The 141,910-nt window shown below is 49.3% G+C and overlaps 1 protein-coding gene and 2 long non-coding RNA genes across 9 annotated transcripts; 1 reads left to right on the top strand and 2 right to left on the bottom strand.

The window, feature by feature from the left end:
- Positions 1-35,106: 35,106 nt before the first annotated feature.
- On the bottom strand, positions 35,107-40,351 carry LOC147649921 (uncharacterized). Its single transcript, XR_015277656.1, has 2 exons — positions 40,192-40,351; positions 35,107-39,817 (listed from the first exon to the last, which is right to left on the bottom strand). It is a non-coding gene; the product is annotated as an uncharacterized LOC147649921 (long non-coding RNA).
- Positions 40,335-51,420, top strand: LOC147649920 (uncharacterized). 3 transcript variants are annotated; one of them, XR_015277658.1, is made up of 3 exons: positions 40,346-40,584; positions 43,853-43,918; positions 46,243-51,420. It is a non-coding gene; the product is annotated as an uncharacterized LOC147649920 (long non-coding RNA). The 3 variants fall into 3 exon arrangements; XR_015277657.1 differs by lacking the exon at positions 46,243-51,420 and adding an exon at positions 44,014-44,087 and having other exon boundaries at positions 40,429-40,584; XR_015277659.1 differs by lacking the exons at positions 43,853-43,918; positions 46,243-51,420 and adding an exon at positions 41,700-42,848 and having other exon boundaries at positions 40,335-40,584.
- TBX5 (T-box transcription factor 5) lies at positions 44,087-141,481 on the bottom strand. 5 transcript variants are annotated; one of them, XM_086855462.1, is made up of 11 exons: positions 138,018-141,481; positions 137,487-137,621; positions 137,181-137,269; positions 80,362-80,537; positions 78,482-78,576; positions 75,784-75,903; positions 74,538-74,685; positions 72,430-72,582; positions 64,414-64,505; positions 53,920-54,146; positions 44,087-45,470 (listed from the first exon to the last, which is right to left on the bottom strand). In XM_086855462.1, exons 4-11 carry the CDS (start codon positions 80,506-80,508, stop codon positions 44,893-44,895), a joined length of 1,560 nt encoding a protein of 519 aa, XP_086711588.1. In that variant the 5' UTR covers positions 80,509-80,537; positions 137,181-137,269; positions 137,487-137,621; positions 138,018-141,481; the 3' UTR covers positions 44,087-44,892. The 5 variants fall into 5 exon arrangements, with proteins under 5 accessions (XP_086711588.1, XP_086711589.1, XP_086711591.1 ...); XM_086855463.1 differs by lacking the exon at positions 137,181-137,269 and having other exon boundaries at positions 44,366-45,470; XM_086855465.1 differs by lacking the exons at positions 137,181-137,269; positions 137,487-137,621; positions 138,018-141,481 and adding exons at positions 97,568-97,629; positions 111,322-111,394 and having other exon boundaries at positions 44,366-45,470.
- Positions 141,482-141,910: the final 429 nt, after the last annotated feature.

The raw sequence follows: 141,910 nt of genomic DNA, 5'->3' as shown, positions 1-141,910 counted from the left end.
CCAGGAAGGAGGGACAGATAGGGAAATAGCTCTATGAGATGTCAGGAATCTGCATGAGCCTGGCCTAGAAATATCTTTTCATTGACTCCAGCAGACTCTGTCTGTGCCCCAGCCCAAGAGAATGCTCGAGGAAGACTTGTTTGGCACTCCCCAGCCAAAAAGAGCAGGCAGCAGAAAGAGTGTGGGTTTATTGGTATGGTTTTGTGGGGTTGGGTGGAATTCTTTGTTTTTTAAGCTTTTGAAATATTTCAGGATTTTGTCAAAACATCCCTGACCCTGCTTTTTGGTGGACTGGTGTTCCCAGAGAGAAAAGTCATGTGGCAAAGAGGTTCAGTGGTCTGGGAAAGAGACTCCAAGGACCTTTTGGCCTCAGACAGAGAGGGCTGTGGGGCAAGAGGGAGGAGGAGAATCAAGGACTGGAGAAACGGGCCCTGGAGTGTGCACTGGACACTGTTTGCACAGGGGGAATTATATGAACCCTGATATTAACTCTCAGCAGCAGTTTTTCTACCCAGCAGCATCCAAACCACGAGGGATGCTCAGTTTTTCCTGCCTTTACCTCAGGATCTCTCCAAACCCAGGCACTGATCTGTCCCTCCCCTCTCTGCACATCCCTGGGGCATTGCTGCTGCAGCAAAGGAGGCCTGAGGGGCTGGGACCTCCCCAGAAAGTGCTGGAAAAGGGCAGAGCTGGTAGCAGGAGAGAGAGCTGCTGTCACTGCTCCAGAGGTGATGGAATACCCTGAGGGAGAGTCACGGACCAAAATGGGAAAATGGGTGTTTCCCTACAGGTGCACCAACAAATCCTCCACAGGATTAATCAGATTAATCAGGATTAATCATCCCTTAATCAGAGCTGGCTGTGCTCCCTCCCAGCGCTGCAGACTGGGCCTTTGGGGTGTCACCTTCAGTGTCCCCAGCAGGGCTGGGTGGTCACGGCCTGGCCCAAACACAGCTCTGGAGCTGGGAATCCTCCAAGGACTGGAGTTCCCAGAGCTGTCAGGGCAGCCCTAACCCCACCAGGAACACCTTCAGGCAAACACAGCAGATAAAGGCTCTGAGAGTTCACCCTCACCTGAGGGCAGCACCATCGCTCCCCGCTGGAATTTCATCCTTTACACGTCTGAAAGTGAATCTTTAATAAAACCCATCCTTCTCCTGCTTTTTCCCTCCTCCTTTTATCTAATTCTGCCTCAAGTCCCCATGGTGTCTCAGGGCAAAGTTCCCAGTGCTCCCCTCTCCCTCGATAACCCAGCCCTGCTCTGCTCCGTGGCTAAGCAGTAACTTGCTCCTAGAAGAGTGTTTACATTTGAAAATAAGTCCAATTACACCAGCCCATCTAATAGTCCTCTCTGTATATGTTACTGAGTACTTAGGGCCATTTTTCTCAAAGCCATTATGCTCATGTGATTTTCCTCAAAGCCTTTCGAGGGGATTTTGTTTTGACAGCAGGGCATTAAGGGGGTGAAACTGATAGCATAAGTACCACTTACAGACTTTGATCAGCTTGCCTCATAATTCTCTTGGAGAAAGTCTTGTATATATTAGAGAAGGAAATTAATTTTATTGCCTCTGTGGCTCTTTTTTTTTCCCCTGCCAGTAACATCCAAGCACTTGTGCTCAGATATTTTTTTTTATATTTTTTTTCTTTTTTTTGGCAAGCCCCTCGTGTTCAGAGCTGGAGTACAAATTGGGCTGTTCTCCTCCCAGGAGAGAGCCAGCATGGCTTGGGTCCTCATCCTCATTGGGATGTTCCTTCTGATATGATCCCAACAAGGAAATGAGAGACTTTCAAACCTCTTCCATCCCATGCACTGCATTTCAATATTCTACACATAAATTGCACTGAAAATGTAGATATTTTGGTCTCTAAGTACAAAAAATAGGCATATGGCTAGACTCCTGCCTTCATTGCATATCATAAAGTCAGATAATGATTTGGGTTGGAAAGGACCTTAAAGATGATCTCATTCCAACCCTGCCATGGGGCACCTTCCACTGTCCCAGGCTGCTCCAAACCCTGGCCAACCTGGCCCTGGGCACTTCCAGGGCTCCAGGGCCTCCCCTCCCTCCCAGGGAACAATTCCTTCCCAATATCCCATCTAAGCCAACCCTGGCACTTTAAAGCCATTCCCCCTTGTGCTGTCACTCCTTTGTAAACACATCTGTCCAAACTGTGACCCAGAACTGCATCATAAATAAGAAAAAAACCCTCAAAAATCAGTAAGAAGGATCTGTAACTCAGCAGAACAGCCCATGTGAGGCCTAAGCAGGCCCTGACTGTGGACCAGCAGCTCCCCAGCCCAAATTCAGCTCCCAGCTGAGCATTTCCTAGCAAGGGAATGTTTCAATCCCTGCCCAGGTCAGCCAGGCAGGCAGAGAGAGGGAACTTTGGGCTGAGATCTCCCTGGAATCAGGATGCTTTCAGCAATCTTGGGGCCTTTGACAGGGTGATACATCACTGACAGGGCCTGAAAGGAATAGCCCCTCTCCATCCTTACCCTGCTCCCTGCCAAATCCGGATTGGAATCGAGAGCGGAAATGTTTGTGTGTAGCAAGTAAAGCTGGTTGGAAAATTTTTTGTCAAAACAGATTTCCATCACAAAGTGACACCCTGTTGGCTTTGGCAAATTTTTGTTCAGGAACAAAGTGGAGAGAGAAAAAAATGTAAATGTCAGCGTGCCCTTTTGACATTTTCCCCAGCGCAAAGGATGGGCTTTCTTGCTTGGAAATGACTTTTCCTTGACATTCATTTTCTACATTCAGCTCAAAACAAATCAGCCTTGCTACCAAAATGGAATTTGTTGACTACTCTAAGAGGCTTTTTCCTTTTGGAACTGAATATGCAGAATTTCACTGAATGGTTTTGGCTGCAAGGGACCTTACAGATCATCTCATTCCCACTCGCTGCCATGGGCAGGGACACCTTCCACTAGACCTGGTTGCTCCAGCCCCCATCCACTCTGGGATATTGGCTTTTCCCAATTCAGGAAATGAATAAAACAACCTTTATTTTTTTTTTTTTCCTCTTGAGTTAAAGATTCATTCTTCCTCCCAGCCAGGCCCCTGCCATCCTCACACCCGAATTTCCTTCCTCACTCACCCTGGAGAGACCATCCCCTGTGTTTTCAGCTCTAGCACTATCTTTATTCCAGGTTTTCTTCTCCCAGCCCTGAGTTAACATCAGACTCCTCAGAAAAAAACCCAAAACAAACCCAAAGCAACTTGGGTACCATGCATGCAGCTGGAATCCAGCGGATGGGAAGTGCTGAGCTTGGAGATCACTGCTTATCTCTGTATTCCCAGATTTCTCCCAGGACCCAGCCAGGGTAGCAGGAATTCTCAGTGCCAGTCATAAGTGACCATCCTGCCTCCACCCACACCCCCTTTCTCCAGAAAGGATTCACTACCAGGATTTCTCTCTCCCTCTCCTCCAAAAAAAATTATAAAATAAATAAAATGTTGGGAGAAAAATCAGCTGTGCCTTCTATAAAACCAGCTCCAGTTGTTCAGCTCCGGCATTGTCTGGTGAAACATGATCTACTTTTTCCTCCCTAAAATAGGTTCCCAAAGCAGTTGGGAATTTAATTCAGGAGACTGTAATATAGCTGCATTTTGCTTAAGCTTAACCATCTGCAGGGAAGTGTCTCCTCCACGCCGACTGTGTGGCCGTGTCCCGCTGCCAACAGGAGGTGGATCTGTGGGGATTGATCCCCACCACATTGCTCCAGGGGCTGGAAAGGGCACTTGGATATCTGTCTTGGAGAGCTGCAGCTTGCTGAGACACATGGCACATCATTTCTTTCCTTGGAGTGCAGTTTTGGACTCGCACCAGCCCTGGAAAACAGGGAGCTGGGACTCCGGCGCTGCAATATTTCCCAGCCTCTTTGCTGTAATGAGAAGGTCTCAAATCCGCTCCTGTGTGACCTCAGCAAATACAATCCCAGTTACTGAGTGTTGGTGTTGCAAATAAATTCTGGAATGAGCCTGGAATGAGCAGTTCCCCAGGCTCAGCTTTTTTAGACCCCTGCCAGCAGTCCCAGAGCATCGTGGCACAGGCAGAGCTGTGGCCTTTCCTGTGCCACCCTGCCCAGCCAAACTCTCAGTCCACTCAAACACTCCCAGAACCATGAGAGATAACCAGGGAAACCAGATCCATAATCAGAAGCTTCAAAATCTCTGAGCAAGTCTCCCAAGAAATTCCAGGGGGAATCAGCAACTCAGACAAACTTTGAGAACAGCCAAGGCTAAACCTTGATTTTTTTTTTACCCAGCCAAAGCTGATGAAACGTCTGCCTCCTCATCCCCACATCCCTCCCACGTGCACTAAATTTATCTTGCTAGAAACTACCCAAATATTCCCACAGGGACCTTGCAGGGCAGGTCTGCTCTCCAGCACACAAAGCTGAGCCGTGCTCAGGTCCTGCCTTGCCCAGAAGCTCAGGAGGTTTTGAAGCTGGTGCCAAGGATTTCCCTTGGCTTTGCAGCTGATTCCAGACTAGGGCCAAACTCCAACTGTACTCACCACAGGCAAGACCCAGGATCGTTCCCTCCCATCTTGGTAGCCCTGGGGGAATCACACCTCAAAATAACATCTCAACACCAGGGTTTGGGGGAGAGAATTCAGAGCTTAGAGCCAAAAAGTGACATTTTGTGGCCACCTGGGAGCGGTGGGATTTACCAGGCTGCTGGACCTCCCTGGTGTGATGAAACTCAGCTGCTGAGGGCAGGAGAAAGCACTTTAGATAAGAGGTCAGCAGAGGGGAAAAAAGGAGCAAGGCTGGGGGATATTTGATGCTGTCAATCACAGGTCTCACCAGTCCCTGTGGAAAAGGCTGGAACTGAGAGAGCAGGAGCATCACAGCACTGCCCCTGCAGGCAGGACAGCCATGCTCTCGCCTCAGCTGGCCCTGCTGCACATCAGGGCCCTCCCAGGGGAAGGTGCCCCACAGCCAGTGACCCTCACAGAGAGAAATCCAGGCTGACAATTTATTGATAACGTCAGCCATCGCCTGAGCGCTGCCCGCTCCGCGTGACGCAGGTGGGGGAGCAAGGGATGCTTCCCAAAGTCCCACCTGGCCTCACACTTCCTTTCCTGCCCCTTCCAGGTGCTTTCAGCAAGGACAATCGATGTGTCCCAGCTCTCCCTTGCTGTGCTGACAAATGAGAACTTCAGAGCTTTGCTCAGGGTCAAGAGCAGGGGCTGCGCTGACAGGGCAGGGAGGGGGAGAAAGCCCAGGCTTCCTGCTCAGAGGAGCCTTTCAGTACTGCCTTTCTTGAATAAAAAAAGCAAAAAGAAGCTAGATGGAGCTGAATAGGTAATTAAACAAACAAACACACTCAGTAGATCAAATTATTGCTCTAGTTCCCTCTAAACTGTAGCCCAGCAGGGCAGTGCTGGAGCTAATGGAGAAGCCAGCAATAACACATGTCAGAATATTTAAATGTGTCATTTGTTCCCCAAAAAGCCATCACTGTTGGGATGTTAGAACTGCATAATGCCAGTTCTTGTGAAGGGAAAGCTGATGGCAGGACGTTGTGCTGCCCATGCTGAACACCTCTGAGGAAAGGCTGTGGTGCAGGACATCCTCTGCACAGGTTTGGGGACAGGACAAGGAGGGAAATGAGCAATTCTGTCCCTCCAGGACATGGGACAAGTGGCTCACAGGGCTGAAATTCATGCAGGAGGGAGGCTGGCCACAAACTGCCCACAGCAGACAATCCAGGGGATGAATTACCTGCAGCACACCCACCCAGGAGAGCAGGATGTGCCAAGCCACCACCAACCCCTTTACCTCCTTAAATAGAGCTCCAGGGCCCTTCTTGGAGCCCACTGAGGTTCATCAGGTTAATTAACACCAATTAACACCTTGCACCTGCTCCTGCTGCGGTGAATGCTGTGACAGGGGAGAGCCTCCTGGGGGAAAATCCACCTGGGGAATCATCTTCAGGGGCAGCAGGGAGCTGGGCTCCCCTCAGTGCCCACAGGGACCTGCTGTGGTGGCTTGCTGAGCACTGAGATGGGGCAGGCGTGCAGCACCACGGTGAAAAGGCATTGCTGACCATCCCACAAGTCTTCCCTCGGAGCTCTCCTTCCCAACCCACCCTCTCTCAAAGCTGGGTAACTCTCCTGTCACCAAACCACCTCTGTTTCCAAGCTCACAGCTCTCAGCTCTGGGCACCTACACAACAGAAAGGAGAAAAATTTAGGATAAGCCAAAATTTAGGGTAACTCTCAAACACAACTTTTGGAGCACGACCAGACTTTGAGGGGGCACGGATCTGTATAGCCTTGGATTGAATCAATGCTCTGTGTCATGTTCAGGAAATTGCAAATCAAAGAATGCTTTGGGACCTTAAAGGTCATTTCATATCCACCAGGAGAGCAGAGGGAAGCAGGCAGGGGAGGAGGGAACTCCAAGCATTATCTGCTGATTCCTGGAGTTTCCAAGAGCACATTGACATATTGTACAGCAGAGGGAGGCCTTTGGAGCAGGCTTTGACTTGATGCCAGGCCTAGGCCGTGTGCTGCTTTGTATTAATTTGTGTAACTTCAGGAATAAACTGTGCTTGGCTTGTCTATGAATTTTAAACGAATTGTTAACACGTTTTTATGAATGGAGGAGGAGGTGCTGGCTGAGGAGGGTGCCTGCTTGTTGTTTCAAGCAGAGGAAATCAATCACGGTTTTTCGCAAAATAAAACTTTATAGAGCTGTAATAAACAGATACTTCTAAAAAACACTTAAAACCACAGAACCAAGGGGAAGGTGCTTGACTGCTTCAGCACGAATCACAGGTCAGCACAGGAATCTCTGGATTCAAAGGACTTTCTTCATTCCTAACATCAGGAGAGAAGATGCAGAAGTGTGCTGTGGGTGTGGCTGGATGCTGGGTGGAAGATGTGCCCACAGACGATGTCTGGGATTAGCAAGGGACGCCCCAGAGCAGCTGCCAGATGCGTTTGGAGATGCTTTGATGCAAAAAGGACTCTTGTAGGATGATCTTTGTAGGCTTTTCCAGCCTTAACGACCCAGAGATGCTCTGCAGGGCCAAAGGCTGCCCTGTACTCCCAACCCAGGAATAACCCACTCCCTGTGCTCTCTGCTCCACCCACCCTCTCCTGTCCTTTCCAGGGATTTGGACTCATAAGCTGCTTGGGAAACACAGCCTCCCACATCTATTTCTTCATCCCCTTTTAGCAAGGGGATTCTGTTTAGGATTGGTGCTGGGGAATAGGGAAAACTGGAGGTTTTTCCTGTGGAAATCTGAATTAAGTCAGCTTTAATTAAGAACAGAGGAGCAGTTCTCACTATGGTGAGTCCTCCTCCCTTCTGCTATCCACTGCCAGCTGCTTTTGGGAAAGTGAGGTCACAGAGCTCCAGAAAAGACCCCTGTGATGAGAGGAGATCATCTGGTGACCTTTCAGGCCTGTCAGTAATTTCAAATTATTCCTCTCCCTCTGTCCCACAGCCTCAAGAATGAAAAACTTCAGATGTCTGAGAGAGAGAAACACAAGGTGAGAGACAGAGACCTGCAGGTCCCCAGGATCCCCAAGGCTTTGGCTTCTCCACAGCACTCAGTGGAGAGAGCAGAGCATGTTCTGGTGTGGAATGGAGGCAACTTCCTGACCATGTAACAGGAGTGGAAATAAAAGGGAATAAAAAGGTGATCCAGGCCAAGAGAAACCCTGAGGTGAGGAAGTTCACAGCGCTGCCTGTTCCTGCAAGCTGAGCTCTTCAAAGCCAAACTCTCCCAGCCAGGAGACAAACCAGTCCTGCTCCTTTCCCTCCCAAAAATCCAGGCCATTCATCTTGGAATGGGAAACTGGGACTGGAAAACCAATGGGCTGGCTCTTGGTGCTTCCATTAGGTTTGTGTTACAGAGTTATTCATAAAAGGTCCTGCAGACTCAATGACCAGTCCCTGGATTGCTTCCAAGGATTATTTCAACTTTTCCATATTTTCTAGGCCTCGATTTGAACGTGTGACTTGGGCCAATGCGCTGATTGATGCTGCTAAAAATGCACACTTCCCCCTCCTACTCCTCTGGAAAAAATGTGTTTTGGAATGTCTCTGGATTACTTTTCGTGGGGAGCTTCTGGAGATCACCGGGGTTTGTTGTTAAAATCAACCTCCAAGGCAATTCCCTGTCTGTGCACATTGGCTGCCTTTTTGTGCTGCTTGAGGACACAAGATAAACTTTCAGGGCTCATGAGCAGAACAAAGAAAACACAGCTCATTCCTTTGCCTGGTTTTTGCCTCTCTCCAGGCTCTGATGCCCCACTGGAGAGCAGCCTGGCTTGGGATCATTTTGTGGCATCTCCATCCTGCACACTCTCCTGATGATCACCCCCAGCTAACACCATTCCTCCAGAGGTTATCCCAGCAGAAAATGAGCTTTTCCATCTCACCTGGTGCTGAACATCAGAGCTGAAGGATACACACCAAACCTGTCCAAGCATCCTCAAAATAAAGGGGGAAAACACCAGCTCTTGTCCCATGTTGTTCATCCATCCCACCTGAGGCAGGGATGGAATGAATCCCCCAAGGAATGCATTTCTCTTTCTCCTCTAAGCTTGAAACAGCAATTTAAATACACCACACTCTGGGATCACAAAATCCAGAGCCAGATTTGTGCTGTCCAGATCTGCACAGAGCCCAGGACGTGTTGAAGAGAATCATTCATGAATTTTACATTCAAAGCCAAATGCTTGAAGCCAATGGACCTGAGATGTCAACACCACCAAGACACAAAGTCCAGATCATTTGCAATGTTGCAAGATTCAAGGCAGAGAAAGACAACTGCCAATAACCCAAATCTGCAAGAAAATTTGTAAAAAATGCGTCAGGAAAGAAAAAAAATCCAAAAAACTGAAGAATTAAAGGTGGGGTTTTCACTCTGTGGCTCCTGAGCTTGTAGGAGGTCACATTTTCCGGCGATTCTCTGCGAGAGACAGAAATTGGCTTTATTTAAAGAAAATGAAAGTTCAAGTAATTATAGGGCTTCAGGAGCCAAGACTCTAAGAAAAACACCGAGTATTTCGAGAGCTGGCAGTGCTGCCAGTGGAAAAGGAGTGAGTCACGGCGTCCTTTTGGACTCGTGTGTGGGGGAAGGAGACCAGCACGGCTCGTGTGGCTGGAGGCCCACTGGCCACCTCCCCAGCACGGCTCTGACAGAATCCATGGATGCTGGAGTGGCTGGGACCAGGGGTGGAGAGCCCAGCCTGCCTTCAGCCACCTGCCTGGGCTGCAGGAGGGACACAAAAGTGGCAGTCGGGGGGAGAAGGGAGGTGAGGAGGGGGAGTCCCTGGATTTGGAGGCACAGTGGAGGGGTTCATTGTGAACCAGCAGCTGTGAGCACTGCAGAGAGGTAAAATCCCTCTTTTCCTGGGCAAAGTCTTGGAAATGACTGGTTCTTCTTGTTCCTTTTCCTGCCTAGTGCCAGCAGAAAAGGGTCGAGGGAAGATCAAGCCCTCAAACTCAGCCCAGTGGGAGCAGGGACATGTTCAGCACTGCTGGAAGAATCCAATCAATATTTCAGCAGTCCCAAAGTTGGTTTGTTGTTTTTCTTGTACCTGATGTCCTTCCAGGCTGCCACCTCCCTGGCAGCTTTGTCCTGCCTGTATCCCTGGGCTCAGAGCAATTTAGTTCAATTAATTTTTCAAAGCGAGTCCCTGAGAGTCAGAGAAACACCTCGGTCCTTCCCATGCTGTAGGAAGCATCCAGAGGAATGTCATCCCTGGAGCTGGGCTATGTCTGGAGGAAAAACCAGCTCCTGTCTCATTGCAACATCTGTCCAGGCATCCCAGGGGATGCACAGCTGGCAGCAGGAAGCCTCTGGAGCTCTCGTTTGGGTGGCAGCACTGGGGGGGGAGGCAGGGAAAAGCCCCTGGAGCTGGAGGGTGGGATGTCCTGGGAGAGCAGCAGAGCATCCCTGAGCATCCAGCTCCCCAAATTCATGCTGCAGTCCATCTCAGGGAAATGGGGACAGCCCATCCCAGAGATTATTCCAGCTGCACAGGCCAGTCAGCTCCCCACTGCTTCCCCTCTGCCCTTCTTCCCAGCAGAGGGAGTTTGGGATTGATCCTGCATTGATCCAACCACAATGGGGCTGTTGCCAGATGAAATTCACATTTAATACATATTAAAAAAAAAAGAAGTTGCTTTCAGAGGTGTTTCAGGTCCTGAGGAGCAGGTTCTGGCACTATGGCAGGGGAAGGATTCCCTTTTCCCTTTGCCCAGGGAGCAGGGGCACAGCTCTGCTTCTCCTCTGCTGCTCACGGTGCTGATCGGTGCTGCCTTGAGGGTACAGCTAATTAATTGCTGATAATGGTGCAGCCCATGGCCAGCATCCCATGGCTACACCAGGGCTGGATGAGCCTGGAGACTCCCAACCCTCTCTTTGTGCTGTTTTCATGCTCGGCCTGGCTGTAGAGGAGGGTGTTGGGCTCAGGACGGGGTGTGAGCAGCAGCCACAGGGCTCTGGCTCCCTTGGGACCCCAGAGAGGAGCCCAGAGAGTCTTGGGGATTCCAGGAGCTCCCCGTGGCTGGGGAAGATTGGAGATTGTCCAAGATTGTCCAAGCAGAGCTTGGGTGATTTCACTCGAATCCTATGAGGGCCACCCTCAAAGTCACATAAGTCAGTCACTTTTTTACCCAGACTAAACTCATTTTCTCCCTCACTGCCAATTAATTGGCTCCACAGAATGAAGAACTCCTGTTCTGTCTCACAGCACTGAAGACACCAAGAATTCCATCTAATTACAGCCATCCCAGCTATGGGAATGACAGATCCTCTGGCATTATTTATGTCACCTGCTTTGCTCCACACGGGGCTCCAGCCAGCTCCACTTGCTTTTTTTAGCAAAGCACATTTCATTTTTCACTCCCCACTGTCATCCCCTTCCCTCTCTCATTCAGAAACTTCACCCACTCATTCTATCTCAGCCTGTCTCTCTCTGCTCCTCTGCACCATAAATCAGCATTAATTATGCTGGGAAAATCCTCTCAATCACTCATTGTCCTCATTATTATTATTTATCCCAGCCTGGAGGTGACACATGCAAACTCAAGCTCCTCCTCAATCCTAGGAAGGATTTTATTTGGTTTGTGGGCTTGACAACCCAACTGCAACATGTGAGGCAGTGTTTCCTAATGGGGCTGCAACTGCATGATCAGTCATGGAAAGGTTTGTGTTGGAAGGGACCTTAAAGCTCATCTTGTTCCACCCCCCTGCCATGGGCAGGGACATCTTTCACTACACCAGGTTGCTCCAAGTCCTGTCCAGCCTGGCCTTGAGCACTTCCAGGGATGGGACATCCCTCAGGTTGGGTTTGCTGGTCCCCTCAGGATGATTCCCAGCCTGCTCCAAATGTCCCTTCATGGATGAGGTCAGGGTGAAGGGCTCAGACTCACATTTCCCTTACTTTGGGATCACTTTTCCTAAGGCTGTGGGTCGGAATCACCTAATTAAAACCTGCATCCTCACCCATGTCTGCAAAAAAACCTCACAGACAAATCTGGTCTGGGATTTTCAGACTGGTTAAGCTGCCAAGTATTAATAATTCTTCCCCTCTTAGTTATCCCATAAACTGAAAGGGTTAAAACTCAGTAATTCTGGACTGTGCAGCAAAACCAGTGCATATAAATAAGCAAACAATCCAGCCTTTTCCTCCTCTGCCTCCCCTGAGCTGGAGAAACAAATATAAGAGCTGAACAGAAGTTAAAAATGTTGGAAGGTCACTCTTCTTCCTGGAACAAACCCGGCTCGAGCAAGGTGGAATCTTCTGCTTTGGAGAGGGTTCCCAAATTTCCCCTGTGCTGAGATGCCAGCTGCCTGTCCCCTGATGCCAGATCTCTCCTGTCACACCTTCTGCATTTTCCAGCCACCTGCCCTGTGCAGCAGGGACAGAACAAGCTGAGTCCTGGCCCCACAGGAGCAATAATCCCGGGAATATCGATCCCCACACTCGTCACTCACTGCTGAATCCCTCACCTCTATCTGTGCCTTGAGTGAGCTCCCCCCATGCTCCTGCCAGGCAGAGAATCCTGTGTCCAACAGCTCAGAGCAGGACAAGAGCCCGGCCCTGGCAGAACTCACGGGGTGCCACCGGTCCCATGGGAATGCTGCGGCTGCTGACAGTGCTCGGCTTCCCTGCCTGCTTCTCTGCCTGCTTCCCTCTCTGCTTCCCTGCCTGCTTCCTTCTCTGCTTCCCTGCTTCCCTGCCTGCTTCTCTGCCTGCTTCCCTCTCTGCTTCCCTCCCTGCTTCCCTGCCTGCTTCCCTGCTTCCCTGCCTGCTTCTCTGCCTGCTTCCCTCTCTGCTTCCCTCTCTGCTTCCCTCCCTGCTTCCTTCTCTGCTTCCCTGCCTGCTTCCCTCTCTGCTTCCCTGCCTGCTTCCCTCTCTGCTTCCCTGCCTGCTTCCCTCTCTGCTTCCCTGCCTGCTTCCCTGCCTGCTTCCCTGCTTCCCTGCCTGCTTCCCTGCTTCCCTGCCTGCTTCCCTGCCTGCTTCCCTGCCTGCTTCCCTGCCTGCTTTCCTGCTTCCCTCCCTGCTTCCCTGCCTGCTTCCCTCCCTGCTTCCCTGCTTCCCTGCCTGCTTCCCTGCTTCCCTCTCTGCTTCCCTCTCTGCTTCCCTGCCTGCTCCATCCCCAAAGCTGCCAGCAGCTCCAGCTGAACAGCAAAAGGATCCTGTGCCCAGTAAAAAGAGGAGGAAAAGTATCCATCATCCACTTGATGGATTCAAGGCCCACCTTCCCTAAGAACCAGGGAGGGTGGAGCTGTTCAGGGTGGGATGCATGGAAAGGGAAGGATTTTCAGCTCATTTCATAGCATGCACATAGCAAGAGCCTCATTGTCTCCTCTTCTGCATTGGAGAATTATTTGTAAGCATTAATAATTTTATATGAGACCGGGAATGAATTCATGGTTTCTTGGTTTGAGGGAAAATCAAGATGAAAGGACACAACAAACTCCAAGGGATTTAGCAGGTACCCAAGAACCTCCTGACAACTTTATATAATCCTAGAATGGTCTGGAAGAGAATTCAGGATCATTTTATTCCACCCCCTGCCATGGCCAGGGACACCTTCCACTATCCCAGGGATGGCTCCAGCCTGGCCTTGGGCACTGCCAGGGATTCAGGGGCAGCCCCAGCTTCTCTGGGCACCTGTTCCAGGGCCTCATCACACTTCCAGGGAACAATTCCTTCCCAATCTCCCATCTAACCCTGCCCTCTGGTAGTTTGATCCCATCCACTCTGTGATAGTGCCCCGTCACTCCACGTCTTGCAGAAAGTTCCTCTACATCTCAAACCCATCCTGAATCATTTCAGCAAAGACCTGACCCCACTGCAGCTGGGCCCTGCCTGGAGCTCATTTCTTCGGTCCTTCCTAAGGAATTGCACCATCCATGGGTCACCTGGCTCCCTCCAGGAATAACTTTGGAATTCCATGGGTCCATCTCAGTCAAGTCAAAAGGAAACAGCCCCAACAGCATTAGGAGCAGGCTGAGTTTGCTGGCTGAAGGCAGCTGAGAGAGGGGGAACCCTGAATTCCTGGGAGCAGGAGCTCAGCAGGGCTGGTAGGTGCTGGGAAAAGCACATGGGACAGAGCTCTTCCAGAGGCCCCAAGGTCAGGAAAATGCTTCAGTCAGAGCTCACACTTTATTTGGCACCTGCTATTCCAGACCTGAGATATGGAGCCACAGGAAACAAAGCTCCATAAACCTAGAGCCTCACGGATCAACTTCAACTTAAAAACAAAATTAAAATACCAGGAAAAGCTTTTCATAAAGCAGAGAATTTGGATTGTGAGAAAAATACCAACACTGTTGCTAAAGAGACACTAAAAAACAAAGAGGATTTCTATCCAGCTCTAGGGAAGGGTGTAGGTACAAAATACACTTCAACAACACTGAAGAGTGAAAAGCTTTGAATAAATCTACCTACTTAGAGACAGTTTGGTTTCAATATCTGTTCTTGCCCAGATTTGGTTTTATTCTGGTTCTATCCTATTCCTTTAAACATTGTTAAAGATCAGTAAAAAGATCTCATTACAAGACCTTGAATTCACATCAAAGCCCCTTTCTCTGGAGAAGATCCCCTTTGCTCGTGTGGTAGCTACAAACCAAAGGTTGTGTAGTAGCAAATGAGGTTTGATTAACTGGATCTTGATTAGAGCTAAAGGACTTTTTATTGGATTTTGTGGCCAAATAAGTTAAAATCCAATCAAACCACTCTGTAATACATTTTTTAAACACAAATAATTTGGCAAAGCTCAAGCAGGGAGGAAACTGCAACGCTTTGTTTGATTATTTTAAAGCAAAGTATTTAATTACAGACCACTTCAAACTAAAAATATCTGTTTACTTCAAAAGTAATCCTCAAGTTTTTTTGAATAGAAAATTATGTTCTTTTCAAATTGACTAGAAGTGGGGTTTTTGGCACAAGAATATTGCTGCTTGTTATGTAATTTATCAAAATGAAATGTAGCTGTGCTGCTGTTCATTCTCCTGCAAACTGAACTGACACCATTTCTTTCAGAGCTTAACAAACTCAAAGCCACAGGCTAAAATAAAGTATTTTTGAGAGGGGGTTTTGAAATCCAGCCTTGAATGCTGTTTTTCCTCTAGATCTCAGGCATGTGTGTGGATATTTTTCAGTGAGGCTTAGGGAATCCAGCCCAGCATTTCCATTGAACACATCACTAATTTGAGGAGGCTTCAGAATGCTGAGCTGTCCCCTCCTCTTTCAGTGCTGCAAGTCCCAGCCTGGCAACCTCAGCCAGGAATTCCCTCTGATTTCCTCCTCAAACCACTTGATTCCTCCTGCTTCCTTTATTATTCCCTTTAACCATCCCTGACATGCTTTTGGCAGCCTCCTGCCAGATAATCAGGTTGTAGCGCTTGAGACCAGCCCTGCTGCGATAAAGCAAAAATGAGTGATAAAAACCAGTGATGTATTTGCAGATCAGAGGCAGAGCAGGCTGGGCTTGGGACTTTTGATCAGCACAGAACACACGTTCCTCGTTGGTGCTGTAATCCAGCAGCCACTGGATTTGTCTGTCTCAATTGTCAGGCTGGGGTTGAGGCTGGAGCCTGGAGTTCTGTCTGCAAAACTCAGCTCCTTCCCCAGGGGATTGGACATGGCTCCTATTTTCTGCTCTCCCAGATATTTCTCAGCACAAATCCTGCCAAGTGCTCTGTGTGTCCTAATAGACCTCAATTCTCTGGCAGCCACCCTTCAGATCTTGGTCTGGCTGAGGGTTAAACCTGAAAAACTCACAAAGGGACTGAAAACTTGGATGGAAGTAAGGGGAAAAAAACCCAGCAGCGACAATGACCCACAAAAAATGAACCCAAAACAAACCTAAAGCACGCAGCTGTCCTGCAAAGATTTCTACTCCAACATCATTGATTTTGTGACACCTCTGCTGCCTGACCCATTAAACACGGCTCACTGGCAAGGTGTCACATATTCCAGTGGCACTTTGTTACATCCTCAGGCATCTCCAGTGCCTGGAGGTGTTGGACACCTCCTCAGCTTTTAAATTTCCTTGGTTTAGCAGCAAATTCCCATAAACCTCCAAGTGAGAGGAATTTGTTGAAAGCCCAGTTTGTAGGAGGAACTCCTCCCAATCTATGGTGTGACCCCCCTGGGGTGATGCTGGTTGGGACTCATTTACCCAAATTAGCCTCCAAAAGTCATTTCTGGAATACTGGAAGGAGCTGACACCTCAAAGCTCTTTCCTTCCCCCTAAAAAACAGCAGCTGGTTTGAAAAATGCTCTCTTGAGATGCTCATCACCTTCCACGGACTGTGGATGGAGTCTGCACGACTGGAAATGTGGTTTGGAGAAGTGGAGAGTTCTGTGAGGAGAATAGCTCTCCTCCACCTCATGTCCCTCAATGGTGGGCTCCAGACACGCTCCCAGGATTTCTTGGGACACACAACAGGCTCATGGCACAGCCTTTCCTCACAGGAAGGTCCTTTCCAGGGAAAAACAGGGACTGATTTGCCCAGACAAACAGCTTTTTCAGAGCTGTTTTCTCCTGTCTTACCCAGGTGCTCTGGGCCCCAGGATACTGGGCAAGAAGGTTGTTGGCAAAACACAGGAGAAACAAAAGGAAGGATTATTTTGACAAGCCCACTGACATTCCCAGGTGCCCAGCTTCCTACACTCCCTGGAGCAGGAGCAGCAAGGAATGTTCCTGGATTGGGGCAAAAATATAAAAATTCTGCAGATCAGCAAGGAGAGACTGAGGCAGCAGAAAGGCCTGGCTGCCACAGGTCTGGCCTAAGTTAAGGCCTGTGTTTATATCCAGGGTTGACACAAAACCAAACACAATTCCAGTGTCCTGGATGCTCCAAGGACACTAAATCACAGCCCACTTGGTGCTGTGGGGAAAATTTCACCAGGAAAAACTCATCCACACTCAAAAGCACTTTGGAAAGAGCCACAGCAAGGCCGCAGCAGGACCCGGCCCTTCCAGTGGGAGAAACACTCTGACTTTCCCAGTTCTCTCCCCAAAACTCTCTGTATTTCCAGCCTGCCATGCCTTTTCCTGGAAGAAGACTTGGGCAGTGGTTTTCCCTATAGGAGATAACTCAGCCTCGTGGGTCAATGCAGATTTTTACCTCGGCTCTGAGCTCCTGTCAGCCCTGACTGCCTGTAATGGATGTGCCTGTGCTGGGGTTTCAGCTTGATCCCATGTTTTACCCAGAGTAAATTGTACCCACAAATGAAAAACCAGGGTGGATTTATCCTGTGGGAATGACTCTGTCCTCCCTGGTGCTGGAAGACCACAGGATTTGGCTGGTTGCTTCTGGCTGAAAAAATAACCACCAATAAAACTTAAATTTCTATTTATTTCAAAGAAAAATTTCAGTTGCGGACACCTTGAGAACTGAAATACCCCAGTAATCCATGGACATTTCCCAGGCAAATATTCCCTGCAGAGGAATATCAAAGGTGTTTGATTGGAATCCTCAGGCAGCAGAGAATAAAAATCACATTATGGGCACTGCTTATCAGACCCTTGGCAGGAGCAGCTTTTTTCCAGGCAGATCTTGGATATTTCCTTGTTGTCCCTTCTCCTTGGAAAGTCTTTTCGGAGCTTCCATTGCAAGTCTCCCCCAAAACCAAGGAGCAGCAAAACTTTTGGTTGCAAAGCTCTGCTGAGATTTTGGGTGCTCATCACTTAACCCACACTGAGTGGGCGATTCCATGACACCTGCTGGAATCCACCCTGGAACGCTCCCGAAGAGACGCAGGAGGAATTCTTAGGATGCATTTCCCTCAGACCACAATATATTCCATATGCTCCCACTGTGGAGGAGAAGGGAGCTGGCTACATGGAGTTACCTCTGGAAAATCCATCATTCCCAGCTGGGGGGACAGCATGGGCTTATCGGTGTTTTCCCGGACTTTCCAGCTGGAAGGAATTTACAGCCCAAGGCACTGTGGTGGTGCAAAGGAGGGATAAGCCCTCCCTAGCCGTGCTTACAAGCCACACTTGTTATCAGAGGGTCAGGGAGCTTTGGAGCCCCTTTGTTGCTGCCCACCAAGGGCTCCCCGTGAGAGGAGCTTTCCCAGTAAGGCACTGGGATGCTGCTTTTCCAGTGGCCATCCCTTGGAAAGCACCTTGACAAAACTTAGATCAGCTGGGAATCCGCATCTTTGAGAAGGTGCTGACAGAACAGGTTTTGTCCCCTCCCTTCAACTCCATCCTGAGGAATCCCACAACCAAACCTCTCTTGCTGCACTCCAGATCCATTTTCTGCTGCAGAATTTTCCGGAGGCCCCTCCTGTTGCAAGAGCTTGGGTGGGTTCTTCTTCACAAGTCCTAAAAACTAAAGATGGCTGGAACCCAAATGTCAGATTGATTTGGGGCTTCTCTGAGGTTTCACCTGAGCAAGGAACATTTTATATCCCAAATCCACCTTCTGCTTTTGCTAAACTGGCAGGACCCAAATACTCAGCTACGATGTTAGGATTTGAAATGTTGATAAGCATTTATTTTTATATTTTTTTAACATGCAATTTTATAGGCTTTTTAATTACTTACCTTTCAGCAGCTATCCTTGATCTCCGGGTTTAAAAACCATTGCTGAGCTCTCCCAGTTCCACATCCTCCCTTGGAAAGGATGAACTTGGCAGAGGGAGCCCTGTTCAGGTCATCGAGGCTGAATGTGTTGAGAAACAGGGCCTTGGGGAGATAATGAATTGTTATCTAAACAATCGACTTGTTTACAATCACCTTTCATAATTAACTTAATTGTTCTAATTAACATTGATTGTTTCTATTTAAGTGGTCATTATCTAAATTGTCATCTAAACTACAGGCAGGTTAGGCTGTGCTTAAAATGTCCCTGTCTTTACAACAGATTTCTGCTTTTAAATATGGGACTATTTATTAAAACTTCAATAAACTGGAGGGAAAAAAGTCCAGTATTTCAAACATGTTCCTTTGCATTCAGAACTAATTTTTCTGCCTTTGATTTTTTTTTCCAGATACATAAAAATACCTTGTTGCTGGCTTGCTTCTGGAACTACAATATGGATATGTGCACGTGGCCCGAGATTCCCAAAAAAACCTTATTTAGCATTAACCCAGCGTTTGCAGAGTGAAAGCCAAACACAAAACCAAAGTGTGTTCATCACAGAAGGTAAGAAAATCCATGAGGAAGCAGATGGAAAAGTCAGGTTTTTAATACACTCCAGCAAATAATCAATGAAAGAGTAATAACCTAAAAAACGCCAGGGCCAAGCTCCACTCTGGCACAACTCCACCAAAACCAGTGGAGATGGGCCAGCAGCAGATGTTTCCTGGATCTGAAGAGTTTCTTTTCCTCCTCTCACTCCAATTCCCTGTCACTGATGGATGGGTGTCCCAAAGATGCCAAGTGGAGGAAGCCAGTGCTTGCAGAGCCGGGGATTCGCTGGGTGAAAGCAGAAGGGCTGGAAATGGCAAAGGGATTTCTTCAAGAGCTTCCAAAAAAATAGAGATAAAAGAAAAAAAAAATAAGCTAGTGGTTGTGCTTTCTGAAGCCACTGCCAATTTTTAAAAAGGATAATCCCAGCAGATACAGCATTAGATGACAAAAGTCCCATTGAGGAAATGCTGCCAAGCTTTTAAACATCAGCATTTAATCTCTTGGCAATAACACCGGTCCAGCTATGGTTTATCTTTATTTTTTTATAGTCACCAACAACATATTTGCATAAATTATAGCAGCAGCATATGGCCTGAAGAAGGTTCATTTGCTCTGCAATTAACAGCAGCATGAAAACTTTCACACAGCAGATACAGGCTTAACCAACAGAGAAATCCATCGATGTTAGAGCGGAAATATGGAGAGGAAAGGGATATTTGCCAAGCACCTGACTCTGTTTCAACCTGATTTTCATCCCAGAGCAGCAGGTGAAGGCAGAAACATGTTAAATAATCCAGCTCTGTTCAGGCAAAACTCCTCCTGTCTCTTTTACAGATGAAATTTTATATGATTTGCAAAGAGGGTTTAAGGAGCTGAGACCCAAGAAGGACTCAGGGCAGGGCTTTCTCAGGGAGCAGAGCACCAAGCCAAGATCCTCGTGGCACCCAGGAGTGGCAACAAGGATGAGCTGTAAGGACAGGCTGAGTGGGAAGCAGCCAAGGTGGAATGGCTGGGGACACACTGAGCTCTGAGCAAGGCAAGACACCCCTCAGAATTATTATTTTTATGCAAAACCTTCAAATTTTGGCAGTATACAGAGAGATACAACATTATTAGTGCCATGACGATGCAGAGTGACTTTGCATAGATGTAGATGTTTTTATCTGCATGATATATATACAAAAGCTATAAAACCAAGCCTAGCTTTAGCTCAGCTCAGCTGGCACTGCTGTCCCACCCTTCCCAAGACAGAAACCTGGCTGTTCATCCCCGAATCCCAGTGCCCAGGCAGGAGCTGTTGCGTGACATTGCTCTCCTGTCACTTCATTTTGCTGCAAGTCTTTTTCGGAGCAGGCAGGGATGGATTCAGAGCGCTGGGCCCCCCGTGGAGGGGAGGAGGGATGGAATCCTTCCCCTCCGTGCATCAAAAAGCAGCAGAAGCAAGGGAGCAGAAGGTCACTGAGTTTTGGAGAGGAAGAAGGAGGAACTTCTCTGCCCTGCCCAGCTGGAGCATTTCCTGGGTCTTTTAGAATTATTCATCTTTAAGGATGCAATCCATGTCTGGGTCATTGATCACCTTGGAAAGGTGTGGAGCTGCTCCTGGGTCACTCCCCTTGCTCTGGAGATAGGTGTTTTCCACCTTGGCTAAAGAGGAATGATGGCTTCCATGGTTTATCCTCCCAGCCAGTCCCCAGGTGAGGGAAGTGGCCCTCAAGGATGGCAAAACTCAACAGCATTTTGAAGAATAGGAAGGAAGGCTCCTTCAGAGCCAGGCACAGCCTAGAAAAAAACCCTGTGCCTTTCCTGGTGATAACACTTTATTTTGCTTTTCCCCAAGCCCCAGCTCCTGGAGTTGTGTAATTACAGCACAACCCATCTTCAAATAAAAAAGAAATACCAAGAATGGGGAATGGTTCCCATAGCACTGTTTGGGGAGGCTGGAACAATGTGAACCTACAAAACATCAGCAAGAAGAACCAAACCCCCCACACTTTCAGATGCTTTCCTGATGCACCCCAAGCTGTAAACTTTGAGTGCTCAAATTCATTCTCTGAAATAAGAAATTCTGAGGAGCTGGTGGCACCAAGTTGACCAGCACTGAGGAAAAACAGAAGGTCAGGGTTTTCCCAAACAGAAAACATTGCAAATTATGTGGATTTTCCCATTCTCACCCTCCCAAAAAATCAGTCTTGGGGAAAAGAAGGTAAAAATGTCAGGGAGATCAGATCTAGCTCTCAGAGCTGTTTTAAGGACATGCTCCGCTTCCAAATGAAAGTCAAGCTTTGGTCTGATAGATGGGAAAACCTTCTGGGAGCCATCTAAAGGGTGAGAAAGCAGAGGAACATCTCAATCTGCTATGCCTCAGCTGAATAAATCTGGGATCATCCCAGCTCCCCCAGGCTTTCCCCTTCTGTCAGCCCTTGTTAGTGCAGGTCTGCACGGACACGAATGGATGGGGGGTGAGGTTGGTCCTCCAAGCAGGTGCAGCTCTCCCTTCCCTTACACTAAGGACTTATCCAGGAATTAATTTCCCAGCAGAGCCAGGCTTTCCTGCACAGCCACAATTAATCAGCCTGAAGTTTTCCCAAGGAAACCCTTCCAGGCTGAGCAGACCCTGGCAAGGCACAGGCCATGAGGCAGCTGGGAGCTGGAGGCTCCTGAATTACCAGGATTTCCAAGGTCTTGCCATAAACCCATGTTATGTATTCCCCCTGCTTCGGGGTGAGGCTCCCATTGCCATGGATAAAATACATGGATGTGATTAAGGAACTTTATCCATGCTGGCAATCTCATCCAAATTCAAAGCTTTTATTATAATTGAGAGCTACTCTGATTTATGGTGCTGTTTTTGAGACGGACTTAATTCAGTGGTAGAACTTGTTGTCAGAGGAGGTCGTGGAAGCCAAGAGCATAAATAGATTCAAATAACAATTAAAAACATTGAAAGATCCAACCTGGGCAAGTAATTCCACACAAGGATGTGGATATGACCCCTGGCTCAGGAAGTCCTTCAGCTGCAAATTGCCAGGAGTTGGAAGGACCTCAGGAAGAATCCCAAGGGACTTGCCATGGTTTTACCCTGAACAATTGCTTCTGGCACCATTAGAGACAGGATTTGGGGAGGGATGTGTCTTTGATCTGAGCCATTCCAAAGTCTCCAAAACATGACCTTTAACAGATTTACTCTTTCCAAAAGATTGTGGTTTAGGGCTGTGAGATACAGACTTGTCTCAAAAGCTGTATCTTCTCCATCTGGGAGATGGAGCCAGAACCTCAGGTCAGGAGTTTCAGATATCTTCCACTCTTCAGCCTCAAGAAGTCCTTCAAAAGCATGTTTTCATTAAAGGAGTTTTCTATGGAAGAAAACCTTGATAAACAAATGTTGCAATGTTTGGTACAGATTTATAATTGCCCAAGTTGGCAATGCTTTTAAAAAAAATATATATCCAGGGAAAACACGAACATCTTCCCCTGCAGATGAGTTTTCTTGCTGGTTCCTTGGCATGGCACAAACCCAAAAAGTGGTGAACATTCAAGTGGAGAATATACTTGGAATTTCCCAGACCTCAGCTCAGGGTCTTCTTCAGATGCTCAAGATTCTCTCTTACGTAATAAAAATGGGCTGAAGGGAAGCAAACTGGGTTTATTATTTATGTTTATGAAATCTTTGACAGAATCTGTTCATCCATGCAGAGGCTCTGTGGGAAAACAGGGTGTAAAGCTGAGCATATTTACAGGATTTTTTCCCAGCTGTAAATAATGGCAAAAAAATAAAAAACAAAGGAAAATCTGTCCCTATAATTCATGCACAGACCTTTTAGTGGGAGGGTGTTTTGCAAGGACAGAGATGTCATAACCAAAGCTCGCTCTTTAACTTGTTTTTAAATGGAAATCAAAGGGGCCCATCATCTGAGAATTCTCAGCATTTCATCTCTGAAGTTTCCCCACCCACTGAATTTTTGGCCAGCCCAGGTCTAGAGAGGATTTCCCTCCAATGTCCTGGGCTGGCTCAGGAAAGCCTCAGCAAATAATAAATGCCAGGCTGGAGGGCACAGAGGGGTGGCATTGCACAGTACCTCCCTGCCATGAGCCTGGAACAGTGAACACCACGCCGGGCAGCACAAGGGGAGGTGGCAGTCCTGGAAAAGCCACAGTAGGGGGACAGGAGAGACTGGCCTGGAGGGTGGGCAACAGCCAAGGTGAAGCATCTTGCCCATGCACAGGTCCCTCCTTCTATCTGAAGCAAATAAATCCCCCTCATTTATAAATCCAGGTGTAACCTGGATGTCCCCAGGTACCCCCATAACAACCCACTGCCCTAGAACCACACACAAAACACAGGAAATTCTTATTTCCCTTTTGCCAGGGAAATTCTGAGCATCCAGTTTTGTCAGCAGCTGCAAGACAGAAGCACAGAGCAGAGAACAAATATTTTGGCAAGTGACTAACGTGGCACACAGCTGGAAAATAAGGTATTCTAGTAAAAAAAGTATTTTAGGCTCCCGAGAAGGCGGGATTCCTTTCAACTTTCCAGACAGATTATAGTGGCCATTTCACGTAGCATTTATCACCTTGCCCAGCAATTTACAACCTGCAGGGTTTGCTCTTTTTGTTGCTCTTTTTAGCCCAACAAAACACTCTTGGCTTGGGAGAAGTCAGAGCTGGCACAGGTGACACTGAAGTCTTGATGTAACAGAAAAACCTCATTACAACAAATTTGCTTAGGCAAACGAGCCAGCTAAGATTTCCTATGGCAGGGGACCCCAGAGCTTCTACACACTCAGCTTCAAAGAAGCTCCTGGATTAAAAAAAAATCCCTACTTGGAGAAGAAATGGGAGAGGGTTTAGTTTGTATGCTTGATTTCCTCCTCTATTTCTGATTTACCATGGGAGTGTGCTTGGCTGGAGGAGGCCAAAAGACTTTTCCAAAGGCACGGCCTTCCCTCCAGGCAGCCAAGCTGTGGATCTGCCCACTCCTCTCCAGAAATCCATGGCACAGCCAGATCCCTTCAGCCAGGAATGCAGCCCTGTCAAATCTCAGCCCCCGAGCAGGAGAGGCCGATCTGCCCTGACCCTCTGCTCCCTCCCAGCTCGGCTCTCGCTGATCCCTGACCCCTGTGCCAGATGCTGCCACTGCTGTTCTCCTGAGCACCCATTCCTGCTGCTGGGGGTGCTCACGGTCCTGGGGAGCCTCTGGGAATCTGTCTCCCGCTGCTGGAGGTGCCCAGGTGCTTCTGTGGCCAGAGCTGTCCCTCCAGTTTTCCCTCCTTGCTGCATGACCAAGCACAGCGCTGCCATCCATGTGGATGCTGGAGAAACCCGAGAACGCTCCGGCTTTGAGCGCTTCCATCCCAGCTTGCGCAGCGTATCCCAGAAGAATGCAGCTGTCTCAGGCCAGGATCATTTTCGTAAAGCAGGAGATAGACTCTTTTCCTGATTTATTTATTCATTGCCTATAAGAGCTTGTCCACAAACATCCCAGCTTGGTTAAATCTTTGACATGTAAAACATTTCCAGAAATTCTTGCTGCCAGCCGACAAGATGAATGGGGAAGACTTGGCTTTATTTTTTTTTTTAAAAGGCTCCTCACTTTTCTTCTGTTTTCTCCTTTCTAGTGTGACTTTGTCTCTGGCTTTCCCAAAGCAAGGCACTCATTTATCAGGCTTGCAAGTTCTTAGGGATTGGCAGACTCCACGGCTTTTCCGCTTGGCTCGGGCCTTGCAGCCACCATATGGAACGAGTTGCACATTTTCACTCCTTATCGGAGTTTAAGATGGAAATATTTCCTTGGTTCTTCTTGGGGCATTTCTGCAATTGCACACATGCTGGGAGTGTTTAACCCTGATGTTGCTGATGAGGAGCAGTTCCTGTTAAAATACCAGCTGAGGCTGAACTGGGAATCTTTCACGGGGAGCTCCGGCAGTGGTTTGATCCTGTTCCTGGTTACAAAGAGCTCCTTTAATAGTTCTGGAGTTCTGTGCATAGAACAGAGGAGAAGCTGGCTCGCTGTCTGTCTGTCTGTCAGCTCTGAAGAGACAACTTTCTCTCCCTCTCTGTACACTAAGCCAGTTTTTCTGTAGTGCTGTTGCAGCAGCGATGGTCTGTGAAGGTAAGGAAAGCTATTCCCTCTCCATCCTGCCTTTATTAAAGTGGCTGACAGCTGAAGACAGACAATTTTTCAGGCACAGAACTTCCATGCATGAATCTCCCACTGCTCTGCAGCTACTGAGGCGTTTTCTCTCTGTTCCCTGTGAAGCCACATCACACTCAGGGTTTGTTCCAGCCTTTTTCCTTAGCACAGGCCATCAGTCAGCCCAGCTGGGGTAAGTGGGGGTGAGTCCATCCAAGCCAAGCTCTCTGGATCCACGGGGATAGAAGTGCAGTGCTCAGTTCACTGCTGGCCTGGAAAGTCCAGGAGAAGGTGAGACAGGGTTGAGTTCAGCTCCAGTCCAGTCACATCCACAAACCAGTAACAGTATCAGAACACAATGTCCTTCCACTGCCAGGATGATGTTCCAAGACACTTCAGGAGATGCTGCAGGCAAACCCAGCCCCAGGACAGAGACCAGGAATGGGTGCTCCAAGTCCTGATTTACAAATCCACAGCTCTGCCTGTGCCCTCTCTCCATGGCAGCAGCTCCTTTTTCTGTTCAACTGTTGCTTCCAGCCCCACAGTCAAGCACAGACCTTTCCTCATCAGACATCCAAGCCTAGAAACCCTTGGGCAATATCAGTGCTGAGAAGATGTGTGTACTTCTTTACAGGTGAGCTGCAAGTGAAGGATAAAGTCCCTAAATCCACAGAGAAGAATCACAGCAAAAATGAGAGCCTAAATATGATGCAAAATCTTGAACCTCAGTGTCTCTTCCTCAGGGTCTCCTTCATGGAAGTGAGGAACTTCCACATTGTCCACAACAAAGGCCTGGGGCTGGATCAATTCAGTCCTTGTTGCGTTTGACAACTTGCTCAAATACATCACTGGAATCTGCAAATCCAGATTTTTGCCCTTGTCAGTTCTGCTTTTCTCATCCTGTGTGGTTCCTGGCCATGTCCAGCCCAGTTCTCTGCTAACCCAAACCAGCCCACAGTGGTGCAATACACAGGCCTTCAGCAGGAAGGGAATTGAACACCACTTTTAGGCTCAGGAACGCTGCCAGGAGCTTGTAAAGCAATATGTATAATATTATAAACAGAAAACAGGCTCTGGTGTCCATAGATCTGAGACTGCTTATTCTTGGTCAAGTTTCTTCACTTATTATTATTATTATTATTATTATTATTATTATTATTATTATTATTATTATTATTATTTTACCTGATTTGCTTGTTTGCTTGTCTGGCCTGTGAGTATTTCACTGTGAGCCCCACATTTTTCCATCAGGCTCAGCATTAGTCCCACGTTGATTTCCATGTTCAATCCAGTGGTTTCAGCATCAGCTCCAGCTGCCAGAATGTCACCTTTAGTGAACATACATCACCCTCAGTCTCCAGAGTTGTTAAAACCTCCAGGTTTCCATAGAAATCATTGCTGATACTTGTCTGCATGCCTGGTTTTCCTTTTTCTGTGCCCACAGTCAATGGGGTAGAAAGAAAACCTATGTGAATCCTTGGTTTTTTTAAATTTCTCTCTTTTCTGTGGATGTCTACAAAACTGAGAAGAGGGATGGAGTTTGATTTTCACATCCAGAGCCCACAGCAGGCGCTTTTCAGGAGCTGAAGCCACAGTGGTGCTGAGAGGTGCTGCTTTCCTTGCCTTGTGTAAGATGGGACAGGAAGTGCAGGGTTTTCCTTTATCCTATATCCTATCTAATATAGGAAATCCTATATCCTACCAAATATCCCATATTTACCGAAGAATTTTCCTTCCTTTTGCCTCTCACACCTGAATCTGGGAGAGCAGTGCACCTGGGACATTTGGGCAAAGTCATAGGAAATAATCCCACCAAAGCATTGCCAACTTTAACCTCCATCAGAGGAAGGCCAAATATTTTCAGAGCCTCATTCCACTTCCCATGTGTTTGTCTCCTCCTCCTCCTCACACAGAGGCAGCTGACCCAAGGCAGGGTTGAGCTCCTTGCAGGCCAATGACATTTCCCCACCGCTGGAAGCCTGGAAGGGCACTGGTAGCACTGTCCAAGACAATTTCTTCCTCATGTTCAAAGGATTCATTTTCTAAATCACTTTCCAGCCCTTTCAGCAAACAGGAGGCTCTGAAAACACTCTGAAACCTTCTCTTCATCTTGGTGCATCTGTTCTATTTCTCCTCCATCTGGACACAGCACAGGTACACAGCCCAGGCCCTGGCCTTTGGCCAACATGGTCTTTCCAAGGAATTTTTGGATGCTCAGCGAAAAATCCATCCAAAGCTCATTCCGCAAAGGGCTTTTATTTCCATTTGAGTCCACTTCAAGGGGCTGCAGCGGGCTTAGTGATGTTATTTTTCTTCCCCTTTCCAAAAGGATAGCAGAGCGATCCAAAGTTTGGATTTAGGGAATTATTGGGCTGTTGCTGAAAGGGAAAATAGCAGGAGCTGCCTCTCTTCCCTTGTGTCTCAGGAGCGGAGTCTTGACCACTAATTGTACTCCAGATTAAATCCTCGCTGTCATTGCCTAATTCCAGATCAGACTCCTGGCCTGACTTCACACAGCTGGATGAGGCAGGAATAAGAGCTGGCAGAACCAAGTGATGCCGTTCTTCATCCAGCAGGAAGAGCAGAGCTCTGGGAGTGACATTGGCACCTCCTGGAAGCAAGATGGGGATGCTGGCTGGGGGATGGCAGGTTCAGGGAGCCAGGACAGAGGGCACAAGCTGGCACAGCCGAGATAATTCCTGAAGCAGAGCACCGGGTGCCTCAGGAGAGACAGAAGGAATCCTACCTACCTGCAATTGAAAAACAAAATCATCATTCCAGTCCAGGAAGGACATCTCTGCCAACTTTCCTCCAGGATCTGAGTTCGCAGAGCAGGTGTTTTGGCTTCCCACAAAGCACTTTGGAAACTCAGGGAAGGAGTGGACGAGCTGAAGTGTGGGAAACTGGAGAGGCCAAGGTTTTCCAGCAGGGGAGCTCCACAATGAGGTTGGGAAGAGGAAAGCAGCCTCCAGCTTCCCCCTTCTGTGCCAGGAGCTTTGTGGCCAAGAGGGACACAGTGACACCGTGCCCCAGGGTTGGGGACAGGGCCACCAGGAGGGCTGGGAGCACCCTGGCAGGAAAAGCACAAAAGAGGAGAAGGCTGGAGGAGGAGCAGGAGGCAAAGCACATCCATGTGCTGCAGATGAGAAACTTGAAACTTGCTTTTCCAAAATAAATTCTTGGCCTTCTGAGGCTGACATCCTGCCTCCCAAACAGCCAGGACAGGATTCCTCCCATGGAACCAGCCACCCTTTCCATGCACAAAAATGCTCCTCTTTTTTCTCCCTCTCTGGGGCCAGAGGGGAGGAAGCCTTTAGTTCCAGATTCAAAACTGCCAATGGCTTTTCCAGGCCTGGGAGACAAGAGAGTCTCCCCAAGCAGAACACACAGCCTCTGCCATGACCTGGCATTAGACAAGAATTTCCTCTTTCAAGACCATTTCAACCACTTCCTTTTATTTTATTCGCCTTTGATCCCGGGCAGGGTGCAAGAGGAAGAACAAGGCTTGGATTGTAGCAGAGATTTAGGAAGCTCAGCTCCAGACTGCAGTGATTCTGATCAAACAGCAGCTGCCTCTTTGCTGCCCCATCCAACAGGGAATTTTACCTACAGAACCCCTTCCATGTCCCACAATTTTCTGTTTTGCAGACCAGACCAGCTGATCATGCCTGACTCTTGGTGACATCCAGGTTGTGAACCAGCATCTCATCCAAGCACAGCAGGACTGGAGCCAGGTCCTAGAAAGCTTTTTTGTGGTTTCTACAGCAGCCATTCCCTTTTCCCTCATGAATTGCCTTTCCTGTTCATCTTTGAACACAAGAAAAACCAAAACCATTTCAGTTTTGACTCCAGATCAATGTTTTTCTTTCTCTCGACTCACTCAGGCCAGCAAGAAAGTTTCCACACATTTTCCCAGGTCTCTTCTTCAAAAACAGAGCAGAACAATTAATGGAAAGCAGTGCTCGTGTTGCCTGCTGCTGTTTGCTTTGGAGGGCAGGAGCACATGTGGGAGCAGGGTGGAAAAAGGGAATTAGATATCCTCATGTAGCTACTGAACTCCTGGATTCACCTCTGGAAAACAGCTGAGCAGGTGCAGAACTCAATTCAGTGCTGGAAAATGAAAAACCACAGGGAAAATGAGCTACACTCAGCACAGGAGCAGTTCTGGGGAAGGCATCTCTCAGAACATCGAGCTATATTTGATGCTCAGCACATGCCCAGCAGCAGAGATGGTTTGAAATTTGTGGCAGACAAACACCATGATTTCATCCTGTCTCATGGCCAAGGTGTGGATATTCCCTTGAGGTCAAAATAAATGTTTGATGTTCAGTATTATGGATTTTTGCTCGTCTGTGGGCAAAGGTTTTGGCTTCACAGAGGCCTTTCCCTTCTCCTGAGTACCTCACCAAGTGCAGGGAGAGCAAAGAGTCTGGAAAGCCACGTCTGCTGAAAGTTCCCTGCTCCATCACACAGCTGGCTAGTCAATCTTTCTAGGGGCTGCTTTGGAAGGGCTTTGTCATCTGAAATGAACAGTAAGAAAAAGAAACAGAGCCTGAGAAGGGCCACACGTGGTGACCCAAAAGCCACCCGAAGCTCCTGCTTTCCAAACACAACGAGGAGTTTGTCTTTATCAGCACCCGGGTGACCCATGGAACTTTCTGCTAAAGAATCCATACAATGATTTGGGTTGGCAGGGACCTTAAACTCATTCCACCCCCTACCATGGCAGGACCCCTTCCACTGTCCCAGGTTGCTCCAAGCCCTGGCCAGCCCGGCCTTGGACACTTCCAGGGATCCAGGGGCAGCCCCAGCTTCTCTGGGCACCCTGTGCCAGGGCCTGCCCACCCTCACAGGGAACAATTCCTTCTCTATATCCTGTATAATATCCATCCTTTTTTCTAACACTGCTAAATCCAGAGCTTCCTTACACCCAAAATGAAAGGCAGGTCTGGCCCTTGGGGCTCCAGAGCCAGGCCATGCCAGTGGTCCCTGTGCTGTTCACCTCCCTGAGGCCTCAGTCCCAGAGAGTTTGGTGAAAACAGAGCCGGTCCAGTTTGGAGGAGCACCTTGACCCTCTGTCCACCAAAGACAACAGAGAATTTGCTCTCAGTTTGCTCCAAGGGGCTCCTGGGTGTTGAAGCCCCCAGGCAGGCCCAGGGGAAGCCTGAGGCCGCTCGGGTTCCTCTTGTGGAGCTCTATCTCTCTTTCTATTTCCAGTGCACTTTCAAGTGCAGGAGGTTGTGTCTCCTTATCGCTTCCCAGCAGGGCTGCAGCACCAGGAGCAGGCAGCACACAGCCCCTGCCAGAGCAGGATTTAGGAAACAGGCCGAGTGGACACGTTTTTTATTGTTGCTGTGATTATTGTTGTCTTGTTGTTGACTTGCTCTCTGCTTTGATGGAATGCAACCACCCCCAAGAGCAAATATCAGAGGAGAAGCTGCATTTGTGTCGCTCCAGCCACTGTTTCCCATTTCTGTTTATCTTTGTGTCTCGGCCTACGAGAGGCTCCGAGCAGAAATCTGAGTCTGTGCCAGCTCCCTGTCCTCACCCAGAGCCAGAGCATTGTTTTGCACTGCTGGGGCATCCCTACAAGCACCACATGCTCCCTCTGTATTTTCTGCTGACCTGTGGAGCCTCCAGGAGCTGAAGGACAAATGTTTATTAAAAAAAAAAAAAAAAAAAAAGCCTGGATGAGTAGTTTAAATTTGAGGCCTAAATTTTAAATTGCCAAAATTAGATGCCAAGGATTCCCACAGCCCTGAGTGCAAGAACCCCAGATCTCTCTCAGAGGCAGAGTTCCCTCCCTGGGCTGTTTTTGGCTTAGATAAAGCTAATTTTCAAGGAAAGCATCTGTGGGGACAAGGTCACACTGCAGCCATCCTGTTCTGCCCTGGGAGAGCACTGCAAATTCTGGGACACGCAAGGTAAAGGCTCTCAGGTGAATTTTGAGGTCTCAGAATATTTTCCTGCAGGTGATGATTATGATGCTTATGGTGGTGCTTGTAGGAAAATGCAGAATCTGGATGCAAGCAGAGGATGCAGCTCCCAGGGACATTCCCCCAGGAAAGCCTCTGCTCCATTTGGGCCTGCTCTTCCCAGGAACTGATTCAAGGCAGCTTCCTATGAACCAAGCCAGAGTGGGAATTTGCTGGAAAAGCCCCTTTTGGGTTGGAATGAAGAAGGTCAGGACACAGATCACAGGTGACAGCTGTCAAAAAGCTCTGTGAGCCCCCAAACACATCCCTGTTCCCACTTGCTGCATCACGTCCCCTCCTTTCCCTGTGAGATTCCCACAGGGACTGCAGTTCTTCTCCGATAACAATGTCTAACTGCATCCTAAAAGCACATGAGACCTTCGTGGCCTTCTTGGCAACTGCCTCCACCATCTGACTGTGCTGCCAGGGAACAGTTTTGTCTGGAATTCCTTTTCTTTTCTCATGGACCCACTCTGTGCATCCCCAATATGAGTATGGGCCATTGACCATCTGGAGTCTCTTCCTAAATGGACAAAAGGGGTTTAGGTACCCCCATCAAAGAGAACACTTTGGAAGTGGACTTGCCCCAGTTCAACCACAAACCAAGGCAGGCTGGGGCTTTTTTTGGGGTGCCAAGGTGATGCCATTACTGTATCTGGCCTAAGTTCCCAGCTGATTCCTTGCTCCAGGGAAGCAATGTCCCATATTCTCCTGCTAGCTGTGGTTTTTATCCTATTGTAGCTTTAGAGCAGAAGGCATCAAAACATTTTGGGGATTTATGAGGCAGCTTTAAGCCTTCCTCCTTTCTCTTTTGTCCTAATAGCCTGGCTTTTCAATATGACTCAAAAACCATTCTGATGTCTTGCTGGATGGCTTCAGAAGTGCCCTTTTTTGTGCCAAAAAGAGTGATTATTGATCAGGAGTCAGGGAGCTGTCGTTGTTCAGGCTCTGGGGAGCAGAGCAGAAAGAAGAGCAGGTACCTGGTGTGGAATAAGAGCAGAAGCAGAGTCCCTAAATCTGCTGGTCTCTGCCTCACTCCCTTCTGGACACATCTTTCAAACCTTCACCTCCAAAAATGAAATTCCAAAAGATACAACCTTATCAAAGGACAGGGAAGGCAGCCCAGCCATCTTGATTCCCCAGAGAATTCCAAATGGCACGAAAACAAATAAAGCCAGAGATTACATTACAGCAAACTCCACTGATCCATTTGAAAGGCAGTGGATATAGGGCTGCACATTCCACACTCTCAGGCATTGCAAGCTCCAGGGATGCTCAAAATCCTTCATTTTGCCAACATTTATAAGGCATATCTTGAGGCCATTGATCACTCCCAAAAGCCAAAGCTATCAACTTCTCTTATCTGCTCCCTGTCTTTATCCAGCTGGAAAACACTGTGTGCTCATTTAACCATCCTTCAGGCATGGTCAGGTTATTCATCACATCTTAAAATGGGGAATTCAGTGCCTTAGCCACAGTGGAAGCACTTAAAAGAGCAGGGATGGATCTCTGCATCTCCAAACAGCACCCCTGATCCCAGCTCCACCATCCAATACACAGGGGCATGAAAAAAAACCCCAAAACTCAAGTTCAAAGGGGCCTCCTGGGAGTGAACCCCAAAATAATCTTCTCCTGGCTGAAGCAGGCAGGATTCAAGCACAGGGAATTGCTCCCTGCTGCCAGGAAGGAGGAGCAGGAGTGACTGTTTTAGGTAAATAATTAGATGGACAGACAGATGGAGACAGATATATATATTTATATTTTTACACACATGTTTATATTGAGTTGGATGCACAGAGAGAATTCCGAGCAGGTTTCTGCCCCGTAGCTTCTTTGACCTCTTACTCTGTTTCCCCCTCTCTGAGTGAATAATCTCCCTGATGGAACCTTATCAAGTGATGTTTGACAGTCTGGGAACTCGATTGCATCCAGGAGCTTTCTGTCCTGCACCATAGCAGCAATATCTCCCAAAAACTCCTACTAAAGCCAGCCCCACTCCTCATAAATCACAGGCACACATTGGCTGTCTCTTAATCAATCTTCCCCAGGTGTTCCCTCACTCAACCTCACCACGAGCATCTTGAGGCTTTTCCTGGAAATTCTGTTTTTTCCCCCTAAAGCAACTGCCTGACCATGCTCAGAGTTTTTGGATTTTTCTCTTTTCTCCCTGGTAATGTCCTGCTATCAGTTTAGTTTTTGCAGAAGTCTCAAGGGTCCATAGATACCTTCTACAAATGTCTGATGAGTTAGAAACTCCCCTCAAAAATATCATGTTGGTATCTCTACCTCTGTGTTTGGTTGCCCACCGATCAAGCAGATTAAAAAAAATATTTTATAGGTCTCTTAAAATACTTTATATAAATATATAAAGTCATCTCACTTCATTTCTTTCTCCTGTCTCCACAACATCTCCAGGAGCACTTCCCTGGTACCCAGAGAAAGCTTTTCTTCTTGAAACAGGTTTTTTTTCCTCAGGAAAAGAAAGTGATTTTTCAACAGAATGATAATTTTTTAACTTAAATTACCTGGTCTATTTGAAGACAGTTGATAAATCACTAAAGAAGTAAAACACTTCTCTGCATTGAATCATCTTGTAATGAAAAAGATTAATTTTGTCATAGCTTCATTTCTGGACAATTTTTTTTGGGGGGGGGTGCTTTTAAATGTCTCATGAAAAACACACTGTTTGTAAAATGCCTGCTCCATTTCAGCTTGTAAAAAAATCATTTAAAAAAAAATCAATGAAAGCATTTTTAATTTCTATTTTTGGGAAGAGCTCAGGCTTAGCAGCAGGCTGACAAAGCCATGCAGGGCTGGCTGAGGTCCAGCCAGCTGAGGGGCACTGAAGGTCGTGGACACTTGGGAAACTTCCCAGAGACATCCCCCAAAATTCCCTGAGCTTCTCTGCCCAAATGCACAAGGTGATAGCAAAAAAAACCCCCATTCCTGAGAGAGCTTTGATAGTCTTTCACAAAAACAAGTCAAGATATAATCCAAGGATGCTCCTTGTCAGTCCTCCTTGGCTTTTCCCAGTCTCCAGAGGCTCCTGAAGAGCTCTCAGTGCTGGGATGTGCTGGGACATCCCTGTGGCAGCACCTGAGCTGTCCCAGCCAGGGTCACAGAGCCCTCTGGGCACAGAAGCCACTTCCCAGTGACATTTGAACACAGCCAGGGACCTTCTCCAGGGCTGCACGAGGTCCCCAGGCAGAGCCAGGCACTTCCCAAATTCCTGCACTGAGCTGGGACCAGCCACGTCCCTGCCCAGCCGTGTAAAGCACAGTAAGTAGCACAGGTCAAGGGGGGAAAGACCTTCTCTGTGTTGGACCTATTGAAAACCAAATGTTTGGGTCAAAAGTTGGAAAATTGGTGTTTTTCAACTAGACTATTTTGTTTTCTGGATGATAAGAAAACCCTGCTGTGCACAAAGTCCCATCCCACTCCCCTTCTGTCATGAGACCCCTGCTCTGAACCATCACTGGAGCTGCCTGAAACCCCAACCATTTGTTTAGGATGTTTGAACAAAGAGGATTTCCTAGAGGGGAAAAAAAAACCCCAATAAATCCTATTTCTAAGCAGCTTTAATAGAGAGCCCAGCCCCTGTGCAACTGAGCCTGTTGTGTCTGAAGTATCAGGCACTTGAGATAGCCCAGGGAAGTCGTGGTCCCTGCCCTTTTTATATCTATTGCCTAGTTCTGGAAAGCATCCTGTGAGGAGCCACTTGGACTTTAATAGGATGAATCATTGTTAAAACCAGCATGTGCTTCCAAATGTTTACATGAAGGGGCCTGAAATGGAGATACCACAAGGAGAAAAAAAATAAATTCAGCTGAAAGCTGTGGGCAGAGCTGAAAGACACTTGTGTGGAAGGTTTCAGATCTGCTGGTTCCTTGTTTGAAATCAAAGTGTCACCTGAGGTAGAGAATTACAAAAACCCAGCATCTGGGGGATGTCCAGAAGTTCTCTCCCCTGCTGATAAATGACCCCAGGACCAGCAGTGCCTGATGCAGAGGGAGGTAATTCAAAAGAATCTCCTGACACTGAGAGCCATGGGATTATTCACCTGGTGGGAATGGCTCATGGAAGAGGCAAACTGCAATGTGAAGCCCCCAGAAATCACTGAAAAGCAGCAAAGAGCAGAAAAAGAGCAGCCTGGCAGTGCCTCCCCCCTGAAGAGCACCCAAAGCATGGCTATAACACAAATCTCACTCCAGGGAGCGATACTTTGCTCTGCCACCTGCCTTTAGGAGAAATTCCTATCATCCCCAGCCATCAATCCACGTTTTTCTTGCTTTATCTTTCACTCAAGGCATCACACTGGGTATCTGAGATCAATCCTAGCCTCGGGCCAAAGTTCAGGAAACATTTTGAGGCTGTTCCTTGCAGCCACACGTGTTATTTTTAAACACCACGCGCACCCAGGGTACTGCCAGATAGGCTGGGTATGTTTGAGGGCACGGAAAAAAAAAGTTCCTGGGGGTTGGGGGTGAGATTCCCACCAACTCCAGAAGCTTTCAGACCAAACCCTTCAGGAGATAAACCTTAGGCCCCTTGCAGACTGCTCTGGGATCTGGGAGCTTTGCCCTTGGCTTTGAGACTTTGAACCAGGGCCAAGCGATTGCAGCTCCTGGTTTAGGGGAAAAGGAAACAGAAAGGAACTACAGGCTTAAAGGATTAGAAGGAAGAGCTAAAAATAAAGTACCAGCAATGCCAGACCCCCAAATTTACTGCTTTCCTGCAAAGAGGATGGGTTTTCCTGTTGTTTTAGCAAGGGGAATCAGCTTTCTGCATGACTTGGAAGAGCAGGACAGCGATGGAAAGCTGAGTGCTGTTACTCTCCAGTGTTCTTCCTTCTTCCTGGAACTCATCCTCTGGCTAAACATGAAGAGCAAATGTGTCTTGGGAAGCATTTCTCAGCTACTTCAGCTGATTCCAGTGAAGGGTTGCAGCCCATCGGAGCCAAAAGATGACACAATTAAAGATATTGGGCATTTCTGCTTGTGCAGCCTGGGATGGGGGCTCAACACCAGAGGAATATCCCTGCCTTGACTTTTCCTGCCCTGCTGTCCATCTCCTGCCTTTTCCTTCAGCTCTACATTGTCCTTCCAATCGGGTTGATCCTGTCTTGGGGCCTGGATGACATTTTTGGGGTCCTCCAGATCCTATTTCCCACCCAGTCCTTTTCCAGGGACCACAGCTCAAGGAGAACAGGAGCAGGTGCCACTGGGGCAGGCAATTGAGGCTCAACAAGGAATTTTCTGGGAATGAAAAGTTTGAGTGTGGCTCTGAGCTGTTCTGAGCAGACAGTTGGCTCTGGAGAGGAAGCCCAACACTCAGCCCTAAAAACTATACACACACAGATATGTTACATATTTATCTGAGGCAGAAATTGGCCAGGAAATGGCTATAAAACACACATTTTGAATAAAAGGAGGGAGATTTATGGTTCTTTTGTGAATCTGAGTCATATCTTTCTGCATCCCCCAGGCAGGAATACTCTAATCACTAACATACCCCAAACATGGACGCACAGTGGGCCGGGAATTGCTTCCTTCTGGCCACAGCTCCAGCTAAAGACGTGATAGGGATTGAGCTACTTTATCTGACAGTTGGTAAATGAATTGCCAATTCATTCTGAGCTCGGAGGGGGAGTTTTTCCCCTTGAAAAAAAAGGGTCCTTTTATATATGTCTTTGATCAGGCAGGGCCTTGACAAATTATTTTCCAAGGAATTTCTTGAGCCCTAATGCCATGAGAAGGAGAAGGGGGGGGTGAAAAATAAAAAAAAAAAAAAGTATTTGCTCTCTGAGAGAAGCTTTTATGTCTCCAAAAATCACAGCCATGTAAGGGATTTTCTGCCATTTCCCCTCATCCCCTCGGCTCCGAGGAAGGGAGGCAGGTAGCTTGAGGGTTTTTCCATCCCATGGAAAGCCAGGAGGCGGATGGGGAGGAAGCAGTGCCAGGTCTCCCAGGCTGATTCCTCCCCAGAGAGGGGGAGCTCGGTGAACTCCGGCACAGACTGAACATAAAGGTCACGGCCATCAGTGACACTGAGAAAGAGCCCCTTCAGCACCAGCAGAGCCATGGCAGCAGGGGACAGCTCAGGGTCGTGGCACCACTGAGCTGCTCCTTGCCACGAGTGCTTTGGAAAGGTTGGGATTCAAGGGAGCATCTCCCTGCCAGGGTCACTCCGAAGTGTGAGGAGAGAGCAGCCTTTGCTTGTCTCTTACTGGAGTCTGGGGGGGCTTTTCCTGGCTTTGCCATTTTATTCCTTCCATCCTACTGTTTAATCCCTCTCCTCCAGGCAAGGATCATGTCCTTGACGGGAATCCCAAGTGAGTTGCACAAGCCAGGTCTGGACAATGGCTGAGCTTTCTATTATCCCTTATGTACAAATCACTTATTCCCCTGCTGTCCCACGCTTCTGTCCTGAAGGACAACAGATCCCTACAGCATTCAATTAACACATTTCTGCTACACTGAACTTACTCAGGATGGATTAAGCAAAAAAAATAAATTAAAAAAACCTCACATGACTTTTTTTTCTCCAATCTAACTCTGCATGGGCCCATCTATAACCTGTGCAAAAGAATATTCCTGTTGGAATTCCCAGTAGCAGCCCTGCTGTGGACAAGAATGATGGCTAAAACCTTCTGGTTAAGGAATAGTTGGCGCAGAGAGTTAGGAGTAGCTTCATTTCCTAAAGAAATGGGCCACTGAAGTTGTCTTTTGGGACTTTCATGAGCAAAATTCAACCACCTTCAACAAAAATCCCAGAAGAATTTCAGGTTGAATGTTGAGGGTCCTCAGTGAAATGCCATTGGGCTTGGAGAGCTTCTCCAGCCAATTCATTCTTTAAATAGTGCCTGGTCAACTTTTCCTGGCTCCCAAACTCTCCAGCTTTGGCTCTAGATGAAAACCTAATTTAGGTTATATTTAGCTACTGTCCCATCTTAGCCTGCTGCACCTCTCAGGCAAAGTTACCTGTCCTGAAATTCTCCTGGAATTTTGTCCTCCTGGGAAGAGCAGGATTCAGCTAATGATCCAAGGGGTTTCTGCCCCCATCCATCAATAACTGAACAAGTTGTTTATAAACCCTAAAAGCTGCCACAAACAGGTGAGACAGGACATCTCAGTTTCCTGTACTTTATCAACAGCTTTGTTAACTGAACAAAAATCCAAGCAAACCAACCTAAAAAATAATCCCAGATCAGGCTCAGGGATGCCCTGGGATGGTGATAACCCTGCTCAGACCCAGAGCTCCCTTCCTTATGGGTAAAAATCTTCAAGTAATGGCATAGCCTGGACCCCAGTGTCTGAAAGAAAGTGGGGAAATACACGAGATTTCTTTTATATTATTATTATTTTCATATTATAACACAGCTGAAAATGACTTGAGTCTTTTTGGTTCCTGACTTCCCCATGTTTTATTCCTTCTTTGAATACTTTTTACAGCTGAGCAAAAGTTGGGATGCTGGGGTTGCCAGCAGCAATATTTTATGCCAAAAACTAAGCAGCTCTGATGCTTCCTCTTCTAGGAGATGCTTCACATAAAAAACAATTTATTGTTTCAGGTGATTGGCTTAAAAACGGAGGGAAAATTATAACTGGTCCCTTGTAAGTGAAGAAATTATGTCATGCAATCCTAAAAGCAGTGTTTTAGTGCTGGTTAAACACACCCAAAAAAGCTCAGATACCCACATGGGTCCAACAGTGGTATTTACTCTCCTTTGCAAGAGTTTTTGGAGGTTTTGAAGGTCACACAGCAGTGCAAGGTTGCCTCAACCTGGAAGTACAAGGTGGTGCTGCCTCCCTGCTTTGCTCCACAACCCCAGCACAGGACACTTGGAAATGCCCCAGACCAGTTTTATTATTTGCTCCCCACGTAGGCAAGGGCTGCAGTCAGTGCCAGCCTGGGTTTATCATTACCACCCCAATATCAATACTGGTGTCTGTCTCAGGCTGTGAAGTGTCTGTGCAGAGCCCTCCTCTCTCTCCCTGAGCAGCTCCAGAGTGTCCCAGCAGCACAGATCCACATCCCCAGGATCCCCTGCCTTCAATGAAAAGCTCTCCAAGTCCGGATTTACCTCTCCTTCCCTGCCCAGGCAGCACCTCCAACACTACTGGAACAGCCCCAAATTCATCATTCTACTCATCTTTGCAACCAGGCTTCAGCTGGGCTTGCTTTCTCCAGGCTGTGCCCCACAGAAGCCATCCTGGGTGGTTTTGGGACACTTTTTCCCTAATTAGAAGCTCTGATGAAGAAGTTGCACCCAGACATCTCAGGTTTGCAGTGATCCAGAGATGGGAAATGTTGGGGCACTCCCCAGTCTGAATTTCTGATGAACATCAGGACCTGAAACTGCCTTTAATGGTGATCTCCAAGTCCAAACTGACGAGGTAGGGACTGGGTAAAGAGACAACAGAAAGTTGGCTGGGCCAGCAGGTGCCAAGGGGGATCTGTAGCAGCCAAAATTCCAGGTGGTGGTTGGCTCCAAGCAGCATCCCCCAACCATCAGTACTAGCACCAGTGGTTTGGAATAACTTCATTTATTGAACACTGGGATGATGGGACAGGATCTCCAGTTCAGGAAGAAAAAGACTGGAAGGCAGAGCTGCTGCTCAGATGGATCCCAAAAAACTGGAGAACTCCCCAAAGTTCAGAGGCAAAGCCCTACCTCTGGCATGGCCAATCCCATAAATCAGCTCAGGCTGGGGCTGGAGAGAAGCTCCTGGGGGATCTGGGGGTCCTGGAGAACAAGTGGAGCAGAGGCCAACCATGGAGCAGAGATCCTGAGCTGGAGGAACACAGTCCCAGCCAGGAATGGGATTTTAAAAGAGGCATTCGAATTCCTCACACCAAGAGCAGGAAAAGAAGAACTGGGATTCCATCTCATTGCTTTTTCAGGAGAATGGGAAGAGCCAGGAGCAGCAAACAAATTCCTGATTCATAGTGGTGCGGGTCTGAGGAGCAGCTGAAGTGAAATGCTGATGCATTTAGGAGTTGGTGACAGGGATATCACTGCAGCACACAGCTCCACAGGACACAAGGCATTCTCCACATGGCACCTCCCACAAAGCAGAGGAGCAGCAGCAGATTATTACAACAACAACAGTAATAATAATAATAATAATAATAATCTGGTTTGATCTTACATGGCAAAACCACATTTATGGATACAGGTACCCCCCGAGCCCTCAGTCCCTTGCTGTTAAAGGGTTCACTGTGCACTGCTGCAGGTGTTTGCCTCTTCCCCCCTCCCAGTTTAGGGCTGTACTTTCTGTCCATAACTCAAGCAAGATTTTTTTACCCTGAGGCAGATCACAACTCATTTCTTCAGTCTCTAGCAGAAGCAAACAGCCCTGAGAGCAGTGCACAGGTGACATCCACAGTGACCAATTCCCATTTTCTCACCACATCCCTTTTTTTCCCTTTTACTCACTTGTGCTCCAATGTGCTCCCAGCAGAATCACTACAAGAAGTTAACACAAAACCTCCTCAAACCCCCACCCTCCTCTGCCCTTAATCCCTGTGGTGAGAGGGCTCATCCAGGTGCAAGTGGTGCTGGTGGGAAACCTTGGGACTGTCTCCAAGGCAGTGAGGGGCTTTTCCCAGGTGTTCCCAGGAGAAGTTTGAGCCAGGATGTTCAACCCAACCCTTCTGATTGACTGTGGGAGCTGTTGAACCTTTATTTCTTGCCTTTATTTGTCTCAGGAACACTTTTAAATCCACTCCTCTGTAGCTGAGTCCTTACAGGTACAGGGCAAAATCTCCAAACCCTACAGCCAGAACCAGGCACTGAGTCTGAAGGACTTTCTTCAACCAAAAAAAGGAGGTAGGAGATATTGGAGCCCCTGGGTGTGATGGGTTCAAGTGAAACACATCCCTCTGAAAAGACCTCAGGCTGAAAAATTTCCTTGGAAATTTTGAAGGTGTAAAATCTACCTGTGAATGAAGTATCACTCTTTGGGGGCAGGAATTTATTCAAACCACTCTCTCAACATTTGCCGTTCACTTCAAACTTTGTCATTTTTATTACTCAAAAATTGTGCAGCAAAGGCATTGACTTTAACAGGGAAAAATAATTTTAAAAAGAAAACCAACAAATTTTTAAAAAACCCAAAACTAAATATTTTTTGACCCATGATGAGTTCTAGCCCCACCTCCCCAAGGCATGTTTTCTTTGCCTCACTTTTCTCTCCAGTAAAATTTCCAGCTTTACAGCATGTTCTAAAATCAAACAAAAAAATCAAAAACAGGGCAGTGGGGGAAAGGCTCAGAATCCTTTGAGAGCCTCATATATTCACTGGTCTCCAGGAGCTGGAAATTTTAAGAGAAAAAAACTAAACCACACTTTTGCAAATCACATGAGACCCATCATAAAATTGTCAGAGTTGGCAGCACTGTGAAATCTATGATATTGTGGGCTGGATTTATGGGCAAGAATCCTGAGGCTTTGGGATATTTTTTTCCCTCAGCCCTCGAGTGCAGTTTTTGGGAGGTTGGCTCTGCCGTGGGAGCAGCCTGAGCAGCAGAGGGGGTGACTTTGCCCCTTCCAAGCATCCCTGCCTGTAGGAAAAGCTTCACCAGAGCAGGTTTGGGGGCTGCTGGAAGGGAAAAGTAATCTCCCAAACCCACCCAGCATCGTGGCTGGTGAAACTTGAAATGTGGAGCGATTGATAGGGGCAGACAAAGAGCTCTCTGTGCCTCTCAGGGCATCAAAACCCTCCCCAGGTAGCAGGCACGGAGTGCAGGGAGTGTTTCAGCCCAGGGAGGCAGCTGGAAAAACAGCATTGTGACCACAGCCTGGGAACTGCTGCTCGCTCTTTCAAAGGTGTTCTCAGCACAGGTTGGGTTTCCTTGGGCTCTGAGGAATTCTCAGCCTGCTCTTGTTTATTCTGCTTCATCCCTAAAGGCCTGGTGATGTTCTGTGGCTCCTTTCCTCACCAGATTCCCTGTTTGTGGGGAGGATGGGCCTCCACTGCCTTCTCTGGACTCTCCTGGACTCTCATTCCATCATTGTTGTCCCCAGGCCTGGGGCAGGAGCAGCCCAGGTCCAGCCCACCCCCAGTGGGGTTTATGGAACAGCACCAGAGGATGTTTTGGAATGGACTTCCTCAGGTTTCAAGGCTTCTTATTAAAGAATCATGGAATGGTTTGGACTGGAAGGGAACTTCAAGAACATTTTATTCCAGTCCCTGCCATGGCCAGGGACACTTTACACAATCCCAGGCTGCTCCAAGCCCCATCCAACCTTGGACACTTCCAGGGATCCAGGGACAGCTGCAGCTTCTCTGGGCACCCTGTTCCAGGCCCTCACCACCCTCACAGGGAACAGTTGCCGGTTGAGCTGTGAATAAGGTGAATTTTGCACCTCTTTTGTCCAATTCCTCCACTGACAAATGTAATTTTCCCCCTAATTCTGCTGTTTGTTGTTATTGTCAGCATTATTATTCTTGGCTAAGAAATAAATTCATAAGAAAAGAAAACAAAGAAATCACATCAGGCTCTTTGAAACATAAAATCTCAATCAGAGGGAGAGGATGGCTTCTTCTTGACAGCTCCTGGTGTTGTTTTAGACCACTTGGGGAAAAGTAGAAGCTCAGAACAGGCACACCCACATCCAGGCTGGGATCACCTTTTCCTTTCACATCCTGATTCCTCCCAGTCCTACCCATGGAAATGGAATTGCCATATGGAAATGCCACATTGACAAGCTCCTTCAAAAGAGGAGGAAAAGGCTGGATTGGATCCTCCCACCACCTTTTCTTTGCATTCATCCCAGATTTTACTGCTGTGGCAAGTGATGATTCTGCCACTGATGGCCTCCCTGCTCCTCATACCAGTGTGGCTCCACAAGGCTGTGTCCTCAGGGATCTGCTGGCTTTTCCAGCCCCAAAACCCATCACAGAATCTCAGCATAACCCCAAAGAGCCGAAAACCAAACCTGAGGAGCTCTGAGGAAATGAGGGGAGTTGGAAGCTTGAGGCTTTCCTCCCAATGCTTAAGAAGTAATTTTCCATGGGATTTAGTTTTCCTTAATCCTCTTTGAGATGCCTGGCAGGCATTTCTGGGGAGACCTCTTTACTTACAGGGTAACCACTGCCCATCTAATGACATGGGGATCACCCCATGGGGATTAGATGATTACATGATCAGCAGTGGGATAACGAAGCTGGGAAAGCACAGTGTAGATGACAGCTAAATACAGTGTAATTATTGTGTTCCTTAACTCAAAATGTGATTTACCCAGCAGTCCTGGAGCACTGCATGCTCTGTGTGATTTAATGCAACTTTTGGGTGATTCCCTTGGGGGTGGCTCCATGCAGACAAAAGGCTTTGCAAGAATTGAGGTCCCAGCCGTGCCCCACATGTGCTGCCCACGTCTCCTGCCCACAACTCCAGCATCACACTTTGGCTGTGTCTAAGCCAACAATCATGAAAGGTTTTGAAGCAAAAAAATCAAGTAAAACCAGCCCAGTCCCAAAAATACATTAAAAGTAGGTGGGCACTCCCTTGCCATGGAGATTGTGTGGTATTTATTAGGCATAAATTGGCACACAAAAATGGGAGATCAGAGCTGGGTAGGGTTTGTTTTTTTCTCCTTTGCTCCATGGCTTTGGATACTTGTTTATATCCCCTCCCACATCAGAATTCCCACACATTCCCACCCACCTTCCCAATGGCTGACACGCAGGTATACCTCGTTAGTTAATTAGAATTACTTTTAATTAAAAATATATGTAAATTATATAGAGTGTGCACAGCTTGGAGAGGAAAAAAAAAAAAAAAAGAAGAAAAGAAAGCAAACTTCCATTTCAATAAAAATTTTAACCTCTTGGAATCAGCTGCTTTTGTGACATCCTTGGAGTTATTGGAACTCCCACGTATAAATAAATAGGACCAGGAAATTTTACACCTGAAATATTCTGCAATAGACATTTTTCCTTGCACATATTTGCTTTTCCTTCTCTTTTTGATTCCACCACTCCCAGCTTCTCATGATCACTTTCTGCCCCTTTTAAACACATTTATTTAATATCTCACTTCACACACCCAGACTGATATCCCTTTTTTTTTTTTTTTTTCTTTTTCTTTTGGAGAGGGAGCAAAGGAACACGGGAGAAAATGAAAGCCTGGGATTGCAAACAAGCGTCATCATCGTTTTGGTGAGCAAACTTTTTCCTCTCAGTGTCTGCGTCCTCTCCCCCCGTGGCTGCTGGCTCAGAGCCTGGCTTTCCACACGCTGCTAAAAATCCAGCAGGACTCAAGCTGGAGATGTTTTCAAGCTTGGAAATAACCCCACGCTTCCGTCAGAGACGGCTGAAGAACCAGGAAAGACCGAGAGATGGGAAGGGAAGAGGAGTGAGAGAATTACAAGTGTGAAAGGAGAAGAGGGGATGGTTTATGGAATGGTTACTGGAGAGAATTTTTGGGTATTTGTAAGGAAACATAGCTCCCTGTGGGAGTAATTCCACTCTTGGTACAATGCCTAGGTGAGGAAGGTACTGGATTTATTCATTTGGGGGTTCTCAGTACCTCTTTCTGTTGAAAAGTAAAGATAATGCTAATTAAAAAAAAAAAAAAAAACAAACACCACTCCAAAATCCACCCTTGGTAAAAAGGGCCGGTGTCTTTTTTTCTTTTTTTTCTGAGAAAATGGAAAGAAAAAAAATATATATTATTATTTATTATATAACATTGTCAACATCAACACCACAAAAAAAAAAAAAAAAGTAACATCCTAATTGTTCTCGTTCAAGCATTCTGACTGTGGTGAGAAAGGCAGCAGGAGCTCGGTGTCCCTTGGAGAACAAAAAGAGCAGAAGGGCGGGGGGGGGGATGAGGGTGGTGGCAGCAACACAAACTGGGTGGGACCGTGGAGGGACAGAAGTGTGCTGGGCTGTTGGCTTTTCTTTTGAAACAAAAGAAAACGAAAGGGGGGTCAGGGCAAGTCACACCGAGGCCGATGACTTCCAGCCGTGCTTTCAGTCAGTGTCCATCCCTCTCGAGTGCTAGCGGTGAACATTCACTTCAAGGAGTCTTGCAAAACGCTTTGTTATCAACAGGGGGATTCTTTTCCTTTTCCTTCTCCCGTTTTCTCGGATTTCCCCGTGGCTCTGGCACTTCCCTGCCCCCCTGGTTAGCTGTTCTCGCTCCACTCTGGCACCATCCCCACGCCGTGCACAGAGTGGTACTGGTGGGGCGACAGGGTTCGAGGCACGCCGTGGGAATACAGGAATTCCGCGGGCTGGAGGCTGCTGGGAGGGGACTGGATGCCCGTTTGAGGTCCACACTGCCTCACGATGGGCTGGTGGGAGCTTTGGTGCTGGAACATGCTGTGGGTGTCTGCGATCTGGGGCGACGTGTGGTTGGCCACGCTGCCCAGGCGAGGCATGAGCGGCCCCGAGGTGAAGTGGGCAGAGAAATGCTGGTAGGGTAACCTGTCCATGGGCTGCATGGCAGACACTGTGCAACTGCTGTACGAGGGCACGCTGGGCCATGTGTTACAGCTGATGTCCTCCAGGCTGGGCACGGGCTCCGTGGGCGGCGCCGAGCTGGCGTACATGCAGGCCTGGCGCTGCGCCGACTCAGTCCTGTACGACGTGTTCAGTCCCTGCTGCTGAGGGTAACTGGACCTGTAGAAAGGGTCCTCATCTGCTGGAGAGGTTTCCATGTAGGGCTTCTTGTAGGGATGCTCGGTGGTGGAACATTCCTCATCTGTAGGGAGAGAAAAGTGCCGGTAGCCACCAAGGAGAGTGAGGCCGCAGCTGAGCCTCCCTCTCTGCAGCCCTGGTGTTACCGAGGACAATCTGACACTTCCCTGGAAATGATCTCAGTCTGTCCCATGGAAACCGAGCCTTGCGCTTGGCCCTCTCTGCTGGAGTGGAGAAGGGATTAGCCAGGAGCTCTGGGAGGAAAATCGAGATGCTGGAGGGATCCTGAGGTTTATCTTGCTTGGTGATCCCCCCATATGGTCCCCATCTCCTTCCTGCTGCCACTTTTACCTGAGGAATAACATCTACCTGTGACCTCTGCACCTACCAGGGTCCCCATTTCCCCCCAGGAGGCTCAGAGCTGATGCTGTCAACTCAAATCCTTTACTACAAAACATTTCCATGATAAAAAAAGACCAAAAGAAAAGGAGATCACAATAAAAATCCTCCCAAGAGAGCACCAGGGATGGCATGGTTGGGACAATCAGATTTGGAGTTTGACAGCCCCAACCTTCAGCTGTGCCAAGGCAGCTGAGCACATAAATCCACACAGGGCTGTGGGCACATAAATCCACACAGGGCCGTGTGCTGGAGCCAAGGGGAACAAAGGAGAAAAGTAAATTTCACAGCTAGTAACAACAAGGCACATCTTGCAGAGCCCTTTGTTTCCTGCAGCATCCCAGGCCAGCAGAGGGAAGGAGATAAACAATTTAGGTGAATTCTCCAGGGTGAGACCAAATGAATAAATGAATGTGCTTTTATTTATTCATTCACAGGGTCATCAAATGAAATCCAGCTCTGCTGGAATGGATGGCAAAATTCCCAGGGATGAGCACTTCACCAAGAGATTTTAAGGACAGCGTGGCAAGGGAAGGGGAGCTGCTCTGACATGGATTAATTTTGCTGCTGCCTCAAAAACAAGATTTCTGGAGCAGGCAGGAAAACATCTCACTTGGTTAGAACTCTCCTGGCTGCACCCTTTGAACAGGGGTCAGATTTGAAAGAAATTTGGAACAAGTTGCCCTTTACTATTTTTCTCAACCAGCATGTTTTGAGCCCCCAAAATACAGCGGGGAAACAAACCCCGAAGAGTTGCACAGAAAGGAGGAGTATCAGAGTATCTGCCCCACAAGAGGCACAGAGGTGTTGCTGCCAGGCTGCTCCGAGGGGAATGCTCATGTCACACCTTCAGGAGGGGCAGGTGGGCAGTGCAGGCATCTTTTGTTTCTTCTATACACACACATGCACATAACTCTTATTGTTCTAAACAGCCACAAGGGCACTTCTGGAAGCTGCACCCTCTCCCTGCATGTAAAATAACCTGTTATTCCCACCCAGGGGGCTTCCAAGTCCAGCTGGAACAACTGCTGCTGTGCATCCTGGTCCAACAATCCCACAAAGAGCAGGTACTGAGGGTACTGAATGTGGGGACATTCCCCACAGTGGCCTTTGGCTCTGTAATAGCATAAATTCAGCTGCAAAGCCACAGGCCCATTTCTTTCTTCCTGACAACATCAAAGCCTGGCTCCTTCACCTCAGCAATGCAGAGCCCTGATAACCAAGTTTCTCCTCTGCCTTCCCTGTAAATTGGGGTGGGAAACAGGATGAGATAAATGAGCAATTCCATCCCATTTTTAAAACCAGCTGAAACAATGAGCAGGGAGATGCAGGAATGTGTCACCCTCCATAATCCAGCTCAGGTCCAGTGTACGTAGGAGCAAGGGAAAGGATGGAGTCCCCTGAAAGCCAAAAGCTGTAGGCACAGGTCTAACCTCTCTCCTGATCTCAGCTCCATGACAGGAGGTACATCTGGAAGAACAGCCTGAGCTTTTATGGACAGTGTAAAAAGTTTGGATTCCTGACCCACCGCTGAGTAATAAGAACACTGGGGTGGAAAAACAATGTCTTGTAAAATGCAGCATTGTTCTGCTAATAAAGTTTTCAGCATTAAACCGCATCACTCTGCTGGCACCAGAAATCATTGGCTTGGGGTTTGACTGTTTATTTTATTTTGATTTTTTTAAATATACAACACAAACCAGTCAAACTCTGTTTTTCCATGGTGTAAAACTGCCTGACTTACAACCTGAGCTTGCTGATTTTTCCATTTAGCTGAGACATTTCACTGCCCTCCACAGCCCAGCTGGGCAGAGCTGCAGTGTCACAGAACCACTTCCAGAATCCATCACAGGTGAAGAGGAAAAAACAAAGTCAACCATGGTTTCAGTGGAAACCCCAGAAGTGCCCTCTGTCCTTCTGTAAGCTCTCAGGATCACTCTGCTGGTCCCTCTAGAGCCAGGTTCGCAGATGTTTTATGTGGAAAGGGATTTTAAGGTGTCTAAGGACCTTCTATCCATCTCCAAACAGGACCTGGGCACTAACAAAGGATTCCAGCCTGCTCTAACAGCTTCTGCCTCCCCTCCTGCCCCTCTTCCCAGTGACTGTCCCATCTGTGGAGCCTCAAAGTGCTAGAGAGGGAAGAGAAGGGTCCATGTGCACCCTGAGGTGGGATGGTGCAGACCAGAGAGCCTCAGCTGGTGTTGCCTGAGGGATTTACAGCAGTCCAGGGTCTCTAGTCTCATCCCACCACTCCTCCCAGAGGAGATCAGAGCCAGCACAGAGCAGCTGGAGGGCATCCCCAGGGTGTCTGGAGCAGCTTTAGGGTGGACAGGGGACATCTTCAATGACAAAAGGAGCACAAGACAGACAGGTCTCTCATGCAAGGCCAAAGGCTGCGGTTTCAATTCATCCTCACAGGCTCTGGAGCCTGGACAGTGCAGCTCAGGGCCATAATCCTGTCCCTGAAGGACCTCTTACCTCCTCCTAGCAATGTAAGCAGGACATAGGAGGTATGTAACTGCCTATTCCCTGATCCCAGCTCCTTGTCCTTTTCCAGGTGCCACTGAGTCCTCAGGGGAGTTGTTGGCTATCCTGGGAGATTATCCTGACCATCCTCCACTGCTGGTGCTATTCTTGGAGGCCAAGGCTGGTGACCAGCCCTAGGGAGCAGCCCCTTGATGCTGCACAAGCCTCAAAAATCAGGAGGTGTTGCCAAGCAGGGGGAGCTGCCAGCACCAGGGAGAAGCTGCTCCGACGTGAATCCAAGGAAAACGGAGCCTGAAGAATGGGGTGGAAACTGGCTCCCTCACAAGGAATTTGATGATCTATCTAATGAAGGAGCTTGAGTGAGAGCACGAGCGCTTCCAAGATTTCCGGTATTTACTACTTCCAGCTGGGTTGTAAATACCACGCAAATGACTTTTAAAATGGAATTTTCCCAATTCCAAGATCCAGGCCATGTAGAATGAAATGCAAACATGGAAAGCCTCTGGACTTCAGGGTGCACAGGGCCTCCCTCTCCCCCCTGGTGTAAATCAGGAGAGCTCCTTTCCCACACATGACACTCAGCTCCCCAGGATGGAAGACAATGAAGACTGGGACACAACTTGTTTGGTTTTCAGAGCTCACCCACACTTCCAGGGCATTACAGGAGGTTCAGCCTGACTTTGTGAGGGAGACACAATGGGTGATTATCACTAACTCTGTTGTTTAATCCAGCATGGATTCCAGCATGAATCAGGCACGAGCCTGAAGAGCCACTACCAGGGTGCAAGAGTGACAAAGGTTGTCCAAGAAGAAAAGAACAAGGCAGATTCCATCAAGATGAACATCTCTAAAGGACAAATAAGCCCTAAATCCTAGGACATGGAACCTAAGACACACCAGCCATTCCACCTATTGCACTGTTTGTGATATGGCTGTGTTGTATTGAACGCGACAGGGCTGTGGGACAGGGACAATCCAAAAAAAATTCCCCAAAATCTGGAATCTTTTCCACAGGCAGCAAATTGCCTGCACTCCCTGCAGAGGATCAAAAGACACCTCTGACAGGAGAGGGGGATCAGAGAATGGGTCAGGTTGGAAGGGACCACAGTGGGTTAGCTCTCCAACCTCCCTGCTCCAGCAGGATCAGCCCACAGCACAGGGCACAGGATTGTGTCCAGAAAATTCCGGAATATCTCCAGTGAGGAGACTCCACATCCTCCTGGGCAGTCACACAGGTGCTTGGCCACAGGAAAGAAGTCCTTCCTCATGTTCAGGTGGGATTTCCCAGGCATTTCCTGCCTGTTGTCCTGTTGCTGGACACCATGGAGCAGAGCCTGGTCCATCCCCTGGCACCTCCCTGCAGACACTGACAGACACTGATGGGGTCCCTCTTAGCCAAGACTCACCCAGCTCCCTCAGCCTTTCCTCATTAGGGGTATGAAACTACAGTGCCACAAGGGTGTGGCTGCACAGCAAGAGCTCCCTGAACACCTCCTGTCCACGCAGGGAGTCCCTTCCTCACCCTCAGTGTCCCACAGCCACCCTGCTCTGGGCTCCACTGCGTCTCTCCAGCTGCAGCACAGCCCGAGCCTTGGCCAACTCATCGCATCTCAAACATCAGCAGCATGAGCAGTGTGTCCTCCAGGGAGACATCCCATGCCTGAATTTTGTCCTGCAGATTCTTCAAGTGAAAAAACAAAGCTGGGTGAGATGTGGGAGAAGTTGGTTCAGTCAATAAAGAGGTCTGCCCAACCTGACAGTGCCTGTTCTTGAGGAGAAGGTAGAAAGGCATTGCTGTGTCAGCACTGACCTCATCAGAGCAGGAAGGAGATGAAAGATAAATCCCTCCCCAGGATTATGTCCAAATTAGGGGGCTGAAGGACACGGCCCTCGCTGGTTGGAGCCAGTGGATTCTGCCACATCCCTCTTCTCCCTCAGAGTGCCAACTTGACAACTTTTATAACCTCCCCAGGGAGAGGCTGTTCCAGTTGCCTCCTGTTCAGGATCACAAGCATCCCAGAAATCTGCCAAGTGGTTGGGATTGTGTAAGGCTGGGAGGGAGCAGAGGTTTAGAGGGATGACTATTTAGTCCACAGGATATCTGAGAAAGAAGATAATACAAGGGAAAACAAGGCCCAGTATCCTAACTGGGATGTGGGGCTAAATGAAAGACACAAGGCAAGCTGCCTGCTGGTGAGGCCTTTTGGGCTTCTCCAAGCACAACAATGGGAGAGGGAGAAGTGGAGAGCAACCAGAAGAAAGACAAAACTCCAACTGCTCTTTGTGTCAGCCTAAAAATTCACATCAAGAGCTGAGACCACTCCTTGATGAGATCCAGGGTTAGAGGTAGTCCATCCTCTCAAGACCAGTGACTGTCACATGCCATCAGCAATCCCAGTGTGGAGCTTGCATACAAGGCAGGATGATCCTTGCCATTCCCCATTCCTGGAAGAGTGACCCCATTGCAGCACACCGGGGTCATTCCCAATGCTGTGACCCTGCCCTCCCACCTGCACACCAGGAATTACCAGATTAGGAGCTCTGGGATGTGTCCGTCCTTCCTCAGCCAGGAGAACATCACCTCCCTGAAGCAGGGGAGCCTTCAGAGATAACATCCCCTGGCAGCCCTGCTGCTCTCCCCTAATGCAATTCCATATCAGATCTCCACAGTGAATCCATCTTGCCTTGACAGCTAAAAACAACACTGCCAACCTCAGAGAATAATCCTTGTTTTAGGTCACCAGGAAAGCAGAAGTTGAACAAGGTTCCTTTGAGCTGGGTGACCACAGACCTGTCTCTAATTCAGCCTAACCCAAGGCTTGGCTCTGATTGAAGAGGGTGCAGAGAAACATCAGGAGATGTCAAAGCTGGAAGGAGACTGGCTTGGAAAACAGTGGTGGGATTCACCCAGAAGATGCAGACAGCAGCTGGTCTCAAACCCAGCTGAACTGCCCTCTGCCCCCAAGAGCACTTATCCATAACCACAGCCTTGGGAAAGGAAATAATCTGCTTGAGATAAAGCCTAAACTGCCTGAGGAGGAGTCAATGCTTGGGGAGTGGATAATCCAATGCAATCAATAAGATTTCCAGTCCACAAAATGGACAGAGGGACAGTAGAAACAAACAAACTCCTGCTTTTGAGTTTTCTGAGGTGGTGAGGCTTGATAACTGTAAAGCAGAAATGTAAGAAAGCAGGAGAACTATGAGAGAAAACTCAGAAAAGAGAGACTGGAGCAGCAAAAAAAAAAAAAGAGGAATATCATACATAGGATTATTTTCCCATGTCCAACAAAGATCGTTGCTGGTGCTGGAAGGAAGTTCCGTGCTCAGTGACATGAAACCTTGGATCACACTCTGATTTATCCGACCCGAATCGCTCATCTCTAGTGAATTATTTTTTTTTTAATTTTAATTAATTTCACTTTGCAAAGAGCTGCTTGGCAGCTCAGGCTGGCTCTCTGGTTCCCATTAACTTTGTGTTTCTGTCCTCTAAGCCCTGGTGGCTGTTTTCGATTTACCAAAGGCACGGGGAGGGGAGAGAAAAGGCGCAGGGAGGAAGGCAGAGGCTCAGGCTCCTGGGACAGCCAGCCCCACGGAAGAAGCCGCTGGTATCGGGCAGGACACTGCTCCTCTTTGATTAAAGCGTTTGGCGGCTTTGATAAAAGGCCCTTAACTGCTTGTGCCACTCAGGCCGTGGCAGAGATAAGGAGAGGCCATCGGGCCTGCAGACAAGGCCTCCCTGGGCCTGTCCCTGCGCTGTGGCGAGGGCCACGCAGGCCGAGAGGGGCCTTTATTCCAGGGCAGATAGCCGTGTCTTTCGTGACAATAAGAGGAAGTGAGATAATTGGGGGATTGAGGGAAACCACCCATGGAGACACCACTTAGCGGGAATCCCAAAACTGGAAGGAAACCTCTGTTGATTCCTTATCACGTTACAATGCGGAGGCGAATGATGAATTGCCCCGTGAGGCTGGGACGCGCAGCAGTCAGGGACTGTCCCGAGGGCCGGTTGCCATTTGGGCCAGCTTGTTTTGGTTAGTTTTGGATAAAGGGGAAGCAGGAGAGGTGAGAGCTCAGCTCCCAGGACAGAGGAGCTGAGAAAGGACTCGCAGGAGCTGTAGCTCCCAGTGCTGAGGAGGGACCTTCAGTCACCAGCAGCGGGACTTTGCTGCAGCCCAGCACCTCACAGCCATGGCAGCGCAGGGTAAAACACTCCACACACCTCTGAGCTGGGGACACTTCAGGCACACACTGCACCTCCTCATTCCCTGCCTCACAGCCAGCTCAAAGCCAGCATCCCCGCTTCCAATCCTTGCTCTGACACATTCTGTGGGAGCACAGTCACCTGCTCAGCTGGGAAGGCCAGCAAATGCCACCTGTTTTTCCTTGTTTGCCTCAATCTCGGGAAAATATTAGGATTTCTCAGGTTTTTTTTTACTTTGCATACCTGTTACACAACCCACGTGCTCCTACAATATCCTGGGGATTCACCAAGGATGTGGAAGAGATTTCCACTGCTGCCCTGCCTCCTCCCAGCCTTCCCTACCTTAGACTGCGTGTCTGCACATCCCAGTGCTCCAGGGGTTATGTTGCTAAAAATAATGACATGTGTCTGACTGATAGGGCCGTGCAGGGAAGCGGGAAGGGATCTGCTGAGGGGAGAAATTCCTGGTGCCCTCAATGCCATGGTGCTTGCTGCCTTCTGGTAGCTTTTCCATGGAGTAAATCCTGAGAAAGGCAACAGGATTGGCAGAGACCAACTCTTGCCCACGAGTTCGTCTATCCAGCCTTGGAAGTCCCCTATTCTTTTTCCAAGTAAAACTGATCTAAAGCTTTTGCTATCTCAGTCCTACAAGTGGTGCTACATTGAAGCATTCCCTTTGTTTTGGGAGAGGAGGACAGAGACCACAAACCTCTCACTCGTGCCCAGAACAATTATCCCATTGCTATCAGGGGGCTCTTCACACCGGGACGAGCCGAGCAGTCGGTGGAAAGCCCTCAGTTTGATCCCTAAAGCTCTGTCAAAGCAGATCAGTGGCAGCAGAAGGGAAGGAACATGGATATCATGGGCTTCAATCCCAGGCACCCTTCATTAGCCTGAGCATTTCTGCACACAGAAAACTGTCTCCCAGCTGTGAGACAGCCCCGAGCTGAAAACTGGGCAAAATGCAAACTGTCAAGGTATCTCCACTTGGAGATTAGCCCTGTCTGAGGGGCTGCAGATAAGTCATCTTTATCTTCAGCACCAGCTATCTTTCCAAATGTGGATTCACAGTGTGTGAAAGGCACTGCCAGCCCCCCAAACAGCTCATTCCCAACCAGAAATGGGATTTTAGAGTTTCCCAGCCCAACCTGGGGGAGCTGCCCACAATCCTCATGCCCTGCTCATCCTCCAGCATCACTTATTGTGTGCTATTTTTGCCAAAAAATCAACTATTGGAGGAGGGAGAAAATGAAAGTATTTTCTCACTGAATATCTAAAACATTTTCTTTCTTTCACTTTAATGTTTTTCTATCCACAAAGGCCGTTATCCTTGGAGCTGTCCAAGGGGGAAACATCAGGAAACAATGCTGACAGTCATGTTAGGAGGGGGAAAACACAAAGCAGGGAGCAGCCAAGCTCTGACCTTTTCTCTTGGTGCAGTGGTAGATCTGGCCGTGCTCCTGGGAGATGGGGTAGGGGTTGGCAGGAGGCAGCAGGTCCTGGGAGGTGCTGGACACCCCGTTCTCACACTGGTACTGGGAGCCCAGGTTGGAGGAGGCTGAAAGGACCCTGGTCTCGCCGCTGAAGGGGCTGTGGTTGGAGGACACTTTTTGTCTCACTGTGCTCCTGGGAACAACTGGGTACTCTTTACTACAAGTGAAGAAACAAAAGAGAGACAAGTCAGCAAAGCAATCAATTAATAAATAGATCAGAGGATTAATAAATGAAGGCAGCACATTAGTGTCATGGAGTTTGTTTAGGCTTTCAGGGAAATGGAGATATCCATCCCAGGAGGCTGCAGCCCTGTCACACTTTATCCATTATTCCCTTTCCTTTTAGTGCCCTTAAATTCATGCCTTTTCCACCACCACTATTTTATACCCACACGTAAAACAGATAAATGCAGTTTTAGCAAAATAAACAAGATTTCTATTTACATATTGTAGCATTTATAAGCTGTATACTGTTTGTAATGTATTTGTAATATGCACACGCATGTAAATAAAAACATAATTTCTGCCAAGCTGACTTGGAAATTAATTAAATATTTAGATCTACTTTTTTTTCCCCCTTATAGTAGTTGTCTCCATTCCTTTTGTCTGTCAGCCTGGTTGTCCTGGGTGGGGGATCCCTGCACCACAGACCAAGCTCAAAAAAGAGAAATAAATAAATCACTGAGATTTGATGCACACCAGAGCCTCAGCAGAGCCAGAATGGGAGGAAAGCCTGGATTGTTCCCTTGTCCCCAGATCTGGTTTGAAGTCGGGATGCTTTACCAACAAGGCTGGAAATCCCCTCTCCTCAAAGACCCTGCAGTGTTTATTGGAGATGTTTCTCCAAACACATTGGCAGTGTGGCAACCCCAAAGGTGATTCCTGATCTGCAGGGAGAGCTGAAGCTGAATAGGGGGTCTCAGACAGTTCAGGTTGGGTAAAAGTCTCCTCCTGAACCCAAACACTTGCTAAAATGCGTAAAGATCAGGTAGTACAACACCCCAAAGTGTCACCAAGCTCAGAGCCGGCACAAAGTGCTGATTCCAACACAAGTTTTCCCCTCTGAGTCTGTAACAATTGGATCAAGCTGGCTTTGATGAACCCCCCTCACGCGTCCGAAATCATCGTGCTGGAGCAAGGACAGCTCCTTAAACACCATCCACAGGCTCACCTGGCCACTTCCATGCAGGAGAGGAGCCCTGAACCTCCAGTGACACCCCTCAAGGAGGACCTATCACCATGGAACTCAAAACTTATTTACAAAATTTAACAATAGCAATCATATAAACCTACCCCAGCAGGGAGCTTTCATCCAAACCACTGCTGTGGTGGCTGCCAGAAACATCAGCAACCGAGCTGGAACAGAAGGGAAATTCAGCCAGGAGCTCAAACCCAAAAAATGTGGCTCTGGTTGGGCCACAAAAGCTTTCCCAACCCCAGGAATTGGGGGCTTGCCAAGGAAAGCCTATTCCAAAGGTGGGGTTTCATCCCCTGGAAGCAGCATTTGCTCAGAACTAAAATCCAGGCTGTGCATGAGGAACAAAAGAGATATGGACCAGGAGGAAGCAGAGAAGGAAGTATCCCTCAAATATTCAGGGCAGCACTGGGTGCCAGGATATGTGGTGGGATTCAGAGGACCTGCCTGTGGATACCCAGTGCTTAATTCCACCAGGAGATTTAGCTGAAGGGCAACTTTGGTGGCTTCTGGAGAAGGTCAGACCTCAGGAATCCCTCAAATCCTCTGGGTTCTAAGGGATCTCCCAGCCCTCCCAGGTCATAGTTTTGAGCTGCCTGTTCCACCTTCACTGTGATCCACAATGAAAATGGTACCAACACGACAGCCCTAAGCTGCATCCCCACCTTGTTTCCCTTCCAAGGAGATCATCTGCGAGGAGGTGACTCCTGGATGTGTCCTTAGCTCTCCTTCCTGAGGAGAGGCTGCACAGACTGCCTGGGTTCATCTCTCTTAGCCCCACACAACCAACATCCAATTCCCAAAAAATGACAGAGCCTTGTTTTGTTTCCCAGTGGGAGCTTTGGCGGAGGAGAAAGAAGGACACCTCAAGGCATGATGCCAGGCCACGTGGCACGTCTTTTCCTGGTAGATTTGGCCATAGTGGGTAAACCTTGGATGAAATCCTAGAGGTGTTTTCCAACCTCACTGATTCTATGACCCTTTTCAAAGGATGAATCTTTGGAACGTGATCTCTGTGGGGGTTTCTTACCATAAATTCTCAGTGGGACCCCATAAAGGTCACAGCCCCGCTGTGCCAAGCCCCACACCAAACACTGAGGAGCCATCCCCACCCCAGATACTCCTCACCCAAACCAACACTTTTCTCTCCTTCAACGGAAACCTAAGAGCAGGAAAATATTACTAACCTGATTAGGGATTTTATTTCTTGATGAAAAACCATTTCCCTAGAATCATGAAGATCAGAAGAGACCTCCAAGGTCAAGTCCAACCTCTGATCAACACACTGTCAACTAAACCAGAGCACTGAGTGCCACATCCAGCCATTCCTTGGACACCTCCAGGGATGGAGACATCACCACCTCTGTGGGCAGCCCATCCCAATGCCTGACCACCCTTCCAGAGAAGGAATTCCTCTTGATGGCCAGAGTGAAGCTCAGCTCCTTTCTTGCCAAGAAGGAGCTGTTTGTCTGCAAGGGAAAGATCTTTACCCCAAGCGCCAGAGCAAAGGGGTGTTGGGTTCCAAATTCCTTCCAGACTACATTTCCCAGGGAACAGGACAATCTCCATGGCCAAAAGGGGGGACTGGGACAGCAGGAACTGGGAGTCACACAGGAGAGGGAACAGGTTGGAGCCACCAAGTTTCCAACCAGCAATTCCCGGGAGGTATCGCAATAACTTCTTTCCAGACTGAAATATTTCCATTTCAGTCAAAACACGTTGGGTGCTATTTTTGCCAAAAAATAAGCTATTGGAGGAGGGAGACGAAGGAAACTATTTTCTCACTAAATATCAAAAATATTCTCTCTCTTTCACTTTGATGTTTTTCAATTCACAAAGGCTGTTATCTCTGTAATTCTACATATTCCTCCTTATAGGAGCTGACCTGAAATAAATCTTTGGTATCTTCTAAAACAACAATCATCTCAAAATATTTCTATTTTTTTTTACTAAGCCCACTCAATATGTAGAGTGCACATCTCTCATTTTTAAAGACTGAAGGACAAACTAAAATGATCAAATTCTTTTTTTTTTATTTCTAAAAGTCGCTATTCCCAAAGTAGAGGTTGTAATCCTGAGCTATAGTTTAATAGAATAAAAGCTTTCTGACATATCCAGAAATTTTGCTGTTCAAAAAACCTGCAGCAAAGTAAGAAGGGGGAAAAAAGTATTAAACTTGACTTAAGCAATGTAGGAAATTGTCCACATAGCAAGGATGAGGTTGTTGATGCTCCTGGGCCAGAACGTTAGTTTTACCTGGGGTGTTTATAATTTATCTTCATATTTGCATTAAAAATTGCAAAACTAAAATAAGGTTTTTAAAAAGTTGATTGGGGAAAGAATTTACAAGTAAAAACCTGTTCCTGATCTATTTAAAGTCTGTCAGATGCTGATAATGAGTATTTAGTTACTATTCTAAAATAGCAGAGGGGGACAGGGAGGAGTGGCATAAGGTGTTGTGTAATATTTTGATTTTTGTTAAAACTCGGGGAAAAAAGTCACGGATGAGGCCCAAGATGATCAGTGTTGAGTCTGGCCTCTGTTCTTGCCTCCCACCTGGCCAGAGGTTTCCCAAATCCACAGGACTGGACAGCAGCTCTGCAGAACTTTCCCAATAGCACCCACATTCCACTTCAAAATCCATCATAGAGCTCCTACCGTAGAGATCAGGCCTGACAAGTGAATCCCTCCTGCAATTCCAAACCCCACCATTGCCAGGTGGAATTGGGAACTCAGGCTCGTTTTCTCTCATGACAATTTCCCCTTTCCCTGGACAAGTGATGCTCTCACTATGACAGACTCAAGAGTTTTGTAAGATCACTTCTGCCACAAACTCGTAGCCAGCAAAAAAGAATTCAAAGGAGCAAATTCAAGATGGTTTTGCAATCTCAGAACCAAAACCTTTTTGGCCGCAGCAAATTGATAATAACTGGAAAAATTATAAATACAGACCTACACAGAGCAACATCCAGTTCACTTCTTGTTTATTACTACAGTCTAAGAGAATAATAATTTTCCATATACTTTCATGTGCAAAGCTGAAGTTTCCTGATGTACCAGCCATGGCATAGTAAATGCAGCTGCCAGACAAAAACCCAGTTAAAAACCTCTTCAAAATACACAGTTCAGAATCAGGAAGCTCCTGCATTGAAGCACACAAACCCTACTGGCCCTAAACAAGTTATTTTAGAAGATGTTCCTGATATTTCTGCAAAAAAACATTGGATACCTCAAGGCTTTCCAGAGCTGCTGTAGCTCATGGCAACAAGGCTTCAAAAGACTCATTAAATATCAGATCCCAAGGATCTGTTGGAGGTCAAAGTGAAGCATGACATGGGAAAAGATTTCCTTTCCATGTTCTTACAGCAGCTCTGGAAAGCCTTGAGGTATCCAATGTTTTGTATCCTGAACTGTCTAAATCTTGTTCACAATATCAAACCTTAGTCTAAAACCTGACCTGAGGTTGAACACAGGGAATCTCCTCCACTCTTCCCAAATTTCCAGGAGATTTTAACTCCTCCGTGGGCAGTCCCAACAAAAGGAGAAATATTTATCACCCTATCAGTGCTGTCCCCTCTGCCCAGCACAGAATCAACCCCCAGTTCCAGATGTGCAAACATAGCTCAGTGGCTTTGGGGTTTGTAGTTCCCAGACCACCAATTGTTGTCCTTCCTGCTGAGGCTCAAGAGCAGGGAAGAAGTGGAAGTCAGCCATAACAGACACAGCAAAAGGAAGAAGGGGAAAATAATAGTGCCTGGAATAAACAGATCATCTCCCAGGGAAAAAAAAAAAAAAAAAAATCAAACCAAAACTTGTCAGTGTGCATTCATTTCAGCTGATTTCCAGCATATTGAAATAAAATTGAGCCACTCTCAAGAGTCTGTCTGGAAACAGATAAACTACAGCAGGAAGGGAGGTGGTAGGAGAGGAATTATTGAGTACTTCCTGCAGTCTCAGCCCCTGATTAAACACGACCCCTCTCCACGTGGGGACTGCGGAGCGGCCCCGCAGAGAATAATTCCCGAGACTGGATGTGCAGCAGCACAAATGAAAACACCCACTGAGGAATATGGGAGTCTGTTCACTGCCCCACTCTCCTCCAACACAGCAAATGTCCTGACCTTCCTGCCAGGACCACAGAGGGTCCGAGATCCCTGGACTTGGTGTGTGCAAGGCAATCTCAGGCAGCTGAACAAGGCCAAGTGCTGCTGGTGCTGCTCTGGGGCAGCCCCGGAATCAATCCAGGCTGGGGATGAAATGATGGAGCAGCCCTGGGGAGAAGGGATTGGGGATGCTGGTGGGGGAGAGCTGGACATGCCCCAGCACCCATAAAACCTCCCGTGTGCTGGGCTGCCTCCCCAGCATCATGGGCAGGAGGAAGGGGAATTCTGCCCCTCTGCCCTGCCCAGGTGAGACCTCTGCACACCTGCAGAGCCACTCCAGCCCTGGGGCCCAGCACAGGAGGGACCTGGAGCTGCTGGAACAGATCCAGAGGAGGCACCAGAGGGATGGAGCAGCTCTGATGGGAGGAAAGGAACTGGGATTGGAATTTGTCTCTGGAAAAGAGAAGGTTTCAGGGTGACCTACAAGAAAGTTGAAGAGCGACTGTTACAAGGGCCTGGAGTGACAGGAAAAGGGGAAATGGATTCACACTGACAGAATAGGTTTAGATCAGGTATCAGGGAAAAATCCACCTCTGTGAGGGTGGGCAGGCCCTGGCACAGGGTGCCCAGAGAAGCTGTGGCTGTCCCTGGATCCCTGGAAGTGTCCAAGGCCAGGCTGGACAGGGCTTGGAGCAACCTGGGATAGCAGAAGGTGTCCTGCCCATGGCAGGGGGTGGAATGAGATGATCCTTAAGGTCTCTTCAACCCAAACCATTCCATGATCCTGTGGTCTGTTAGCAACCCCTCTGAGCAGTGCAGCCCAAAGCCAGCGCTGCAACCAAGAACCAGCAGTGAAAAGAACCAGGCAGAGACCAAGAGCTCTCATTAGAAGGCAAATAAAAAGATAAATTTCTCCAGAAAAATATGTTGGAGTAAGAGGAACACAAGAGGAGCTGGAGAATGGATATGAGCCAGAGGCAGCACTTCATCCCTTCTTGCTGGGCTGAGCTTCTGCTGATCAAATCCTGCAGCTCAGATCCCCCAAAGGAAGGTCAATGACAGAAACTGCAGCTACCCTGTGTTTCTTGAGTGGCTTTCTCACTTCAAAAAAGCTGTGAATAAGTGAGGTCTGCCCAGCTTCTTTTTAAATTTCATCTGAATCCTGTCAAATTCTACAGAACATATTTCAAAGCCTGCAGTTTCATCCAGGACCAGCAAGATTTCCTGGGGGATGCGTGCTGGAAGAAAACATCCTCTCCCCAGCAGATGTGATAACACCACGTCTCACACTGAAAACGTTTCAGACAGAGGGTGACTCCTGGCAGATTTCAGTGACAGAGCTGGGAAATGGAGGTGGATTAAAGATGCAGTGAGAGACACAAGAAGAACGAGGTCATTTGCAGCAGACCAAGACCAACAGGCACAAGTCAGCCGGGTGCCTGTCAGTCCAACGGGATGCTGGAATGCAGAGGCTCATCCATTCCTGCCCCAAAATGCACTCTCATCTCTGTAACACTGGCTCTGACTCACAGAACTGGTTTTGTGTCCTCTGTGGCTGGCCCTGTTTCTGTTCTCAATGACACATGAAAATCTTTGGAATAATTCCTTTGGAGCCAAGAAGATTGCTGTGGATTAATGCCAACGGCAGCAAACCGGCTCGTGATCCTTGACGGAGAAAACACAGCCACAACGTCAGACTGTGCTGTCACCCTTCCCTGTCACATGGATCAGTCTGGGTTTTTTGGTCACTTTTCAAGGGCTCAGAGGACCCAGTGAGGGAGCCAAGAGCCACCATTTCACAGCATCATCATCCCCCTCAAAAGCCTTCCCAATAAGAAGCTTCAAGGGTTGAACTGCATTAATTTAAACACAAAAAAACGAGGGCTTTCCAGACTTCCAGAAGCCCCCATAAGAACCACCAGAGACAATGGGAGCTGCAGATGAGCAGCAAGAATTGGTCACAGGGTTGAGCAGAATTGCTCCCTCTCAGTGCTCCAGACCCACAAACTCTCCTCCCTGCTGTCCTTTGGCAGTCAAAGATGACAAAAATTATTATAATAAAAGCTGTGACTTGCATGCAACCCCCAAATCACCCCATGGTTTATCAGCACAGCCCCGTTTTGACTCTCATGAGTGGGGGATTTGGAGGGCAGAGCCCCACAATGCAGGTGTTGTCTCTGCATGAACTTCACCCTCTGTGGGTCCCTGCCACGTGTTTTGCTCCTGCACTGCACACCAAATTCCTCTTGGCACAGGCAGAAGCTCTCAGTGGAGACAAAATGATCCTTACAGCACAGAGGGGTAGGAGATCCAAAATGAACATTTCATCTCAAATTCCCACCATCACAACAGCATCATTTTCACCTGATTAGTGTTTTTAAACTGCAGCATTACCATGGGGCCATGCAGTAAAACTCACATCCCTCATTGCATTTTCCTTTCTTTTTTAAAGTTTTTGGGGGTTTTTTTCCATAATCAATAAAATAAAAAAAGCTCAATCTCATGCTCAGAAACTTGAAAACTTTGAAAAACCTCTTCTTCCCAGAGGGTTCATCCTACCAAAAAAGCTGTTGAAGGCACCTCTTCTGCTTCAGGAAAGAAAGGTGGTGGGAGGAAAATGAACATTTGGTGGAATATGGATTGCTCTGGAGCTTGTGACTTCTCTATTTCAATTAAATCCTCTGCTGCCAAAAGCCTTCACATCACTCCTGAATGAAGTTCTACCTAGACAGATTTAGTAACTTTTTTTCTGGGAAATAAGAGGAAAAAACCAATATGTGAGGCCCTGGAACGGACCATGGAGAGAGATGGACTCAAAGCCATGGTGAACATCAGGTACAAAAGGCTGTGCACTGTCACAAAAATGTGGGGGTTTTCCAGCTGCTTTCTTTCATAATGAAGGAATAGCACTAAAAATGCATCCCACCACATTCTCCAAGGGCTTAAATGGACATCATTCCCCTAAAACCAGGACAGACTGTCTGGTCCATCACTGGGAAATGATGTCATAAACATACATTTATATATTAAAATATATACTATATACATTTAATTACATTTTAATACATATTTACATGTTAAATCTATATAAACCCACAAAAGGCAGGGCATAGTTCTGCAACATTCTCAATCCTGAATGGCTCTTTATCTCATAGACACAACCTATTTTTTATAGCTACAATTTATTTACATATATGACTGATTTTATATATGGGTTTATATATTTTCATATATAATTTTGGATATATTCATATATCTACATAAAAAACCCACAAAGGTGGGCACATATTTGCAAGCTTGAATGGCTCTTTATTTTACCATAATCATCTTATCCTGCCCTCCCTTAAAAAAATGCCATCTTTGTAAAGGCACACAGCCATGCCTCTGCTAAGTTATAAAAATGAACATCAGAAATTATCCAGTAAAGGCAACGATTTTAACCCTTCCAGCCCTGCCAGGCCTGAGTGGGTGGATTGATATATTCCAAGTGTTTCTGTTCCCTGGATCATCGACCACAACCCCTGCATAAAAATGCCAATCAGTTTTTAGCAGGGGCTCAGCGTGGCTTGATGCCATGCTCTTCACATGGCACCGAGCCCTTCCTAAGAATCCTCCCTGTTCCACCTCCTCCCTCCTGCTCCAAAAAAAAAACCCCCCGTGAATCCAAACCTTCAAATCTTTCCAGTGCCTGTAGTGAAAGGCTGGTTTGGCAGCAGAGTAAGACTGGGGGGGACACATCATCACTCAAGTTCCAGCAGAAGTTAGGAGACTGGCACGAGCTGGAGGGAGTTATTTCAACGGGTAGTGCCACCATAAATAAATATTGACAGATCCTGCCGGGATCTGTTGGAAAGGGCAGGCAGGGAACACAGGGCACATTCAGGAGACCACGGAGATGATTTGGATGGAGCAGATTAAGTGTTACATATACCTTTTTTATACATCTATCTTGGCTTTTCTGGGGCTGAGCCTGAGAATGTTTGTGCACAGGAGGACATTTGCCCAGTTTGAGGTGGGTTCTGGGCGTGTTTGCAGGATTGTAGGAATTATTTGGTGCCTGACAGCACAATTTTCCTGGCTATGGAGAGCCACGCTCAGGTCATCAGCTACAACAACCAGAAGTGACCACCTATGGCTGGCTCCTGGGTGGGCAGTGGGAAAAACCCTCCCAGCAGAAGATCCCAAAACAGGTCCCTCCAGCAGGAGCCAGAGAATAAAGGATCCCAGAGGCTCCTCCCCTCCTGGAAAACGCTCTGTTGAGAATCTCTGCCTGTCTTAGTTAGAATTATGGGTATGGCACCATTCCTGCAAAACATTTGCACCAGGAAGCAGCTTGACACATGGAGAAAGTTCCAAGTGAAGGGAAAAGCACAAAGTTAATTACCATCAGGACCTGACATTTAGAAAGGGACATTAAACAGGATTTTCAAACAAGATTTAGGCTTGGTTTTCAGCTTAAGTACTTGCAGCCAAACTCAAGATTCAAAAAGGTCTCCACAGCCACCTGGCCCTGGAGATCCCAACATTTTCTAACCTTTCCTTCTTCAACCTGAAACCACCACACCTCTGCACATCCAGAACCGAGCAGGCAAACACTCCCCTCCTGCCAAAGCCAGTAACAACAGAGCACAGGACTCTCCACCACCATCTCCAGAGACAAGCAGAGCAGGCTTTAAAAACCTGCTCCCAAAACAAGGCTGGGAGCTTTGTCTTGAAAGCACTGTCACCTGAGAGGAAAGAGCACTCAGGAACTCTTCCACAGTGGCCTGGTGGCCGGAGCTCCTCCCAGCTACTCCAAGTTTTTAATGGGTCCACATGCAGCCTCAGAGGTCAGAGTTTAGTACAAAGCTAAAGGTTGTTCTGGATGGGAATATGTCTGAAAGAAATGCAAAGTCCCACAGCTGAGGTCCTGCCTCTGTCACCCAGCAATTAAGAGCAGAAGGAGCAGGAGGTCCAGGATTTTGGCCCCACATCCTGGGAATATTCCAACAACCTGATGGAGAACACCCATGCAGGTGTCAAGGCAGGGAGTGGCACCATGTCCTGGCTCAGGCCAAGCCTGGCAAGCAAAGCCCAGGTGGCTCTGGTGACCCTGGCAGGGTCCCCATGAGGGTGACACGCGTTACCTCTGCATCCTGGACATCCTGTGGAGCTCCATGTCGTCGCTGCCACGGAAGCCTTTGGCAAAGGGGTTGTTCTCAATCTTCAGCTGGGTGATCTGAAAGGGAGGAAACGCAACGGGGTCATCACCAGTCCAAGGCATGGCCTGGGAGAGAGGGGAGAGTGGTTATTAAACCCAAGGCAGGTGGGATGAGAGGGAAAATGCAGCTTGCGGGAGCTCCAGCCATCCCTCAGCTCACTGACCACTCCAGATGGGCCTTTCCCTAGAATGCTCCACTGGAAAAATATCTCCTGTCAACAGCCTCTCGCTTCTCCCAGGCTTGTCCCATAACTAACATGTGGGACTGCTCACACACATTTTTCTCTGGAGAAAATCTGCTTTCTGAGAGCTCTTACTTGCATTTTGCTGTTGGGACAGAAAGGGCCCCACTGTTCAGAGGACCAGGGATGGAAGCTGAGACTGTGCTACTCCAAGAGGTTCCTGCACTGCTTTTCCTGAGGGTTTTGGTGAGCAGGGTTTGTCATTTAAGCCAATATTAATTGTGGACCAGCAAAATCCTCCGCTGCCCTGTGGATTTTGTGAAAACTCACTCTGCCTTGCCAAATCTGGTGCAAATGCTTTGGTGCTTTGGCAGCACAGGACTGAGCCTGGATCAGGTGTGATAGTGCTGCAAAGCCCCAAAATTTGGGCAGAAGAGGGAAAAGTTCCCTTTTTTTCTCTTTTCTCCATCACTGCCTGGCAGTCTGAGCTCTCAGCAAAGAATCAGGAGACACACTTGCCCAGGAGGAAAGACAAAACTCAGTGTTTGCCACTTCACGCTCTCACCACGTCTTATGGAAACCCCATCCCTTCCTTCCTATCAAAAGCTGGCCAAGGGGAAGGGAAGAGCTCAGGACTAATGGAGGGAGAACAGAGAGAAGTTCATGTTCACCAAGTCAAGCACAAACAACTGGGCCCACCTTCCTGCCAAAATCCAAAGAGGAAAATCTGGCTCGCCCAGTGTCAATAGCAAGCCTCGCCAGGTGTATGCACAACCAGATTATTTTGCTCTTTTCTTGTATTTTTTGCATACTTTTTTCCAAGGACCGTTTGTTTATTTGCCATTTTTGCCTCATTCAGCCCCAAATTTCTCACAGACCCCCTCCACCACACTTACACTTATCTCCACAGGCAATCCCATTAAATCAGGACCATACTTCAGCACATAAACAAGCCTTTGGCACTTTTTTATTTTGGTCCCTCATTTCAGATTTCAAAGAGAAGGGTAAACAAACAATCTTTTGGGGTCAATTTGCCAGTTGAGCCATTCTCTAGCAATAAAACAGAGGCGTGTTTTGTAATTAAAAGCCCCAAATTATTACACAACCAGCTCTGTATTTTGCAAAGCCACTGCCTATCGGTTTGAAGGTGGTGACTCTTCTAGACTAATAGGCATTATTCAACATTTTGAATGTTCCTGAAGCCCTGTAAATGTAGGAGTTGTCCTCCCTCACCGACCCCAATGGCAATATTTGCTCGCATAAGTGAAGTCCTTCAGCGAGTGAGGATTTACAGGATTGGCACCAGCGCACAAAGGCACAAAGGGCCGGATTCATCCCAAGCTGACCGAAGGCATTTTAACCGAGGCGCCGGCACTGGGAGCCTCAGCTCCCTGCTCCAGTCCAGGGAGGGAGATGGGGACTGCCAGAGGGCTCAGGGGTGGGTGGCAGTGCCTTCACAGGTCCCCAGTGCACTCTGCTCACAGGAGGAGGAACCAGCAGTGCTCCAGCCCCTCGTTTAAGCGCCTCAGTTGAATGCCCTGTTTGATTCTTCAAGCTTTTAGTCACCCACAAAATAGCAGCCAAAATATCAAAATGGGACCCCAATATTGCAAATCTGTTGATTTAGGAGTAGAGAAGACCCCTAACCCATGTGACAAACACACTTCCAAGCAAAGGCATTGATGCTGGTGGCCAAAAGCCCCAAGAGAATCACACCAACCTCAGCCTCCTTAAAATTAAGGATCTTCTGGATTGAAGGCATCTAAAAACCAAGGACTACAGGTTTAGAATTAATTCTCAGACCTTTGGTGTACTTCAGATGGATTGGAGCTTCCAGAACAAAGTTCCCTTAGGTGACAACTCATGGCATCAGCCACCACAAAGCCAGGAGAGCCCAAGCTAGATTTAACAGAACTGTACACAACAAACTAGAAAATAGAGAAAAACTGGTGAATCCCTGCTTGAGCAAACAACCTGTGGAAGATATTTCGCTTGGCCACTTTTTTGCCTGACTTCCAAACTATTTCAGAGGTGGAAAAGCAAACACAGGGGTGGAAATAACCTTCTTCTGGATCAGCTTGGCCACAGCAAAACTGAGTTTAATTGACTATAACTCATGGGGGGACAGGGGGGAAGAAAAGCTGTCAGAAAGTCAAATGACAATTACCTCATGAAAAATAAAACAAAATACAACGTCCTGCGAGGTCATTAAGACAGAGTGCCCAGGGCTGAATTATACAGCAGAGCTTCAATAAAACTGAAGGGCTTTGTTTGCGTATTTGTTACTGACGGAAACCGACGGCGAAGCTTCACTGGTTCCTGAAGCTGCCACAACCCTTGGAGACCAGAGCTTTGCAGGGTGAAGCCTCCCAGATTTCCACTTTTCAGGGCTTGTCTGACCTATGGCTTCATCTTCACTTTAATGGGAAGTGACAGTTCCCGATGGAATTGGGAATCCCAAAGGAATCCCTGGGCTGCTCCCCTGCACTCCCTTCCCTTGGCTAATTGACCATGAAGTTCTTCTGCTGAGACCTTCCCAACAGTGTCTCCAGCTCCAGCATGACAAAATTTAGCTTTGCATCAAGTTAGGTTGAGGAAAGATGCTTTGCTTCTTTTTCCTTTTCCACACACACATATTTATATAGGATTTGTGCCTAAGGGCTCATGAATATCATTGTGGCCAAAATCAAAACTACCGTTTTGTATTATTTTCTATCAAGAACTTGACATTATAAGATTTTTCTCAAATGCTTCTTACTTTAGAAGTTGGAACAAAGTTAAAACATTGTTAGGGGTGATGTGCACCAGGTGCTCTGGGCTCTATTTTGTTTATTTATTTTGCAATCAACTGTTTTTGTACTTTAGCTAAGGGAAAACACTACAGCCTGATCTCTTTGGGCTCTTCTGAAACTAAGAAAGGTTTTGGAAAAGGACTTCATGTTCTGCAAGGAATGTGGATCCTTAATTTCTGAGTTCTCTTTCAGATCTGTGCCACTTGGACAACTTAAAACTGATAGGGGAAAAGAAAAATCACCATTTAGTGATGAAGAGATGCAGGTGATCACCTGTGAGAGGTGCAGAGCACTCATGGACCTCCCCTCTCCGTGGGGATCCGTGTTCTCCCAGGCCTGCAGGTGGCTGTGGTCCTGCTCAGGGTGGCAGAGGGACCATGACCAGCCGTGCCAGCGCTGGAGCTGGCAGTGCTGGAACCACAGCAGGCTGGCCCTGGGGCTGGAGAGCACAGAGACTTTGTCTTTCCTGCTCTCGTGAAAGCCCAGGTGGAAACCAAGGCAGGATGGAGGAGGGGAAGAATCCACTTCCCAGAGGAGTGGGAAGAAGAGAAATAGATGAAGACAAGGTGCCTGCTGAGCCCATGAACATCTGGGCCAAGCACAGGAGCTGGATGGGAGCTGGGACTCGGAGCCCCAGGTAAAGGCCAGCAGAAGGAAGGAGAGGGGGGAGTTGTTGGCAGAAGGGAGAAGGTGCGGGACCCAAAGCCAGTGAAGGAAATGGGAGGGACTGGGAGGCTGGTTGGAGGTACTGGGGTGAGACAGAGGGGCTCATTGAGGAGGCTGCTGGCTGAACTGGGACACAAGGATGAAGGATGGGAGGAGAGACTTGGCACAGTGTTTTGGGGGAAGGAGATGAGTCTGCAGGCAGGAAGGATGCTGATCCAGAGGCCATCCTTGCCAAGCTTGAGGAGAGGGGCTGCTTTGGGGACCAAAAGGGTCCAGGGGCTCAGGGCTGGCAGGGAGCAGGGACAAGACTGGGGACAGGAGGAAACAAGGCTGGCCCAGCCACAGCTGTGAAGGGCATGAGACCTCTGGAAGGTCTTGTCCCACCAAAGCCTGGAACAGCACTGAGGATCTGAGAGCAGAGATGTCAGGCACCTACAGAGGGTCAGGGACAGCTCACTGCCATCCTCAGGTACCCGAGGGCTGCACAGGAGCCACCAGATCTGGTGGTAGAGAGGAGCTACTTGGTCTCACCTTGCCTAAGCCCAGGGAGCTCTGTCTCCCTCAGCACCTGGGGGACCCCTCTTTGGAGAGGAGTCTGCCCTGGGTAAGGAGAGGGGCTGTCCCCTCTTGCCAACGAGATGGAGAAACACAGGGATGATGGCCCCAGGCAGGGCAGGGAGAGCTGGGGGACTGCACAGAGGAATCCCATGAGATGCCAGCCAGGACACCACACTGGTGGCCACCTGCAACCTAAGACAAGGAAAATGGAGCCACCTCACACCCAAGGACCTGCCCAGCTCCAGCCCTCAAACACAGAACAAGAAGCCACATCTCAGAGGGGACAGGCAGCTCTCCAGAACTCCCCAGAATGGAGCACCAGCTCACCCAGCAGCATGATTTTAGCCCTGAGTCTTTTTAGGGCAAGGATGAACCTCTCTATCCAGGAATCCCACCAGGTCTCTGGGAGTGAGTCCAGTCTTCAGCCATGCCCTGCCCTGCTCCTCTGCTTTGCCCTGCTGCACGCAGCATTTCTGGGTGTCTGTAGCATCCCCACCTAGGGCTAACATTTCCTCAAAAGAATTTTGGCTACCAAGAATGTTAAATAACTTAGGGTGGAGTAAAAAAAAAAAATCAGCATAAAACCGGATATCCTGAGGGGGGGAATCAATATAAAGCCCAAGTCCAGCTAAGGGGGAAGGTAGGTTGTAAAAATTAATGAGAATAATTGTTGTGAATTCTTGTTTTTGAAAGAACCCTCGTGAGGGCAGAACCTTAATTATTTCTGTCTATTAGGTTCATTTCCTGGTCCTAAGCAGAGAGCTCATACCTAATAAATACGAGCCAATGATTTAAGCTACAGCAAAACGGTGCTTAACTGCAGGAGAAGTTAATATTTGGGAATCAACCTGATTGCAAGCACCCATTGTGTAAATGGCAAGGAAATGAAATGTGCATGTGACCTTTTTTAACACCTCGATATTTCTGGGGTGTTTTTAAGGGTAGCAGAGAGGGGGGAGGTGACCAATGGAGCTGCTGACAACCGCCCTGAAAACTTCACCAAAACTCTCTTCATAGCTTAAGCCTCTTTTTGGGGAGTAGGGCTGAGGAGAGAGAGATCCCAGGGTGCTTAAATATCTTTTCAGGCTGTCTAAAATATCAGGGGAAATAAGCACAAGCCCTGCACTGGGATTGCAGCTGTGCTCTTGAAATAAATTGACCTATCTGGAAGCAGGCAGGTATTTCTATAAGCTGTGTAAGGACTCAAATGCGTTTTGGGGTGAGTCACACAATTAATTCTGTAATAGAATTCAGCTATAACAGAGCTCTTGAAACCTAAACCCCATGCAGGGATGAATTTGTGTGTGTAAAATACATGGGTGTATGAAACTTCGTGTGAAATATGCCAGAGGCTGGGTGGGGTGGATGGGGAAGATTGCATGAGGGATGAGCTACAGGTGAGGGATGAAGGTGGGGAAGGAAAATGGGGAGAAATCAGCAGTGCACTGACACAAGAGCTGAGGATGCCCCACACATCGGGGGGCTGCCATCCTTTATGGCAGGGGGAAGTGCAGCCTGCTTTGCAAGAGGAAAATCTGTATTTCCAAGCAACTTCTCAGCTGTGAAAGCTGAGCTCAGGTTTCTGTTGGTGGAAAAGGCTCCAACTCAGTTTCACCCACCTCAGCTGGAGGATGTTTCTCCTCAGCATTTGCATCAACCCCAACATCATTCCCCATCTGCACTGGGGCGAGCTACAAATTGTCTTCCCTCCCCTGCAGGGAGATGCCATTTAGGGAAGATCATCCCTGGTTTATTTTTATGACTCTCTCTTTCCCAATTGGGATTTTATCTTGGGGCTACAGCCACTTTTCCTCCGTTCCCCCTCGATTCCAAGCAGCACAGGGAGGAATGTGTGTGTCAGGGGGCAGAGGGATGTCAGAGCCTGTAAAACGTGTCAGGGGTGTGTAAAATGTGTCCTGGTGGGTGCGAGTGTCTGCTGGGCTGGGAGTGTGTGTGGCTGTGGGGATTCCTGCCTGTGTCAGATGCACACATGTCATTTCTTATCACACAGATGTTGCTGATTTACAATCAAATATTCCTGCTCCTCCTAGCATGGCAGTTTTCCCAAACTACTGTACTTACATGTTCCTGCTTTGCTTTTGTTTTATTTGCATGATCATTTCCTATAAAACAGCCCCATTTTTCTTCAAAGGAGAACAGTTCCATTCACGTCTGTTTTCTCCTTGGCAAATGCCTTTAAAGCAGGCAGTGTGTCCTGTTTTATTAACTCCCACTTCTATTAATATTATATTCTTTCTCCAAATCCATCAAGCAGAAGTTAAACTTGATTTTATAGCATCCACAGTGGAGTTATAATTTAAGGCATAATTTGGCAAGGACTCGATTTGGATTCGGTTTGCTTGTCCCAGCTGTGCCAGCAGCTCCTATTTTAAAGGGCAGGGAAGTATTTTCCTTTCTCCCTAGTTATGGTGGAACGCTCTTTCTTCTCCAGCCCAGCTCTGCTCTCTACATCTTGCTGGTCAGCTGGTGGATGGAGGAAATGCAATTGTTTCACACAGGTTTAGGAACCTGCATTTCCAGGAAAGCATCCAGCATTTATTTGGGGTGCTAAATGACTTTTCTCTGTTTGATAAATATAATATCAAACAATATAATATACAATATATTAAATTGTATAATATATAATAAATATATATTATACAATATATATAATATAATAAACAGTTATTATACCGGGTACAGAGGAGCCACCCTACCTGCCTGCAAGTACAAGTTGATAGTAAGAGCTTTTTACGTGATTAAGAGAAGAATTAGATTTTTTGCTGAAAGTAATTGAGTTTTCATGGGGCTATGCCCCAGAGAGGGTCTGTGGGCAGTGGCAAGAGACAGTTGCTGAAAGACATCCCTGACTAATATGAGGAGAACCACCCTGCCCTAAACCTTCAGCCTTCCTCCTCCTCCCCTGCTGGCTGGGGAAGCCCAAAACCAAGCAGGGAAGGAGCGGGAGCAGCGGGCTCCTCACAGAGGGGCAGCGACAGCACGCCAAGAAAGCCCTTAATCCACACAACCCTTTTCTATTCCAGCAGAAGACAAAGCCATGCCGTTCTTTTCGTGCTTTGTTTGCCTGAACTCGGGAGCTGAGGCTCCCTTTCCTGGCCGGGCCTCCCGGCTGCCGAGCCCGCAGCCCCCCGTGGGCAGCCGGGTTATCAGCGCCCGGCCGCCGAGGGGAGCGCCCGGCTCCCTCCTCCAGATTAGGAGCCTTTGACCCGTGGGGAGGGGGGAAGATAAAGCAAACTTCCTCGGTTGGTCGTCTCCGTGTGAGCAGAGCATCCTGGTGAGCTCATTGCCCCTTCCCCGGCTCGCCCCGAGCCGGGCTGTGGATGCTTTGTGTGGCCAGGAATAACAGAGGGGATGGGATGGGGATGTGAGGAGAGGAAAGGGGAAGGGAGGGGAAGGGAAAAGGGAACAAGGATAAGAGAAAGAAGGGGACAAGGAAAATAAAGGGGAAGAGAAGGGAGAAGGAAGGAAAGGAAAAGGATTGGGGGGGAAGGGAGAAGAAGAAAGGACAAGGAGAAGAAAAGGAAGGGGACAAGGAAGAGGAGGGGGGAACGGAGAGGAAAAAGAAAGGGAAAAGGAGAAGTAAGGAAGGAAAGAAAAGGGGAAAAGAAAAAGGAGTGAAAGGAGTAGGGAGGGAAGAGGAGCCGAGCCCCTCAGGAGGAGCAGCGGGAAGAGGGAAGGAGCGGGATGCGGTTTGCCGGGGCGGGGGCCGGCCCAGCCCCTCACCTTGTGGTTTTGGTAGGAGGTGACGGCGATGAAGGCGGTCTCCGGGAAAACGTGGGTGCAGAAGGCGGTGTTCTTGGAACCGAAGCCGTTGTTCTCGTCCGCTTTCACGATGTGAAGCCGGGGCTGGTACTTGTGCATGGAGTTGAGGATGATCTGGGCAAGGGGAGAAGGAGAGGACATGCCGTGGGAATGGAGGGGGCACAGCACGGCGCATCCCATCCCTTCCCAGGGGAGGAGAAGGACAGAGAGCAGCAGGAACCCTCAGCACCTTCCCAAAGTCTTCACCCTTTTCAGGGCTCCCCTCGGAGGGCAGGTTGAGGCGCTGGGGAAGGGGCAGGGATCTCTCCAGAACCCGCACCAGGAGCCCAGCAGGGCCGGGAGGTGCTGGGAAAGGCTGCGCCCCCTCCCCAGCCCTGCCCGCACAACCCCCGAGGGTTCAGCTGCTCCCCCAACACCTGCTGGGGGCAAAGGGGGCCCTGGGCATCTCAACACCCCCATCCATCCCCGGGGGGTAAAGAGAGAGGAAAGGGCGAGAGAAGAGAGCCGGAGGGATTTGGGGATTTAGGGACACCCGCCAGCAGAGGACGGGAAGGAGAGGACGGTGTTGGAGCCGGGAGGGGCTGGAGCGCCGTGTTCCCGATAAAAAGCGGGCCCTGCTCGGTACCGGGTTAATCTCGGGGGAAGATGGGGGGCGGTGGCGGCGGCGGGGGGCCGCTCGGGCCCGATAATGACTGCCGGACCCTGGCGACAGAGAGACGCAGCGCGTCCCGCCGCCGCCTCCCCCGTCCCGGGGGTTTAAGCAAATTGCTTTGACATCCAGGAAAGTCGTAGACATCAACGGTGAACGATCTAATGGTTTTTAATTTCATTACAGCGACTCTAATTGAGAGGCTCCTGGCGCAGCTCCTCCTCTGAAGTCCCTTATTGTCCCCTCAGCGTCTTGGGTTCTTTTAGAGGGACTTTTTCCCCAGAGCCGCCTGTTCCCAGCGGGGATGCCTGGCCCCTTCCCCCCGGGCCGGATCCCCCCCTTCTCCCCAAAAGCACCCCGGGGGTGGGATGGGTTCCCCCGGCTGCGCTGCTCCCCTCCCTCTTCCTGTCAGGAAAGGTCCTGATCCCTGGGAAGCGGCCCTCGCAAATCCCTTTGCCATCAGCTCCAGGTAGAATTAAACTAAAATTCGAATTATAAAACGAAAAAGGAAATCAACCCCCGCAAATGGAGGTGCAAAGGAGAGCTTGTAAAAGGATGCTCAGCACTGGGGTGGGCTGGGGACTCTGCTGGCTCCTCTCCCCTAAACCCCTCTCACTTCTTGGCTGCCACGTGGGCGAGGATTTCATGGCACAAAATTTATCATTAAATAGCGAAGAAAAACAAACAAAAACACTTGGAAAAAATGAAACTGAAGTGTTGAAACGAGACTGGAGAAAAAATCCGCTCTTGAAAAGGGCTGGTGGGATCTGGATTCACATATTCGTTCAATTACATATATATATATATTACTCATACATGCACATTCATATTTGCTCAGAGGAACTCGCATCTTTGGAGACCTTTGAAGGAAAACTGTTCCTGGCTGCAGAACTCACACAAATTTTCCCGGCCCCACGAGCCTCGCAAAGACCTTTTTAATGCCCAAGAAGTTTTAGCGGGACTTCAATTTTTCTAATTGTCTTTAATTATTGTTACTTTTTTTTTTTCTCTTTTCCTGATCGAGGAATCCACATCGTTTTAGGTTCTATTTCCTCCGCTAATTATGCCTGATTGATTTTACCTGTTAAGCAAATTCCCGGAGGCAGCGGGCGGATTTTAACGATCCGGGACTCCCCGTGCAATTAAAATCAGGCACCAAATATTCAAGTAAACCAGGAGAGTTTCACCCACTCGCGAGCTCCAGGCCCCGGGGATCCGTAATCGATTCCCACCAAACAACCCTGGTTCAAGGGTTGTGATTCTATTTTGGGGGGATGCTCGGTGGGGCTCATCCTGCTCTCTCAGGGGTGAAAACCCCACCCCACCACCCCTGGATCTGAGGGTGGGTGACACTCGGTGGGTGACACCCCTCGTGGCTGCTGGACACGCACCGTGCCCTCGTCCCAGCCCCGGTGCTTACATGTCCGAAGGGATCCAGGTGGTTGTTGGTGAGTTTGAGCTTCTGGAAGGAAACCAGCTGCCTCATCCAGTGGGCACCGGTAGCCGGGGAATCGGGGTGCACGTACAGCCTGCCGGGCATGGCCGGCTCTGCCTTGCCTGTCACCGACCTGCGTGGGGACACGGGGCTCAGCTCCGGACACGTGGGGACGGCCCGGGGGCTCCCCGCTCCCATCCATCCCCTCCCGGGAGCTCCCCGCTCCCATCCATCCCCTCCCGGGAGCTCCCCGCTCCCATCCATCCCTTCCCGGGAGCTCCCCGCTCCCATCCATCCCCTCCCGGGAGCACCCCGCTCCCATCCATCCCTTCCCGGGAGCACCCCGCTCCCATCCATCCCCTCCCGGGAGCTCCCCGGTCTCATCCATCCCCTCCCGGGAGCACCCCGCTCCCATCCATCCCTTCCCGGGAGCTCCCCGCTCCCATCCATCCCCTCCCGGGAGCTCCCCGGTCTCATCCATCCCCTCCCGGGAGCACCCCGGTCTCATCCATCCCCTCCCGGGAGCTCCCCGCTCCCATCCATCCCCTCCCGGGAGCTCCCCGGTCTCATCCATCCCCTCCCGGGAGCTCCCCGGTCTCATCCATCCCCTCCCGGGGGCTCCCCGCTCCCATCCATCCCCTCCCGGGAGCTCCCCGCTCCCATCCATCCCCTCCCGGGAGCTCCCCGGTCTCATCCATCCCCTCCCGGGGGCTCCCCGCTCTCATCCATCCCCTCCCGGGGGCTCCTTCCCGCTCAGGTACCCCGTGCCCGGGGAGAAAAGACATTTCCAATGCCGCTGGCTCGCGGAATTACTGAGCTCTTTGGCACCTTTCCCGTCGGAGATGTCTCTCTCCCCTTGCCTTTAACCCCATCCTTCCCCCGATAAATGGCCATGGAGCCAGGAGCAGAGAACCAATCCTTAAATATCCTCCTGCCCGGAGCTGTTCCCTTCCTTAATACAATTAAACCATCAGCTCCACAACAGCAAATAATCTCATCGTCGAACGGGATTCCTTAGTTGCGACAGAATTTCTGCGCTTTTTCCCACTTTTATTTTTGGATGCATTTCTCCCACAGGGGCTGTGGGAACATCCCACTGCGCTCAGGTGAGGCTCCCAACATTTTGCGTGGAAAAAGAAGGACGAGCCGCTGATTGAAGGGTTTTTCCCCAGCCCTGGCAGCCCAGGGCTCCGGTCCCTCCCCTCTCTGGCTCTCCCCCACGCGTGCCTACCATTTATTATCGGCGAATTTGTATCTGTGGTCATCCGCCGGTACAATATCCATCAACAGGATGTACTTGGTTTTTGGATTGAGTCCAGTGACCTTCACTTTGTAACTGGGGAACATTCGCCTGTTGAATGAATAAAGAAGTAAATAAATAGAAGTATAAAAGCAGAGAAAGTTTGCCAAGGTGGTTTTGCGTGCGGGGAGGAGACTCGGGGGAGGGGGGGACATTTAACGAAAGGGCAGCGCCACATTCCCAGGTGGATTGTCCCGAAACCCTCCCCTTGGCATGTGGGACAAGTCTGGGGGGTGCTGGGTCCCATCCGAGGAGAACCGGGTGATTTATCAAAGCAAAATCGGAATTTCGAGGCTGGTGGGTTTGTTTATTCGCTTCCTCGTGTGTCTGCTCCTCTATTCCTATTTTTACTAACTATTTCTTTCATCGAGGTTTTGAATCTCCGTTTTTTTGAACAAATCGGAGCGTGAGAACTTCTGGAAGCAAGTTACTTCCATCCCTCCATAAACTGCTGGAACAGGAGAGGAAATTTGCCAAAAAAAAAGTTTTAAAATAAAAGTTATAATATAGATACTTCTATAAAAAATGTCTTTCTATAAATGTATATGTTTATAGAAATACTTTCTCATATATTACATATATAGAAATATAAACAGTTTAAAATACATTTATTTGAACACCTTGAGGTTCTGGGGATAGATACGGATGAAAAAACCCTGCACGCACTCAGGTGTAAGAGAAAATCCGTGATCCCCCTGAGAAAGCAGCAAACACACCTGACAAATCCTTGGAAACCCTGGGATACACGCAAGGCAGGGGCTTTTTGAAATATTTTCCATTACTGCAAGGCAGGCACTTAAACCACTGCTGTTATTTTAGTTCGAGCTTTCCAAATATTTAAAAATAAAGCAGATGAAAATGGAGCCCCGGATTTAAAACAGGCATAAACAAGAAAAAAAAAAATCCCCAAAAATAAAAACCCCACACCTCTAAAAATATCGCGTTCTTCTCTGAGGCTCAGGATCTTATCGCTGCCGTGGGGCACCTGGGCTGGGCTTTAATTCGGTTCTAAAAAGTTGAAGGGGGGCGAAAAGCGCCCAACGAAGGAAGCGAGCCCTGAACTTTAAGATTTTAAGGGAGAAGAAACCAAATTCCACCTGGAGATTAATCTGTAACTCCATCGAAAACACCTTAGCAGCAGAACCAGGGACTTCAACAATAAACACGGGCAATGATATAAATGAGGAAACCGAGCCCGCATCTCCCCTCGAGCCCCTGCCCCGTAAATGTCTCTTTTATTGCTCTCCAGATGAGATCTCTGTCCACAGCGATTTTTGTTTGGAATTTCTGCAAGGTGGTTTCTGTCTCCCTTCGAGGGTTGGATTTTTTTTTTATTTTTTATTTTTTTTCCCTGTGAACCGGGTTGGTTTTTTTTTTTTTGGGAGATCCCAACACTGACTTCATTCCCCCCCCCCCCACTTCATCCCACGTCCCTTTGGCCACAAACCCCTTTGAAATCCGTTTTTGCAGCAGCGAGGTTCAAGGAGAAGGCGAGATCTATTCGCTAAAACTTTATCCAACCAGCTCAGTATTTATTTCCCCCCCTCCCTCTTCAGGCAAATTTTGGAAGACCACAACAAATGCCAGATGACAGAAGCAAAATGAAAGTTTGCCTCTGCTTTGTTGACTGTGTCCCTACAATCTAAAACTGTTCCTACACGTGGAAGCTTTTTCTCCTTTTCGCCAAGGATTCTAATTGAAAATCACAACGAAAAATCCTCCCTCGGGCTGCCCCCAATTTGTTGATAGGACTGGAGAGACTCTTTTACTGCGTCTCGCTGGCCGCTCTTCAATTGAACAACCCTCCACCACATTAATATCCAGGATAATGTTAAATCCCCTCAAAAATACCCGCGTCCACATATAAATATCTGCGGATCAGGTTTACACAGCCGGTCATGGAATAGATTAGAACCCCAATAAAGTTGGATTTGCAAGGCTGCATATTTTTCCGCACACCCACGCAGATAAACACCCGCATAGAAATACACCCACATGATATTGATTTGCGGACGCATCCATCTCTGCATCTAAACAGCTTTGTTATCTCTCTATAAACAGTAGCTTAAGACCGCATAGATTTTTAAAAGGGGTGAAGTGGCTGGGCTGGGAATATTCGCCCCAGAGTGAGCAAAAATAAATTTAAAACTCTGTAAAACGGCATAAAACTTGGGAGGGGGGCAGCAGAAGAGAATAATAATAATAATAGTAATAGTAATAGTAATAATAATAATAATAATAATAATAATAATAATAATAATAATAATAGTGGCCCACTGAGCTGCTCTAAACAAAGTTTGCTTTTTGGCCAAGTGGTTGCAACTCGCGTTCTCCTGGAAAGTTTCCAAAGGTCTGAAGTCGGAATTAATGATCCAACTGTTCTGGTTTAGGAAGAAGCCAGAAGAAACACTTCGTGCCGCGTCTGTGCAGGCAGGGCGGGCTCTCCATGGCCGGGCAGTGGCACACACACACACACACACACACACACACACACACACACACACACGGGGAGATTCGGACACCAGAGCTGTGCCCGTGCCAGGGAGGTGCCCACTGCCCCCCATCCGGGCGGGTGTGTCCCCCCCGTCCCCGCAAACACGGAGGGCACCGCGGACCCCCCTGCTCTTACCTCCCGGCCTTTGTTATGATCATCTCCGTGCCCACTTCGTGGAACTTCAGCCATAGCTCGCGTTCGTGCAAAAACACCTTGATGCCCTCCATGCCCTGCGGAGCGGGGTGGCACAGAGCGTCAGCCCTGGGGGGAGCGGGGACAGCCCCGGGGGGAGCGGGGACAGCCCCGGGAGGAGCGGGGACAGCCCCGGGGGGAGCGGGGACAGCCCCGGGGGCAGCGGGGACAGCCCCGGGAGGAGCGGGGACAGCCCCGGGGGCAGCGGGGACAGCCCCGGGAGGAGCGGGGACAGCCCCGGGGGGAGCGGGGACAGCCCCGGGGGGAGCGGGGACAGCCCCGGGAGGAGCGGGGACAGCCCCGGGGGGAGCGGGGACAGCCCCGGGGGCAGCGGGGACAGCCCCGGGGGGAGCGGGGACAGCCCCGGGGGCAGCGGGGACAGCCCCGGGGGCAGCGGGGACAGCCCCGGGGGCAGCGGGGACAGCCCCGGGGGCAGCGGGGACAGCCCCGGGGGGAGCGGGGACAGCCCGGCCAGGCCCCTCTCGGCCCCGCTGGGGAAAGGCTGCGCTCTGCGGGCCGGAGCTCGGGGCATTCCCGGGAAAACCCTGCCCCAAAGCCGGCCAGAGCGAGGTTCCAGGCCTGAGCGCGGGGATGCTGCTTAGGGCAGGCCCGGAGCGGGGTCCGGTGGGGCGGGGAGGCGATGGGAGGGAGCCGGCTCCAACCGCATCCTCCCAGAGAAATCCCCCGGTGCTCCGGCCCTGCTGCTCCCAGAGCCAACCGGAGGAGATTTACACCCTCCCACGAGTGATTTACACCCCATCGGCTGCGCTCTGCAGGCTGGAGCGGAGTGGGGTGTCACCCTGCACCCCTCGCCCCCTGATTTTCTCTTTCCCACCCAAGAGCTGCGAGCCCTGGGCTGGGGCAGATGCCACCGTGGGGACAGCACATCCCTCCAGCCTGGCTGGGAGGCACAGGGGACACCCCCAGCCGAACCAAGCACCTCTCCCCCTCTCTAAAACGCAGCCGAAGCGCCCCGTCAGACTTCGGGGGGCACTTTCCAAACACCTTCGGTGGCCCCGAGCCCCCCGTGCCGGTCCCAGCGCCCACCCTGGCCCTGCCGAGCCTTCTCCTCACCCCGTGGGCAGCGGGGTTCATCGGGGGGTACCTGCCAGGGGACAAGCGGGGCTCTTCGGGGGGACCCCACAGTCGGGATGGCGGTGGAAAAATCCCCTCTCCCCCCCGCATTTGTCCCCCTCCGCTGCCCGAGCCGGCCGGGAGGAGCCGAGGGACGGCTCGGAGCGCTCGGAGCCCACGCGTGTCCCGGCACAGGCAGCGCCAGGGGGACGAGGGCTGCGGGAGGGGATGGGGGACACCCCAAGCTCCCCGTATGGCCCTGGGGGTGCCCACGCGTGACAGCCCTGAGTGCCCGCTGCGGGTGTGGGGTGTAGCCGTGCCCGCCTGGGCGTGCGAGGGGCGCACACGGATGTGGGTATGTACAAAATATATACATTTATAGATATATATATGTAAAGGTATCTCCACTCCGTGGGTGTTCGCCCGTGCATTTGCCCACCCGGGCGCGCACACTCGTGGGTGTGGGGGTGCCGCAGCAAAGGGGGTTCCCCTCGCTGTTTTTTCGGGTCCTGTTCCCTGCCTGCTCTTCCACACTCCCAAAACTCTCACGGGCACATCCCTGCAGCTTTAGCACGACCTTAAATAACACTAAAGCAGGACGGAGCCCACGGCCAGGTGAGGCTCTGCCCTCGCGTGGGGCCCAAAACAAGGCAGCCACCCAGCCGAGACAGGGGCAAAACGTGGAGAAAAGGGGGAAATAAGCAAAGGAAAGAGTGACGGGGCGGAAGGAGAGGAGCGTGGGTGCTTACCTGCTGGGTGAAGGCTGCTTGCGGTGAGGTGGGCGATTTGCTGGTGGCCCCCAGCTGCGTGTCCTGCTTGGGCTCAGCCTGGAGCTCCTTGGCCTCCGGATCGGCCGGCGTGCTGGGCAGCCCGAAGCCTTCCTCGCTATCCGCCATGTTACGAGCTTCCTTGGCCGAATCCCCCACTGCAGGCACACATCGGGAGAGAGCAGAGATAAGAGACGCTCGAGTCAATGCTGACGTTTAATAAAATATAGATATTTATGCAGCGGGGTGGCTCCGAGCGAGCGCCGGCCGGGGCTGCCCCGACCATCCCAACACTCACTTCCAGCTGCCCAGGGAAGGGAGCGAGGCCCTTTAACTTCGGGAGAGGGAGAAATAAAGACTTTTATTTATTATCGCAGCCCGCAAGGGATGATAGGATTTGGGGGGGGCTCGGGGGGGTGGAGAGGGAGGGGAAGGGGGAGGCGGTATTATTGAATGCATCTTTTGCGAAAGGTAAACAGCGTTTTGGGGCTGCCTCCAGCACGCGGGGAGCGAGGCACCCGAGGGGCTGCGGAACACTCAGCTCATCGCACAAATGACTCTGGAGCTCGGGGGATTCGAGGTGAGGGCTCCAGAGCCTCTCCCGAGGCTTGGCCACCTCCAATTCCTCCGGGCTCGCCAAGGCCCAGGGGGTTTAAAGTTCCAAGTTTCCTCCCAGGGAAGTGGAAGCTCTCACCCCGCTCCAGTTTGGAGCAGGAAAACATCACTGACACACGAGGCCGCTTCTAGCACCCAATTCCCAAGGAAAATTCAACTTATAACTCTTATAACAAATGAAAAAAAAATTAAAGCCAGTTCTTCTCTTACTCCGGGCAGTTACAAGAAAAACAAAGGATGGACGAGAAAATTAAAATGTAAAAGTGCAAATAAATCAATCGGACAAACGCTGTGCGAGGTAACGAGGACTCGGGCTGGTGAACAGGGGCTGGAATTGGGACTGGAGAGAACTAAGCCATAACATTTAGGATAAAACTGCACCAGCAGAGAAAACGAGCTTAAAAATTACATGGTTTATATCTGATGCGAGTAACCGCAGTGAGTTTTAAAAGCTGTATTTTGACTTAGCTTTAAAGGCTCTATCAGGAATGGTAAAAGTTTCATAGCAACATTAAAAAAAAAAAACAAACCAAAAAAGATAAAAGCAATTGAATTATCTGTTAGGTTTTTATTGTTCTTAAGGAGTTCAGAGTTTTAACTGCTTTAAAAAAATATTTCTTGCATGTTTCAAAGAAGGGGATTCAGTTTTGAAAGGCCAAGCATATGGAGGCAATATTGGGTTTAAATACATGAGAATGTTTTTAAATGAGTTCTTCGCTCTGCAACGATATTTGAAAGCTGTTAAAAATCAAGCAGAGAGAGCGAAAAAAAAAAAAAAAAAAAAGGCAATTCTCCTTTAAAAGCGAAGGAAAATTGGGAGTGGAAAGGAGGGGGGAGAAAATGATCTTCCCCTCCAGTGCTGGGTAACACACACACGGACGGATATATAATTTAAAAGTACAAAAAGCGAGGGGACTGCAGGTCCGCACCTCTGGAGCTGCAGCTCGTGCAGGCACGGCCCGTGCCCGATCCCTCCCTCCTTCCCTCCCTTCCCAAAGGGTTTTTTCCCAGCGCGCAGAGCCAGGGGCGAAGCGAGAGCGCTGCGGGCGCGGAAAGTGCGCGGGGGCTGCGGGAGCCGCTGCGCCGGGCCCAGCCCGCGGGGGCAGAGCCGCAGCTCCAGGGACCATTTAAGGCTTTTCTCTTCCCCTCCTCCTTTTTTTTTTTTATTCCCTCCCTGGACTGTTGTGGTGTCTTGTTTGTTTGGGTTTTTTTTTTTTCCTTGGGAAGTGCCGCTTATGCATTTTTTAATCGATTTCTCTCCAGCTTGCAGCTATGATTCCCCCAGAGCTGGCAATGTTAGGGGGTAGAGCGAGGGAAAATAATAATAAAAACCCCTAAAGCATGTTTATTAAAACAAAGAGGGACCCAGCCACGGCAGCCCAGCCCAGCCCGGCGAAGCCTCCTCGATGCTCTCCGCGCCCAGACATAATTAAGCAGATATAAAAATAATCATCATTTTAAAAACAGAGGGTGTGACGACAAAAAATAACCCCACAACTAAGAGCATTTGGCGGTCCGTGGCTTCTAATTTCCTTTTTTTTTTTTTTTTTTCCCCTTAAAAGAGCGTCTGAGAAGAAATGGAGCTTGACAGAACCAGGCCGCGGTGGCTGGATGAAAAATGCATCTCGCTTTGCTAAAGTAGCGCCGAGTGGGTTTGCGGGAGATTAAAAAAAAAAAAAACACAAGAGGGGAAATTTAAGAAAAAAAAAATATATATATAAAAATGTAAATCACCACCCTCTGCTTTTGTTCCGGCTTCGCCCCGGCCCCCACCCCCAGCCCGAGGGAGCGCCGGGCAGAGCAGCCCCCGCTCCCCGAGGCTCCCGAGGCCTCGCAGCTCCGCGGTGCCCCCGGGCAGCGCCTCTCGCTCTGCCTCGCTCCCGCACCCGCACACAGGAAGGACAGACCCCGACGGACAGACATGGCAATGGAAGAGCCGTTACCTTGCTCGTTGAATTCCATGCAATCAATGCATCTCCACATATATAATGTGTGGCTCTATTTCCCCCGTTTGCAATGGAAATTACAATGGGATCAGGCTTCTCGTGTGCATATTTCCTTTTATTTATTTATATTTGCGGATCAGCATGTGAAAACCCAGCCTGGAAGAAAAAAGTCTATCCAATGCAAGCCTGCTTCTCTCTCTCTCTCTCTCTCTCCTGCTCTCTCCAAACACTTCCAGGTTGTCAGACGCACTAGAAAGGATCCTGAGACCAAGATAAAGCCCCCACCCCCACCCTTTTCTCAGCCTGATCTGATGCAGCTCTCCCCAGCCCACTCTTGCTGCTGCCCACCTAAAAATAACTTCAAAATTAAAAATAGTAATTAAAAAAAAAAAAAAAAAAAAAAAAAAGAGCGAGAGGGCTAAAGAGCGGAAAAAGAAAACAGCACCCTCTTGGGAAAAAAAAAAAAAAAATAAGAAGAGAAAAAAAAAGTTTCTGCCGGCTGGTAACCCCCGCTCCTCCGGGCAGGTTCGCGGCGCTGCCGCTGTGCGCGGAGCCGGGCGCGGAGCGCGGAGGAGCCGAGCGGAGCGCGGAGGTGACGTGGGCTCGTCCAGCTCCGTTCGCCAAGTGCCGGGACCCAGTGCCCAACCAGCTGGGATCCTGCTCCGGAGAGACTCCCTCTCCCACAGCCCTCCCTCCCGCCCCCTCCCCCCCAAACCTCCTTTTCCAGCCTATTTTTCTGGCCGGCAAACAAGAACAAGGCACAAAGACAATCATCAAACTCCCCAGCAACCCTCCCCCTCTCCTCTACCTCCTTCCCCGCTCCCTCCCTCCTTCCCTCCCTCCCTCCTCCATCCATCTCTCCCAACCAAAGAGAAAATTCAGCGTCTGGGAATATCCTGCCCCCCCCCCCCTCCCCGCTAAAATAAATCGCTGGCTCCGCTAACCTCGCACCACCCCCAGTTCCCCCCTCCCGCCCTCAAAGGCAGCCCAGAGGTGTGGATTTAAACCCAGCTCTAAATTTGCTGGTCTCACAGAGGCCTTTTATTGGGGGGTGGGGGGTGTTCCCCTAAAATAGCTTTTCCTAACGAGTACAACCCCCCAAAAAACCGCTGCGGAGCGGGGCCGAAAGCCGCGGGGTGTGTGCGCGGGGCTGTGGCCTTGTCCCCGCTTGTGGCCGCATCCAGACTCCTTCCCCTGCCCTTGCCCATCCTCTTCCTCACCCCTCGCCGCGCAGCCACGGCCCAGGGCCGCAGCCCCCCGGAGCTCAAATAATCAAGCCGTCAGCGAGGAGCGGGGCTGGGGCTTTATCTGCATCTTCCTTCGCTCTCCCTTTCTTTTTTCTTTTTTCTTTTTTTTTTTTTTTTTTTAATGTATTATTGGGAGGGTAAAGTTGAATAGGTCAGCGCAGGGTAAACAGCCTCCCTGTCGCATTCTGCAGGCTGAAGAGAACCAGATTGGCGAGGCGGATTTTTGATAAGACTCGGAATAAATGGCATGGTTCAGATCTGCTCTGCCCACCCTCCTCCTCCTCCTCCTGCTGCTGCTGCCCCCACCCTCTGCTCGCCGCTCTGTCCCGTCCCCCCACCCATCAAAAAAAAAAAGAAAAAAAAAAAATATCCCTCACTCTTTTCTGCCTCTCAGACAAATTTTTTTTTTTTTTTTGGCGTTTCGAGGAAGTTTTCAGCAAATCCACCCTCGCTCCCAGCTCTCGCAGGGCGCGATAACACCGGAGCCCTCTGAAAGTTTGAGGTGAGGAAGGGGAAAGTCTGGGGGCGAGCGGCTCTTGGGGAGGGGGGTGAATCTGCGGGTGTAGTTTGGCATCTCCCAAACCCTTCCCATGTGCACGCCAGTCCCAACAGCTTCTTGAGAAGAAACAGCCAACAGTAAACGCTTGCAAATAAGAATAATAAAATAACTGCACTTGTAGCCGCAGAGAATAAGCCAGAGAATGCTACTTAAACAAACAGAGCGAAGCTTGTCCCATATTTCATTATTTTTCGAGGGGAAAGGAGCAGTGGAGCCCTTCCAAACACAAATAAACGAGGCAGGAACGCTCGTTCCCCCGCGGGGAAGGCGGCGGCCGCAGGAGCGGCCCCAGCCCCGGCCTGGGGCGAGAGGGCAGCGGCGGCTCCGAGGAGCCCTTCCCCTGGCCTGGGCTGTGCTCCGGAAGGTGCAAATCCGAGGGGAAAGTGGGGAAAGGAGATGGAGCAGGCGGGCACGGCGGTGCGGGGGAGCCGCGGACGCTCGCGGGGAGCGCGGCCGGCCCCGCTCCGCACGTGTGCTCCGAGCATCCCCGAAAGCACCGGCACGGATTGCCTTGAAAAAGAAGCAAAAGCAACGAGGAGAAAAGGTTTCTCTCAACTGCGAGAGAGAGAGAGAGCTCGAGCTTCCCTCCCCTCGGCGGAAAGAAAGGGAGAAGTGAAAATCCCTGAAGTTCGGAAGAGCGAACCCGAGCGCGGCCGCTGCCTAGAAAAGCACTCACCTCTCCAGTGCCAAACTAGCTCTCAAACACCTTGAAGACAAGTTGAAAACGATGCAAATAAATCGAATTTATTTCCGTCTGCAGGTTGGGGGGGGAGGAGTGGACAAGGAGGGAAAGAAAAAAAAAATAATAATAAAAAAATAAAGCAGCTTGGGAAAAAAAAAGGACGGCAAATTCAGGCTCCCCCAGGACTGGAAGGGCAAGGCGAGGAGCCTTCCAGCTCGAAGCCGGCTTGTGGTCTCAGACAAATTAAATATTACTGTTTATTACCAGCCATACTCCGATAAAATAAAGAGAGTTCAAGGCGATAGCTGCTATCTCACGAGCTTTGCTCCTATAGGACACGGAGACGTCACCAACCACGCAACTGGCCTATTCTGTCATGGTTGACTGCAGCAGTAATGGAAGGTTAATTTGTATTATTCTCCTTTTTTTAAAGCTCTATCAGGGAGATTCCTGCTCTTTTTTTGCTTTTTTTTTTTTTTTTTCTTTTTTTCCCCCCAAAAGAAATCCATTCGGTGAAATGTAAAATACACCGTGGCTGGGTGTGTGTGACCTCTATATGATGTATAAATATAGATATTCACAAGGCAGACTTTTACACGCGGGTGTTGGGGGTGGTTTATATCGTACATGAGCAGGCACGGAGCCGCTGGAAACTTCAGGAAAACCCACTCAGCCTCGGAGCAGAAAAGGGGGAAAGCAGAAGAAAAACTCTCGTTTCACCACAAGTTTAATAATCCAACGGGATTGCCATTATTCGGCTGAATTTCTTTTTCTAAACAAATAATTCTGCCAGGGTGAACAGGAAACTTGTGCGATGAACGCTCAGGCGTCTCTGGAAGCAAGCACGCTGGGCTATATATAGTAAATGATAACCTGGTTATTTGCACGGATTCGAGTCTGCTTCGGGAACCAATTATTTGCTCCGATTAAATAAAAAAAAAATAGGGGGAAAAAAGGAAAGAGAAAAAAAAAAAAAAAAAAAAAAAAGGAGTAATAAGTCCAGGCGATTATTTGCCAAATGAGATTGACAAGGGGAAAAAAAAAAAATCAAAAACCTCCAGATCCCTCTAAGTGCAGCCAGTGGCAGCAGAGATGCCGCTGGCGCTGCCCCGTGTCCCAGCTCCCCCTTAATCTGGAGGAATTTTGGGATGCACATGCGGTGGCAGCAGGAAGATTTCACCCAATTTATAAAAAATCAAAAAAGAAATTTTAAAAAAGGAAAAAAAAAAAGGAAAAGGAAAACAAATATACACACACAGAGTAAAAGATGCTAAAGCGTTTTTTCCTCCAACAGAAAAAGAGAGGAGGAGAAATAGGGAGCGAGGAAATAAAGAGCAGCAGCTAAAGAAGAGCGAGGAGACGGTGCAGGAGTGGAGGCTGCCAAGGTGAGTGTTCCCAGCGGGCAGCCCAGCCCTGCTCGGGCCGAGGGGCCGGGGCAGCAGCCTCAGCAAGCCCTGCCCGAGCTGCCCTGGCCTCCCCAGGCTGAGCTCTGCAGGCTCCCGGGGAAACGGGCCCGCAGGAAAAGCACCAGCAAGGATGGCGGAAAGAAATAAAAAAGAAGGGAGGAAAAGCCCCCCTTAACCCTGATGCGCCCCATTTGCTGGATCTGGCCGTCAGCTCGGAATCGTCCCAGGAATCCGGGATGGAGAGAAAATACCCCCAGAGAAGGGAAAAACCCAGCGAGGATGATTGTCCGGCTGGCACCGACCGCCCAAAGTGCTGGTGCTGCCAGAGCAGGATGGGGCCTCACCCAAAGTGAGAACTAAAACATTCTCCCCCGCACACGGCAGCATCTCCTGCTGTCCCCTGAGGTCCCCCCGCAGCCCCTGAGGCCGCTGCAGCCCAGGGATGGGAATCGCTTCCCACCGCTCTCTCTCGGCCTCCGAGCCTGGAACAGCCCGGATCCTGCCGGGAATGCGGGAACAGCCGCGAGCGGGGAGGGATGAGGGCTCAGAGAAGCAGCGCAAGCAGGAATGCAGATAAAGATACACGGAAATACATCTATTTAGGTACAGATGTGCATGTATGAGTGCGGACACCCCGTTTGCAAACACGCCCCCACACCCGGTGCCTCAAACCTTGGGTAAAAAAATCCTGGGGGTTTTTATAACCCATGTATTCCATATATTATTTGTTTGATATCTTTAGACTAAACGTGCAGTGTAACCGCACGAGCGCTGAGACCCAGGAGATCCACGTGGATAAACGTGGCTGTTTGCACACTGAGATATCCACGAAAATCGCGTGTGCGTGGATGTGCAGGTGATGAGATCTCCACAAACACTTGTCCAAACAGTGGTTCCGCCAGCTCGAGCCACCCCTGCCCCATCCGCTAGAGGTTTTATATGGATATTTACGTTTTACCCGGGGTTTAAAGACGGAGTTTTGGGTGCACGCAAGCCTTCATCTGCCCCCACCCTCCTCCCAGCTCAGTGGGAGTGGGCGCAAATCTGTGCACATCGGCAGAAGGCGGGCGAGGGGATCAGCGTGGATGCACCGCCTATGCACCACACTCTCTCCTATATATATATATATATATATATGTATGTTTATATATTCTACATAAATATAACCCCCCACACGCATTCTCCAGCAGCCACGGCCCCAAGCACCGTGGAGCACTTACCTCCGTGGGGGTGACGGGTGCGTGGCAGCCCCCCCTCCCTCCCCGAGCTCTGTGCAGCCCTGCCAGGCTCGATCCCGGTTTTTCAGCTCCTCTCCGGCGGCTCCGGGAGCGCAGGAGCCGGCCCGAGCAGCCCCGGCCGCAGCGCCCGGCCCCGGAGCCTCGGGCCGCGGGGAGCCCCGGCTTTGTGGCCCCGCATGGCCGGAGCCCCGCACGGCCCCTCCGCCCTCCCTCCCGCTGCCTTCGCAGGGTGTCCGGCCCCGGAGCTTTCTCCTTGCGGGATTTCCCGGGAGAGCCGCAGGGCGGGGATGGCCGGGGTGCCGGCTCGCAGTGGGGTCGAGGTGTCAGCAGTAAGAAATAGTGCCGAGCGTGAACTCGCTCCCCCCCCGCCCGCCCTCCACACCCCTTTAAAATCACTTTTTGGGTCGGCTTAACCAAATCGAAGAGGTTTTTGCTTTTCTCTCGCGGCTCCTCGGCAGCCACCCTGCCCAAGGACGGGGCAGCGTGGCCGCCCGGCTGGTAAAATACAGATACATCAGCACTTGTGGCTTCCCAACGCTCTTTTTTTTCCCTCCTTCCCGTATTTGCAGAGAAAATCAGCTCCCTCCTAGCAGGGATTATTATTTTTCCTTTCCATTTTTAGATAATTTACTTCCCCTCTCGGACCAGTTCTCTCTTTGCTTTTATTTCCCTTTTGCTGGCCGCTTTTCGCTTTGGTGAAATACACACCTGGGAGCAAACAAGTGTTTAAAATAATCCTCCTCCCTTGAAGCATTTTTGTCCATTCACTTATTGGTTTTTGGTTTTGTTTTTTTTTTAAATGTGCGTTAGATTTTTTTCTCCCAATTGTTTCCTCAAAATTTTTTCTCAATATTTTTTTTCCCCTCAGTCATGGGGGCAGGGACTGACTGCACTGACCTGAGAGTTGATATCAACAAAATATTTGTATAAAACTCCCGCCAATACAGTTCTGTCATGTCATTATTTCCATTACAAAATCCTGCATTTAGTGCTGGAGAATTGCTTTAGACGAGCCTTTGGGGGTAGATACCTGCATCGAGCTTTATTTTTTGGTTTTTTAATTACAGGTGAATAACGTTTTTCTTTTAAACTTTGTGGTTTCGGGTGTTTTGGATTTGTTTTTTTGTTGGTTTGTTGTTTGTTTGTTTTTTTTTTCTTCCCGCCCTTCTGGCTACCTTAAGGAAAAAAAAAAAAAATAAAAAAAGTTTGCAATTAAAGCCCTTTTCCCCTCCCTGCAGCCCATTAATTTCCCAGGCGAGCTGCAGGCTTTAAAATAGTGAGGAAAATGAGAAAGCAGGAGCCGGGCAGAGGCAGGGCTTGGCGTGGAGCGGGCACGCCTGGGGGTGAAGATCCCTTTTCCTCCTGCACGCCAAGAAGAGCGTGAGGATCCCCAAATTAACCTCGGAGCACCCCATGAGCAAAAGGGATCCATTCTCTTTCCCCTGTTCCCCCCAAAAGGCGGCTCTCAGGGGGACAGGAGTCCATCCCCTCCGCAGCTTTCCCGCAGCGCTGCCCAGGAAAGGAGGGATTTGGGCTGCGTTTCGCTTTCCCATTATCAGCGGGTGATTTTTGGCACGGGGTGCCCATGGGATCCCCGCTCCATTCCCGATGGATCCCGGTGCCCCCATTGGAGAGGGGCGCACGGCCGGGCTCATCTGCTCTTCCCAAGCAGGGCAGAGTCAGTCACAGCCTTATCTCGGAAAATCACAGCAGAAAAGGCCTTCGCTCTCTTCGCTCCCTGGGAAAAAACTAAACAGGGGCAAGAGGGGGAAATCCTCAGCGCCCTGCGCTCCCCCTGGGAGAGCTCGCCATGACCTTGAGGGGGAAGCGGGGCTGCCAAAAGGAGCCCGATCCCGAAGAGTTGGAGTCAGGCACTGATAAAAGGGCTCAAAGCAGCACCTGTGAATGTTCTTCTCTTCCCTCGCCCTCCCGCTCAGCCCCGGCTCTCCCCGGGAGAGGAGCCCTGGGCGGGGGGGACACCCCGGGCATCCCCACAGTTCCCTCATCCCGGCCGACTTTCTCCCTCCCTTTCTCTCCAACTCATTTTTCTTTGCCTCTTTCCTCCTTTCCAAGCCCTCTCGCCTCTTTTCTTCCCCATTTTCCGTTTCTCCCCCCTTCTCTCGCCCCCGGTCCCTTTTCTTCCACTGCCCTAAATAACGCCGAGCGACAGCGCAGCCCGGCCGCTCTGTTTTATTCAGATTATCCTTTGTATTCCCGGCTATCCGTGAATTTTGGAAGAGGGAGACGCTCCCAGGGAGGCGGGGGGATGGCTGTGGGCCCCCAGCACGGGAACCGCATTAAACCGGCTTTGGAGTGGTGTCGTGGACATCCTAAAATCCATTTTTATCAAATCCATTGTTATCTGTGCTGGAAAAGTACAGATGACATCGATAACCCAAAGAGTTACTGAGATTTCTTTCGTTTGTGTCTTCACTAAACATTAAACACCTAAAAATTATCACAGGAGGAATAGAAAAGAAAAGAAAGGGGGAAAAAAAAGAGTATTTCCTGTGTTATTCCAGGGCTGGGCGAGGTCCCAAATCGTAACTTCAGGGCCCTGAGCCACCCGAGAGCAGAAGAGAAATCGGTTTTGGAGGGGCAGAGCCCCGCGGGTTATCAGCGATATTTGGGAGCAGTGGGATGACCTATCCTGCTTCCCGAAGTGTCAGGGAGTTAATTCTGAGGGCAGCAGGTACCTTCCCTGGAGAGCTGTTCCACACAAACAGAGGTGGGAATGGGAGCTGATTATTTGGGTGCTGTCGGTACTCGGTGCAGGAAACCCCATTTTTTTATAAGCCCACGTGTGCTTCCATCCATACAATCCTATAGATTTATACCTGTTCCACCGATATCAACAGCAAAGTGCTTCTCTGTCCTGTGGTTTGGGGCACAAAAAAATCCCAGATCCACCCTACGGAGAAAATCCCAGGAGCTCGTTTAGTTCCTGCCTGGGATTTTTGGGGGGCAGCCAGGCGTGTTTACCTGCCCTGTGTGTGTCTGCCAGGCTGCCACCACAGGGGCCGTGGGTTAATGCCTTTGCCAGCTCATTTTGGGTTGAAAATCGTTCATTTCCAACGAAAATTTATTTTCAGGGTAAAGAAGGGCTCGAATCTCTGCAGGAAAAAGCTCCCCCGGAGCCCGGGTGGGACCTGCGGAGCCGAGCCCGGGTCCCCCCGCAGGCTGCGGGCACAGGAGCCACCAACCTCCCCACTGCGGGTGCCCGAGGAGCCACCGTTCAAGACAATGTCTATTTTCTGTCATTAATAACTCGTTTCTTCCTTTTTTAAAAAAAAAAAAAAAAAAATCTCGTTTGGATCCAAGATTGTTTTTATGATTCAGTCGGACAAGACGGAACACATGTTAGTTTAAGCAGGTTCATGAAATAGCTGTAAATCAAATAAAGTTTACGAGTTTAGCAGGAAATACTGAAAAGATGAGGGGGAGGGAAAAAAAAATCTGCCGAGGCAGAGAGCAGCAGGCTGAAATAGTCGGTGGAGTTTTGTCCTGCTCTGTGTTTCTCTCTGTTCTCTTGTGCATCTTGCCGATTAAAGGCCTCGAGACCCCGTGTTGGCGCCAAGTGGCATGTTATTAATCAGTTATCCCGAGGTTCAGTCCACAGAAGAGAGAAATTTAATCACCAGAAACCAGACCCGACATAAAAGAGAAATCTAAAATCAATTCCCTCCCGTCGTCCCGTCTCCTCCTCCCCTTCCCCACCTCCGAAGCGAGCAGGAGCAATCAAGATCGTGCTCCCTCTCCCTCTTAATTGCGGCGGGAGAACCGCAAATTTCTCCGAACTTTACCGCGAAAAGAATTTGGGGGGGGGAAAAAAATTTAAAAAAAAAAAAAAATCTACAGGAAAAAAAGATTCCAAAGACCCGCAACAAGTTTGTCCTTGATCTCGCTATCAAAACGTGCTGGGGGAGAAATATCCTTTTGTAATGGAACCGGGGGTGTGGGACGGGGGCTGCGGGTGGAAATCACATCTAGCGCTGGGGAAATGATCTCTGAAGGCTCCCAGGCCTGGCGGGGAGGGGTCCCCTCACCCCAGATGCCCCCCAGCCTCTGCCTCCTTCTCCCAGCCCAGGTTTCACTCCCGGACGGGAATTCTGAGGGGAGCTCTGGGGTGTCTGTCCCCAAAGCTGAGTGTCCCCCCCGCGGGAGCTGAGCGCACTTCTGGACACGGCACACCTTCCTGCCAGGGCTGTTTTGGGCTGGGAACGGCCACATTTGGGTTAGGGCAGGAAAAGGAACCCTTGGCCCCCCTTGCTGGCCCGGGACAGCGCAGAGGGGACGGTGCCACCCTCGGGGAACGACCGGAGGTGACAGCAGGACAGAAGGGACCAAAAAAACCCATTGGCTTCCAAAAAGATAAGCCTGCTCGGAGTCCAGGGTAAACGGAGAGCGATGGGGATCGGCCACTCGTGTTTCCACGGGAGTCACCCCGTGCCCGTTTCCTCCCGGCTGCCGGGGTCGCGCTTGTCCCCCTGGGCTGCGTGAAGGGCACACGGAGGAGCTGCGAGCCGGGCGGCCGCCCCGGGGCTATATTTGGAAAAGAATTTAGAAGCCCTTCCAGCAAATCTGTGCGAAAGGTACCGGGCCTCTTCCCCCACGCCCCGTGGCACCGCTGCTGGCAGCGTCCTGCTCCTCTCCACGCGCGTGTTTATTCCTCGAAAGAGAAACCACTCCACAAAAACCCCAGCTCAAAGTTTTGCCTGCCCAAGCCCCAAGAGAGGCGACTTCAGCCCATGCCAGGCAAAGCTCTCACTTTGTGCCAGCCAGATTTCCTTGTTTTGCCCTTAAAAACAACAAGAGCAGGAGGGAGTCCTGTGGGCCTGGCTCTGGGGGGATGAAGGGCGAGGGGGGAACAGCTGCCTCTCTGCCCTCTTTCCAACCCAGCAAAACTGCTTGGCGGGGTTTTTTTTTTTGTTTTTTCTTGTTTTTTTTTTTTTTAACGAAAACCATATTTTCCCCACATTTCTCTCTTTCCCAACAGCCTCTCAAAAACCTAGAAAGCAGCGCTGTGAGTTGGGTTGCCTGATGGGTTTCTTTTCCCCCTCCACGCTCTATCTGCTCGTTTTCCTACAGCCCAAACAGCCTGGAAACCACAGAAAAAATAATCAAAGTGCAGCATGTTTTCCCACAGTAGGAATTCATGTTAGCACTCTCTCCACGTCTTGATCCTCTGTTTGCGTGTGGGGATCCTGGCGGAGATGCCTTCAGATGCACAGGCACAGATGCAGGAAGAGATTTTGGGGCGTCCAGAAAACACCCAGCCCCACGCACGTGTCCGCCCACGGCCTCGGGGGGAGGATGGATCCCCGCGGATCTGAGTGTTTCCATGTAAATTCGGGAATATCGGTGTCCCAGGGGGAGTGGAGCAGCTCCCACCCACCCAGCAGCCCCACCCGCGGCTCCCTCCGTGCCCGTGGGTGCCCCTTCCCCACTCGGTGTCTGCCACCTGGCCGAGCCCCACCCGCGGCATCACGCCTGGAAAAAAGGGGTGAAAATGAGAGGAAAAGGGAAGATTTGGATTCCCCACCCAGGCAGACTGCGGCTAGGAGAGCTGGTGGGCTCCGGGGAGAAGAGAGGTGAGGGGAGAGGGCTCGTTCTCCAGCAGAAAAAGGTTTTCCAAACCCCCCTGGCTGTCAAGCCCATCCGAAACTCCTCCTCTGTCTGTGGAGCGGCTCCGCTTCCCCCTCCCGGCTCCGCAGCTGGGCGGCGTAGGTAGCTCCAGATAAGTGAAAGTGGTATTTTTATAGGCTGATAAAAGGGACTTATCTCGGCTTTCCCGAATCTGACAAAGATTCCCTAATTGGTCATTTGCCCACAGCAGCCTGCCCCAGCCCAGGGCCCGGCTGACGCTATTTTCAGCCTCCAACGCGGGTGTCTCGCCCCCGGGACCCCCTCGGCTGCTGCTTCCCGGCCCCTTCCCTTCCCAAATCCACGGCGGTAGCTTCTCCTCACTCCCACTCACCCGCGCTGGGGAAGCCGAGGAAATCCCGCATCCCAAAGAAGCGCAGCCTCACACGCAGCATCATTCCCCAGGGATTGCCCGCCGAGGGCGGCTCGCCCCACTGACCACCCTCTGTGTCCTGGCTGAGCACTCCCACAATCTGATTATTCGGCCTTTTAGCGACACCAAATACGTTTTATCAGCTGGGAAAAATAACCCCTATCGCATGCAAAGGCACATTCAAGCAGACAAAAGCTCTGTACAGATAGAAAACGGGTGGTGATGCTCAGTTCTGCACCAAACCTTCCTCCTCCGACCTCCAGCTGCCGAGATTAGATGCAAATGGAATCCCTGGGATTAAATGCAAACGGCAAAGCAGAGAGAGCCCCTTTCTAGCACAGCTCCCCAGGCAGCCCAGGTCCCCAAGAAGCAGGCTGCAACCACCTCACACCAGAGTCTGCTCCACGCATCAGCTGAGGTTTTTTTCCTTCCAATGCATTTTAGTCACCAGGCTACTGAAAAATAAACAACAACAAACCAACAAAACCTCAAATGACAAAATGCCCCCCAAAAAAACGAAATGAGGAGGAGGAAATGCGTTTCTGAGCACCCAGAGCTCGCAGCCAGTTGGCACCACCAGCCTCGAAACTAGCTGGGAAGTTGCTCACTAAACTTATTTCTCATTTTCCTTTTTTCCTTTCCTCTGTGGAAGGGGGAAGGGGCTCTGGGATTAACGGCCCATCTGACCTACCAGTGGTGTCGGGACATGAATCAAACACAATCAAAGGCCCCAGTGTCAGCATTAGCTTGACCCCTACAACTGGCTCGGGCTCGGAGCTCGGCGAGGCCGGTTCTGGCCAGCGTGAACCTTGCCCAGGGTTATTGGTGCCTGCCCAGGGCTCTGCCCAGCCCAGCCCAGCCCCTGGGGTTGGGGTTGGGGTGCAGCCACCTCAGCCCAGCAGGGTGCAGTGGGGATGGACCCAGCTCTGCCCCACCATGGCAGGATGGCCCCGCTCCTGAGTGAAAACAGATCTCCCCCCTGGAACCAGCCACTCCAAACCATGGAGAAGGGGCAGGGAGCTGTGGACTTAGGGGTTTGTCAGTGATTTTTAGGGGTTTTTTGTTTCTTTTAATTCTCACACACCTTTTTCCTTTCCATGACTTTTTGGGTCTGATTTCCCTTGAGCAGGTTCGGAAGGAACAGCTTGGCAAGGCCCAGCCCTATGGGAAAAGGCCAAATCTCAGTCCCACCCTGGGACTTGTCACATCCCAGACAATGTCCCCAGACCCGGCCTTGAGGCTCAGCAGGTGCTGAAAAATGCAGGAACTGAGTTTTATTTAAGTCCAAACGCCCCATGTCACCTTCAGTCACAGGATGGCACCTGAGCACACCCTTTAATACCCTTTTCCCACCACAAAAAGGAGGAAAGAGGAGCACGTCAATTATTCCTAAATGAGATCTCCAGCAGGAGAGTGGTTTGCCTGTAGGAGCTGATTTTGATAGGGGTACTTCAGGAAAAAAAATCTGATTATTTTTTTTTCAGTGAACCTTCCCCACACTCAAAAGACACAAAAATGAGCAAAGGGATCATCAGCAGGGAAAGCTGTTCTACCCTGGCTCAGCAGGAGCAGGCTCCAAAGGGGGTGGACGTGGTCCTGTCAAAGTTTCAAGTTCACCTTCCATTTAAATGTCATTTTTAATGGAAATGGTGCAAGCTCCCCTTCTCCCCACCAAACCCAACACGGGCTATTTTTATTTCTTGTATGCACGCTCTAACTTAACACTGACTTGTGCTTTTAACCCGCTCTTTCAAATACATAGAAATGAAATCCTCCTATTAAAAAAGAAATAGATGCCAACACTCTCCCCACAACACCCAGCACTCCCTCCACAACACTTGGCTCTCCAGCTTTACCAGGTGTGCTGGCATTAGATCTTGTCGCTGTATTTTCTGTAGCTACTGGGTGAGAGAGGGCTCCTTTGGGAATCCCCAGGGAGAGCTGGCTCTGCTGGATCTGCTGATGTTCCTCCTGGCTCCCTCCAGGTACAAGAAGGGAGCCTGCAGCGAGGCTCCCATCAAAGCCAAGCTGCCTGAGAGCTCAGCATTCTCAGAAATCAGCCTGAGAGGGAATTCAGGGTGGGGATGTCCACCCAGATTAATTTGAGGCCAGGCAGGACCATGAAGCTGCAGCTGCTTGAGCCAGTTGCCCTGCCTTGGATATCACTGCTGGACAGGCAGGGATGCTGGAAACACCATGCTGGTCACAGCCCTGCCTCTGCCAAAGCTTTTCTGCCCCCAGGTTTCAGTGGAGTTTGGATTCCAGAGCTCAACCACTGCCCCAGCTCCCTGTGAGACACCTCCTGTGGCCAGAGGGGCTCCTCAGCTCAGCCAGAACAGAGCCCAAGGTTGCTGGGATGGAGCAGGGAGGACAGATCTCCCCATGACAAACACCACTGCTGCAGGCCCAACACCTCGCCCTAAGGAAATCTCCAGCTAGGATCATCCTGCCCCAAATTTTTGCCCATGGCTTCACCTACAGACCTGAAGATATCGGTTCTCTGTATGTGTCACCTGTGGCATGACACAGTCGTGAGAAAAGATCACAGAGATTTGATGTCTGCTGCAATTTCAGTGGGATGCAAATTCCCACATTTCATCCAGTTTGGGAAGCCTGGGTGTAAGAGCTGCTGCTCATCCCGGGCAGCAGATTCCCAAGAGGATTGGTGGTGTCTGTGCAGTCCCTAGTGCACCAGTGTCCTTATTCCACGAATGTCCTCAGGGCCAGCAGCACATCCCACACTTCCAGACTTTCCCAAATCTGTATCCAGTCATGTCAGCCCTGATTCCCTTCCTAGGAATGGCAAAATTTCAGGCTCTCTGACAGAAAATTCCAACACCTCTGTGGGATTTTGATCCCTTTTTTGAACAATTGTGAACCTATCTGTAAAATAACAGAGTAGTTATCACCTATCTTTTGTGATGCCATTTGGGTGGAACAAACGCTTTGAGATTTCGAGGTGGGCTCATCCCCTATGAAAATATGGAATTTCAGCTCTGCAAAAGGAAGAGAAGAGAGCAAAACAACCTCTATTCATTCCCTCTCAGCCCCTCTTAATTCTATCCAGAGCACAGAACTGGGTCTTTAGCAAGGCTGGAAGCTCTAATTTGGATAAGTCTTTCTGGCAAATGCTCTAAAATCCATCTGCTTCCGCAGACACGGTGGGACGGCAGCCTGAGACAGCTCTGACTGCCACTGCTGCCTGAATTGAGAGCAGAGAGTGCAGAGATGGAAAAGAAAGAAATGGGGTTGGGACTGCAGGAAACAGAAGCACATTTGCCTTAAGAACAAGTCCTTCAGTCTTGTTAGTCAGGTTGAAGTGGTGCTTGGGACTTTTACAAGCCCTGTGCATCAGAGGATTTCATCAGAGGCACAGAGTGGCTGCTTTGTGCTCAACCAGCCACGGTGGATTCTCCAACCCTGAGCGAGGTTCCTCAGGCCAAGACCTTGAGGAAACCCTTCACAAAGCTTTGTCTCACCTTCAGGAGGCTGACATTGGTTCTAAGCATCAATCCAATGCACCATGGCTGGCAGGGGACTCCTGCAAGAAAAAAAAAGCAGCTCCAGCGAAGTCAAACCTCATTCCCTGAGAAATCTGAGGTGTTACAGGGGTCCTCCCTCTAGGACCAGCCAGGCTGTGTGGGATGGAGGTCCCTCACTCATCCCAGCATCTCTGCAGAGCTCTGCAGCCTTTCCACTTCTCCTTCTACGGAAAGACCTCGGCACACATTTGGCGCAGTTTACAGGATGATGATGACAATGTGTTTCTCCTAAATAAAATCCATTTTTAAAGAGTACATATGCAATTACTTTGGGTTTTGGCCTGTATTCAGGAAAGAATTTCCCCTCGGGTCAGATTTGGCAGGGACTGATGGGGTTTTCTTGCTTTTCCTCTGTAGGGTGGGCCATGGTCCACTTCCTAAGATCGTCTGGACATTTTCACCTCACAATTTCCCTGCTACTGCTGGGACCCAGGACACTGGCAATGCCCTTGATCTCTCCTGCATGTTCAAGGTTTTGCAGCTTTTGGTCTTTTGTACTAAAGGTCTTAAATTTGTTATAGGGTGTTGGGAAGTGTTTTACAGCCTGCAGCATGCGGTGGATGTGCTGGGGACCCCTCTGGATTAAGCAGCTCTTCCATGGTCACCTGTAATTGCCAGAGCCTGGGCTCCATGAGGCAGGTGGTCCCTTCCCAGGCTCTGTCAGCCCTCCCTGATCTTGCAGCAGCAGGGCTCTGGCATCTGACTGCCAGGAATTCCACCCCCAGCAGGGTCAGGTGGGACATCTCCCCTTGCTCTCATTTGAGGTGTGACACTTATAAACCAAGGTGAGAGGGGGTATAGGTGTCATAAACAAGGTGGAAGTCCTGGGACTGGGAAATTATGGAAGCTGGGCTCAGCTCCTGTCCTGCAGGACACTTCACTCCTCCATCAGACCACACTGGTTACTCCAGGCTCACCTGAAGTCAGAAGAAAGGGGTTTTATCTGCTTTTGGGACAGAGAATCCTTCATAGCCCAGTCCCAAATTGCCAAATCTCAGCCCAGACAAAACCAATAGCTGTGGATCAGGAGGACTTTATGGATGAGGCACCTTTCTAAAGCTCAAACCTGCCTGATCCGTGTTCTTCTGGTGGTCATGTTTCATTCACTTCTCACCAACCGCAGCAATTTTGTTTAAAGCTCTTTCAGATGCCTACAACCCCCCACCTAGGGAAGCCACAGCTCCAAGATCACCTCCAAAAACACAAAATTCCCCATGGATTTTGGACAGGAGTGCTGCTGGGTCTGCTTGGGATCAAAGGCTGCGTGCTGAAGACCTTGGCTGTGTCCTGAGCTCCACTGCTCAAACAGGCTCTGCACAGCCAGGAAATCTGCTCCAAACTGGCACCAGAAACACCCCCCCGCTACCAGATCCAATGTGCAGCACAGATCCATTTCCCCCTAATCCTCCAAAGAGAAAAACAAACAAGCACACAAATGCCAAAACATTAACTAGTCCCCAGATTACTCAGCCTTCTGCTAATTAGTAGAAATTTACAGCAGCTGCACTACTGGAAGTGAGCTCAGCCTTTAGCCCTGGAAATTACTGGGGAGGATAATTTTCTACAGTTTTTCTGGACTTACAGAAATCTCCAGGAATGTTCCAATATACTAACTAACTTCAGCAGCATTTCTAAGCCTTCTTTATTCTGCTCCTGCTGGGGTAACTGTGAAGCTCACAGGCATGAAATCCACAACTGCCTTCCCCCTCAAAGACCCCTGCACAGCAAATCCAGGGATGTGTGTCCGGAGAACCACAGAGGAAGGAGCTCTCTGGCTGGTGTTTCCACCTGGTCCATAGCTCTCCCTGATCAGCACAGATCAACGCTGAGAGCCTGCCAGGGGTTCCTCACGCTCAGATTTCGTGTCCCAGTTTCCTGGTGGAATTAACAAGCAGTGATTTTCTGTGTGCACCCTGAAGGCTGGGTCTCCACAGAACACAATGCAATGTGGGGCTCTCTTGGCAGGGCGAGCTCTAGATCTGTTTGTCACTGCTCTTTGGAAAGCTGGGAAGGTGTTCTGGGTAACTGAAACCTAGATAATGCAACAATTCAGGCTGAGAGTGCAGCACCCATCAGGGTTTGCTATCACCCACCTGCCTGATGGGTCTCAGCAAGACAACAGGGCTTCTGTAAATAAAATATAAATAAGATGCAACCACCCATCTGACATGGCATTGCCCAGCAGATCATTTGGCCACATTGAGTCCCCAGCTATTACTTTCTAACAGATTTTCCTCCCTGAGTAATCCTCACCCATTTAGACCCCACTTTCTTCTCCAGAATGGGAGACCAGCTCATGAAAAGCTCATTCATGCTCCAAAACTGGATCCTGCAGGAGCAGCAGGTAGGCAGCCAGGTAGACAGACAGACAGACATGATGATAAGCCATACATCTGGCATGTGAGGATCATGGCAGTGGAATTACCATTCCCCAGCCAAGTTTCACGCTTTGGGGAGTTGTTTTGACATGCTGTCAATGCCGCACCAGAATAACCTGATTTATTTCTCTCGTTCTCTTTGAAAAGGTCTATTTGGTGCCATTTATTTTGCACTCACTTACTCGCCATCCTATCAGGAGGTGGGAGGTCAGGAGGGTCACTCCTGAGAGAGTATCACGTTCTGTACAGAATAGAGAAAATGCTCCAACTTAGTGGGAAGGGAAGAATTCGTGCTGGGGCCTCCTTTCAGCCTCTGCTCTCCCACAGTGGACTCAGAGACCTCTTCCCTTCCCACATCCTTGCTCTTCCTTTCAGATGGAAAAGCCAGTTCCACTGTCACTGATATCCCACCACTATCAATCCCTCCTCTGCTTCGGTTTTGCTTCATTTTCACCTCTGCCAGCCCTTGGCTGGGAATTCTCAATCCGTCCTTCATGTATCACACCATAAAACCCTTCAGTCTTTTCTGTCTTTGGGTCTGGAATGGATGTCGGGTCCCAAGTGGCTGCGAGAGGAACTGGAGGCACAGCAGCAGACAGGAATGAGATGCATTGCTCATTTCCACAGAGATCAGGATCATTACAACAGGCTGAGGCATTTTTAGGGATGAAATATGTGGTGAGTACCCATACTGGTGTACACAAACTTCTATTTGCAGCCCTCGGCTTGTGTCAGTGGGCACACTGGTTTTGCTCTGGGATGGGAAATCTCACATTCCTCCAGGCCCACCTCAACTAGGCAGGAATCATGGAAGCAAAAAACTGTTGTGACAACAGATCTGGGGCTGAGACCCCCTGAGCCCGCCAAGCATCCCAGCAAAAGTGAGATTTGTGATCGCGATGCAGCAGCTTCAAGGGCAGATGACAGAAGAGAGAAACCATCCCTGAGTTATGGGACCCTTTTCTTCCTCTGGACCGTGATGTGGATGGGCCAGAAGTGGAAATAGTCAGAGCCTGATGGGTCCATCTGCAGCAGAAGGAGCAGCCCAGGGAAGCCGAGAGCACAGGCAACAGTCCAAGGCACTCGAGTTCAGCAGCAGCAGCTCAGAGCTGCTCGGTAGCAAGGCAGGACCTCCCTCCCTCTGGATAAATCCTGTTTTATCACTGCCTCCCGCACACAACCTGCCTTTTGCACTCTTCCCATCAGTCAGGAAGGTTCCCCACATGAGTCCAGCTGAGGCTCTAGCAGGACAATTTTAACTGGAGGCTTCAGCTGGCACCTTGGCTTTGTTTAGTTCGTTAGCTGGGGCACATCTAAGCCGAGCACGAGGGGGTGAGCGGGCATTAGATCATGGAATAACACAAGCTCCGTGCACAGCTGAGAGCCAGCACTTGACACTTGTCTTCTTCCATCCCCACAGCCCTGTACTCGTGCTGCTCCAGCCTGGAGGCCTCCATCCAGTTAATCACCCTCACACTTGATAGCTCCTGCCTGCCCGGCTGTCCTGGTGTTTCCAAACACGTGGACCTGGTCCTTCCCGCCGAGGAATGAGCGGCTCACAGATCATGGAGCGCTGGGAGAGCTATGTATGGTTGAGATAAGCATGGAGGCAAAGTATAGGCATTTATGCAAAGGTCTCCTTCCCCCCAGCAAAGGAGAAAAGGTGACCTCATTGGCTCAAAAAAAAAAAAAAAAAAACAAAAAAAACCCTCATTAAAAATAAGAAGCCAGCAGTCAAAAATAGAAAGAAAATACTACTAGGAATAGAATTTCCTTTCTATTTTTAGAAAGACTAGCACCCCAGAAGAAGCAGTCCAAGAACCCAGGATCATGATCTAAAGTAACGTAAAAATAGCCACAGAGTCCAAGGGAAAAGAGGGAGATGTTTCCAGCCTGCACACTGTGGAATTCCCTCTGGAAATGCAGACGGGTTTGCTTCATTTCCTCTTCAGCTTTTGCTGAAACATCAAGCAAAGCCCCCTCTTTGCACTGGAATACAACTGCTGAGTGCATAAGCTCTCCCCACATCACATCAGGCACTTCTCCATTCAGCAACCAGCCTCCTTTGACTCCCATCCCTGTGTCAAGAGGATGGAATGCTGAACTGAAGAGCTGATTTTTGACAGTCCTTTTTTTGCAAACCTGTTTGATTTTCAAAGGCATTTCGGCTACAAAACTTCTCTGAATGAGAGAAGAAACCCCTCAGCAATTGCTGCATCTGTCCAGAGCAAGGACTTCCCTATGGGAGGAATGGAGCTCACTGAGGAGGTTTCTCCTCCTGTTCCCTGCTGACATCGCCTCTTTCCTCGTTCCCACTATTCAGTCTGAGCTCTCCCACATCCTTATGTAAAATCCAGCTGCTCTTCCAGTCTCTCCTACCCAGACCTGTCTCAGCTTCCCCTCACAGTGCTGCTTCCAAAGCCGCCTAAGGACCATTTCCTACCCCATGTGTTCCTTTTAAATTAATGCAGTGGCTAGAAACAAACAAAAAAATAAAAAAAAAAAAGGGAAGCGAGGGAGGAAAAATGACAGCTGAGCTTACAGATGAGTTTGCAGGACATAAATCGAGAGGCAGGACTGATAACCAGCACTGTAAAATCTGGTTTTACAGGGGGGAGGTGTGGGCAGCCTTCCTCCCCATTTCACAGCCCCAGGAGCAGGAGGGGACACGGGGCCACTTTGCGGTAAAACAGCCGGGCTGGTTGAGAACCCCAAACCGATTTCTTGAAGACAAGAATTGAATGAATACTTCAGTACCCTCCTAATTACTCCTTTTATGGTGGTGTTTTGGTTAGCTGGAACGGAGGCTGCGAGAGGATTAGTAAATAACGTTTTCCTTTGTTAACCTCTCTGCTTTTCGCTGCTCCGACACCCTCCAAAACAAACAGAAACCACACGAATAAATAAAGGCTTCATTAGCTCCACGAGGTGTCGAAACAAGAGCGGTGAGAGAACACCCTCAGGATTCCCTTTACGGGATCTCTTCCCAGCAGGTCCCACAGTGACAGCAGAAGGGACCGCTGGATATTTGTCCTTCCTCTGGTGCCAACAGCTCCTGAGAGATGCAGGATGTATCTCTGCCCTGCCCGGGAGAACACGGCCATCCTCCAGCTGAGCTCAGGGAAAGCTGGACAGGCTCCTGCCAGGAGCCCTCACCCTCCTGGTGTGATCTCAGCCTGCTTTATGCACCTCCATCTCCCAGGATGAGTCCTGCTGCAGGCTGTGGGCCGGGGCAGCACCAAGCCCACCTCATCCCGGGCTTTTTTCTTCACTCCCCACTCTGCATCGACATCCCAGCCCCGTTTCTTGCCAGTTTGCTCTTCCCTGTAGTGAGGGAAAGAGGGGAAAGGGAGTTTCAGTGCCCAAACCTCAAGGTCCTTCTGAGAACTCTCTCCTGCCGCAGAAAGTCCCTTCATCATCCCTGAGATTCACATAAAAGCAGTTGAGGTTAATATTGGAGAAGCCAAACTATAAACTGAGAATTACGCTTTAGCCTAAATAAATCATCGCCTCCGAGGCCGGTCTGTGGCTGGGTGGGGAGAGAAAGGGGGGAAACCCCTCGGACGTCCCGGGACTGGGAGAGAAGGAATTCGGCATTTTGAACACTCAGAGGCTTCATCCACTTCACTGGGATCAACCTCCTCGCTGTTCCCCGGGGGAATCTGTGCTGGTTTTCGGGGGTTCCTGGAGGGAGGGAGGGAGGGAGAGCCTCCCCCGGCACCCCGGGGCCGCTTCCTCTCTCCCTGCGGGAAATGTCCCTCTAATGATTCCCCTGCCCCGCTGCTCTGCAGTTTGTCAGGCTGCCTGACTTCAAGCCATCCTGCATCTGTTTCGCCTAGAGAGCCACGCTCGCCTACATTTTAATAAACCCTATAATTTACACATTTCCCTCGTACCCTGTAATTTCACCACCCCGAGACGCAGCGAAGGGAGAAAGCGCAGAGCTGGGAGCAGCTTGCAGAGAGCGCTGCCAGAGAATCAAGAAATAAGTAGAAGGGCTTAAATCTGCAGCAGTAAAATAATCCAGGGGAGGGAGCCAACAATGACTGCAAAATAAACATCTCCCCCTGCGAACGGCCGCAGCCAGCCCCGCTCCTCGCAGCCTGGCGCTGCCAAGAGATCGGCTGCGCTGGGAAACGCGCCTGAGGAGTGCAGGAAAAAAAATGGATGTGGGTTATATGGAGCCCTTTTATAAGGCAACGGTTAGCGGTAACTAAGTTTAAATTTATATGTTCAATAAAGTCCCCTTTCCCCCCCCTCCACCCCTTTCCAAGTGCCAGAACCACTCAAGGAAGCCGACACACGCTTCCCATTTGAAAATGTGTTATTTGAGCATTTTTATTCTCCGCTTTTGTTCTCGGGGCTGCAGCCCCTGCGAAGGCGAGGGGGGGGCATTTCTGCGCCGAGATCAAAGCGGCTCCGTGTATACACACACTCGTGCAAATTATGTATTTGTGATCAAGTAACGCAGCATCAGGAAAAGCCAGGCGGGCATGTGGGAGAGTGAGATATTTACACAGGCCTGGCCAGAGGCAGAGGCATTATTTTAAGTGTTTTTCGCCGGTGCCAAGTCATCTGTTCACATATCCGTGTGTGCGCGTAAAAATGATGGAGAGAACAGCTCGCCAGAGCCAGGAAATTCAGCATTAACCCCCCCAGTTCCCAAGTGTATCTTTTCGGGATTCCTGACACCCTCCAGATCTGGGTGTCCCGGCTCAGAGTCCCCGTCCCAGCAGGAGCCAGGGCTGCAGCAGGTCACTCTCCCTTCCCCAGCGCAGCTTTATAGCCCACATAAATGGATATATATATTTCCCCTATAAAGACACGACTTAACCAAAGGATCTCGGGTTCGTCAGCATCAAGGAGAAAAAAAAAAAAAAGAAAAAAAAAGAAAAAAAAGAAAAGAAAAAAAAAAAAAAGAAGGAAAAAGGTAAAAAAATAAAAGGAATCTTCGCTGTGCCGCGCTCCCCAAACGGGAAATGAAACTCTGTCACTCGAGTCTTGGGGCTAGAAGGGTAAAAAGCAGAGGGTGAGGAGAGAGCACGGCGGGATCTCACGGGCCCGGCTCTCCCTGCCTGTGAGGGATGGTTCCTTCCTGTCGGGATTGTTCCCTCCTGTCTTTGCCAGCTGGACGAGGAGAAAAGCTCTCCCCAGCCCACCGCGGGGGCCGGCAGCGCCCGGCCAGGAGCGGAGCCCATCCCGGGGCGGCCCAGGAAAACCGGCATCGGAAAGAGGAGCCAGATCTGGCAGCGTGTTTACGATGTAAAATTCCGATAAAACTCGCAGTGAAATGATTTCGAGCTCGGGTCCGGGCGGGAGGGGCTCGAATCGATTGGAAATGTCCTTTCCAGATGGGTGGCTGCCGGAGGAGCCGGCGGGAGGCTGGGTGGGGAAAGCTCCCCCGGGGATTGTGAAGCAGAAATCTCCGCTCCGAGCCAGCGCCAAGCCTGGGAGGCGCAAACACAGCGGAGCAGCTCCAAAATGAGGAGCAAAAGCGTGGAGAAACGGGGAGTAGCTCTGCGGGGGGAAGGGGAAAGGAGACGCCGGGGATAGGGACACGCAGCCCCGCGGAGCATCCCCGGCCCGGCTTCTCCCCCCGCTTCCACCTTCTCCTTCCACTCAATCCACATTATTATTAGCAGTATTTTATCCTAGGAAAAACAAACGTCTCCCTCCCTTCCCACCACACGCCGAGGGAGGGGGCGAAGGGGTGGCAGGCCCAGATAACAAAGCAGCTGGTGTGGAACGAAGTTGTAAGGAAATAATTGATATGTAATAAGGCTGAGTGAATCTATCCCAAAGAAAATATTGCGTAAGCGGTTATGATTAAACATGCCCGGGCGAAAGGCGCTCTCATAAAGGAGTAATGGAGCTAAGGAAACAAATGATCATTGGGAATGTTAAACACAGAGGGGCATTTCATCACACAAACATAAATTCAGCTTGAAAGAGACTTAACGGGGAAAAAAAAAAAAAAAAAGAAGAAGAAGAAAGCCCCCTCCCCCCGCCCCGTTACCCTCAGGTTTTGCGACGGACGCTGTTTGAAGATGCTGGAAGTGCGGGAGGGGGAGAGAGGGAGCTTGGAGATCCCGCTGGAGGAGAAGGACCCGATCCTGCCTCCTGGGTTTAGACCTGGAGCAGACCCGAGACTTCATCCACGCAGCCCCTCCGTTCCTCAGCCCTTCCTTTGGGTCATCCCCCACCCCCACAGCTGCCCCGGATCGGGGCCGGATCCTTCCTCCATCCCCCAGCTACCCCATTTTCCCCTCCTCACCACGGGATACCCCTGAGCAGGCAGCGTATTCCCTACCGAATTCTGGGACTTTCCCCATATTTATTAAAAAGCGAGAAAGAAAAAAAAAAAAAATTAAAAATTCAATATTACCCCAGAGAAACAAACAAACAAAAAAAAATTAAAAAAAAAATTAAAAAGAAAGAAAAGAAGAAAAAAACCCAAATTGCCAGAGCCTCGCTTCCTTTTCACAGCGCTCTCCCGTCCGGATCCATCCCGTTTGCAAAGCCAAGGAGCGCGGCCGCACGGTGGGAAAGTGGCTCAGTTTATTCAGTTTATTCCAGGGCCAAACCTCCACCCTTGGAGCTGGCGGCTTTACAGGCGGCAGCGTGCGCTTGGCTGGGCTGCAGGCACAGCCAGCCGGGCTCGCAAATTCGTCAGCACAGAAATAATTCCCTGTCCCGACTGCTTTTGGGGGAATTTTGGCTCAGGGGAAAGCAAGCGTAGCTCAGCTCCCACCTGGCTGCTACACCAGGAGCTGTACCGGCTTGTTACGAAGCGTTTTAACCTATTTAAATGATTGTTGTCGATTTTTTCCCCTCTTCCAAGCCCAGCCGAGGTGGGTGTTCGCACCCACGCGGGGCTGCAGGACCGGCCCTGCCCTTGCCCCACGTCCGAGATGGTTTTGGGGCTGCAGGAATTTGTTTTCGTTCGAATTAAATCCGGAGAAGGAGCGGGGTGGGGGAAAGGAGAGAGGCGGGAGATATTTGTATAACAACTTGAAATAATTTACCCGAAAAAAAGGAAATCTGGGCAAGAGTTTATCAGGCAGTTCCCTTTGCCAGCATGTTTAAAATGTATAAGTAATTTTAAAGTGTGTCTTCACTTAATATATTTTCCCCTTTCTCCTTCAGATGACAAGGAAGACCAGTGATTGCAAGATGTCTACAGATAGCGCCCTTTAAGAGTTTCCACATTGTATGGTTGGGGGGAAAAAATGTGTTTGCGGTTCCTCCGTCCCTGCCGACAACTTTCGTAGAGTCTGGGTTTACGGCCCCTATTGTTCGGGCTGAAGGGCGGATTTAAATTACACCGCTCCCCCCCAGCCAAAAGCGGGAGGAGAGAGAAATTCGGGAGTGTTTTAACGGGACAGAAAAAGATTTACTCTAAAAAGATGGGGTAAAAAAAAAAAAAATTCTCCCAAACTGCGTCCGAAGTGACTCCCCGTAAATCCGGGTTTAGTGGTGGGGCTGGCTTGGTTTTAATGAGATATTTTGGGGATATTAGAGAGAATCGTTGAAAGTTTCAGGGTTTTTTAAGGGGGAATAAAGCGGTTTGTAGGGAATATGAGCAAGGTATCCCTGATCTTGGAAGACGAGTGTTGCGAGAGGAAGGAGCTGCCTGGCCTCGGGCAAAACCCGGCTCCTGTTAGGCTCGGGATTAAGAACCAGCGATCGCTACCAAAATAGAGCCGCTCGTGAGAGAAATCACTGGAGAACAAAACCCAAACCCACAACTTTTTCTTTTTACCTCCCCTTTGGAAAAGGAGGCGAATTCCCTGTTTTCCACACAGAAAACATTTCTCTTTTCCTCTCTACCTAATTTAAGTCACGAATTTCTCTCTCCGTGCACTTGCTGGGACAAACCCAGCGGTGTTTTCAGCCAGGGAGAGCTCTGGCATTGAGATTCTGGAGAGTTTCCACACGATTTTCTCCATGCCGGAGATGTTTCATTTCTGATTTCCCCCTTAGCTTTTCACAAGGGGGTGCGGGCAGCGCCCTTCAACCGCCCTGAGCTCAAATCAAAGCTTTGAAGCAACCTGTAAAGCCAAAGGAGGAACGGGCCAGCTCATCCCTTCGGCTTCGTGACGAATTTTAACTGGGGAAATTGGCTGGGGCTGCTGCAGGACGGAGCAGCCTCGCAAAGACAAGGATGGAGAAGATTACCCTGGGCTGCAGGAAAATCTATTTTCTCAGGGCGGGCAGCAGCGGCAGGCAGGAATTTGCTTGGGCACAAGCACCTACAGCGGGATTGTGCAGGAGAAATCGAATTTCCGAGACATGCATTTACCCCTGGATTTCCCACAGCAGCAGCCCAAGCCCTGAAATCGAGAGCAAAACGGGGCTCTTGAACTGCCAAATATTTGGTTAATTTGGTTGAGTTTAGGCGCAAATACCATTCAGGATCCTAAATTCATTTTATCCTCACACTGGCGAATATAAGCCAGAAGTTACTCACGTTTTAGGTTTATTTAAAACCCCGTCCTAAAACCAGTCCCCCCCCCGCAAAACGGCGTGGCACTTGTTAACCTCGCTTTACAAACTCGATGTTGATTCTCCGGTCCCCGTCCTGCTCCAAATCACACAAGTGCAAACATTCTTTTTTTTTTTTCCCGGTGTAACGATTTACCTCGTTCCTACCACTGCTTTTTATTTTGTGAACCCCGGGAGATGAGCTGGAAGGAACCTTGAAGCTCTCGGGCAACGGGAAAATCATCAAAATACATTTTTTTTTTTTTTTTATGATGGACGATAATTAACAAATTGGTACAAAAAAAATAAGAAAAGAAAACAACTGCCCAAACCAACCCAAATATTTCGTTAATCCCCGTGTCCCCGAATTGTTTCTGGGGGTTGGGGGTGAATGGACCCCTGCCCCTGGCACCCTCACAAGATTTTTTGTCACCCAATGGACACACGGAGCCCCCGGGTGTGGTTCTGTGGTTTTTATTATGCAGGTATTTATTATGTAGGAGAGAAACAGAAATAGCTAAGAAATATTTACATATTTATATATATTTTAATATATTTTTATATATTTTATATATTTATATATTATTTATATATTTATATATTTATATATATTTTTATAAATTTATATATTTTTATATATTTATATATTTATATATTTATATATTTATATATTTATATATTTATATATTTATATATTTATATATTTATATATTTATATATTTATACTGAGCTGCTTCTTGGGCACGAGCAGCGGTGGCGATGCGGGGCAGATCCCCGGAAGGGCCGGAGGGGGTTCGGGGGCAGCTCTCCCAAGCCACGTGTGTTCCCATCCCGGCTCCCAGAGGGAATGGAGAGGGGACGGAGGGGGGATGGAGCGGGGATGGAGAGGGGATAGAACAGGGATGGAGCGGGGATAGAACAGGGATGGAGCGGGGATAGAACAGGGATGGAGCGGGGATGGAGCGGGGATAGAACAGAGATGGAGCGGGGATGGAGCGGGGATAGAACAGAGATGGAGCGGGGATGGAGCGGGGATAGAACAGAGATGGAGCGGGGATGGAGCGGGGATGGAGCGGGGATGGAGCGGGGATGGAGCGGGGATGGAGCGGGGATGGATGGAGCGGGGATGGAGCGGGGATAGAACAGGGATGGAGCGGGGATAGAACAGGGATGGAGCGGGGATAGAACAGGGATGGAGCGGGGATAGAACAGGGATGGAGCGGGGATGGAGAGGGAATGGAGAGGGAATGGAGAGGGAATGGAGCGGGGACGGAGCGGGGATGGAGCGGGGATAGAACAGGAATGGAGCGGGAATGGAGCGGAGATGGAGCGGGGATGGAGCAGGAATGGAGCGGGAATGGAGCGGGAATGGAGCGGGAATGGAGCGAGAATGGAGCAGGAAAGCCGCCGCCCCTCCACACCCGGGCTGGATCTCCCTGCTCGCCCCATCCCTCACAGCCCACGGCTGGGGAAGAGCCAGCCCCTCTTATTCCGTGCCAAGTTCCTAACTCACAGCGCCAAACAGAGCATTGCAAAACAAAACCAACCCCCAAAAAATAATAAATAAATAATAATTGGAAAAAAAAAAAATCAAACGCCAAAGCTTTGTGCCATCTCCAATGAGGGGCTGCTGGATCCCACCGACAGCTCAGCCAAGGGGAGGCGGAGAAAGGGGATGGGGTTTTCTTTGATGAATTCCTAAACAATCCCTATTATTAATTTTTTCAGCAACCAAGGGTGAATAAGGGCTCCAAATGGCAAGATTTGCTTTTCAAAGAGGAACATGAAAACAAAACACCTGTTCTACATTAGCCCTCTCTTGCTTCCACCTCCCCTGTAAATGAAATTATTTAAATAATGAAAATATATATATGAGAGAGAATAGGCATAGTGTTTTTCTCTCCTGACATACAGGATCAGAGCTGGCAAACCGGCTATCACTTCAGATGAATGCATTAATAATCAAGCCTTGAAGAAGCAACAGGGTGAGTTCTACCAGAGCATCTTTAGGCACATTCACACCCAAAACTTGACACCCAAACCTACCCCAAAATCTCCCCCCACAGGCTCCTCTGGTGGGGATGGACAGCAAGCCCAGAAGCAGCGGTCAAACACTCCTAGTCCGTGCTCCCTCATTTTCCTGCACCCACAGGTGGGGCCCTAAAACCTCCCTGCACCCACGGGTGGGCCCCAGCACCGCCCTGCTGTGGGATGTCAGGCTGTCCTCACACCCCGGGTACCCCTCACTGCCACCCCTACTGTCCCCTCACTGCCACCCCTACTGTCCCCTCACTGCTCCCCCCACTGACCCCTCACTGCCCACCCCGGGTACCCCTCACTGCCACCCCTACTGTCCCCTCACTGCCACCCCTACTGTCCCCTCACTGCTCCCCCCACTGACCCCTCACTGCTCCCCCCACTGTCCCCTCACTGCCACCCCTACTGTCCCCTCTCTGCCACCCCTACTGTCCCCCCACTGCCACCCCACTGTCCCCTCACTGCCACCCCTACCGTCCCCTCACTGCCACCCCACTGTCCCCTCACTGCCACCCCGCTGTCCCCTCACTGCCACCCCACTGTCCCCTCACTGCCATCCCACTGTCCCCCCACTGCCACCCCTACTGTCCCCTCACTGCCACCCCTACCGTCCCCTCACTGCCACCCCGCTGTCCCCTCACTGCCACCCCTACTGTCCCCTCAGTGCCACCCCGCTGTCCCCTCACTGCTCCCCCCGCTGTCCCCTCTCAGCTGTCCCGGCTGCCAGCCGCGGGGTGACCCGGCCGTGTCCCCGGGCAGGGCGGGCCGGGGGGCGCAGGGGAGCCCGTTTACCTTGGCGGGGCTGGGCAGAGCTGTCATGGATGCCGAGCGGCCCTGGCAGAGGCCTGGGCTGGCTCCCGGGCCTGTTTCCGCTCGGAACTGCGCGGGGACACTGCCCGGCCCGATAAGCTATCACAGAGCCGCGCTCAGCACCTCACTGCGAGCTCCCCGCCCGGCCTGGGCCAGCGGGGAGATGTCGAGGCATTTCTGGGAATAATCACATCACACAAGTGCTTACATTCCGCCTTCCTTTCTCTTTATCCCTACCACCGAGTTTGAAGTCACACCTTCTACCGGATTGTTTAAGGTCTCGGGGTTGCAGGGGGGTGGCTGGCAGGGAAGGGGGGAGCTGGTGGTTGTTAATCTCGAGGGTTCCTCCAGGCCAATAAAAGGAACGTGGTCAGAAATTTCTTCTTTTCCAAAGAAACCTCTCCTTCTCCCCCTCACCCCAAGCCCTAACCCTTCCTGTTTGTTTTTTTGCCTGGACTTCAGGGTCTGCAAAGAGCTCTGGGAAGTCCTGAAAGCTGCTCAAATTGAGCTTCAGAGTTACAAAAAAGACTTTGTTTGCCCCATATAGCCACGAAGGGGTCCCGGTATACACACACAGATTGTGGAAAATGCACCTGGAAAGGAGAATATATAAAAATATTTTATCCACGTGCACTGGGACAGGTTTCCCAAAATGCAACTGAAGGCCTTAAACCTGTAGCATCTAGAAGGTTTGATAAATGTGCTGATACGAAAATAATTGTCAGAAAACATCTGTGTGTGTGCATACAAATATTTCTTTAAATACCTGATGCACACAATTTACATATCCAGACATTGATCTTAATTAACTTGAGATCTTAAAAGCCTGAACTGTGGGACTTTGACTGGGAGATGAGTATTCCAGTGCTCCAGCAGCTCTGGAAATTCACATTTTCCACCAAAAAGCATCCATCAGAATTTCTTTCACTGGGCATTTTACTCTATTCCCCCTCGGCTCCCTGTCCAGGTTGCTGTGGCTTTGTGCCACCACCTGCTGAGCTCTGAGCTCACCTCATCGTCCCCTGCATTGGGATCTACTTGGGATTCTTAAAAATCAGCCTGATCCCCTCTGCTTGTGTCTCCTTCCAGGCACTGGGCTTGTCCAGCGAGCAGCAGCAGCAGACACAGAATGGTATCTATATTTCCTTGTTTTCCATGCCCTTTAAGATCCTGGGGTTTACTGCTTTACAAAAAGGGTAATTTGGGGACTGGTAATGAAGCACCCAGTGCTGATACACTTTGAAAAGCTAAAATCAAGCAGATGGAGACAAGTGATTTCTGCCTGAGGGCCACTGTCAGAGGGCAGACCTTTGGCAGTGCCCTTGATCCCGTTGTCACCTTTCCCATCCTTCATTTAGGTCCCTTTTTTCGTGCTGTAACCACCCTGTGACTGCCTCTTCTTCATGCAGCTCTTGTACCAAGCCAGCCCCTCCCTCCCAGAGCCACTCTGCTGTTTTCTAATAAATAACCAGAGCATGTGTGCACCATGCCTATGGCCACAAAAGCCCAGCCTTTGGCTGGGGTTTCTGGTTGTCACCTCGTGCCAGTAATAATAACAATAATAATAACAATAATAAGAACGTTGCCTTGTGGATTCAGACCTGCCAGAAAGGCACCAAGCCAAGTGTTACACTTGTGGGAGGTATCTTGCAGAGTACTCCAAGGATCTTTTGTTAGGTCTGGCCTTATTTAATATTTTCATTAATGACCCAGTAAATGGATTACACAGCCCATTAATAAAATTGGCAGATGCTACCCAGTTAAGGGAGCTCATGAAAGGCAAGAGAAGATTAAAAAGGGAAGGGAAAATGGCAAAGAAAAGCAGGAAGAAAGCACAGAGAAAGAGCCCAAAATTATTTGTGATGATGAAATTCAGGGAAAGGTGGCTGGAGGATTATTCAAAATCCAGATTCTTTAATTGTGGTTTTATCCACAATCCAGTAAAAATAAATTGTTAGTCCCAGAGAGAGATGGGGCAGAAGGTGAGGCTGGAGCTTGTGGGGAGGGGTGGCAGGAGGGCAGGGACCGCAGCGGGAGCACTGCTCACACACAGAGGTGGGGTATGGGGACGTGCACCCTCCTGCTGAGCAGTGCCAGAAAAACCCCAGAGGAAGACTGGAAAACAACAAAAAAACCTGCTTATTCTGAAAAGGGTAGGAGAAACCTTTAATTTTGAAGGTAGGGTTCAACAGCCAGTGCAGGGAAGCCCCCACATGTTTTGGGGTTTCCTGTGCTTCTGGAAGGTGTCATCAAATCGACCTGAATCAGTTAAAGTTTGGGAGTGATGCAGGAAATATCAGATCATAGTAAATAAGATAAATCAGATAATCTTGGAACTTGATGGCCCACTCTTCTCCCTCAGCTCTTCCAGGGGCATCTTGTGGAGCTCTGAAAATAACATCAGCCATGTGGGGTCTGTGGGGGGCTGCAGGCAGAGGAAAAGCACCTCATCAGAAACCTGGGATCCCACAGCTGAATCCCCTGGGTCCTTCTGAGCAGTGGCAGCTGGTGGGGACCTGCTGGGTGAACAAGGACCTGGCCCAGGAAAGAGGACAAGACACAACAAAATGTGGGCAAATTAAACAATAAGCAGGAAAATCCTCCCCACGAATTCTGCTGGCCTGAGAAGGGTGGAAGGTGTTGCAATTCTCTGCTGACCAGAGATTCAGAAAATGGTGAAAAAATCCCCTAACTGATCAGGTGTAAAGTGGAAATAGGGCAAAAAGAGGATGAAGAATAGGTGTTTCTACCTCCCTCACAGCCTGTAGGAATTTCAGGAGGTACAGAAGAGCAGTGTGGCCTTTCCAGTGGAGCAGCTCAGACACTGAACAAACACAGAGGGTTTGGGAGCCCCTCTGCCAGAACAGGCCTGGGGATTTAAATTGAGCCAGGGACATGACCACAAAGCACCAGATGTTCCACTGATGGAAATCAGAGTGGATCCAATGGCACCAGGAAAATTCTTACAACACAGGCTGGGCTGAGGGTTTGATGGATTAAATACTCCAAGGCTGTGGATTTGAGCGTGTGTCCTTCTTAGCAGTTTTACACAGATAAAATTCTCATGCCTAAAGCTTTTGCAGGTTATTGGGCAGAATTTTGGAGGATCTGTCATGCCAAGGATTGTAGCTTGACCCGAATTGTCACCCTTTTCCCTAAATAATTATGATACCACTACTTCCAAAGAGAAAGAAGGAATGAAACCCCCAGCACTGGCACCAGTTTACCACTGCATTACACCTGTTTGACATCACAAACCTACCTGCTCCGAAGAATCAAACCTCTATTCTACTCCTGCCCATTTCATTTAGACATGAATCCCTAAAATCCTGAGTATTCCAGCATTTTCTCTTTTCTTTCAGCACTTGCTGTTCACCTATTTGCTTTTTTTGCTTTCCACTGGGTCACCACTACAAAAATCTTGGCCAAATTATGTGAAGCCATGAATATGATTATGGCCTGCTAATGTAAACAGGCAGGAAGGGGTAAAATAGGTTGGTTTTGTGTGTGTGAGAGAGAGAGAAAGAGAGAGAGGGAGAGAGAGAGAAGGATCCAGATCCAGTTTATAAACATCCATCTCCAGTAATGAGTCCTCTAGGAAGAAATGAAAAATAGCCCAGGCCTGGTAAAGTCAATTAAGTTGCTTTTAAATAAGAGGTTACCCAGAGAGGCCAAGAGTTAACATGTAAAGGCTTATTGCCAGTGCTGTAAAAAATAAAAGGAGGCTTGAATATTTGAAGACATTTGGTTGCTATTATAAACAAGTGGATCTAATAGTGTGGGTACATTCATAGACTAACTGTAGAAGTTGGGCATCTTACAAGGACACATTGAAAGGAAAAAACTCCAAGGTCCCCTGGCTAAATAATTCCAAATGGGTCATTATAAAACCACTGATACAACACGTGTGGTTGGGACCCAGGGCATTTATAAGGAAAGCTTTTCAAACCCTCCAATAATGAGCAGCTAACAACAAGAGCACAGCCAAAGGTGTGTGTAATCTGCAGGGAACACATGGCAAAGCTTTACCCTGCAAATTCTTCTAATGGCCTGGAGAGCAGATGGCCCTGACACCACCTCCAGCCCTTTGGAAAACTCGACTGAGGTTTATCCCAGTGTTGGGATTTGGAATTGGAAAAGAGAGGCTAGTGACAGCACCTTCCAGGGAGGGAAGGGCTGTACTTAAAGAGATGAGAAAAGAATTTAAAGACAAAAGGAGAACAAAAAATGCTCCTCTTTTCTGCTCTAAAGCCCAGATTTTCCTCCTTGGGCCAAAACTCCATTTTTACGGATGGAACACTGGGCCAGACCTGTAATTCCTGCAAAGACAACCTGGAGGAGGCACCCGCACACCAAAGTCAGCTTCTCACAGAGGCCAGTGCTGACCCACACAGAGGAGCTTCCCAAGGTATCCCAGGCTGTCAGCTCTTGCCTTTGGAAGCAGTGGAAATGCTGCTCTCTGCTCCTGCTCCTCAGGAACCATTTCCAGAGCATCCCAAGGTGTGTAACACCCATCCGCTCCCACAGAGCTGTGCCCACAAACGCTGCTTTTCCAAAGGAAAGACTTTGTCTGGACTTGACAGAGCCACAGCATCCCTCCCTAAAGGCAGACCCAAAACGTGGATCTGAAGTTCTGACCACCACAGACCCTTCCTGCCACAGCCCAGAGCTGGCCCCTGATCCGAACCCTTCACCCCCTCTCATCATACATTTAAATATCTGAGCCTCTTTTCACACCCGTCTTTGGACCACACAATTAGAGAGAGTAGATATAAAAGTGAGGCCCAAGGAAACATGAAGGACCACGTTTTATGATCCTGAAGAGGCAGAATGGCTCTCAGTGAGGAAGATTTTAGGAGCATTCATATAAATTTGAGTTAAATATTAAGCTGCTCCCGCCTATCCAACGGCAGCAGTATGGCTCTGCCCCTGTCAGACCCAGAGGTGAGGCTCAAATGTGAATTCCCAGGAGTCACAGCATCCCCACACAGGATCCAGGATCAGAATTCCTCATTTTGAAATGAAATTTTGAATAACGTATCCCTCAGCGTGGATCCCTGAGTTGCTGCTCCGGCTCCAGAGCGCGGCACTGATTTCCCATGGGTTCAGCAAGCAGCAGGACACTGGGATCAAGGAGTTTCCCGAGCCTCCTGCCCGCCTCCCTCACTCCCTGTCAGCTGCAGGGGAGCAGGAGAGCAGCAGGCACAGGGTCAGGCGAATTAACGTCACCAGAAAGGAAGCAGGGTCAGAGGTAAGCGGCATTTCCCCGCATCCACCGCAGGCTCAGAGCGTGGATGGGGACAATTAACTCAGCAGTTTGATGAGGAGACTCCTCAGCCTCCTTTCCCCTCAAAGGGAGGGGGATTCCAGCTGGAATCATTGCTCCACAACAGCACCCACATGAAGGACCATCCAGGGAAGCCTGTGCAGAGCCCTGGGAGTCCGAGAGCAGAGCTGGCTCCTGTCCTGGCTGCTCTCTGGAGTGTGGGGTGGCAGAGGAGGAGGCAGGAGTGCAAATCTGCCTTTATTTGTTTAAGCCAGCAATAAATTAATGCTGCAAATCTGCCAGGCTGACCCTGTGGTTTCAGGGAGATTTTTCTGGCTTTCTGGTCTGGGGTATTATACACACAGGTTTCCTTTCTAGCCCTTGATAAACACTTCTGACCAACTACTCAGGAGGAACAGGGTGGGAGAAACATTCCCAAATCCCAGTGTGAAAACCCCGAAGCTTGCCCTCTCCTGTAAGCAGTGTCACCAGAGTCCTGCACCTGGCTCCCAGGTGGGGGACAAGCTCTCCCAGACATGGCTCCTGTGTTCTGGGGGGGTCACCTGCCAGTCAGCAGCAGGGAGGGTCACCCTGGGTGGCAGCAAGTCCACCCCAGGGAATCCCTGGAATTATTCATAAACTTGTCCCCGTGCTGTCAAAGGGGAGAGCAGTGAGAGCCTGGAGCCAGTGGAGAGAAGGGAAGGGGAGCCTGGAGACAGCGGGGTGAAAGAGCCTGGGGAGATGCCAGAAAAGAATGTCCATAAGATCCCTAAAATCTGGGTCCAGAAATTGCCCAGAGCCCCACTGCTATCCTCCAGAGACCTCAACAGTGCCTCAAGCCAGCAGGAACAGCTGGAACATGGTTTGGGCAGTGCTCTGCATCCAAAGCTGTGGTGAAGGGGTCCACCCTGGAGCAAACTCAGGGAATAAGGAACTAAATAAACCCTTCTTGAATCTATTTGGTAGGTGAAAATCATTCTGGTTTTGAGATGTGCTCAGTGTTACAGGGTAGAGATCATAAATTTGGGGTTATTCCCAAAGGTGCCAGCTTGGTGCTCAGCCTGTTTCCCTAAGGGAAGGGGATTATTCCTGTATGCCTGGACCTGCCTCCATCAACTGATTTATTTCTCATCTCCATTCTCAGTTCTGGGGTGTCTGGTCCCATTTCCATCCTGTTTAGCAGCCTGCTGTCACTCCTGGAAACAGAATTCCTGTGCCACATGGACTGAGAAGTCAGTGCCCTCAGAGAGACACTGAGCATCATCAGAAAAGCTGCACACACAGCAACAAACGCTGGACTAGACACAAGAAAATTCGTCTCATGAATGATTGCAGAGGGCAGAGGGCTGGCACACAACCCAGCAGGTGCCTTGGCAGCCTCACAGTCAAGGAGCTGTCCCTCCATGCCAGCAACAAAGCAAGCCCAGGGAGATTCTTCACCAGCTCCTTCTCCTCCCTTTTCCCATGGCACAGGCAGCCCAGCCTCTGGCACAGCTGGGAATTCTTCTGTTCTGCAGCACTGAAAATGTTCAGTGTGGCTGTGCTGATCTCAGGTGAGATCCACCACACTGTAAAACTCCCTACGTGCACCTCATCCCTTCTTTCCACACACACAGAGTCTCTCCTAAATCCCCCTTGTAAAATCCCAGAGCAGGAAAGAGAAGAGAGAAATGTGTGACTGAGTTACAATTGGGCTGCTGGGTCGGGCTAAGTCAGGTACCACAGCTGGAAAGAGATGGATGGTCTTGTAAATCCTTGGAATTTTGAGGACAGCAAGCCTCTGCTGGATTTCACCCAAACCTCATGGCTGGGAAGCCCTACGTGGGTAGGAGGAAGGACCAGGAATGTATCTGAGCACGTGTGAGCACCATCCCTGAGCTGTCACGCTCAGGTGGTGCACAGGGACATCGACTGCTCAGCCTTAGGGCCAGGCTGGCTCTTAAAACCCCTTTTCTGAGCCTTGTCTTTCCCTTCTACAAAAGGAACACCACGACTGTTCACAGAGGGGGGAGGAAAAACCCCTCTTGTATCAGCCAGGAGACAAAATCCACTTAGTATCACATCAAGAAAAGGAAAAGTGCCCCTAGAGGGAGATCAGTCAGCAAGGGGTTGTCCCTGTGCTCCAGCTTCGATTAGATCCTCCAGCACGGAATAAACAACTTTCACCTTGCCATGACCCCAGGGATCCTCCAGCCCGCCTGGGCAGCGCTGCCAGCATCTCACATGGAGCTGCAGGAGCCCTCAGCCCCCACTGGCACGGGATAACCGGGAATCCTGGCTGTGCCAAGCCAGCGGGCACCTGTGGCTGTGTGGCCCCCACCAGACACCTCAACCCCAAGCAGCCGCTGCCTTTCGCTGAAATAAAGCCCGTGGAGAAGGCAGAATTTTATTGAGCTTCACGTGGAGATAAATAAAGTAATTTTGAGTCTTGGGGTTGAACCAGATATTAAATATATGGCATCCTGCGCTTCATAGCTGAGATACACGGATTCAATCTGCCCTTATTTTACTTCCATGCTACTCGTCAGGCATCCTCCCCCAAGCCAAGGGGGAGGGATCCATCTGAGCCTCCAATTAAAGCCCAGCTCTCCTTAAAGGCACCATTGTAGGCAAAGGGGAAAAAAAGGAAAAAAAAAAAGAAAAAAGATAATTCTGTCAGCACAGATGTCTCCTACGCTGAGGAGTTTGCAAAGAAGTAAAATCTGAGCCTCTATTACCCATTTGCAAAGTTATGGACTGTAAATAAACAGAGCAGGGCAGTTCCCCCACCTAGGAGATACCACAAGTCAGTGGACAGCACTGACAAGCCCGAGTCTTGCTGTAACTGGCTTATCTTTCTAATCCTCTGGATTATTAATAGTAGTAGGGCTGTGATAGAGTCCAGAGGCCACCCCGTGACAGACACCACTGTGTGAAGCATCCCACAGACACACAGGGAGAGGCTGGCCCTGTCTCTCCAGAGCTCATGTGGCAGGAGGATGGGGCATGGCAGGCACAGGAAGATGAGGTGAAGCACCTGAGACTACAGGGCACATCAGTAGCAGAGGAGAAAACAAATCTGCTCCTTCCCGAGCTCTTCGTCTATCCCACCAAGTTCAGAGCAGGATTCTTCAAAGAAAGGACTGGAATCCCTTGTCTTGATCGTACCAAAACCACTCCAAGTCAGAGAAAAGATCAGAACCATGTGGGATCGAGTCATAAAGTGGCCAGCTTAGCACCTGATCCGACAGAAAATCCAGTTTCTTTGCCATATTTTTATGGGGCCAATTCACCCTCAGCTCAACTGCTCACCCCACAGCCAGACCCTGCTGGGTCTGGTGCAAGGGACTCCTGAGCAGTCAGCAGCTGTGGAGACAGAGTGAGGAGAGGCAGGGATCAGCCCACCCCTCTCCACAGGGGCTGGCACCAGAGCTGAGCTGGGCACCAACCCGGGCACAAAGCTAAGGAGAAAAACCAGCAAACCGAGCTCCATTCAGCTGCTGCTGCTCACAGTGTGGGATGGGAGCCACTGCTCCACCCTGGTGCTTTCTGACTTCCTTTCTCCAAAACAGCTGAAGTTTCTGGGGATTTCAGAATGGGATAGAGAGGGGTGGGCTTGGGGAACAGCAGCACTGCACAACATCTGCTGGGACCAGTTCTGGGGCTTCTTGGGCTCCTGTGAACTGAACTGGGGAGCCATCAGCCCACACCATGGCCCAGCCCATCCCTTGAGGCTGATCCCACACAAGGGCTACAGAACCTCACTGCTGAACTTGGAGATAAGAAGGAAATGGGTTAGGAAGGCCAGAAGCCCTCCAGGATAGGATTTTCAGATCTTCAATTCCAGTTGGATGCCCAAAAGGAAAGCCTGAAGTTCAACAGGAGCTCACAGCATTACTGAGCTCAGTGTCTCTGCCTGTCTCCTGCCCACCTTAGTCCCACTCCGATTTAGAGGGAACCCTCTTGCTGCAAGCTCTGCCCAGACCTCTGGAACCACAGGAACCTGGGGAACAGGACAGCTCCTCCCATGGACAGATCTAATCTGTCCACAGGAGTGTCACCACCTGGACTGCTGGTCAGACACCACACGCTCTGGACACTGCTCCCATCAAGGTGATGGCTAAGATTCCACATTTCTCTCTTCCTGCATCCTCTTACACAAAGCCAAGCCCCTGCTCCTAACCTGCCATCCCCAAGAGCATTTCCCTTTGCCTCCTGCTCGTTTAGTTTGGCTCCTGCTTGGATGCCCACAAAGCCTTGACTTTCCTGCAGGCTCAGGGCTGCTTGAGCAGTTTCCTCCAGAGGCAAATGGGTGCATTCAACAGGGCAATAAAATCCCAGCAACTTTCTGGGCACGGGGCCTAATCCAACTCCCAGGGAAAAGGAGGAGGAGGAGGGTTGTGCTGTTCAAGTGAGGGGGGCTGAGGGAAAAGGCAGGAGGAGGGTCTGGGACAGTGACACTGCCATCCTGGTGGACCTCTTCCGAGGTCAGCACTAGGAAGGTAGCAAGTGGTAAAAGCCCTTTCCGCTGCATGGATGCCCCCTTGTTCCCACTCATGTTTTCTCAGTGCTACCTTGTGCTTCCTAAGCAAGCCATAAATTCAGTCATATGGGTTTTCTCTGTCCTCTTTTTTTTTTTTTTTGACATCCATTTAATGACTTTTCTCTTTAATATATGGCAGGCATTTTCCTTCTAAAATACCTGAGGTTTAGGACAGGTAGTAAATGGAGACCTCTCACAGAACCACTGGCCCAGAACCCAGTCTTATTGGCACTTAGAAAAGGAGATCCATTTTTCCCTCTCTGCTCTTCAATTAGCTGCAATGTTTGCCTTTAAAACATAAAATTAGAAGCCTTTTTTAGAGGCACAAAGCAATATTATACTGCAAAACACATTTTTATTCTCCCCTCCCTGCTACCAGTTCAGCACAGCAGATATATGAGACAGCTGGTTTCTAGGCACCACTCTCTTCTGAAGATTTAGGGTCCGACTTGCAGTTCCTGTGAAAATAATGACCTCCCTTGCTCTTTGTAGGCCTGTGCTTGATCCTGCCCATATTAGCAGGACCTTTCAGGTCGAGTACTACAGGATTTAGTGCTGAAAAGCAGAGGTACCGAGCAGGCAAACATCTCAGAGTCCGTCCAGTGAACATGTAGGTCAGGAGTTCCTGCTCGGTACTGTCAGGACTTCTCACATATCCGAGAGCTGCTTTCCTAAGGAAAAGCTTCACACAGTCACTCTCACCCACCCAGATGTCTTTTCACTTGGGAATCAAAACACAGGGGTGGGAAAGATTCTGGGATTGAGATCTCAGGGATCCAGGCTGTGCAGAACACAAGGCTGGGTCTAATGCCAGCCTCTTCAGCCCTGACTGGTGCCCAGACCAAACCAGGGGTACCTCAGCCCACCACTGCCTGACCACGACAAATCCCTGCACCAGCAGCCACATCCAAAGCACCAGAGTGCTGCACACAGTCCACAAATCACAGGGTGGCCCCTCTTGCTTAAAAAGACCAGAGCACAACTTAATGCTCCTGCTGAACTCCAGCACACAAAACCCTTCCCTCTCAGCCCCCTGCTTTTTCATCCCCAGACTGAAGAGCTCTGAGCCCATCCCTACCCCAGGTAGGCAGCTTCAGCCCAAATGCTAGAGCTGATGCTGCTGGCTCTGGAGATCTGAGCTTTGATTGCTGGGAGGCCACCCAGACTTTTGCAAATCTCCAGTTGTGTGCTGTTACAAAGGTGAAGCCAAGAGGAACGACTCAACTGGTTGTACTCGTGATATCCAGCTGGTCCATGCCATTCTCCTCCTGGCACTGGCCTTGCTGTCACAAATTCATAAATAAACGCGATCTAAGACAAAAAGCAGCTAACATTCATATTTTCTTCAAGTGGTTCAAATCAGCCACAGCATAGGAGAGTGAAAAATATCCCGGGATGGCAGCTATTGATCTCAAGAGGCAGTGAGTTGTGCTCCATGTTGGATCAAAGGGGAGCACGGAGCAGAGAAGAGCCACTTTCTCCACCACACATCGATGATTTTCCAGATGTCTCTTGTGGGAAATAATGGCACTCAGCACTGTTAACAAAAAGCAGCCAAATCACAGGAAAGGGAGGCTTGACTCTTTTATCTCACTGGTGTTACTCATCCATCTCTAGAGCAAGCTGATAGCAGAATGACTGATTCCGAAATTACAGGAAAAAGGAAAAAAGTCCATGAAACCACTAAGACAGATCAGCAGCTGTACCTGCCCAAATAATTCTGTCTGTGCCCTCAGTCCCCATCCTCCTGCCTTATCTGCTGGGACACCGGACAGAAAGCAGCACAGACAGGTCAGCAGAGCTGCAGCCACTGGAGCAGGACCCTGGTGTTCCTGGAGAGCCCCCCATGAGGAAACAGGACATCGCCTTGATACCAACAAGATTCAAGCAACCAAAATAATCTCTCTTTTCCTCCCAAAAAGAATTTCCCAGGATACAAAAAGCAGCTGATTTTCCTTAGTTTTTCTTTATTTTTACTACATTTTAAGTGCTTGAAGTGGCAGGAGGGGATGCCTCTGACAGACAAAACACAAAACCAAAAGACAGGAAAACCTGGGGGTGTTCGAACCTTTAAAGTCCCCAGGCAAGCTCCCCCTGATCCTGGGCTCCTCCATCACTTGCTCTCTTCTACCAGCATCTGAATATTTGCTCCCAGGTAGGAAGAGGCATTTTGTGGTGTGGATGCTCCAGGAACACTCCTGGAGGCCGGGAACTGGGGCTGGGTTGTCCGGGAATGCTGGGATGAGCGGCTGAGGTGGCTCCTCTCCCCATCTATCATAAAGCAGGTGTGGTACCCTGCCCCTCCCAAACCTTTTGAATTCCACCGAGTGCTTCAAGTCTCTGACTTTTTGGGATACAGAGGAACTTTTTCTTGATCCTCCAGCTCTTCTCTGGGAAGAAATGATAAAGGCAGCTCAAGTGACATGCAGGCAGTGAAAGAAAACTGGCTCGATTTTAGGGGTGAACAACCAGAGATGTCCTCCTCATCTTCATGCAGATTTGTGAGGGTTCAGCACTTCTCTGGTTCTATTTAGGTGCCTCAGACTAGCTGGAGAGGCATAAATTTAGGTTTGCCCCTCCAAAGCCTTAGTGAGGAGCTTGACATTCAAGAGAAAAACACGGGATTTTTGTGTGTGTGTGTGTGTGTGTGTGTGAACACAGCTCATTGACATGTCGGAGGAGCTCCAAGCTTTCCACTCCCTCTGAGTTGTTTCAAAACTATGCATTTTCTCCAAAACCATTCACTCAAACCAAAACAAAACAAGCGGGCTGTTTTCTGTCAAAGTCTCAAAAACACCAACCCCGCTGCAAGACGCGTCTTAAGAAACCCACAATTAATGAAAATGTGAAATCCGAGGGAAAGAGAAAATTCTTCAGGAAAACCGAGGAGAAGTTAAAAACAACTCCTCCAGGAAAGAGAATTTTAATTAAAAATAATATCCCGGTGGATAATTTATGTTTCTACCTAAAGATTTAAATTGCAGAAGCAGCAAAGTAGATTTTTTTTTAACGCCATCAGCATCTGAGAATGGAAAACACCAGATTTCAAATTCATGTATTCTATATTTGAACATCTTGTTTCTATTTAATAGAATAGGCCTTTTTTCTCCGGATTTTCCTCTTCTTTTTTTCCCATTTTTTCCCCTTCCTTTATTTTTTTTTTTTTTTTTTTGAAACCCAACATATAATTCATCCTAATATATTACAAATGGCACACTGAAAGAGCATGCCCGGAAAATATTAATAATAGAATTCAAATGAGTTTTCCCTAAAAGTCTAGAATCGAGGGGAGAAATTCTTAAACGTGTTTGTGAGGGGGAAAAAAAAAAAAAAAATATTAATCGAGACAGAGGGATTTTTCCAGGCGCTCTGAGAAACGAACTGTGCTGTGTGGAGTCTCTCCGAGCATGACAGAAAAGGGATTAAAGCAGGTGACACTTTGAACTTAGCTTAGATAAGTGACCCTCAAAATCAACAGTCCAAAAGTTTAGTACACAGATTCCCTGGACACGTCTAGCCGGGTCTTCGTCAAAACCTTCCCGACTTCAGTAAGTCAAATTAAAATAAAGAAGACAGGTTGCTCGGGTTATCTCCTGCTATTGTTTTAGCCACTTATTAGCGCTAATGGACAATTAGTGACCGGCGCAGATTTTTTTCTGCAGTACGAGGCAAAGGGGATAATTCTTTGTTTGCTTCTGTGTGCGGGAAAAGCTCATCTGCGGTCAGATGTATAAAAATAGCAGCCAGCAAAGAAGTGTGAAAGACACCAGTTAAACAGCCCGATTTCCAATTTCCAAAGAAGAATATAGTTGAAAACAGATCCAGCTACGGAGTTTTAAGGAATCCTCCCGATGCACTTGAAGCACAAGGAAGTCTGCACTTTATAAACAACCAAATATATGCTCAGGATAAAAGGCGAGGCTTTTTGAACTCCTAGCTGGCGTGTTAGGAAGACCTTTAATGACATTAGCAGTTCTTCAAACCCAGAAAGGCCACATTATTTCTGAACCTATATGGTCACCACATGTAGCTTTATAAAGAGGGGGAGAGAGGGGAAAAAAAAAAAAAAAAAATCCTCTCTTCATGCCAATAAATAACTTGCCAGAAGAGAAAATATTTACCGCCGCTTTTCAAAATTCTTTACGCGTGCAGTAAAATCCTCCTCGGAGAAAATGAGCCCGTAAAGAAACCCAAAGCGTTTCCTCCGAGCACTACCGGGGCCCCGCTCCGCAGCCCTGCAGTCCCCCCTCGTTAACACCTCGGCCTTGGGGCGCTTCCCAACGCCAGGGAGGGAGCGGGGATGCGCGGAGAGGAATCAGATAAAATAACAATCAGAAGAAGAAGAGGAAGAAGAAGAAGAAGGGTGATACCTGGCACTGAGCTGCGCGCTTTGCGCTCCGCGGAGGCGCTGCTGCCCAGCGAGCAGGAGAAATTAATGAAGTTCTAATTGAGGGATAACAGAGCCGGCAGCACCTTCCGTGCTCGGGCGGGTTCGCCGGCTTTCTTAAGCGGCAAAATTAAACCGGGTTTAAAGCGAGAGGAGCGTTCCTCCCCCGCCGGGCCAAGGGTTCGGGAGGAAAAATCGCAATTCCCTGGCTCCGAGCAGCGGGACAAAACCTCCGAGCCCAGCCCTGCGCCCCCCGCGCAGCATCCGCGCCTTTCAGGGAGATCAATGGTTTGTTTCTGTGTGGGGGGAACGCTTTCAAACAAACACACAATAAATCACCTCCAGCTCCCGGGCCGGCTGCTCTCGGCCCGCGGAACCGCTCCGCTCCCTCTCCGTTCCCAGGGCACAACGGGGGGATTTTGAACAGCCTCAGACACCGGGCTTCGATACTTTCCCCAAAGCTCTCGCCGCTCTCTTTTCCATTCTTGCTCCAAAAACGCCTTTTTTAATCACGCTGCAGGTTTCTTTCTACATTTTCCGCCCTCCAAAATGGGCCAGGTATGGATTTTTTTTGTGTGAGCTCGTAGTTTAGGGTTTTTAATTATCATTATAAAGAACAAAAAACCCCCTGGAAGGACCCCAGCTTAAACCCAGCCGTATTTTAGCCCCGGATCGCATCTTTCCCAAGCGGTAAAATCCAGTGGGGAATTCACTCGCTGCCGCCGCACCAGCAGCTCGAGAAATTGGTTTCTGCGAGAAAAAAAACCCAACAAACTCACTCCTGATCGGGCAGAAAACTTTATCCTGGCACCCAGACTGTTTTCCATCTACTAATTCACCAGGTCATCTTAGTAAAAACGAGAGGGGAGGAAAAAAAGTAAATATACTTAACGAATTAAACAAAAAATTTCGGTAACCCGTGGAATTTTTGACCGTGAAAATAACTGTTGAAGGCAGGAGAAGGCAGTGGTGTGACAGAGGGGCCTGTTATTCCTACGGGCTCACAAACAATTGTATTTTCCCCCTTTTTCCCTGTATCCAGCTCTAAAAACTGCTCCAAAGAGGGATTTGGGGGAGGACGGTGGCTCCGTCGCCTGGAGAGAAAGAGGCTCGCTCGGTGGGTAACAGCAGCCAATGCACACCTCCACGAATAACTTCTTGATTTTCTAGTTATTAGTTACCCATTTTAGTTTTGTTCCCCCTGAATTCCAACCCTCTCGTTTGGAGCCCCTGTCTCCATGGCTGGCTGGACTCGGGTTTGCTTTTTGCCTCCGTCCTCTTGGCTCCTATAAAATACCTACATTCCTATAAAATAATAATATTTATTAATATTATTATCCTTTCCTTGACAGAGGCATTTGTGACATCCTGCCGAGGCAAGAGCGCCCTGCTCCATCCCCGGCAGAATCCACTTTTCCTAAGGAATTTACAAACTCGAGATATCCCGTGCCAGGCTTTTTTAGTTTAATATCGCACAAGCCTAAAGAAGGGGATGCCCCAAAACTTTGCACTTCGAACGCTGTAAGGGTTAAGATTCTCTAAATTTTTTTGCAGAAGCCCTAATTATTCAAATAATAAATATTCAATTCATCCTCACGTTCTTCTTTCTAAGTTTAATTTTTTTCGGGGCATTGTTCCTGTTGGTTTTTCACCTGAAAGGGACCCAGCCCCAGCCCGGAGAGCTGAGGTGACCGAGCCGAGGGCCGGGAAACCTTCATGGACAGAGCACCCTGTTCCTTCCCAAATCCCAGTTCAGCCCAGCAAACTCTCCAGCTCCTCTCCAGGAACAGGAAAAAGACAGAAAAGCTCTTTGCCAAACTATTCGCAAGCGCACTTCAAAATAAATGAGTTGCCTACTAAAACTTAATGTTATACAAGATGTCTATTTGTCTATATTAGATTTTAAGCAGCTGTTCGCATGCTCAGATCCACTCCCCCTCCCGCGAATTTCACCGGCGAGGGGGAAAGCGAAGAGATAAAACAGAGCGTTGTTTATTTTCCCGGCTGCTCGGGGCTGCGCTGGAGCGGAGCCTCCGCGCTCAGCCTGCGCCTCTGCGCACAACCAGCGCTTTGCCCAGAGCAGCCTTTAAATCGGTTCTTTGTTCACTGAAGGGAAAGAAAAAAAAAAAAAAAGAAAAAAAACAACCGAGAGCCTGGGGAAAAGCAGACAAAAGAGGAGCGCGGGGGTCCGCGCCCCCCCGGGCCGGCCGCCTCTGTCTGGCCTTATCGAAAGCAGCGCTAAGAGGAGATAATTTGGATGTGAGAGTGGGGTGGTTTGGGCTTGGCTTGGGTTTTGTCTCCCCCCTCCCGCAGCGCCGGGGTGGCTGCGGAGACCCCCAGCCCCACAGCCGGACTGTCCCCAGCTCAGCCTGGCGGTAAAAAGGGCAAAAAGCCGAAATTTCAGTTCTGGGTAAGGAGTTTTGCTGTTAGAAACAGCGCGGTTTGCCGGGGAGCAGCGGCTCGTGGCAAGCGACTCCCTCCTCCAAAACCCATCCCCAAAATCTCGGCCCATTCCTCATCGCAACACTCGTTTCTCAGTCTGCCTTTTTCCTCCTTCCTTTTCCATGTCTGGGGGACAAATCCTTTGGGAATGCCAGCTCCCAAACTCCAGAATCCCTCTCCCAGGATCACTGTACGTACTCTGTACATCCCCACCCTACACACATTTCCTGCCGTGTCCAGCTATTCCACCGCGATTTACTCCGCGCTTTCTCCATCCCTCATTAATCTCGCTTGCCAATTTAAATCGTTTCCCTTCTGCTGCACGGATTTTTTTTTTAGGTTTTTTTTTTTTTTTTGGTTTTTTTTTTAAAGGAAAGAGGTATTTTCCAAGCTGCTTTCAGAGAGCACCCGAACTCGCCCTTCCCATCCCCTTCGGTTTTTCGCTTGGCAGGATTGGATCCCTAAAATTCTTCCCTCTCATTGTTGGATAATTAGAGAGCCGAGGTCTGCAGGGAGTGGTAATAGGGGATTTTTTATTAAACCAACTGACATATCAAGGGGGGGGCTGGGGAGGGGAAGATAAACTTGCCGACGCACAAGCCCTTCTTCGAGGTTTTAAATATGCTTGCTCGAAGCCAAAATACGTTGCTTTTTACTCGGAGAAAAAAAGGAAAAAAACAACAAACCAAACAACTACAAGAGAGTGGTTAATAGCTTAAATGAGAGACTCGGGCAAGGAATGCAGGATCGACTCCCTCCCCCCATTAATAGCCTTAAACGACTTTACATTTTTATACCCCGAGCCGAGTACTCAAGAACTCTGAGAGTGTTTGTAAGACTAGAAAGATCTATTGAGAGACTTTTTTTTTTTTTTTTTTTTTTTTTAATAGCACATTAATGTTTCCCAAGACTTCATATTAACTCGAGAATCACTGAAGGTCGATTTGTAAGTGTCTGGACACTATAAAAGTGTTTGTAAAGCAAAGGCAGTTGCGTGCATTAAAATAAGGAGGTTCCTTTGTGAGATTTCATGCCAGGCCAGGAGCCCTTTTAAATGCTATTCAACTGCCTCATTAGAAGGAGCTAACAGGAGTCAGGCCTCCTCTTTAACCCCCCTCCGCCGTGTCCTCCCCTCAAATCAGCCCTTTAATACATAGACTGGCAGATTAGGGGCTTTTAAAAGCTGGCTCTGTCCCGGATAGCCGGTTTCCTATCCTGCTATTGTGACAGCTCTTCCCTGCTATCAATTACATCCCACCCCAAGCTGCCCACCCCTCCCGCCCTCCGCAGAGCCCCTCCAGCGGCTCCCCGAGGGGCTGAGCCCCGGCCGCCCGCACCTCTCCCCGGGCATCGCTCCTGCCCTCCTCCCTCCGGTCCGGAGCGGCGAGCTGAACATCCCATCCCTTCCTTTCCCCTCTCGGGCCCGCCAAAAAAATTAAAAATAGTATGGCTGGCCCCAAAAATCCGTTTCCGAATAGATTAACAACCCCTCCTGTGTTAACACCAGCTCTGTTCTTTTTCTTATTAGATCGAAGAGATGAAGGAGGCGGTGGGGGGGAAGGTTGGTCACCATTATCTGCGCTCCACATGTTCTCTGTGGGTATATATAAAATATAGGAATGGAGTCCCCTTTAAGTAGTCCTTTTATGACTTGTTTTAACAGAAAACACAGAAGAAGCCAATGTTTGATATTACAATATAAAACACATTTGTGGTATGCTAGGGGCTGGTTTGCTCCTGCCTCTTTCCCCCATTTCTGTTCCTTACCCAAATCTGCTCCAGACCCCACCCCTCTGAGTCAAGTGGGCACAACCCTTCCACCTGAAATACGGTCCTGCCTGCTCCAGAGCCACCAGAGGTTCTGCCTCTTGAAAGAGAATTTGGGCTTGCCTCTCACACAAAAATATGAGCCTCCAGCTCTTTATTATTATTATTGCTACTAGGCATGATGTTGGAATCATAATTCTCCATTTCTATGAGGCTCGGGGTTCAAAAAACCTATTGGAGTCTCACAGAACAGAACTACCTATAAATCTGAAACCAAAACCAAACATGTCCTAATAAAAACCAACCCAACACGAAAATCTGGTGGAGAAACAGCAAACCTATTGTCACTCCCATACACCAAATCCCTGGTCCATCATGACATAATTTAAGAAAAAACCCAGGCTGGCCACAAATACAGCCCAAAAATGCCATGTGCAGCCTTGGATGTGTGGGCAAAGGGTCAAGAGAAAAAAACACAGATGAAAACTCACTTGGGGCACTCAGTTTTGCAAAGGCTCCCCGGGTTGTGACTCAAGAGTGACAGTTCATAGAGGGTGAGGGTTCTCTGCTCTAAACCTAAGTTCAGCCTCCCTAGGAAAGGATCAGAATCCTGAGGTCTCCTCCTCTTATGCTGGGACAAGGCTTTGAAGATGGAATTAGAGCAAATTGCAAGCCATGCCTTGTCACTGAAAGAAAGCAGGTTTGATGACTGCAGGTGTTAGAGCAAAGTCACTTTTCACCCAAGGGAGGAGGATCCTGAGGAAGCCACAGGAAGTTCAGACAGCACAGAAAGATGACAAAGGACACTGGGGTAAAATTGAGCAGTATTTGCACTGATTCACCCTCAAAACTGGACTAGACCTGCAGTGGGAAGGGATCCAGGTGCAGGTGAAGTGTTACAGGGTGCGACAAATAACCAGCACTTGGGGTTTACGTTGGCCCTAAAGAACAGCAGCCTTTCCTTAGAGACCTACCAGTCCCCTGCCCTCACAGAGAAATAAAATTCCTGGTTTTCAGGGCCAAATACTCCTTTGTATTCCTGTGAGCCCAGCCACCAAGCCCTGCTGACAGTCATGTCTTAGCCTGAAGGCCCCAGTTCAGCAATGCACCCCATCAGCAAACCACTTCAGCACCTGCTTAACTTTGGGGTTGGATTAAAACAGCCTCCAGAACATGCTTTCAATTTATTAATAGTTTAAAGCAGCAGGAACACATTGCAGGGGGTGGAATTTAAAAACCAGGCTGCACCAGGATCAGTATGGGGGGAAAGCAACACAATAATCAAAAAGATATTTAGGTGGAAAAAAAATAAAAAATATGAAAAAATAAAAAGTACAAAAATATCTCCTAAAATAGATATATTTTAAAAGAAATGCCTGTGCCTGCCCCCTCCCCCACCAGCATATTTCAAGCACTTTGGATGTTTGTATCTGTCTTCCTTTCAAGGAACCCTGAGCACATGAATGGGCAGAGCAGCAGAATGAATGGGACACTTCAAAGAAAATGAAAACCATTACTGGGAAATCTGTTTATAGAGAGAATGAATGATTATGAGAGAAGATGCCAGGAGAGAGAGAACACAAGTGAGGGTGCTCTCTGCACAGTGCACAGCATAACTCAGGGGGGTTCAGACATCCCCTTAGCAGCACAGCCTTGGAGCACTTTGGGGTTAAAAGCACCACCCCCCCACCTCCAGACTTCCCAGCGAGCCCAGAGCCCCCCCCAACACCCCAGGGAATGGCAGCATTCCCAAGCCCCCCATGCACCTGCTCCTGAGCCCCCACTGGGGTGATCCCCCCTCCCTCCCAATGTCAAGATAGGATATTAAAAGAAATTATTTCCATTGCCTGGTGTAGATGAGAAATGGATAAACAACACGTCACTCACGTCCCAAGTGGGTAAACTCCATTTAGCCTCGACACCACCACACTGAGACCCTGCCCTGAGAACTGCAGATTTTATCTGAACCTCACAACATTCTCCCAGAGTCTCATCCATCTCCACTATTGCCTCATGCTCAGCTTGCAGAGCTCTCTCCATTGCACATGCACTGCCAGCACTGGTTTGATGCTGGTTTGGCACTGATTTGGTGCTGTTTCCTCTGGATCCAGATGTAGCTTCTTCTGAATCCATCCAATCCAGCTGCTGCAGGAAAACCAGCACCTGGGCATCTTTTTTGGGGGGAAAATAGGAATGAAAAGGGCTGGCTTTTCCTATCTTGGCACAGATGGTACAACCAGTGCAATCTTCCCCACAGATTTCCACGCCTCCATTCACATCCAGAGACAGATCTCCCAAGGCAGAGCAAACAGTAAGGCCCTATTTAGAGCCAGAGCCTTACCCTAGAGCGAGGAGATGGCAGGAGAAAACAGCTCTCAACCACCCCTGTTGTTTTTGGCATGGAGAAGCAGAAAATATTTGTCCTTCTTTGAATGCTAAGAATATTTGTATGATGAGCTGTGTGGTTTTCACAGCGCTCTCAGGAGGTGAACGCCAGTATCCCTGGGGCTGGGGCAGAGGCAGGACAGATGCAAACATCAGATCTCCAAGAGCTCCACAAGTGATGCTAACACAGGATGATGGAACCACCAGTTTTCCCCAGTTTTTCTGATTTCTGCAGGAGAAAAAAATCCTTGCTAGGTGCACAAGACCCCAAGGAAGATCAGTGCCTTGGCACTGGAACAGTCCATGTTCCTTAGAGTTAGTTTAGCAAGGCAAGGGCAGAGCTGGGACTCCAAGCAGCATCACACTCACAGAAAAGCAACAACTGGTGAGTGCAGCTGGGAAGCTGCCTGGACACTTTCCTCAGAGCTTCTCCTGCCTTGGCATCCCTCTGTTCCTCCCCTCTCCGTGGGATCTCCACTTTGGCAGCCGATCAGAGCCGCTGCCCACCCAGTTCTTTTGGAGGAGCCCTTTCATGTAGCTGGGCACCATCACCTCTCTGCTCCAATCATCCCCCATTACAATTTGGGCTTAAATAATGCAAAGTGAAGACTGAAACAGGCTGAGCTCCAGCAGGGCGTGAAGGCAGCAGCAGCAGCTGTGCCAGCCAGCTTTCAGTGCCTCGTTCCAGTTGCAGCTCTCGAGGGAAGGACAGGGAGCACAAGGCACTGCTGGATTGGCTCAGGGGGGGATTCCCACTTGCAGGGCTCATTTCTCACATATAATCCCCCCAGCCTCTTCTCAGAGCTGTAAGAATTTGGCCAATAGAGATATGTACCTGCAAAGAGATTCTCACCTATTTGTTATCCATTTAAATACTTGATTTAAGGTGCTCACTTTGTAGACGAAGCAGATAAAGTGTCCTTCCCTCTGAGCCAGTATATGTGGGCACAAGGCATTAAAAAAACCCAACAACCCCAAACCCCTAAAACAGCACTATTTTCTCAATTCTTCTTCTGAGTTTGGGTGCTAACTGCCAAAATCCTTAATTCCTGTCCCAAGAAACATCTCCAGCTCTTTATAAAGAGTCCCTTTGGGTGCACTGACCATTAGCTGCTACCACACCAATGCCAGCCTAATAGAAAAAAGGGAGCAGGAAACACAAAACACTTCCCACTTTACCCCAGGACAATCTCCCACCGGAGTCATCCAACAGGGGTGACCACACAAGCGTGGAGAAAGCTGCCAGACAAAGCCACACAATGCCAAAGTCCTCAGCCTTCACTCCCTTGGTTTAACCATGATGTCACCAAAGCCCATGGCCGTGTATTTATCTAACAGGAATAAATGATTTGGAACCACAGGCTGCAAAATTATAAATATGTCTGGAGAGGTGACATCCTAATAAATGAGATGAGAACAAAGCTCCAGTGACTTCTGTCATCATCACAATCCCTGGATGGATACAGAACCTCAGATACAATTCCACAGCTTTTGTTGAGGGTAATAGTGTGGCTTTTTTAAAATTTTAAATAAAGAATAAAAAGCACTAGGTCTGATTTCTCTCCATCACACTTGCCCTGGAATTGGTCAGCACACAATTTGATTTACTCTCTTCTCTGTATTGCAGAAGTATCAAGTCTTACCCTAAGATTATACTCTCAAAAGAAAGAATAACAATTTAAGCTAATTAAGTGAGCTTTTTCTGCATGAAAACCATAAAAGGATATGAGCAAATTATTTGGTTTGTACCTAAACAGTTTCTGAAGAGTGTCAAAGAATGAGGAAAAGGGAAAGAAATCAGATTTTATGTTAATTCAGGATTTTAGTTTGAACTGGACTTGAAGGGATGCTGAGCATTTCCAGGTTCCATTAATTTGGGGGAAATACTGGAGGGTCCAGGGTTGAAACCACCCTTAAAAAAGTAAGGAACAAGGGAAAAGTTTCCAGGAAGCCCAGATCTCTGGTATAGATGCCAAAACACAACTAGAAGAAAATCCAGTGAAATCCAGGGTTGGAAATCACTTTAATCCCTGCAAATTTTACATTTGCATCCAAAGTCACTGAGGCATGTGGCTAACGCTGAGCTCTTGTGTGCTACTGCCAGAAAGTCTCAGAACAGCACAAAAATCCACATTGCAGCAAAGTTCAGCAGGGCCTGGGATACCAAAACTTGTTCATCTTCCTTGGAAATCCCGATGTGAAGCTGGAGAAGCAGCTCTGGAAGGCAGAGCTTCTCCTGTCACAAACAGCAACATACCCAAGTGAAAACCAATTTCACCGCTCTCCCTCAAAGCTGGAGAGAGAGACTGGTGTGGGAGGCAGGAATTGGCCCACTGGGTACAAGCCAGGGCTGAAATCCTTTGCCCCAAGCCAGAGGAACACAGCTGGGTCCACATCCACGCAAGAAAGTGAATTTACTGACAACAGCTTTCCTTTTCTTATGAGGTTCTGGGTCAGTTTTTATTTTTTCAGTCCACAGAGCCAGTTCTGCAAACCACATGCTGGCCTGAGTCTTGGGAGGCCAAAGCAGTATTTCCTTCCCCCCAAACAGACTTCCTAAAGGAGACAGGAATGTCCTACAGCACCTCTGTCCAGGTAAGGAGCTCTGGCACCAGGAAAAGGGGGATTAGAGCCACACAGCTTTTGAGAACAAGCACTTTACTGGCATGAAAACCTGGGAATCTACAGCTGAGACATTGCAGGGGTTTTCTATTCCTACAGCCAGACAGCACCAAACTTCACCTCAAACCTCACAAAGGGTGGGGTTTTCTTGTTTGTTTTCCAGACCCCCAAGCCCATCATTGCTTTTGATATAAACCAAAGGTTCAAACCCCTCCAAATGTGAGCAAAGCTTTGCTCCAAGATGCAAGCTCCAAGGCTGGGGTTTTAATGGTGTATTTACTGATGAGGTGAAATATGAATCTGGTTTTGACTTTAAAAAGCCAATTGTATTTTGGGGGCGGAGGGAGGGGGGAAGGGGTGCTCTGACCTGACCCGCTAATCTCTTTTTCTTCCTTTAAAGTTGTCTTCTAAATCTGAACATTAAAGGTGATTAGATACCTAAGGGACTTCCCATGTCATTAGTTAATACTTTAGAGCTTGTTTTGGTTCCAGCTAGCAGTAATGCAGAGCCCTTTTGATAATACATCACCCTGCTCAAATATGCCTGCACAGTCTCCAGATGAAATACCCCACCCGTGTCTGCCTCTGCACAGCTCGCAGATTGGAGGGGTCGGAGACGAGTTTAATTTAAAGATGAGCCGCCCCTGGGCTGCCAAAGGAAATGGCGTGTCAGCTACGTCAAAAATAGATACTGTTGTGCAGATATATGGGGGGAGAGATGGACGCTGCCAGTGCTATCAATTACCTGGATTGCCTTTAAATGTCAAAGCAAATCCTCACCCATTCCTTCTCTAAAACCTAAATCACTGAGAGAGACAAGGTCAACCCAAGCAGGCTGGAATGCCGGGAGAGGAAAGCATGGACACAGCGTTGCGTGCGTGAGGGGATAATTTGTGTGCACACACGGACTGGGGGAGCACTGAAAGCACAGGGGGTTCAGATTCTGGGTTTTCAGGTGTCATCAAAGGCAGCATCAGCCCCAAAAATAAAGATCCTTTCCAATTCAGCAAAAGTGGCCTAAATGTATCAAAAGTTCTCCCACTGCTCCTATTTTTGTGCTGTTAAAGGGGTTTTCCCTGTGGGGATATAGGTGCCTTTGACAAATTCAAAAGCAACCCCACAAATCTGAAGTGGTTTTGGGGAAGACCAGAACAGACTCTCTTCTCTGTATCCTTTTCCCTCTTGCTGCTGAGCAAATAATGCACTGTAACATATGTGCACCTACAAATCTGCATCCTTCAGGGCAGCCCTCCTGGGGAACAGCACAAAACCATCCCTTGGGAAGGGCCCCAGCCCTTTTGGGAACAGGATATGGAGAAATTGAGGACTGGGGGAAAGGGGAAATCATCAAATCCTACAGGTGGGTAAATAAAAGGAGACACAGTTTATTACAATAGAGAAGCAAAACATAAGGTTTAAGCTCGGTCTCTTAAGAAATGAGGTTTCTGCAGTCAGTCTGCACGTGGGATACATATATAAAATATAAATAAAACAAACATACTCATCTCCCCCGTCTCCAATAACTTCCAAATTTGTTGGCCAATTCCAACCCAGCTTGGTGGAAGGGGCAGAGGTCTTACAGTTCCTACAAGTTTTATGAAAATAGAGCCCTCTCCCGTGCCCTGAGACCTATTAATGCCCCACACTGAAAGAAATTGTTGAGCTCACGTTGCAGCTTATTAGGAATATTATTAGACACCAGAGAATCCACAGGGGAGGGAGGAATATTAAGAAAGCCCCAATGGCAGGAAAAGGTTCAGTTGGAGTTTGCACCTTCTCAGACACCAGAGGATCCAACCACAAGACACCAACTGCTTGAAACCCCCATTTCACTGCATCCCCTGCTAAGAACCACTTCTTTTACATAAAGATATTTTGTGTATTCCCAGCCCAGCCTCCTGTACCTGAGCCAGCCAATTAAGCCAGGCTGTAATTTACAGCTCCCTGCTTCCCTCTCCTTCTTCCTAGGAGGGAATCGTGAGCGATGCCGGGACACACGGAGCAGGAATGTGCTCGCAGGGTACATTTATCACTTGTATTTTCACTGGGGGCACTGATTTCTGTGCTCTTCTTCCTTCAACAGGATCATCTCCTCTAGATAACTCCACACACCAGACCTACATTAGCACTGATTCCAGCATCCAAGGGCCTGGTTGCTTCCCAGGCATGGGATGGAGGCTAAAAATGTAAAGAATTCCAGATAAACACATTTGGAAAGCCACTTAAAGCTACTGGACACATGAAGGCGAGGAAGGCAGGGGAATATTTTTGCAGTGAACAGACAAAGAAGGACATCATTCATCTGTCAAAGTGTGTGAGCTGCTCTCCAGCTCCAGACGTGGAGTTTTGGAGATTTTCAAACACCAAAGAGTAAGAAAAGGAGCCCTAAAAAGAGCAGTGAGGCCACAAGGGAGGTGGAGAACATGGATCAGCTCTACATTAAGGCTTACCTGACAGCTGTCACAGGTTTGATCCCACTGGTTTGATGGATTTTGGGGAATAATCAGCACGAGTGGGAATAAGGCTCCCACGGAAGGGACTGCACAGAGGAACAAGCTTTTAGTACCACACAGCCAAGAATGTCCCAAGACAAAGACAAACCACCTGGAAGGTCGCCCTCCCTTCCCAAAGGGAGATAAACCAGCTGATAATAGATAAAATCAGCCCAGACCCACTCCCAGTCCTACAAACCCATCTCCAGCATCACTGGGCATTGCTCCAAACCTTTGAGCTTGATTGTCTCCTTTCCTACCTACCATGGATACTGCTCTCTCCTTCCAGGGCTCCTTGTCCACTTCCATCAAGCTGGACTCCGTTGAGTGGTTTGAGGGGAAAATAAAGGAATTTTGAGTTTCATTGCAGCTCTGCCAGCAGTCAGGATGATGGAGATGCTGTAGGGACAAGTCAAGGAGTCAGCAATGGCCTGAAGCAAACACAAGAGCTGCCCAATTCTGCTTTGACAAAAACCTCTCCTTTCCCCCAAGTGGAGAGTCAAAGGATTATTCTGGGAAGCAGCAGCTCATTACTGCACCAAAGCATGGGGCTGGGTGACCCCATGGGAACTGAGATGCCCCTGATTTCTGCAAGGCTGGGATCCCATCCTTCCTTCTCTCACCAAATTCCCCTGACAAGCCTGGAAGCAGCCCCAGCCCAGCAGCTTCACAAAGAGCAGCAGAAGCTGGTCAGAGCCACCTGCCCTGAGCACCCTGGGCTCCATTCCAGCCTCCAGAAACCATTTTTGGGGTCAATGGGAAGTTCATCTGGGCCCTCAGGAAAGAGGAACTCACCCATCCAATTAACAGCTCAAACACTGCTGCTTCTCATCCTTGCAGCCTCCCAGTGCTGGGAAGGGTCTCTAGGAATCATTGATGGCCAGGTGGAGCTGTGGTTATCAGCATGACTGCAACACTGTGCTGGGAAGAAATGTCCAATCCATGAGGAACAACGAGTTCCTCCTTCCCTCCTCACACAGGAGCATTCTGACCCCCTGTCTCTCTCCTGCATGTCCTCCCAGCCCTGGACACAGACTCCCAGGATGGTCTACAAGCATTTCACAGGCTCAGTCCTGCAGTGGAGAAGTTGCAATTTCCCCAAGAATGCCTGGAATTTCCCCCTTTATGCAACACACGTTTGCAGGTTCCCGCTTTGATGGGGGAATATCTTCATTTTCCAGGGGAGTATCACCACACACGTGCTGTCTCTTTGAACAACCCAAGTCACCACCCTAAACCCAAGGCAGATGAATTGTTCTTCCTCCTTTTTAGGGCCTCTAAAACTCTGAAATATTTTTTAAGTGTGCATGTTTTGATTTAAACCTCACAGCTCAGAGCAGGCTCTGTCTTTTCTTCAGTTACTTATTTGCCACTTTGCAGGAAGTGCTGGGTTTTGCCAACTGGGGGAAAAAAACCCTCACTTTTTTATGATTATTATTAAAGCTTCATCTTATTTTGCAAGCAAAACTCCCATTTCTTGGTTTATTACCAGAGATGAGTGTTGCTTTAATGTTACATTATTTGATAAATGACTATATGAAGAAGGAGACATTTCAGACTTGGAACTGAAGATCTGTGTTTTGGAAGAAAAGATCTCTCCAGAGGTTATTTGTGCTTTCAGTTTTTAACAAACTGAGCAGCTTGAGGAAACTTCTCCAACCTGAATGTTGGATTTTTGCTAGAATAAACTCGGTGCATTTAAAGGTGATTAAAGTGGTGGTCAACAAAGTAATTTCTCTCCTGTGGCACCCTCCTAGGAAGAGCCTGTCCTGTAGGGATCACCTTCCCTGGAGCATCACCTGCTCTCCTGCTGGTTGCTGATCTCCAGCAGTTTCTGCTGGAAGCTTCTAAGGATGACACTGATCACAAACAGACACCTCCAAGTCAGGAGATTTCTGAGTGCCAGCCTGCAACCAGGGCCAAACCCTCACACTGGATGGAAAAGTGAGGAAGTGGAGAAATTTTGAACAGAGTTTCAAGCAGCCATTTCCAAAGCTCAGCCTGCCAGCACACTGCCCAGCCCGGCCTCGGGCTCCCATGGAAAATCACAGCCTTTGGGAAAGCACGCAGGTCCTTTCTCCCTGTCAGAGATGCCGAGCCACAGCTGAGCCCCGGGTCCCTGTGCTCGGTGGGATTGGGATCGGAGCACTGCCATCAGCAGGGGAAGGAGCAGAACTGCCGCCTCCGGGCAGGGATTCAGGCTCTGCACCCCCACCGCTCCAGGTTCTGCCCCTTAGCACTATTTTGCTAATTTTAGTGCCCTTCACCACTGTTTTGCCTGAAGGACTTCACCCTTTAGTGCAGCTCTCAATATACTTTATTCTTGAAGGCAAAAAATATTGTCTGTCACTACCTGCAAATTCTCATCAACATCCCTGCTGCACCCCCAGCTCACAGGCTCTTATTCCAAGACAAAAATCTTCTGCCAGATAAAATATTTCTTGAGATTTCCCATCTGCGGATCTCAAAGTGTGGATCAGTGTTCAAACTGCATCGAGGTTTGCCTTGGCCTCAGCACAAATGTCAGGCAGAGGATGAAGTGAGAGACTTCCTAGGAACACATTCCAGTTCAACACACAAGCAACATCAGAAAGCCAGTGTCAGGAAGAGATCAGAAAACAGGATTCTCCCTCCAAAATAGATGCCAGGCTGTTGATTTCATTTCCTCCTGATTTCAGGTTGAAAGGAAAAAATAAAAGTCAGATCCTGAGATAGTTCACAGAATGAAAATTCTGAGATATTCCAAGATAGAATTATTTACTTTGATGTGCAGCCCAAAAATAGGAACCAAATTGAGTCAGGATAAGTACAAGGCCAAAGTGAAAGGGCAAAATAAACATTTAATTTCAAACTATGTCTGAATCTCCTCTGACACTCAGTTGAAGGAGGAGGATTTGTTTCTGCAGCACCTTCCACCACAGGCAAGACAGTAATTCTTAGGGAAACCTCTTCCTGTTGCCCTTTGAAATCAGGAAACCAAGTATCCCCTGCTCAAAATAAATTCAGGGAAATACGACAAATTGTAACCTCTCAACCGGGACAAAATACACAAAATACAATTTTGAAACTGTCTCCTCTGTGTGTCCCTTTTGTCTCAGTTCAGGGCCTTATCTCCGGAATTCAGGATACAGAAACCAGATTGTTCCCTGGAAGACCTGGGACTCTTTAACAGGACTGAAGGAAGACGAGCAAAATCCAACAGACCTGGGAAAGCCGCAGGAAAAAAAAATAAAAATCTCCTGGCAGGAAAGAAAAATCAGCATAAAGCAGTGATGCTGGGTGTGCGCCATTCTAGCCTTGTTTCAAGCTCCAATGCGCTGATTTATGATTCAAATGGGGGGGGAGAGGAGAAAAAGCTCTTTTTTTCCTGGTGACCGCAGCCCTGGGATGGTTTGGGAGCAGCAGCGACATCGGCCCGAGATCCGCATCCTTCCAGTGCCCTCTGGTGGCGGCCGCTCCCGCTGCAGCGCCGGGGATGCGCGTTCCAGAGGGGGAATGGTCACCCAGGGATGCGGCAGCAGCCGGGCCTCGCCTCAGGACGGCGGGATAACAGCCGGCATTCTGTCCCGCACCTTCATCCGCGCAATCCCTCCTCTCTGAGCACACCCATCTCATTTCAGACCGACTTGAGGCCTCACCTCCCGCAGCAGTGACTTTTGGCACCTCGTTAAATCTCACATTAAAGTCTCTTTCCCACCTGCTTTCTGACAGAGCCAAAGAGGAACCAAACCTCATGCTGTTAATCCCTTCCTGAGTAGCAAGAATTTCATCCTGCAGCATGCACTGGGCACAAACCAGGATCCTCAAGGCATGAAAAATGAGCCAACTCCTTCAAAAACCTTACTGCAGGCCGTGTCCCCTTATAAACCCTCACCACAGGCCACGTCCCCTCAAAAACCATCACCACAGGCCACATCCCCTCAAAAACCATCACCACAGGCCACGTCCCCTCAAAAACCATCACCACAGGCCACGTCCCCTCAAAAACCATCACCACAGGCCACATCCCCTCAAAAACCATCACCACAGGCCACGTCCCCTCAAAAACCATCACCACAGGCCACATCCCCTCAAAAACCATCACCACAGGCCACGTCCCCTCAAAAACCATCACCACAGGCCGTGTCCCCTCATAAACCATCACCACAGGTTGTGTCCCTTCAAAACCCATCACCACAGGCCGTGTCCCCTCAAAAACCATCACCACAGGCTGTGTCCCCTCAAAAACCATCTCCACAGGCCACATCCCCTCAAAAACCCTCACCACAGACCACGTCCCCTCATAAAACATCTCCACAGGCCATGTCCCCTCATAAATCATCACCACAGGCTGTGTCCCCTCAAAAACCATCACCACAGACCATGTCCCCTCAGCCTCAAGCAGTGCCACAACAGGCACCACAGCTGGAGAAACACCAGATCTCCATGAGGGAGCGCAGCTGGAAGGATTCTGGAGGCTGGGAATGTGCCCTCACAGGATTGCCAGCTTTCCATCTGCAGGCTGTGGGCTCTCCAGGGAGGTCAGTGTCTGAGGACCACGAGCACAGGAGGTTCTGCAAGCACAGCCAGGTGTTGCCGTGGCTGAAGGGAGAGTCTGGGAAAAGATCCCATGGGCTTGCCAGATCTGATAGCTCGGTCAGCAGCACAGCTTGTACATGCAGGGAGATTAAATAATACATCATCAAAAA

This window comes from Cyanistes caeruleus, chromosome 18, assembly GCF_971803275.1.
Source record: "Cyanistes caeruleus chromosome 18, bCyaCae1.hap1.1, whole genome shotgun sequence".
Classification (NCBI taxonomy): domain Eukaryota; kingdom Metazoa; phylum Chordata; class Aves; order Passeriformes; family Paridae; genus Cyanistes; species Cyanistes caeruleus.
This window is presented reverse-complemented; position numbering and strand designations above follow the sequence as displayed.

Excerpts from the sequence above, each read along its gene's own strand:
- TBX5 (XM_086855461.1), bottom strand. The coding sequence starts at position 82,977 with ATGTGGAGATGCATTGATTGCATGGAATTCAACGAGCAAG. Across the intron at positions 75,904-78,481 it reads ATCATAACAAAGGCCGGGAG|GCGAATGTTCCCCAGTTACA; the intron begins GTAAGAGCAGGG and ends TTCATTCAACAG. Across the intron at positions 72,583-74,537 it reads ACCTGGATCCCTTCGGACAT|ATCATCCTCAACTCCATGCA; the intron begins GTAAGCACCGGG and ends CCCCTTGCCCAG.